The 144,179-nt window shown below is 35.7% G+C and overlaps 1 protein-coding gene across 2 annotated transcripts; it reads right to left on the minus strand.

Annotated features, from left to right (window-relative positions):
• Positions 1 to 22,678: 22,678 nt before the first annotated feature.
• Positions 22,679 to 113,532, minus strand: SLCO6A1 (solute carrier organic anion transporter family member 6A1). Of its 2 annotated transcripts, XM_059175560.1 has the most exons (13): positions 112,972 to 113,532; positions 97,629 to 97,889; positions 94,198 to 94,386; positions 92,252 to 92,348; positions 83,440 to 83,561; positions 82,517 to 82,626; positions 70,802 to 70,946; positions 63,748 to 63,943; positions 44,918 to 45,071; positions 39,217 to 39,404; positions 27,746 to 27,810; positions 24,599 to 24,736; positions 22,679 to 22,912 (listed from the first exon to the last, which is right to left on the minus strand). In XM_059175560.1, the coding sequence occupies exons 1-13, from the start codon at positions 113,285 to 113,287 to the stop codon at positions 22,776 to 22,778; spliced, it is 2,118 nt and encodes a 705-aa protein (XP_059031543.1). In that variant the 5' UTR covers positions 113,288 to 113,532; the 3' UTR covers positions 22,679 to 22,775. The 2 variants fall into 2 exon arrangements, with proteins under 2 accessions (XP_059031543.1, XP_059031545.1); XM_059175562.1 differs by lacking the exon at positions 24,599 to 24,736.
• Between the last annotated feature and the right edge of the window lie 30,647 nt (positions 113,533 to 144,179).

The following is a 144,179-nucleotide window of genomic DNA, read 5'->3' on the forward strand; positions in this document are numbered from 1 at the left end:
GATGTTTGTTGGTTGTAACTCCCTTCCTTTCCTAGTGCTCTGTCACTGCATAGACAAAAGATTTCTCAGCCTTCTGATACACTGTTTACCTAGACTCTTGTTTTCTTTATGGGTCTAAGGCATTCAAAGTACGTACTAGCAAAGAAAGATTCAGTCCTGGGATGTGGGTGGAAAGTAAGAAAACAAGAATGAAGCCAGATGAGGATACTACCTGCTCTTGAGGTTATTCATGAAGAGGGATGAGTCATAAAACAGTAAGCCATACACAATTGTACACTAACAAATAATTTCTCAAATAATGTACTTGAATATAAGAGGTATATTGAACAAAGGCCACATGAGACTTACTGAAGTATGATGTCGGTAAGTATGCTATGCTATAGTCATGATGATACTGTAAGCATAAACAGTAACTGGTTCCTATAATGTAGGTGTCATAATATTCAAACATCACAGATGGTCAAAACTTTGGAATCATTTATACATTCTTTAATAATGTCCATGGTTGAGAAACTTATACCTAATATTTCCTTGTCAAAAAAAAAAAAAAAAAAGTCAAGGGGAAAGGCAAACATCCTAAGGTAAAATTCAACCAGTAAAATAAAATTGCCATGAGATACCTGGAATGACACAAAGCAATAGAGGGTGATGTGGAAAATAGTTTCCCATTATCCAGTAAGTACTAATCTGTGGATCTCCTAAACATAAACACTACAGATAATCTTAATGGTCCTCCCAACATTGTTGCAGTTATTATCCAAATTATTTGAAGGGAAAGGAACCTAATTATTATGATTTCTGGTTCTTAGATAGTATGTACAGATACGTTTTTCTTTGAATCCTAGAAAAGTAAAGGCCAGTATACCATTTAGATGTTTTAAATAGAATAGATTTGATCAGAATAATACAAAGCTGGCATGGTCATATAATTTTCAGCACACATGAAGGATGTTTAGAACTTCCTTGCACTCTTCTTGTCAGTTTTCTTTATAATTTTGCAATAAGACCAAAATTTGTAAAAGTAAGATCTTGATATTACCTTTCATAAAACTCTCCAATGCTTTCCATTATACTTAGAATAAAATACTGTTCTTCCCACGACCTACAAGGCCATATATATTTTAGCCCCTATCTACCTCCAACATTAGTTCATAACTCTTTACCCCTTGCTAAATATGTTTTAGTCCTAAGGCTCTCCTACTTCCTTCACTTAACAAATTCTTCTCTGCCTTATGGCCCTTGAACCTGCTATTCTATCTATAAAGCTGATATTTTCACATCATTCAATCTCAGCATAAATGTCATCTCAGGAAGGCTCTTCTGTATGATTTAAATAATCATCATACATGCACACGAATACACCTTGTCCTGATTCCTTTCCTTATATTACATATCACAATTCACAAATACTTCCTTTAAACTTTTTTATTATTATCTTCCACAAAACCCACGAGCATGTGGAGAAAAGTGATCCCAAAAAGTAGGAAGCCAAAGAGAAAGGTATTTGGATTCAACAGAAGGACCAACCTGCTGCACCCAAAGGAGCACACTTGGCAAGAACCAATGGAAAGGAGCCTGAGCTGCTGGAACCCATTTCCTATGAGTTCATGGCATACTAAGTGTAGGAAAATAAAAGATCTCAAGGCTATAAAAAAAATTTTGATGCTATGTCATTCTGAGACTAGTCTACAGAAGGCGAATTTGCTTGTGCTTACTCTCTGGCTCTTCTAGCTTGCTGCTCTGATGACACAAGGTCTATGATGTGAGCCCACATGGACAGGCCCACATGACAAGGAATGGAGAGTTGCCTCTGGGCAAAAGCTAGTGAGTCCCTAAGGCCATTGGTCCAACATGCCTTGAAAAAACTGAGTTCTACCAACAACCGTGATGACGAGTAGGCGATACCACTTAACCGCTGAAAGCAGGGGATCTGGGTCACAGAGCTCCAAAGGGCAGCAGCAGCTCAGGAAGTTTTATAGGTACAGGTTTTATCCATGGCTGGCAGATGCTGGGCACTGTTTTCCGTGATACACAAAGGAAGCCAGCTCTGAATGGATAAAAATCTATTTGGGCTATGCTAAAAATATAACATCAGTGTGTAAAAATTTTAATTTGGCATCCATGGTCTTTGGGCTAATAAGCCCCAGAACTCTGTGACAAAATAAACAACTCAGGGGCCACCTTTGGTTAATTTAGTAACAGATTCACACTAAAGTTCTTCTATAATTGACTGGATAAAATGTCAACAACTTGCCTCTAAAATCTTCTAGGCAGAGATAAAATCTTAACTTTTAGTTCTTAGAGAACTCTCAACTGCTAAAGAAATATTTGTTCAGGCATATGAGAGGCTCAAAGCTCTTTGAGAAATGTCTTGCCAGGCATTACTATAGACCCTGCCCCAGCCACTTTCATGAAAATGTGGAATTACCTCTAAGAGAAAATTTTTTTTTAAATCTTTAATGTTAACAACTATATCTTATTCTGCTAGTAATCATTGTTCATAAAGAGGTATGGCTTTTTTTTTTTCAATAAGATACATTGTCTTCCTTTTAATCACTGGCCAGAGAGCATAATTTGGAATTGGCAATCTTGTGCGCTAAAGCTGTAGACAGGATGTAACAATCTAAGTGAATGTTAACCATGAAGTCTTCTAAATTTTCTGAACTCTATTTTTAAGCCAGAATTCTAGACATCAGAGAAACTTAATCCCTGATCTTTACTAAGCTATAACTTGGTATCTGAATTTTATTTTTTTTAGGATAAACTATATCATATTACAGTAACAAATTACCACTCAAATTGTGGTGGCTCAACATAGTAAAGCATTTTTGTCTAGTTTCATGACATGTTCAACAAGTGTTTGAGTGTGTCTACTCTGCTATACAGACACAGTCTGTGGCCCAGGGTGACTGAGGACCTACCACCTTGTAGTTGTACCGTCTGAATCACACAAACAGAAGAAAAGAATCTGAAAGAGATCCATTCCACTTCTGTTCATATTTCATTGGCCAAAATGAGTAACATCCAGCTTCAAGGAGACTGGAAAATGTGAGTGTAGAAAATAGAATATTTGATGAATATCATCTCTATGACAGTGCCATTCTTATAAGTTTTTTTTTTTTTAAGATTTTATTTATTCATTTGACAGAGAGATCACAAGTAGGCAGAGAGGCAGGCAGAGAGAGAGAGGGAAGCAGGCTCCCTGCTGAGCAGAGAGCCTGATGCGGAACTCGATCTCAGGACCCCGAGATCATGACCCGAGCCGAAGGCAGCGGCCTAACCCACTGAGCCACCCAGGCACCCCTCTTGTAAGCTTTTAAGGGATCATATAATGGGTGTTATTCATTTCCTATAGCTGCTTTAACAAAGTACCACCAACAAGTGACTTCAAAACAACAAAAATTTATCATTTTATAATATGAAAGTCAGAAGTCCAAAAGGGCCTTGCTGGATTATAATCAAGGTGTTTTTGTCTCATAGTTCCCTTTCCTTCTCTCTTCAAAGAAAGAAATGGGCTTTTGAGTCCTTCTCACATCACATCACTCTGACATGGACTCTCCTGCTTCCCTCTTCCACATTTCAGGATCCCTGTGATTACATGTAACCTAGAAAAATCCAGGAAAATCTCTCTATTTTAAGGTTACCTGATTAGAAACTTAATTCCATCTCCAACCTCCAGAGATCGGGAGATAGATGTTTTTGAGAAGCCGTCATTTTGCCTACCACAATAGAACATGAAAAACATTTGCGCAGCTTTAACATACCTGCCATAAAGAGAATTCTTATTATGTCATGCAATAACTTTTATATAAAATTCACATTTAACAACTTTAAGAATAAGCCTCCTTTTATTAGTTCATGGGAATGGAGTAATACAATATGTTTTCCTTTTGGTCTTAGAGACAGGGAAAAAAAAATGAATTCAGTAATACATTGCCATATCCGTATCAGTTTCCAAAACAAGTTAATCCTGTTTTCTTAGGTAGTCCTGTAACTTTATTTCTCCTTAAAAAAATACTACCTGCTGCCTCCAACACTTTTAGAAGCAAAAAATATTAAAAATCACATTAAAAGGAAAAATGTCAGCTTTGTTGAATTGAAAATTATAGAATATGGATTACAGATTGAAGAGAAAATAAATATTAAGCATTATTCTGCAGAATAAACATTTTCTCATGTCTTATTTACAAATATACAGAGAGCAAGACATATGTATACTTGGAAGAAAGAAAATTTAGGGACACCTGGTTGGTGCAGTAGATTAAGCATCTGTCTTCAGTCCAGGTCATGATCTCAGGGTCCTAGGATTCAGCCCCAAATAAGGCTCCCTGTTCAGCCCCTCTTCCTGCTCCTGCTCTCTCTTGTTCTCTCCCTCTCTCTCTCTCTCTGTCCCCCAAATAAATAAGTAATATCTTTTAAAAATATTTAGAGGAATAAAACAGAATCCCTTCCCTTAAGGAGCATAACATTTATTTAGAATGGCAAAATCAGACACATAAAAGGCATAACTAGCTAGTATGATACAAGCAGAGTAGTGTCTTATAGATAAATACTCTAAGTTATATCAGAAAGAAAAGAAAGGGAAATGAGTAATTATATGGGAAAAATCATCTGATAAGTCAGGAGTAAATTTTTTTTATAATAGATCTTATTTTGGGGAGGTTGAGTTATAGGTTTATAGCAGAAATGAGAGGAGGCACAGAGATTTTCCATACAAACCCTAGCCCCTGTCCCACCATGGAGAGCCTCCTCCGTTATCAACATCCTTCACCAGAGTAGTGTACATTTGTTACAATTGATGAAACTACACCAACAAATTATTATCACTCAAATAATTTACTTTAGGTTTACTCTTGATATACATTTCATGGGCTTGGGAAATTTCCTTATGATACATATCTACAATTATAATATCATACAGAGTGGTTTGATTGCCCTAAGGATTATCTGAGCTCTGACTATGCACACCTTTTGCCTTTTCTGAAAGATCATATAATTGGAATCATATGGTTTATAGTCTTTTCAGATTGGCTTCTTTCACTTAATATACATTTAATTCCCTCCATATCTTTTCATGGCATGAGAGCTCATTGTTTTAGCACTGAATCATATAGCATTGTCTAGATGTACCAGTTTATCCATTAGCTACTGAAGGACAGCTTGTTTGCTTCCAAGTTTTAGTAATTATGAATAACCTGAGGTAAAAATCCACGTATAGGTTTTTGTGTGGATATAAAGTTTCAACTCCTTTGAGTAAATGCCAATAAGTGTGATTGCTGAGTCTCATGGTAAGAGTATGATTACTCTTCTAAGAAACTGCCAAACTATGTTGCAACATGGCTGTCCAATTTGGAATTCCCAGCAGTCATGAATGAGAATTCCTTTTGCTCTACATTCTCACAAGGACTTGTGTTGTCAGTACTCCAAATGCTGGCCATTCTAATAGATGTATAGTGGTATTTCATTTTAATTTGCATTTTCACGATGACAAGTGATGTGGAGCCTCTTTTCATATGCGTATTTGCCATCTGTATATCCTCTTCCATGAGATATCTGTTAAGGTCTTTGGCTCATTTTTTAAACAAACTTGTTTGTTCCCTATTATTGAGTTTTAAGAGTTCTTTTATGTTTTGGATATCAGTCTTTTTGCAAATATTTTCTTTCAGTCTGTGGTTTATCTTCTCGTTGTCTTTTGAAGTGCAGAAGTTTTTAATTTTAATTAAATCCAGCTTATCAATCATTTCTTTCATGGATTGTACCTATGATATTTAATCTAAAAAGTCATCAATATGCCCAAGATTATGTAGTTTTCTCCTATGTTATCCTCTATGAGTTTTGTAGTTTTGCATTTTGCATTTAGGTCTGTGATTCATTTAAAGTTAATTTTTGTGAAGGATATAAAATCTGTGTCTAGATTCATTTCTTTGACAGGATGCCCAGTTGTTCCAGCACCATTAATTGAAGATTATCTTTGCTCCATTATATTTACTCCTTTGTCAAAGATAAATTGAATTTGTTTATGTAGATCTATTTCTGAGCTATTATGTTCCATTGATCTACTTGTCTGTTCTTTTACCAGTACTATACTACCTTGATTACTATAGCTTTGTATTGTCTTAAAAATCAGATAATTTGGTCCTCCAACATTGTTTTTCTCCTTCAATATTTTGTTGCCTCATTGGAGTCTTTTTGCTCTCCATATAAATTTTAGATTCAGTCTGTCATATCTATACAATAGTTTGTTGGAATCATATTGAATCTAAGGATTAATTTGGGAAGAACTGACATCTTGATAATATTGAGGCTCCCTATTTATGAACATGGAATAGCTCTCAATTTATTTAGTTCTTCTTTAATTTCTTTCATCATAGTTTTGCAGTTTTCCACATTATACATCTCTTGTTAGCTTTATACTATAGAATTTCTTTTTTTTTTCTCTTGGTAATGTAAATGGTATTGTGTTTTCAATTTCCAATTCCACTTGTTCATTTTTGGTATATAGAAAAGTGACATACTTTTGCATATTAACCATGTATTCTGTAACCTTGCTATAATTGCTTATTAGTTGAGGAGTTTGTCCTTTTTTTTGGATTGTCTACATAAATGAATATATCATCTGCAAGTAAAAGCAACTTTATTTCTTCCTTCCCAATCTGTATACCCTTGTATTTCCTTTTCTTGTCTTATTATATTAGCTAGAACTTCTAGTATAATGTTGAAAAGCAGTGGTGAGGTGTTCCAATTTGTGAGAAAAATATATCCCTAGTTGGCACCATGGTTGTTATAGTCACCATTCTTAATTTAACTCTTTCATTTCAAGATCATATACATCCTGTGATCTCTGTAGTGAAATTCTACTCATAAAAAATGGGCTCCAGACTTTACTTCCAGCTAAACCAGAAGTTTTCAATTAGTTCATAGAATAGCCTACATACATTTAGTAGTTGTCCTAAATCAGGTTCCCAAAGTCACTGTTCCCAAATTCTTGTTTGAGACTGATACTCTCAAGGACATCCATACCCTTTAAGAAATTACAAAATGTTTTAGAGACTGTTTAATAAACTTTAGTCCTTTTTTTCTCACCTATTCTTTGCCAGTTCAAACTCTCATCTAACTTTTTTGATTCAAATCCCTGGGATAAAATTAGTCATTAATTGTCTTAAATATAAAACCTGAAGCCATAAAAAGACAAAATTCTTTGCCAGTTCAAACTCTCATCTATCTTTCTTGATTCAAATCCCTGGGATAAAATTAGTTTTAATTGTCTTAAATATAAAACCTAGAAGAAAACATAGGGAAAAACCTCTTTGACATTGATCTTAGCGAAGATTTTATGGATATGATATCAAAAGCATAAGCAATAAGAGTAAAATAAACAAATGTCACTAAATCAAACTAAAAAGCTCTGCACAGCTAAAGAAGTAATCAAGAAAATGAAAAGCTTACCTACAAATGAACAAAAATATTTGCAAACCATAACCTGATAAGAGATACACAAAATATGTAAGAAACTTGGGGTGCCTGGGTGGTTCAATCATTAAACATCTGTCATCAGCTCAGGTCATGATCACAGGGTCCTGGGATCAAACCCTGCTGGGATTTAGCCCCGCTTAGGGCTCCCTGCTCAGCCAGAAGCCTGCTTCTCCCTCTCCAACTCCCCCTGCTTGTATTCCCTCTCTCATTGTCTCTTTGTCAAATAAATAAATAAAACCTTTTTAAAAAATATGTAAGAAACTCATACAATTTAAGAGCAAAAACCCCCAAATAATTGGATTTTAAAATGGGCAAGAGACCTAAATAGGCATTTTTCCAGAGAAGATATTTAAATGACCAAGAGGTACATGAAAAGATGCTATTACTAACTGTCAGGAAATATAAATCAAAACCACAATGAGTTATCTCAACTTGTTAGAATATCTATTATAAAAGAGACAAAAGATTAGAGGATGCGGAGAACCTCATATACTGTTGGTAGGAATGTAAATTGGTGCAGCTACTATGGAAAATAGTACAGAGGTTCCTCAAAAAATTAAAAAAGAACTACTATATATCTAGCAATCCTACTTCTGTGTATATATCCAGAGGAAATGAAATCACTACAGATCTTCCTAAATTTAGGGTGAGATTACCTCCAAATAAACCCATTATAAATTGAAAACTTCCTAAGTCAAAAGTGCATTTACTACATCTAGCTTACCAAACGTCGTATCTTAGTCTGGCCTATTTTAAATGTGCTTAGAACACTTATATTGGTTATATTAGAACCACATTTGGGCAAAATTATCTAAAACCAAGTCTATTTTATAATAATGTGCTGAAAGCTTATTAAATTTTCTGAATACTGTACTGAAGTAAAAAACAGAATGGTTGTCAGCGAATATGTTATTTAACCTCATGATTGCATGGCTTTCCAGGAACTGCAGCTCACCGCCACAGCCCAGCAGCATAAGAGATATCATACCACATATCCTAGCCAGAAAAGATCAAAATCTGAAGTATATTTTATCTTTTTTTTTTATAGTTTCAAGTTTTTATTTAAATTCCAATTAGTTAATATATGGCATAATATTAGTATTAGGAGTAGAATTTAGTGATTCTGCACAGTGAAGGAAATAATCAGCATAACTAAAAAGCAACCTTCAGAAAGAGAAAATATTTGCAAATGACATATCTGATAAAAATATTTGCAAATAATATATCTGATAAAGCATCCCAAATCTTTGAAGTGTGTTTTTTATTGCTTGTTTACTTTTACACCATTTTAAGTAGAAAAATTGTAAGTCAAACCACTGTGAAGTCGGAAACTGTATATCCAAGAGATATCTGCATTTCCATGTTTATTGTATCATTATTTACAAAAGCCAAGGTATGAAAACAACCAAGTATTCACAGGTGGAAAAAAAAAAACAAAGAAAATGTGATATGTATATAATATTATTTTATATATTTATATATATATATAAACCCATAAATATCAATTTTTATGTATAAGGGAACTTTAATTTGCCCACAAAAATGAAGGAAATGCTATCATTTGTGAAAACATGGATGAACCTTGATGGGAATATGCTGTGAAAAAAAGTCAGAGGAAGAGCAATACTATATGATCTCACTTACATCTGGAATCTAAAACAGGAAAACCCAGAGAAGTGGAGAACAGATTCTTTACCTACTTTAAGATAATAAAATATGTTTAAATATGTTTAAAGAATGCATTAAGGAGAGTATGTGTTGTTATGAGCACTGGGTGTTATATGCAACTAATGAATCATTGAACACTACCTCAAAAACTAATGATGTACTATATGCTGGCTAACTGAACATAATAAAGAAAAAAGAATGCTAATCCTTTATTCACACCTCTTAATCTCCTTCCTTAGCCTTGAGCTAAACAAAAAGCTATTTTTTCTAAATAATACTGGCAACCCCTGGATCTAGACTTGATGACACAAAGCAAAATAACAGATTAAAAATATGACAATAATCACTTTCTATAACTCATCCCCAATATATCTATCTCTGATAAAAAGATGAATTAACTTATAATACTTTATAGTAAGTGAAAACCAGAAACTCTCTTATTTTTATTATCCTTAATTGGCTTGGTTCATATTACATGATTACATTAAACAGTAGTTTCATTTGTCAGCTCATGACACAAAAGTTCAATTTATATACTCTCTTTAGCAACATTTTGCATAAATTGAGATAAAATATACCCATTATAACCTAGTTAAAAGATTGTTTGTTCTAATACAGTCCTAAATATTTACTATTGAAAAAAGATTACATTTTTACATATTTTAAGTTGATAAAATATGTTTTAAAGAAATGCTAACCTTTTGTAATCCTTTTGTAATCTCCAGGTTAAATAAGAGTAAGGCAGAGATATCTTGGTATTTTGGAAACAAACTCTCATGTAAGTTTTTTTTCTTTTCTTTTCTTTTCTTTTTCTTTCTTTTTTTTTTTTTTTTTTTGTCAATAGTGAAGTAGTTTTAGAGTCAGAAGTGTCACAGTTTTCATTATTTTTATGATTCTCCTGAAATCATTTAACATGGAGACTTTTCTTTTGTAAAATTTCTTTGTGAAGTCTATGACCGGTGTCAAAAATTTCCCACCACCTACGTGGTTTCCTAAGTGTCACGCACAGCCATTTAAACAGATTAATGCCATTTAAAATCTTTCTTCCTCGTCAAACAACAACATTGAAATAAAAAAGTCATAGAGGAAATTTTAAAAAAGAAAACAAACCCATGGGATCAGTGCATTTTTGTTCTGAAGATAATAAAGTTACTGCAATGTTGTTGTTTGAATTTTATGTTGGAATGGGAAAGAATAGCTCCCTGGATGGATGAGACCAAAAAACTTTCATTCAGGAAGTGAGAAGACTTACCTAGTTGGAAGTTTCATAAGACTCCTGAAATAAATCTAACCAAGAACAAAGATATACATATATAAGGTGCATTCGATTCCTAGAGCTGTCATAACAAAGTACCACAAACTGGGTAGCTAAAACAACATAATTTGATTTTCTCACAGCTTAGAGGCTAGAAGTTCAAAATCAAGGTATTGGCAAGGTCATGCTACCTCTGAATGCTCTAGGGAAGAAGTTTTCCTATCTTCTTCCTACCTATGTTTTTTGGTGTTGCTTGGCTTTTGGGTGTATCACTCCAATCTCTGCCTTATTCTTCATGTAGTGTTCTCCCCTGTGTGTTCTGTGTCCAAATCTCCCTCTTCTTAGGTAAATTCCAGTCATTGGAGTAGGGCCCAGCTTAATCCAGTTCAACTTCATCTTAACTTGATTCCATCTGCAAAGCTCCTGTCTTCCAGTGTGCCTACCTGGCTCAGTTGGAAGAGCATATGACTTTTGATCACAGGGTCGTGAGTTTGAGCCCCATGTTGGATATAGAGATTACTTAAAGTAAATGAAACTTTAAAAGAAATTAATAGATCCTGTTTCCCAAGAAGTTCACATTTACAGGTACTAAAAGTTAGGACCCCAAAATATCTTTTATGGGGACACAATTTAACCTGCAATTGAACAAACTTTGCTGAAATAGGCTTTTAAATAGCAAATGAGGGAGGTTTGAGCAAGCTGGGTTGTTCTTTGAAAAGAAGTCCTTAAGATCTTAATTGTGAATTCTCAAAGTCCCGCAGAAGATTTTATACTTGTATTCAGCAATCTATCTTCTGATAATCTCAATAAAAAACAAATACTTTGGTGCCAATGACATTAAAGATAAAGTCACCAGCCATTTATTCACCCAACTAAAATTTTTTGAACATTACATCAAAAAAGAGAACAGAGTAATGAGCAACACAATACTTCCTTTCATAGTCTCCTTATCTAGAAAAGAGCGAGGCAAGTAAACAATTACAACTCATTATGTAACATGATCAGACTGACATTTTAAAGACTCCTTTCACAATAGAGAAAGGAGTGGGTTGAAAGAAAAAAAAAAAAGCCAAGAGTACATTTATAGAGGTATCATGCTGTTTATGTAACAGAACATAGGTTGCAAAGGTTAGAGCATGAGGAAATAATTATAAGGAGAGGACACACGTTCAGAAGATTATGTGGGCTCAAGTTCCAGCCACCAAACCTACAGAATCACCTGCAGTTGCACCCATCCCTTCCTTTGTGATCTATTGCAAAGGATGAAGTTCTCTCTCCTTATTAAAGCTAATCCTTTTCCCTGTGCTTTGGAACCCATTCTATCACCTTAGTCATCTTACTCTATTAATTCTTGTTCTTAAACCCCAATCTCTTCCTACTTGTTTCTTCTTATCAGCTTTGAACATGCTCAAACCAGCCATCACAACACATAGCAACAATTACTTCATCTTCCTCAACAAACCTCAGCACTGCAGCCAACTAAAGACATATCTTCTATTCACAGCTACACTTTTTTTTTCACAGCTATACTTATAGAAGATTTGTTTACATATGATGTGTCCAGTGCTCATCTCCAACACATTTCTTGATCTGTTGCCATTTGGCTTCTGTTCTTAAAATTCTCTGAAATTTCTCTCATTCTAGTTTCCAACAAACTCTTTGTTATTAAATCCAGTAAACATTATCATTGCTTCCCTTGAACTCTCAGCAACATGTAGCAATTTTGACTGCTCCCATCATTTTTATATAACCTCTTACCTTACTTTTATTATACCGATTTTAGCTCTGGTTTTCTCCTTGCTTTTCTTTCTTAGTTTCTTCCTCTAGGTATTTCTTACATGTTATATTCTTCAGAATTCCTCAGATGGTAGTAGACTCTTTTCCTTTCTTGAGAAAATTTATCTTTTCTCCATGGGATCAAACAATTATTGTCATACTGGTGATCCCCAATTGTGACTCCAATTGAGATCTCTCTCCTCAACTTTAGATCTTTTATTTTCAGCTGCCAAATGGCATTTGGCTGACTCATTGGTACCTCAAACTCAGCCTGTTCAAAACTGAACTCATCTCCTCTTCTAAGTCCTCTATTCCTCCTATGATTCACATATTAATAAATGGTAACACTCTACATAAAATTCTACAAACCAACTACAAGGTACCAAGTTGAATTACCTTCTCTCTCTCCATCTCCACCCACCCCAACCCTCTTTCTTCCTTCTCTCACTCCCTCACCTCTCATCCCTCACCATTCACATTCTACCCATAATTGCACTGTAACTACTATACTCCTAAATCCTACAGATTTCTTCCTTAAAAAAATCCATTTTGTTGATTATATATACCTCTCCCAAACTGCTCATGGGACCTAGGAAAACCGATTCCATGTTCAATTCTAGGGCTAGGACCACATAAATCATCTGATTATGGCAAGTATATTCCTCTTGAAAAATTATTAATTTAGGAGCTCAAATTTAAGTCAATCTGGTTAGTATTACCTTTGCAACTGTTACTGTTCCAGGTTGGGCATGGAACGAAATTTGTCCAACCAGACAGAAGCAAAGGAGTGTTTTTTTTTTTTCTTTTCAAATCTGGGGAGAGAGTTTATTTCTCCCCCAGTGGATATAAGCAATGCAGCATGGTAACTTTGCTGCCACAACTGATGTTTTATCACTCCCTTAATTTTTTTTTACAATTCTATGACAAATGTGTATGCCCATAAATAATATTGCATATTATAAACATAAACACACACACACACATACACACACATATATAGTCTAAAATTTAGTATTTTTGTCAAAATTGCTTAAGATTTATTCGTTTTGATAGCAACACTTCAATTACATTCACTTTCATAGTAATATGGTTTCCAATACAAAAATAGTACAATTTGTTTATGCATTCTTATTAATACTTGTATTTTTCCATCTTTGCTAATATAAACCAATGCTTCTACAAATATTGTTGGGCATGTCTCTTTTTAAAAAAAAAAAAATATTTATTTATTTGACACAGCAAGAGAATGTGCACAGACAGGGGGCGCAGCAGAGGGAGAAACAGACTCCCCACTGAGCAGGGAGCCTGATGTGGGACTAGATCCCAGGACCCTGAGTTCATGACCTCAGCCAAAAGCAGGTACTTAACTGAGCCATCCAGGCACCTCTGAACATGTCTTTTTTTTTTTTTTTACTATATAAAGGAATTTTCTAAAATATATATTCCCAGAGATGGAATTTCTGGGTTACAGTGTATACATTTTAAAGAAAAAAACTAAATGGCTATCCACAATGCCTGTAACATTTTACACTTTCACCAGTAGTCTAAGAGAGCTTCAGTTCATCCAAAGCTGCAGCAAGAGATTTTTGTCATGGTTTGTAAATTTTTGCAGTTCTAATGAGTATGAAATGGCATCTTTATGATGCATTTCAATTTGTGTTCTCATGATTACTAATTAAATCCTTAATCATGTTTTTAATATGACTATTGGGCAGTTGTTTTTCCTCCTCTATGAAATGCCCTTCTTTTTTTTTTTTTTTTTTAGAGGTTTGTATTTTGCTTAATGAATTTTAGAAGTTTCAGTATTTACTTGTATTAATATATTCACTATTGCCCTAGACTAGGCAAGACAATAGAAATAAATGGAAAATACACTATTCTCATTATTGGAAGAATTAATACAGTTAAAATGTCCATACTATCTAAAGCAATCTACACATCCAAGGCAATCCCTATCAAAATTCCAATGGCACTTTTCATAGAGGTAGAACAAACAATCTTAAGAATTTTATGGAACCACAAAAGACCCCCAAATAACCAAAGGAATCTTGGAAATGAGAAACAAAGCTGCAAGTATCACAATTCCAGACTTCAAGTTTCATTACAAAACTGTAGTAATCAAAATGTATACTACTCAATAGAACAAAGTATAAAATGTAGAAATGAACCCATAATTATATGGTCAATTAATCTTCAATGTGGAAGGCAAGTATGTGCAAAGGTAAAAAGATAGTCTCTCCAACAAACGGTATGGAGAAACTGGACAGCTACATGCAAAGAAAGAAAATGGGTCACTTTCCACACACACAAAAAAACTCAAAATGGATTAAGGACCTAAATTTGAGACTTGAAACCATAAAAATCCAAGAAGAGAGCACAGGCAGTAATTTCTCTGACATCAGACATAGAACATTTTTCTAGGTATATCTCCTGAGGCAAGGAAGGCAAAAGCAAAATTAAATTATTGGAACTTCATCAAAAGAAAAAGCTTCTGCTCAGCAAAGGAAAGAGTCAAAAAATTAAAAGACAACCTACTGAATAAGAGAAGATGCTTGCAAATGACATCTCTAAAGGGTTAGCATCCAAAATATATAAGGAATTTACACAACTCAATACTAAGTAATAATAATAATAATAACCCAATTTAGAAATAGGCAGAAGGCATGAACAGACATTTCTCCAAAAAAGACATAGAAATGGCCAACAGACACATGAAAAGATGCTTAACACAACCCATCAAAAGGGAGATGCAAATCAAAACCACAATGAGATACCATTTCACACCCATCAGAATTGCTGAAACCAAAAACTCGAAAAACAATAGGTGCTACCGAGGATGTAGAGAAAAGGGAACTCTTTTTGCATGGTTGGTGGGAATGAGAACTGGTACAACCACTGTGGAAAGCAGTATGGAGCCTCCTCAAAAAAACATAGAAATACCCAATGATCCAGATTACTGGGTATTTAACAAAAAAATACAAGAACATTAATTTGATGAGATATAGGCATCCCCACGTTTACTGCAGAATTATTTACAATAGCCAAATTATGGAGCAGCCCTAGTGTCCATCAATAGATGAATAGAGGGGCGCCTGGGTGGCTCAGTGGATTGAGCCTCTGCTTCGTCTCAGGTCATGATCTCAGGATCCTGGGATTGAGCCCTGCATCAGGCTCTCTGCTCAGTGGGGACCCTGACCCTGCTTCCACCTCTCTCTCTTCCTGCCTCTCTGTCTGCTTGTGTTCTCAGTTTGTCAGGTAAATAAATAAAATCTTTAAAAAAAAAAAATAGATGAATGGATAAAGAGGACGTGGTATATAGCTATGCAATAGAATATTATTCAGCCATAAAAAGAATGAAATCTTGTCGTTCACAACAGAATGGAGGACCTAGAGGGTATAATGTTAAGCAAAATAAGTTAGAGAAAGACAAATACTATATTATTTCGTGCATATGTGTATTTAAGAAACAAAATAAATGAGGGACACCTTGGTGGCTCAGTCGGTTAAGCATCTGCCTTCAGCTCAGGCTGTGATCCCGATGTCCTGGGATCCAGCCCCACACTGGGCTCCCTACTCAGTGGAGAGTCTGCTTTTCCCTCTCCTTCTACCCCTCTCACTCTCCCGCCCTGCTCACATGCTCTCTCTCTCTCTCTCTTAAAATAAATAAAATCTTAAAAAAGAAAAAGAAAAAGAAACAAATGAACAAAGGGAAAGAAACAAAAAAACAGACTTTAAACTATAGAAAAGAAACAGATGGTTACCAGAGGAGAAGTGGGTTGGGGGATGGGTGAAATAAGTGAAGAGGATTAAAAGTACACTTATCTTGATGAGCATTGAGTAATAACTGGAGCTGTTGAACCACTGTTGTATGCTTGGAACTAACATAACATTGTAGTGGACACTGAAAAAATAAATAAAACTTAAAGATGTTAGAAATTGGGGCACCTGGGTGGCTCAGTGGGTTAAAGCCTCTGCGTTTGGCTCAAGTCATGATCCCAGGGTCCTGGGATCGAGCACCGCATCTGGCTCTCTACTCCTCGGGGAGCCTGCCTCCCCCCCTCTCTCTGCCTACTTGTGATCTCTGTCTGTCAAGTAAATAAATAAAATATTTTTAAAAAAGCTAAAAATATTAGAAATGGATCTTAATGAAATGAAGATGAGTTATTTACCTCATGAAAACTTCAAAATAATGGTCATAAAGATGCACACTGAGGTCAAGTGAACAATCCATACATTTTGGTGCAGCTATAAATACAAACACATAGACTAATGAAACATAATGAAGTGCTCAGAAATAAACTATGTATATATTATCAATTAATATTTGACAAAGGTTTCAAGAATACTCAATGGAGAAACAAGTGTCTTCAATAAATAGTGGGTGCAGAGAAAATTATATATTTACATATAAAAGAATGAATCTATGTCCCTACTTTATACCACTTACAAAAATTAACTTAGAATGAGTTAAAGACTTGAACATAAATCCAGAAACCATAAAACGCGTAGAAGAAGACATAAAAAAGAAGTACTTTGGGATGGGTCTTAGCAATGATTTTATTGGATATGTAACCTAGAGCATCAGCAACAAAATTAAAAATAAGTAAGTGGGATTATATCAAATTAAAAACCTTTTGCACAGCAAAAGAAATGATTATTGGAATGAAAAGACAATTTACCATTTGGAAAGATATTTGCAAGTTATATAACTGACAAGGTGTTAATATTCAAAATATAAAAAGAACTCAAACAACTCAATAGCCAAACAAAATTAATGGGCAGAGTATCTGAATAGACAATTTTTCCCAAGAAGATATACCGATGGCAAATAGGTACATGAAAACATGCTCAATATCATTAACTATCAGGGAAATGCAAACCAAAACCACACTGGGGTATCACCCTATGCTTGTTAGAATGGCTATCACCAAAAGACAAGAGGGTAACAAATGCTGATGAGGATGTAGGGAAGAGAAACCCTTGTTCACTGTTGGTACATTTATAAACTGGTACACCAACTATGGAAAATAGTATGAAGGTTGTTCAAAACTTAAAATAGAACTACTATATTGTCCACAATTCCACTCCTAGAAACACATATCCAAAATAAATAAATACACTGTCCAAGAGATATCTGCATTCTCATGTTCACAACATTATTATAGTAGTCAAGACATGAAACAACCCAAGTACTCATCAATGATAAAGAAGTTGTGGTATATGTATATACAACAGAATATTATTCAGCTATAAAAAAGAAATCCTTTCATTTGTGATAACATGGATAGACCTACAGAGTATTATGTTAAGTGAAATAAGACAGAGAAAGACAAATGCTTTTTATTTTTTTAATTTCTTTTCAGTGTACCAGAATTATTGTTCATGCCCCACAGCCAATGCTCCATTCAATACGTGCCCTCCATAATACCCACCACCAAGCTCACCCAATCTCCCACTCCTTTCCCCTCCAAAACCCTCAGATTGTTTCTCAGAGTCCACAGTCTCTCATTGTTCGTCTCCCCCTCCAATTTCCCTCAACTCTCTTATCCTCTCCATCTCCCCATGTCCTCCATGTTATTTGTTATGCTCCACAAATAAGTGAAATCATATGATAATTGACTCTCTCGGCTTAACTTATTTCACTCAGCATAATCTCTTCCAGTCCCATCCATGTTGCTACAAAAGTTGGGTATTCATCCTTTCTGATGGAGGCATAATACTCCATAGTGTATATGGACCATATCTTCCTTATCCATTTGTCTGTTGAAGGGCATCTTGGTTCTTTCCACAGTTTGGCAACCGTGGCCATTGCTGCTATGAACATTGGGGTACAGAGGGCCCTTCTTTTCACTACATCTGTATCTTTGGGGTAAATACCCAGTAGGGCAATGGCAGGGTCATAGGGAAGCTCTATTTTTAACTTCTTAAGGAATCTCCACACTATTTTCCAAAGTGGCTGCACTAACTTGCATTCCCACCAACAGTGTAAGAGGGTTCCCCTCTCTCCACATCCTCTCCAACACATGGTGTTTCCTGTCTTGTTAATTTTGGCCATTCTGACTGGTGTAAGATGGAATCTCAATGTGGTTTTCTTTTATTTATTTATTTATTTTTTTGTGTTTTTAAAGATTTTTATTTATTTATTTGACAGAGAGAGATCACAAGTAGGCAGAGAGGCTGGCAGAGAGAGAGGAGGAAGCAGGCTCCCCGCTGAGCAGAGAGCCCGATGTGGGACTCAATCCAAGGACCCTGAGATCATGACCTGAGCTAAAAGCAGAGGCTTAACCCACTGAGCCACCCAGGTGCCCCCTCAATGTGGTTTTGATCTGAATCTCCTTGATGGCTAGTGATGATGAACATTTTTTCATGTGTCTGTTAGCCATTTGTATGTCTTCATTGGAGAAGTGTCTGTTCATGTCTTCCACCCATTTTTTGACAAATGCTTTTTTAAAAAAAGATTTTATTCATTCATATTAAAGAGAGAAAGCGCAGGGGCAGAAGGAGAGGGAGAGTGAGGAAGAAAGAATCTCAAGCTGATTCCACACTCAGCACAGAGCCTGATGTGGAGCTTGATCCCAGAACTATGAGATCATGATCTGAGCCAAAAGCAAGAGTCAGCAACTCAACCAACTGAGTTACCCAGGCACCCCTGAGAAAGACAAATTCTTTATGATCTCACTTATATGTGGGATATAAAACAAACAAACATACAAACAAACAAAACTTAGAAGAAGAGATTAGATTTGTGCTTACCAGAAGCAGAGGTTTGGCTGAGGGGGTAGAATCTGACAAAGGTGGGTCAAATATGCAAACTTTCAGTTGTAAGATAAATAAGTACTGGAGATATAATGTGCAACACGATGACAGCAGTTAACACTGCTTGCAGAATAATTGAAAGTTAAGAGGGAGATACTAAGAGTTCTCATCATGAGCCAAAAAACACTGGTTTCCTTTCTTTCTTTTTTGTATTTATATATGATGGATGTTACCTAACTTACTTTGATAATCATTTCACAACATATTTAAATCAAGTCATTATGCTGTATAGCTTTTTTTTCCAAGATTTTATTTATTATTTATTTGACAGAGAGAGATCAGAAGCAGGCAGAGAGGCAGGCAGAGAGCAGGGGAAGCAGGTTCTCTGCTGAGCAGGGAGCCCAATGCAGGGGCTCATCCCAGGACCCTGAGATCATGAACTGAGCAGAGGCAGAAGGCAGAGACTTAACCCGATGAGTGACCCAGGTGCCCCATGCTGTATACCTTAAACTTTTATAGTGTTGCAATGAATTATATACTATATATACAATTATATATTAACAAACTTGGGGAAAAGGAGAATAAACTCAGTGCTGAGAAGGGAAATATGACACTAATACATCAAAACTTGATTTTTTGTAGACTATGTAGGGAAAATTTAATGCCACATGTTAAAACAGGAAATCTTTAATCCAATATTAATAAGAAGTAATTTTCAAAAACACTGAGGAACTAGGATTTTCATGGCAATTATCCTAAGATTTTGGAGAACATGTAATTTGAAACTCTCAATGCTAAAAATATAAACATTTCTGCTATAATAACCTGTGCATTCCTTTAAAACATCCCCTTGGGCAAAATCAAACACCAGAAATAACTAGGCTTCTGGAGAAAACAATGTAGAGGTAAACCACTGCAACTTTGTAACCAAGTTCCAACAAAAACAACCACAATCTTAGTACATTTTCGTATAGCTAAACCCAGGTTCGGTTTTCACCCCGTACAGTACCAGCTCGGTTTTCACTCAGTAGCAGAGTTATCTTTCATACGTTTAAACCCTGTGGCTCACCTTCTTCCACTGAGATACAGCTTCTTAAGGACACCTATTCCCAACAGAAGTCAGTCTTATCAGAAATAAAAATATTTAGGAGTATCTTTGCAGCTTCTTTACCTGTGCTTGCAGCCTCACTGGATACGGTAACATTGTAAAAAGCATAATGATTCTCCATAGCATCAAACTAATCAAAACTGATTCCAGAGGAAGGTACTACTGTAGGATTTTTAGCCGTTTTTTTTCTTAAGATTTCATTTCTTGTTGAGGTCTTGTGTAACAGTAAGAAAGAGTCCCCTGGTTGTTTCCAAAGCTAACTTGGTGTTAACCAATGAAACTTCTGGGTTATACTTCTATCATTTTCCTCTTTAGCCATCTACTAAACCCTAATTTGTGACAGAAACAAATGGTCTTTTGTATCAAAGCTATCATCAAATTTAGACGTCTTAACGCTACTCCCCACATTACTGTAATTTTGTTTTACATTTGATTTTTTTTTTAAACAGGACAGAGCTATAGATAATATATACACATCTACACACACAGGCATCAAGCACCTTCAAAATGGATCTAAGTGTTATTGTTTTACCTTTATTTCCTGGTTGTATAAATTTTCAGATAATATCTTTAGAAAAATATTAAGGAAATGAATAACCTAAAACTATCAAAAATTTAATTTTCCTAGAAAAGCCTACGTTACACACTGATGTCTAAAATCCCATGCACTTCTTTTTTAATTATTTTTATTAACATATAATGTATTATGTCTCCCAGGGGTACAGGTCTGTGAATCACCAGGCTTACACACTTCACAGCACTCACCACAGCACATACCCTCCCCAATGTCCATCACCCAGCCACCCTATCCCCACCCTCCCACCCCACCCCCAAAAAACCCCTCAGTTTGTTTGTGAGATTAAGAGTCTCTTATGGTTTGTCTCCCTCCCGATCCCATCTTGCTTCATTTGTTCCTTCCCTACCCCCCAAAACCCCCCCACCCTGTCTCTCAATTCCCATGTACTTTAAAAACACGAGACATGTTTCATAAGAAGGTATTCTATTATGAAAATACAGATCACTATAGGTATATTTCTACTACTTAGGTAAACATCATGTGTGATTTTTCTTTTCTGAATATAAGGCATAGCAACAGACCTTGTAGAATCTTTAAAGGAGAAACTCCTGTTTCACACTCTGATCCACAGATATTCTCCAATCCTACTGGTCCAAAGAGAAGAGTGAGTCAAGCAGTGAAATAGAATTTCACATAAAGACCAGTATATAGGTTTTCATAATGCATGTTGAAGTTAAGGAAGAACGGTATATAATAAAATATGAATACTTACGCTTCACATTTCCTTCTGCCAGCCAATACCGTGAATAGGCCATTTGCAGTGATGTAGAAGGAGCTGGAAAGTATTATGCTAAGCTAAATAACTTAGAGAAAGACAAATACCAAATGATTTCCCTCATATGTGGAATTCAAGATACAAAACAAATGAGCATGGGCGGAGGGGGCGGGGAGAAGATAGGCAAACCAAGAAACAATCTTAACTATGGACAACAAACCGAGGGTTGCTGGTCAGGTGGGATGGTTTAAATAGGTGATGGGGATTAAGGAGGGCACTTGTGACAAGTGCTGGGTGTTATATGTAAAGAGAAATCATTAAATTCTACACCTGAAACCAATATTACACTGTATGTTAACTACCTGGAATTTAAATTAAAATTTGGAGAAAGGAAAACAAAGTAAAGAATAGGACAATGTCTACCCTTAAAACAGGGTCATTGGCTAATATGTATAATAAAGGAGAAATTTTGTCACTTGTTTCTTCTTCCAACAAAACAATGGAAACAATGTAAAGAAGACTTTGTTTTATAAAAATTTGATTTTTACTCCAATATTTAGAAGATTGCTATATAATTTGGATGGATGTACAATGATATATGATGCAATTATAAGAAAACTCTCTAGAGGAAAACATTTAAGGTTAAGAAAAAATTCCACAAATGTTGACACATCTCCTACATTGAAATTTGAATATAAGCTCACATGGAACAATTATAATTATCATACAATGAAATATAAAAGCACAAAAATGAATACCAGTTCAGGTGTCAGACAGTCATTATCAACAAATTTAAGGCCAAAGTAAAAATATATGATCATACTGAATTTTGTGTCTAATAAAATTAAAGGAACATAAAAATGCATATTGCAAGTTAGCCAACTGACCACAGAAAGTTTTTGAAGAAAACTCTCTGTGGTGAAATAAAAGATAAATAAAATGACATTTTTTAATACTGTTTAAAATTAGCTTCTTTTGGTTAAAAATCATGACATTAATTTAAATTTTTATTATATTAACTGGATTGACAAATCTAATGTTATTTTGAAAAATTATAGAAAAAAAAATCCACAGCCCAAATGAAAAGTAATATGAAACCTAAGTAGTCCTACATCAACAAGGTCTAATAACTAATACATAAGGATATCACTGTAGTCAGAATTAACTTACATGTATTTTCCCACTTCTGCTTCATCTTCTTCTTTCAAAGCATTCTCTATTGAATGCATTAAATGTGTATTTTACAGTATCTTTTAAAAATCTAAAACACAGAGACTATGTTATTATATTTGTACTCAAATTATAATAAAACTTATGGGGTCACATGAATCACATTCATTTATTAAACATATGACTATATTGTAATTATTTCAAATTTTATTAATATAGCATTACATTGATGGACTGACAGTGTATAATTCTTCCACATTGATGATCCAATTATAAATCACTTCTTTCCCTTTTTTTTTACTTTTACACTCTTTACAGGTATATGCAGGCTGTCACCGTCTCTCTTTGACATATATTTATACAGGCAATATGCAATAGCAGTGAAGAAGATAGTGAATAGTTTGCAAACAGAACCTAAATTAAAAAAAAATACAAGTATCAGATGTATCAATCTACTTAGAGTGAAAATATTTGTGGAAAAAATGCCAAATACTAAAGAAAAAGTAAGTATATTTCATCTCCATAAAATATCAACTTTCCAATTGTAAAATGTAATTAATGTCATAAATGCATGTCAAGTTATTTAAAGGAGACTTTTTTAATGTTTATAAAAACTTTTAGATTTCTTAAAGATACAGCCCTATCTTTTATTTATTTCTTTAATTATTTCATTTCTTCCAAATGGACTAGTTGACACTAAATGGCCACAAAAGCATATTCCTATTGTAGTTTTCTGTTTGTCCTTTGTGACTTAATTCCCTATTTCTTTATTATTGTCATCTCCTGTTAATAGCTCCTTAGCAGGTTCTCTAGCAGTTCACCAGTTTTCTCAATTATGTGCTGTTTGAAAATAAATAAGTGTGCTATAGTTATATCTAAAATAAAAATTAAAAGGCTCAGCAGTGTCTTAAGAGGACTTAATTATGAACAATGCCTAGTTTCATTCAATTATCTCTGATAAATTTTAACTACTTAAATGTCATTTTTTATCTTTTTTTAAAAGGTTTTTTATTTATTTGACAGATAGAGATCACAAGTAGACAGAGAAGCCTGCGGTGGGCGGGTGGAAACAGGCTCCCCGCTGAGCAGAGAGCCCGATGTGGAGCTCCATCCCAGGACCCTGGGATCATGACCTGAGCTGAAGGCAGAGGCTTTAACCCACTGAGCCACCAAGGCGCCCCATTTTTTAAATTTTTTCATTGTTTTTTAAAATTTTACTTAGTGCTTAATGTAGACTAAGCTTGCTGGATAACTGACTTTTGAATTATAAGGCACACTGTATACTTTATCACAGAGGTATCTGTTACTGTTAAATAGTAGAGTCTATTATTATGTGTTTCTTTGAATTAATGAACCCATTCATTAAAATCACAAAACATATAAACACTTCTAAGTATTTATCACACCAACGACATCTATGCAACAAAATCACTGAATGTTAGCAGTGACCAAGATTTCAGAAATTATGTAGTCCAACATCCTCATTTTATAGATGAATAAATTGAGATCCAGGAAGAGCTAGTGAGCTTTCCAAAGTAATACAAGCATATTTGGACTTTCTCAACACTGGCCATGGCCCATACTACCATAGCATCCCAATTCTCCATATCTCTTATTTATTCATAAATAACGAATACTTGCTATGTGGGTTGTTATAACACTGAGTAAAAGAAACAGTGAAACTTACATGTAATTAGTATAAAATATCTTGATGTTCTTTAAGAGTGTGAAAAATAATTTTTAATTATCAATCTTTTACTATGGAAATGGAAATGGTCACAAGGTCAAGCAACTTGGTTGTATATGTATATGGACAAAATTGTTTCCTAAATTGAAATTTTGCTAATTACGACCCTTTATTCAGGAGTAACATAAAACTATTGTGTATAGTGGAGTGACTCAAATATTCACACAAATACTATAAAACTTTAGTTTATAAAATATTTTCTATATAATAAGGCTTCTTATATATGTCTTTTTATTATATACTTAAATCAAACTATCCATTTGTTCAGTTTATTACTGTACGTTACTATAAACAACTATACATTTTTTAAAACAATTATACTTTCCTATATTTCTTCAATAGGTATTACTTACTCATTCCTACCATAAGGTAGGCCATTTTTTTCTTATCATAGCTCAAACAATTTCCTTTCCTTTCACAGTATTCAGTCTCTCGAAATAGACAAGAAGAGTCTACTGACAGTTTAAAAAGTATTGGTCCAGGTATTGTCGCTATGAAAAATGCAATAATTGTAAATACTCCATGAAAATACCACAGGTAGGGATAAGAATGCTTTTATTCTAAAACTAGACATATATTTAGTCATCATCACATTTAAATATAGCATTTAAAACTAGCTAAGAGTTTACTTACAAATAGAATTACTAATAACTGGAAACAATGTATTTTTTTAAAAATCCTTATCTCGGGGGCACCTGGGTGGCTCAGTGGGTTAAGCCTCTGCCTTCGGCTCGGGTCATGATCCCAGGGTCCTGGGATCGAGCCCCATATCGGGCTTTCTGCTCTGCAGGTAGCCTGCTTCCTCCTCTCTCTCTGCCTGCCTCTCTGCCTACTTGTGATCTCTGTCAGATAAATAAAGAAAAAATCTAAAAAAAAAAAAAAAATCCTTATCTCTACAGGTATAAAAAATTAGTATCTTTCATATTTTTAGAATGGTGTACATATTGTTATGCAGTTGACATCTCAAAACTTTTAATTTTTCATTTAAAAATTTAGGAGAAAGTGTTTACAAGAGATTAAATATAATTTTTGTGAACTCAGTGTACCTCCAAATATTTCAAATTGTGAAATTTTCAATGATAAGTTAGTTTCATAATCCAACGTATATCTGTTATCAAGATATTGACAGAAATAACTGAAAATGTAAATGCTTTGGTATGTTTGTAGCACCCCCTAAATTCAGAGAACCCCTAATCCAGAGGAACAGTTGTGTGCTGCCTGAGGTAAATCTCTATATACTCAGAGACAAATCTGCTCAGCAACAATTTCAGCTAAAATTGAATTAAAAGTCACTTTTTAAAAAAGTCAGTGGGAAGACAGGCTGGCTCAGTTGGTGAAGCATAAGACTTTTGACGTTGGGGTTATGAGTTCGAGCCCCAGTTTGATGCAAAGAGGACTTCAAAATAAAATCTTAGGGGGAAAAAAGCCACCCCAAAGACACTAGAAAAAGGATCTCGGAACTAACATGTCTTAACCATCTTCCTTCTATCAGGGCCCTCATGCTTCATGACTCTTGATTTCTGCCAAAGATCACTGTCCATCACCAATTTTCCCAGTCTCATTGAGCGTTAACACTCTGTTTACAATTGCTCAAGATGAAAAACTGAGGCCTCCTGTACACTTTTTTCTACTTTTCATCATTATTTTTCCAACCCATGATAATAAATCTGTGTGACACTAACTCTAGACATATCTTGATTTCTCTGTCTCTTTTACAACCCCCAGAATCCAATTTAATATAATTCTGACTTGGACTTCAGCAGAAGCCTTTTTTTCCTCCACATTTATCTTCTGTAAGTATTTCTCCCTCAGAAGCAGAGTTATCTTTTAAATGTAAATCAGATAATCTCTTTCCTCTGCTTCAAACTCTCTGTTGGCAAAATCCGTTAGATATAGAGTCGGTCTGTATCTAAAATATCACATTCCTCCCTCTTCCATCAAAAATGTATTAGTCTCCCTGTCTTCCTTTCTGATGCTGAAACTATTTATATACTTTGTTTTTCTAATGTTCCTTTGCCCATTACAAAGTTGTCCTTGGGGTGGCAGGGTCATGGGGGGAAGGGAAGGAAAAATGAAACAAGATGAAACCAGAGAAGAAGACAAACCATAAGAGACTCTTAATCTAGGGAAACAAACTGAGGGTTGCTGGGGGGTCGGGGGGATTGGGGGCAGGTGGAGGATGGGTGGCTGGGTTGTGGACATGGGGGAGTATATGTGCTATAGTGAGTGCTGTGAATTGTGTGAAATGTGTAAGACATGATTCACAGATCTGTACCCCTGAAACAAATTATACATTATATGTTAATTAAAAAAAAAAAAAGTTGACCTTGAGCACCTGGGTAACTCAGTCAGTTAAGGACAAGTGTCTGCCTTGGTCTGCCTTGGGCTCAGGACAGGATCCCGCATTGGGCTCCCTGCTCGTTGCAGAGCCTGCTTTTCCCTCTCCCTTTCTCCCTCTCCCTGACTCATGCTCTCTCTCTCTCTCTCAAATAAATATACAAAATCTTAAAAAAAAAAAAATCTGTCCTTATCTAATGGTCATTATTCACACAAGAATATGCTCTAATTTTTCCTGATTAAAAAAGCAATTTTAACCTCGCATACTGATCTAGTTATAAAATTATTTCTTTGATCTCCATCAAAACCATACTTAATTTTTTCTACATTTTTTAAAAGATTCTATTCATTTATTTGACAGACAGAGATCACAAGTAGGCAGAGATGCAGGCAGAGAGAGAGAAAGGGAAGCAGGCTCCCTGCTGAGCAGAGAGCCCAATGCCAGGCTTCCATCCCACCACCCTGAGATCATGACCTGAGACGAAGGCAGAGGCTTAACCCACTGAGCCACCCAGGTGCCCCAATTTTTCTATATTCTTGACTTCATTTATCATATATCTTTCAGACTTCAATCCAGTTCAATCTTGCTTCCTTGTCCTATTAATACTTTTTTCCTATTAATATTTTTAATCAACTTTTGAACTGGGGGTGCTAATATAGTCATAACGTAGATTTGGAAAGCTAGTTTTTGCTATTAAGAAAGCCTGAAGTACAAAGTGCTTTACCCTAAGCAAAACCAATTTTTTCTTTAGCTATAAATCCTTAAAAACATCAGAGTCAGAGTCTTCAGTCATGAAAATGTTTAAAAGCGCTAGTTTAGATTAGTGACTTTCCAAACATACAAGCAATCCTGTGGTTTTATGTTTGGTTTCAGCTTACCAAACCACTTTTAGGAGCTTGATGAGTATACCTCTAATCAAAGAGATTGTTCTAATCAAATATAATATTAATACATATTTTATATGACAGTTAGGATGAGCTTTGCATTAGGTATTGTCTTTTTAACATAAATATCATCTCCTAAATACTGCAAAGCAGCTCCCCCAGTCACTTGTTTTGTGTCAGTTAACCATTATTATTTATTTGAAATTCCAAAAATACATGTAGACACACATAAAAAAATTAACAATTCAGTGTAATAAAAGATTGCCAAAAGTCCATACCAAATATTCTCAAAATCATAAAGGTCAAACTCAAGGCCAAAGAACGTTGATTGTCTGATACAATCCTGCAAGCAAATAGTAATGATATTACTAAAACATCATTATTATTAGCTATAGAGAATGTTTGCTAGGTTCAAGATTATTTTTTTTCCGGTGTGTCAGTTAAACTAAGAATCTTTAGCCAGTTGACAGAGTTCATTCAGGTGAATCAAAGAAGCACCACTCCTTCAATTTCTTCATATCCTGCCCCTTGCCCACTGATTCCAAAGCTTCTTGCTCTCCACAAGGAGGAAGAATTTGTAGACCAAACCTTCTGCCCCAGCCTCTTTTTCATTTGCTGAAAAAAACTTTGCACTAACTCTCACACTTATCTTTTCCATTTTGAGGGGCATACCCACTGTTTTCGATTTCTCCTTTTTTTTTTTTTTTGCCCCTGTGAGATCCACTCCCTACATTGCTCCCCCTTTATCTCTGTCTTGGAAGGCTGACCTAAATGTACTAAATAAGTAGGCTCTCTTGTTTTCTGTCTTCTAGTTAGCGTTTGCGAATTGGATGCTCCAGAGTGAGGAAGGAAAGTGAGGTCAAGGTGTTCCTGCCCAGGCTCTCTCTTGCAGAGTTATAATAGGTTGACTTGGTCCCTAGGCAAAGCAGTCCCCTCCACAGGTCTCTCTTCTTCCTATCCCTGTTTTCCTCTAGCCAAGTGGTAACAGACCAGAGGTACTATACTATACCATGTGATTTCTTATACTCCACCCACATTTTAAATCGTCACTTTCTACAGCCTTGCTTAAATTGTCCTAATTGGAAGGTGCCTTTGTCTTCCTACTGGACCTCTGACTGTTACCCTCCCTATTCAAAAGCTAAAATAAACAAAAAATAACTTTCCCAAATATAAAAAAATGAACCTTTTGTTTTAAAACATGCATAATGCCACATGCTAGTTTGGAAAATGAAAATACAATAAAAAAATCAACCTTTGAACATACTAGGGAGTAAAAAAAAAAAATAAGAGCTACATCTTATTTTAAATAAACTCTATGCTTACCCTTTGTTCCCTTGCTCTAGAACTTGAACAATAAACTAGTAGGACCAGTATTTTCATCCAAACTGACTCATTTACTAAAATGTAGCATACATACAATATTTTGTGGCTATTTTACTAAAAATGAGGTAATTCTACCCATATCAACCTGGTGAAAATATACATTCTTTCCTTAGATGTTTACTACTAGGAAAATGAAAACAAATAAACCAATCCTCAAAAGAGAATGACATTTTTAAATAAAAAAATAACTTACACTTCTATAATGAGCAGATTCTTAAGGAGGAAAAAGAAAGTGTCACATTTTAGAACCACACTTTTGTATAGGTCTTGGTATAATGTTGAAATATGAATAATAACCCTAACTTTAATTGTGTGTTCTTCTTCATTTAGCATAGGTAGTTTTCTTACATGGCTTATCATTGCTTTCGGAAGCATAGATAGAGTTGACCATAACTCAAGTATAATCATTAAGATGTATTTATGTATCTTCAGTTTGATTAACCATCTTTCTGATATATATAAAACAAGATGAAAAGAGCAATGATTCCTAGGATTTTCCATAATCACTTAAATGAACAGCACAAAATGAATAATAGATATGTATTAAAAATATTTAATGGAAAATGAGTATCTTTTACCAATGAAGAGAATTTTTTGGTACATCATCTAATGAAGTAAGGCTATGATAAAATGATTTCAGAATTTCGTGGAATAAACAAAACATTCATTAGTACTCTTCCAAAATGTAAAAAAGCAACTTTTACTATCTCTTATGACTTCTAAATTTATATTTTCACTTCATATCTTTCTTAAAAGACAGCAGTTCTAGACTTAAGTTACTGTTTTGCACAAAAGCTGTTCTTCCCCTTAGTGTTGCCTATCCCAAGAAGTGGAACTGTCATCCACCATCATGCCATGTCCAAGTCCAAAATGTGAAGAGGCATTCTTGACACCCCTTTTCCTCACTGACCAGATTCAATAACCAAACACTGTGATTTTTTAAAAAATACAACTTTTTCATATCTCTTTCTCTGATTAAAAAAAAAATTATCTCTAAGACTACTGGCCTATTCCAAGGCTGTATCTTACCCCTTAAAAAAAAGGAATGACTTCTTAATGTATCTCCCAACAACCATCCTTACCCTTTCAGTCTACTTTACATGGAACAAAGTGATTTTTTTTTTTTTTTTACTATGAAATTCTGATCATTTCACTGCCCCACTAGGATCTTTCAACAGCTTCTCCTTGTTCTTATGGTAACATCTAGAATTGCAGAAAACTTTACAAAAGTCATCACATCAGTGATCATTACTCACCACCTCACACCACATTTTTGCCCTTATCACCCTCCCTGTTCATGACATTCGATGACACAACAACCTTATGGAGCTGCTTCCCCCACTTAGACTCTTTGCCTATGTTGCCACTGTGTGAAATACTCAGCCCCTAACATTTAAGGCTCAGCTTAAAGGTCAGTTCTTCCAGAACACCCTGTCTGAATCCTTGGACTGAGTTAGATTATTGTATAATTTTCTCATTTCATTTCCCTGCATTTTATTTGCAATGTGTTTTAATATTCTAATTGCTTACTAGTAAAAACACACTTTTAAAATTTATTTTATTTTATTTTTTGCTGCTTTTCTTGCCACCCTCCAACAGCTACCAGTGCAGCAGGGAACTGGATACTTTTATCTCTCTTTTATTCTACATTTTTCTTTAAAGTTCTCATCTACCTTCTTGCTTGAATCTCTGGCAACTATCACAGCTGAGAAGACATAAACATTATTTTTTAAATGTGGGACGAAAAGGAAAGAACTGAAGAACTAATTTTTCTTTGCTTTTAAGTTATTTTCTTGTTTTCCTTTATTTCAACTATTATTTATTTATTTGGTTAAACTTGTAAATCTTATTTTAATCCACATACATTTTAAAATTTCTGATGTATTTTACCATTTTATTTTATATTATTTTATATTATTTTTATTAATGAGCATCTTCATGGAGAGATATAGATAAGTCATGGTAGTTTTCTGTTTAGACTTCAGCCTCACACATCTCAGATTTTAACTAATTTCTCCAGAGAAAAAAATAATTCTGTCACTCGTAGTCCCACGTGATCACCAAAAACTCTACCAGTTTGCTTGTCTCCAGCAGTGACTCCCTATCTGGACCTAGTCCAGACTGTCAGCTGCTGGCCTTCGTCAAGAATTGGCAAGAACCTCAGGGACAGCTTTAGATCTCCAGTTCACCTCTAAAAACTTCTGCTCTCTCTAGAATTTTAATCCCTCTAGTCCTCTGTCATTTTTTCTGCCTTTAAATACATGGTTTTTATCCTTTAACCCAGTTTTTCTAGTTGCCTCTATAGGATGATTGGTCTGCTACAAAGTACTCCATGCTACCCCTCTTCCTTGACTTTCATTATCATTTGTTTGTCAGAGATTTCACAATTTATGTCTTTGGTTCTGAATCTTACTGTATTTTTAAAATTAAACTTTATTTGTTGCATTTGTGGTGTAATTACATGATTTGGAAAGCAAAACAATATAAAGAGAATATGCTGGAGAAACTTGCTTGCTTCTACCCCTGCCTTCATCTACATCTATTTCTACCCCATTCCTTTGAGCTACCTTTAGGCTACCATTTTAATTTCTTTCTTGCTTATATCTAGTGTTCTTTATGCAAATACAAATAATTGTAAATGCATATCTCTGTATCTCTTTCTTCACAGAAGGTAGCATACTATATTCACTGTTCTGTACTTGATTTTTTCATGTAACAATGTATTCTCAAGATTTCTTCCTGCATAAAAATAGAGCTCCTCCCTATTCATTTTTTTAAAAAGATTTTATTTATGTGACAGACAGAGATCACAAGTAGGCAGAGAGGCAGGCAGAGAGAGAGAGGAGGAAGCAAGCTCCCCGCTGAGCAGAGAGCCCAATGTGGGTCTCGATCCCAGGACCCTGGGATCATGACCTGAGCCAAAGGCAGAGGCTTTAACCCACTGAGCTACCCAGGCGCCCCCCCCCATTCATTTTTTTTAAATAAAGGTGAATTAAAGACATTTTTAAACAAACAAACAAAAAGAACAAGATTCATTTCCATCAGACCCACAGTAAAAGAATTCTTTTGAGGAAAGAAATGATCTCTGAAGAAAGAAAAAATGCAGGAAAATACAAAGAGATTCTGATAATATGATATTAAATATATACATAAAATTATATCCATTAGATTGTAAAATTTGTGTAGCACCAGAATATATGACAACAATAACAGAGGTTTGGAAGAAAGTTAATGGAGTTAAAGTATTCTTAGGTCCTTGAATTATTCAGAAAGTGGCAAAACTACTAATTTAATTTGACTCTAACAAACCATAAATACTCTTATGATGTCTTGACCACTATAAGAAGAATAATATATAATTAGCAAAATAATAAAAGGAAAATAATGAAAGCTAAAAATAATGCAAAAGAAGTAAAGAACTAAAAGAATGAGTAGAAAATATAGTAAAGCAAATACTAAAATGAGACGAATATCCAAATATATCACCAATTATTCTTAATTTAATAGTCTATATAGTCTAGTTTAAAAAATAAGTTATTAGATTAGATTTTTTTAAAGGCAACTACAGACTTCTTAGTAGATACCTTAAATATGTATAATCAGAGAATTATTGAAAGTAATAGAATGGAAAAATGTATATTATGCTAACAGAAATATAGTAGATAAAACAATATTAAAGTGAGAAAAAGTAATTCTAAAACAAAAAGTTATTAGAGATAAAAAAGAATATTAGAATATTTCTAAAGGATCTAAAGGGTCAATAAAACAAGTTGTAGCAATTCAATTTTTTTCAACTAATAAAGCCTCAAAATATATACAGCAAAAATGATGCAATAATGGACAAATGCACCATAATAAAAAAAGGTCCAAAGAAGTTTTCAAGGAAGAAAACATAAAATTATGTTCCCTGAACACAGTGGGCTCCATCTAAAAATAAACAGAATACTAATTATGTTTATATTATATACAAATATAAGATATATAAGAAAAATTCAAATGTTTAGAAATTAAACTATACACTTCTAAATAAGATATGACTTAAATAAAAAATTACATTGAAAGGCATATTTAAATTGAAAGAATAAAAAAACACATATTAAGACTTTTGGGATACAGCTATATTCACATTTGGACAGAAAAAGAATATATATCAATATACAGAAGGTATATGTGAATAAAATAAAAATATAATAAGCATAAAAGTGAAATGATGAAAAGTGAAAATTAAAAGCAAAAAGATTGATTAGCTTCTTTCTCCTTCTCTCTCTCTCTCTCTGTCTTTCACACACACACACACACACACACATACATTCTCTGCTCTGCAGGGAGTCTGCTTGAAGATTCTCTTTCTCTCTCTGCCCCTCCCTCCTGCACACTCTCTCTATCAAATAAAATGTTATTTTTTAAATCTTATCATATTTTTATTGACTAGTTGGATTTCAATCACCTCAAAATACAAGAATGGCCAAGAAAGTCTCAAAGATGGACTTACAACAACAACTGATACAAATATTCACAATAACTATACAACAATTAAGACAGTGGAATACTGGTGCAGTGATGCATAAATAAACCAAGGGAACAGAATAGATACAGAAACAGAGCCACATATATAGCATCTCTTGTACACTGCTACAGGGTAAGTATAGCCTTTAAGTAAAAGGTGGAGAGTCTCTTAGTATGCATAAAATAAAAAAAATGAAACTAGATTCCTATATTATATTTTAAAAATTCCCAGCTGAATTATTTCATAACTTTTATTAAAATAATGTAGTAAATGTTCTCATGATTCTGCTTAGGGAAATATTTCTTAAATAGTACATTAAAATCAAAAATTTATTTCCCTCAAAAACTGACATTATTACAGCCAAAAAGGCAAGCCATTGAATTGGAAAAAAAAAAGTATTTGTTATGAATATATGATCAGTAATTCCTGACTTGGGTTATATAAAAAATATAGAAAGAAATCCTACAGGGGCGCCTGGGTGGCTCAGTGGGTTAAGCCTCTACCTTCGGCTCAGGTCATGATCCCAGGGGCCTGGGATCGAGTCCCGCATAAGGCTCTCTGCTCAGCAGGGAGCCTGCTTCTCCTCATCTCTCTCTCTGTTTGTCTCTCTGCCTATTTGTGATCTCTCTGTCAAATAAATAAAATCTTAAAAAAAAAAAGAAATCCTACAAATCAATAATAAACAGACAACCCAATGTAAAAAAAGAAAAAGGAATGAAACAGATATTTGAAAAAATTGCACTTTCATATAGCTAAGAAGTACAAGAAAATGTGTTCAACCATATCAGTCCTTTAAATAAGAAATTTAAAACCACTTTGAAATATTAACACATACCCATCAAAATTGCTCGTTAAAAAAAAAACAATAACAGACTGCTAGAAGAATGAATTTGGGCAAATACTTTTAAAATTAAAAAGCTTAATGTACATAAACCCTATAACCCAGCAATTCTGTTCTTTTAATATGTATTCAATAGAAATGCATTCATATTTTTCCCCAAAAACAGGTACAAAAATGTTCATGGAAACAGCAATCCTAACAGCCCTAAACTGAAAACGTTAACCATAGAACAATGGACAAATTTTAGTATATTCATACAATGGACTACTATAAACCAGGCTATACAATAAGGTAACCATTAACTATTTATGCCTACTTGAATTTAAATCAGCTAAAACTAAATAAAAATTAAAGTCCAGTGTCTCATTCAACTTAATTGTGTTTCAAATGTCAACATACACATGTGAATAGAGACCACTATTTTGGACTGTAGATATATAAAACATTTCATTAATTTAGAATATACAGTTGGACAGCAATACTATAGGGCAATGAAGATAATTTCTTTTACATGCAACAATATTGACTCTTAGAAACAAATTGTTGAGTAACACAATCTAGACACAAATGACTATGTGCAATAATCTCCTATACACATAAAATACAAACAGAACAAATTAACCTATTCAGCATAGAATTCAGGATAATGGTAAACTTTTTTTAAAGGTTTTATTTATTTATTTGGCAGACACAAGGTAGGCAGAGAGGCAGGCAGAGAGGGAAGGAGGAAGCAGGCTCCCTGTTGAGCAGAGAGCCCGATGGGGGCTCAATCCCAGGACCTGGGATCATGATCCGAGCCAAAGGCAGAGGCTTTAACCCACTGAGCCACGCAGGTGCCCCAGGATAATGGTAACCTTAAGGAATGAAAGACTTGGTGACAAGAAAGAAGTTATTCCTGGAAGGATTTTTGGAATATTTATAATTATTGATTTCCTGAACTGGATTGTGGTTACACTGGTGTCTTCACTTTATAAAAATGCACCAGACTATATACAAGTGATATATGCACTCTTCTGAATATATTCTATGTTTCAGTAAAATGTCTATAAAGTTGATTTCCCTTGACTCCTCATTTATTATCTATTAGGCATCCAGTAAGCTGTCCTTCTTTTGATCTGTTTTCTTCACTCATTTTTGTTATATAATTTCTACCTTATCAAATCATATTACTTTGAATTCTCTTTTGTAACCCTTATGCTCAGCTTAGTATTTGTCTTAGTTCTAGCATAAATTAATTATATTTAGAAGATATATTAGTTAAATATAAGCAGTTAAACCTGTTTAGTTTAATATAGCTAATGCTCACCAACGGACATTTTATCAAAGTTTTCCCAATCATATCTTGGCTATTTATAACTTGTCTTGCTGTCAATTCTTAAGAAGTATCTCATAACAACATTTCCTTGGTTCTGCCACATCAAAACTATTTATAATTGTAAGGAAGTTTGTTGATGATAGAATAATTAACTCATATTTTCTTTCCTCAGCAATCTTTTAAGTGTCTCTCTAGTTTTGTAGAGGTGAATATTGCTGTTGAGAAATCCAGTGCCAAATTTTTTTGCTTTCCTCTTTTTTTAAATGGCAAAAGAAGTATTTCTTCATGTCTAAATACAATATTTTTACTATTATATATTTCAGCATTGACTGTTTTGAGTCAGTTTCCTTAGAAACTTGGTGTGCCATTTTAATATGTAAATATTTTATATTTCAGTATATATTCATTGTTTATTATTATTGCTTACTCTTTCAGTATTTATTAAATATCATTTCAGTAAAGTTTAACCTGAGATTTATTGTTGGATTGTTTTGGTTTTCTTCATTGGGAACTTCAATTATGTGTATGTTGGATCTTCTTTTCCTATCTTCTATTTTTGTCCCTTTTTTTCTAATACTTGTTTCTTATTTTCATTATATATTCTCCATTTCTCCCTCCTGCTCTCCCTCCCTCTTTCTCAGCCACAGTTGGTTTATATGTTGTCTTTTCTTCCCTGTGTGCTTTGTAATTTTGTTCACATTTCTGAATTGTTTCCTCTCAATTTCTTTCCTGAGTTTTGTTAGTTTGCATTCCATAACCACTTTTATCTAGCTATTTTCTCATTTTGTGGCCATATTTTAAAAAATTATTTTTAGCTTAAACTTACATATAGCTACATTTATATTTTTATCTGATTCACAGTAATAGTATTCTATTGAGCTTTCATTGTGTGTAGTAATGTTTAACAACTTTTTCTTTTACTATGGCTATTTGGTATGAAGGCAGAAACCTTTCCTTTTCCACTTGAATAAGTGGAAACCAGGCTATACAATATGATAAGATGAACTTTCTTAAATTAGAGACAGGTTATGATAATGGAACATAAAGCAGGGCTTCCAAGCTTCAAAACTAAAGTTATCTCCTCTGTTGACAGGCTATGATTAACTATGATTCCTATGTATGGCTCTACCTCCTGTGCCTCTCCAATTCTGGTCTACCTCAAAAGAACTTCTACTGCAAGCCATGGGCTTCTGAGATCTCTTCATATTTCTTGTTTTCTAATGTTATGCATTCAATTATAGAAGGTACACTTTGCTGGCACTTTTTGAGATCTGCTATGTCTGGAGCTCCTGGGCATTTTCCAGGCCTTTTCTTTCATTCTTTCCAGAAAGAGTCTACCTTGACTCATCTACTTAGGTTGTGCTCCCAAAACTTCCATTATAAGGTGGAGCCTTCTCCTTCTGAGCAGAAATATATTCTGAAGAGATATAGGAGGTCTGTCAATCCTGAGATCCTCTCCATATTTCATGCCAGGCTTTGTAACATCTTTGTGAATCTACAAGCTGGCTTCCAATTCTGCTTCAATTTTGGCAATACTTACATGTAATTTAAACATTGTGATTTTTTATCTATTTTATAATTACACAGAAACTATAGCATATGAGTGTGTGCGTGCATATGCACATAGGCATGTGTGTTTTATTTTCCTTATTTATTTTATTCATTTTCTTATTGTTTTGTATAGTTACAAGGAGAAGTGAGAAGACTCAGAATTAAATTTCTGGAATATTACTAACGTCTGCCTCACCTCATTCCTGGAAATATTTGCTTGGATGTTTCACATGAACTTTACATAAGGTTTGTTTAACATTATACTGATGATTTTTAATCTAAGCATTCTCTTTTTGAATTTCCTATCTCAGTTAATGGACTGTAATTAAGTTAGCTCCCTGGACTGGAAATCTGCACATAATCCTTTATATTTTGTATGAGGAACATCAAACAAATAATGTTGCCCTTATAACTAAACTAAATGTTTTTCAAAAGTATTCCATCACCTGTATGTCTAAATACCACTATTAAATTAAAAAATGGTATCTTAAGTACTTTCCTTTTTCTCTAGTTTTTCCCTCAGCTTCATCTTTTTACACTATCTTCAAAGTATACTATCTAAATTGCATAGTTGGTCACTTTAAATTCTGAGGTTTATTATTTTCAATGGCCTCCTAGTGCATAAATTCATGTTAATATGGCAAGGAAACCCTTCCATGATCAGACCCTTATAGAATACAAACCTCCCTGTCTCATTTACCATTGCGCTACTCCAGTCATAACAAACTCCTTGCCAAGATATTTCACACATTTTTGCCTCTACTTTCACTGTTCAGTTTTCCTGTTAAGAAATTTCCCTGAATCTACTTGCATTATAACAAAGCACTTATCTTCCTAACTCAGTTCAAGCACCATACCTTCTATAAGCACTTCCCAATCATCCTAGATAAGAATTACCATTTCTTCCACATTTTCCAGCGTCAATCTCTCCAAGCTTCAATCAAGGCACCTTTAAGTAGCCACTATACTTATGTGTTTTTTCTCCTCCTATACTCTAAGCAACTTGAAGGCAAGGCATATATCTTATTGGTCGCTGTAATTTAGTCCGACACTGAAGAATGGATAAAAAAGCTGCTTCACTGTAGGGGTATGTCCAACTTTTGTCTCCTATCTAAATTGCAAGTTAATTGAAAGCAGAAACCACATGTCCCCAAGTTCTCAGAATTGTTTTTGCATACATTTATTTATGTTTTCTAGTCTGTTTTCCCAGGGGACAAAGTGATCCTCATGACTTAAAGTTTTATGCTAGTCTCTTGAAAAAATAATTGAAAATAATAAATGACTATTTTACTAATACGATGAAAAGAAATACTAAATATATTTCACATATTCAGAAAGTACTAATAGGGGCACCTCGGTGGCTCAGTGGGTTACGCCTCTGCCTTCAGCTCAAGTCATGATCTCAGGGTCCTGGGATCAAGCCCCGCATAGGACTCTCTGCTAGACAGAGAGCCTGCTTCCTCTCCTCTCTGCGCCTGCCTCTCTGCCCACTTGTGATCTCTCTGACAAATAAATAAATTTTAAAAATATATATTTTTTAAAAAGTACAAATAAGAGCAAATGTTGCTTTAATTTAGAAAAACTTGTGTACTGATTTTCTAAAATTTTTTAAATTGTCGTGTTCCTTTGCTAATGACACTGATGTTTTTCATAATCAAACTGGTTAATACAGAAACAAATATTTAATAAATACCTGTAACTAATGAATCAACATTAAAATCACATTTGTGTTATAATTAAGAATTTTCTATTTATGAATTTTCCAGGTGTATTGAATCAACTTAATCAAGTAGTTTTAAAGATAAGCTAAATGTTATCTATATGCTTTATGTAAATAAATTAGATAAAATAAAAAATTAAACATATACATAAATTTTGACAATGTAACAATTTTCCTATATAAGAAGTTACCACATTGTAAGTTAAATTTAATTGAACCTAAATGTGACAGTTATCAACTTTAAGCAAATAAAATTCGTTCAAACAGAGAAATAAGCAAATATATGAATTTCGATAATATAACAATTTCCTCTCTTACAGTTGCTACCTCAAAACAGAAGAGTAAATCATTTATAGCAATATTCTAAAATCTTCCTAAAATTGGCTTTCTCATGCATTAAATGAACAATGATTTTGAATAATATATACATACCGAAGGATGGTCAGGGTGCATGGTGTATTAGATAAAGCAGAAAATAAAATCGTAGAGAAGATAAAAGCAATGAACAAAGGTAATTTATAGCACTTTGTATTGCATGCCCCAGGTCTAGCATCAATAAAATCACCCTGCTCATCTGAGGTTGTTAATCCTTCTTGAATGCAAGAACAATTGTAGTATGCCTAGGAAAATGAAAATAAGAAAGGATCTTTTAAAAATATAGTCATAAAGCAATACTCCTGTTATTGCAAAATAAAATAAAATAAATAACTGCAGGGACACTAGCTAGTTTTATGAGTCAATATTCTTACATTAACTCTGCATATCAATGATAAGCCCTAGGTATTTTATGTAAGAAAATATGTGTGCATGTGTGTATAACTAGAGTTTTTTTGGATAAATTCTATTAATCTAAAAAATTTCTCCAAAGGTATTTACATTCAATTGCACAAATAACTCTTGGAGAGTTGTATAAAATGAGGACAATTAAGATAATAAATAAAGTGGATTTTTAGCTGGGACTTGAAAAATGGACATTTACCCAACTGTAAAGGTTTTGGAACCGTGAGAAAAAGATAAGACTTTTGTATGTAATGATGAGGGCTGTTATCTAGTAGGCAAAGTAGGCACAATGGCTAAGGTCCACAATACTTTAAGGGCCCAATCAGATGTTTGAGTTTTAGTGTCTCCTAAAATTAAAGGAAAAATGAATATAATAATAATAATGAAAAAATAAATGAATCCAGCTGGGATCACACTTGTCCCCATACCATGAAATTTTACACTATTTTTTTTTTTTTAAGTGAGGGAAGGGGCTTACAAAGGCAAAAGAGTCTAGAGTCGATTAAAGTCACAAAGTAGCCCCGAATGAAAATTTGGGGTTGTTGTTGTAGGGTTGAATAATCAAAGAAAATGAATAGGTAATATTTTCTAAAAAGAACAAAACAGAGCTTGGAGATACAGAGACTAGTTAGCAACTTACTAGTCTACTGAAAATATTCTAACTTTAAAAAATAACAATAAATTCACTAGAAATATGGAACTAGGTTACCAGTTAAAGAATAAGAGGAAACAAAGATGACTTGAATTTGAGTGATTCATAAAACTGTGATTCAAAATCATGTCAGATTCTTTGGCACAGTTGTTATGTGATTGTAGATCTGTTAGATAATAACTGGAAATATCCAAATATTCAAATTGTAGTTAATTTATTCCACCATATTCTTTTTAGTGCCCATGTGCCAAACACCAGTCTAGGTGCTGGGAAAACATAGTAAACAATACAAAAGAAATCCCTGCCATCACGTAGATAACTTGGATAAAACAGGTAATTTTAAAAAACCACTTTATAATGAAACACATGGTGACAAATACTTTGGAGGAAAAAATAAATCAAGGAAAAAATGTAGAGATTATAGAAGTGAATCTAGCATGATTAGGGAATGTCTCAGTGATGCAGTGATATTTGAGCAGGGATTTGAAGAAGATAAGGAAGTGAGCCTTGTGGTTATCTGAAAAAAAGTAAATTCCAGGTTAAAAAAATTTTTTTTTACTTATTTATTTGAGAGAGAGAAAAAGAATGTTTGCAAGTTGGGGGGGGGGGGTAGAGAAGGAGGGAGAGAATCTCAGACTCCCCACTGAGTGAGAAGCTTGACATGGGTCTGATCTCATAACCCTGAGATCATGACTTGAGCTGATTTTCTACTAGAACTTTTTATTATCTTAGCCCAGTCAGAAGCCAAGGACGCTCTCATCCTATAGTTCATTCTCCTTGAACAATGAGGAATACAGAGAACAATGAAAAGTGGACCTGAAATTTAGACAAAAGATAAATGCATAATAAATGGTTGCAGACAATAGAACCTAGGCTGACAAAGGGGAAAATGAAAATAAGAAGAAGGTTTAGTGAGCAAATGGTAGAACCACAAGACATTTGGCCCTGGAAGGGTTGAAGGACCATGGAGTCATATTCAAAGCAATATAATCAAAATGCCAAAAGTTACATTAAAATAAAATAGTAACATATATTCAATTCAAATAATTAAAAAAAAGAAGGTAGATCCAAATCCATTATATCAATAATTACAATAAATTCCAATAGAAGAAAAATTCAGTTAAAAGAGATTTAGCAGATGGGCTTCTGCATGGCTCAGTTGGTTAAGCGTCCAATTCTGATTTCAGTTCAGGTCATGCATGATCTCAGGGGGGTGAGATCAGTTATGTCATGCTCCTCACTTAGTGGGGAGTCTGAGATTCTCTCCCTCCCTCTCTGCCCCTCCCCCCACTTGCACACGCTCTTTTTCTCTATCTCAAATAAATAAGTAAATCTTAAAAAAAAATAGATTAGCAGCATTGAAGAAAAAGCAAAACCATATTACATGCTGACTATAAGAAACACTTTAAATGTAGACACAAATAGTTGGAACATAAAATGATGAAATAAGATATACACGGAAACAGTCAGCAAGAGAAAGCTAAAGTAACTATTTAAAATATAGATGTTAATGGGCACCTGGGTGGCTGAACTGGTTAGGTATCTGCCTTTGGCTCAGGTCATGATCCCAGGGTCCTGGGATTGAGTCACCCATTGGGCTCCCTGCTCCATGAGAAGCCTGTTTCTCCTGCTGACCCTGATCTCTGTCTCTCATGAATAAATAAATAAATATATATTTTTTAATTTTAAAAATTTTAAAATAAGATACAGATGTTAAGACAAAGACAATGACCAGGGATGGAAAAAGACACTTAATAAAAATGAAAATAACTCAGTAATGAGATGTAACAATTATCAATGTGTATACATAGAATAGTCTAAAAATACATGAAGCTGAAACAGAGAAATAGACAATTGTAAAATTTTATTGGGAGATAAAATAATTGGCTTATCATTAAGAGAAGAACAAATACAAGTAAGACTCATGGATGATCCACATAATGTACCTAACAGTAGGAAAGTTAAAATAGCAATGATTAATAATTTCCAGGAAAGAGAGGGGGAAATGGATAAAATATTTTAAATGATGGAGAATTTCACCAGGGTTTTGCATCCTACAAAAACATAAATGTTAGAACTGAAAAACATGGTGAGTAAACACAGCGGAAAGCCTATTTGTAAGGGTGTGGGGTAGAATTCTAAGATGCCACCTAAGATTCTCACCCCCATTGCATAAGCCTGCATGATTCTGAGGACTATGAATTGCTGAAATTCTCTCCCCTTAGTAAATTATGTTATGTGGTATAGATGACTATAAAAGAGAGAGGATAAACCTCACCTAACTAGGTAAGCCTTGAAAAGTACTGGGATTTTTCTGAAATTAGAGATTCAAAGCATGTGATATAGGAGTGACTATCTGTTCCAGCCTTGAAGACAAAGGGAATCATGCAGAAAAGAATAGGGGTAGCTTATAAGAGCTAAAATGGGTCTTCAGTTGACAGCTAGCAAGGAAACAAAGACCTCATTCTTTACATCCCAAAACAACAGAATGGCCAATAACCTGAATGAACTCGGAAGCAGAATCTTTCCCAGAGCCTCCAGAAAGGAGCACAGCCCAGTCAACACACAGATTTCAGTCTGTGACACTCAACAAAGAACCCGGTCATGGCGTCTGGAAATATGACCTTAGAACTGTGAAATAAACAGAATTATTTAAAGACGCTAGGCCTGTGGTAATTCATCAGGTAGCAATAGTAAATTAACTTATGGTTCCCCACTGCCCACAAAAAAGAGAAGAGAGTAAGGGAGAAACAACAGCTGAGAATTTTCCAACAGAACCACATAAATCTACTGACCAAAGATGCTCTGTGGAAACCAAGCAAAGTAAGTGTAACGAAAATCCAATCTAGGACTATCAAAGTAAAACTGCTGAGAACCAAAAACAAAAAGAAAATCCTAACAGCCACCAAGCAGTAAGAGATATATATACGACAATCACATGGCATCTTTTAAATTCCAGGGTGGCAGGATTGGGGGTGGGCTGATCACTGCCAATATAGAATTCCAGACCCAGTGAAACGGTTTTTGTTTTTTGTTTTGTTTTGTTTTTCAGAAATGAAGGTGAAATATGGTTCTTCAGGAAGAAAGAAAGTAATCTCATATGAAAACATGGAAATACAAGGAAATGAGTAAATATAAGTGTATACTGACTTTACAAAACAATAATAATAGTTCATATTATTTAAAATACATGAAGAAATACAGTAGATGATAAAAATAAAACTAAGGTGGAAAGTGAGTAAATGAAGTTAAAATATTCTAAGGATGTGCCAATGGAAGGAGATTTTAAAGCCTGGCTTCTTAAAATTCTTAATGTATTGGGCAAGATTAATATTCCCCTTCATAGATAATAGGAATGAGGCTCCTGTTATAATAGAGCAATCTTTGGGAAAAGCACCATGATCCTGATATTTAAAATAACTGAAAAAATATTTTCAATGGCGGGAATTCCATTAACATCATTTATATACAAAATTACTTTTTATATATACTATTTCTTTTATTTAATTGTCATTTAATAACATTTAATAAAATTAAATTATTTAATGAGATTATTAAATATTTGTTTAATAAAATTATTTATAATTTATAAGATTTATATTGGTATCAATTATTTCCCATTTGAAATTAAAGCATATTTTAACTATTCATCAGTTCCATCCATATCAAATTGCATTAATCATTTAACATCTATTAATCATTCTATCCATATCAATTTGTATTAATCAAATTCTATAAATAGCTTTGGCTATTTTCCACTTCCCTTCAGAGCCATTAATTCTATCAAGCCTAATTCCGGATAATTTTTAACAGCTTTAATATTTGTCCAAAATATTTTATTCTTCTTGCAATTTTCCTCAGTATCAAATGTTACCACACAGATTGAGTGACAATTTTGTGGATTACTTCTATCACTGCTACTCATTGAGTTAATTACTCCTAGACAAATGCAAGAAGATTATAAACACTTTTATGAAAAAGAAAAAAATCCCTAAGGATTCCCTAAAAGAGAATCCCCCAAGAAAAGAAAGAAGGAAATCTATGGTGGCTGTTTTAGCTCTTGAATATCACATGGGTTCAAAACACAGAGGTCAAACAATTAGGCTTTATACTGTAGTGAAAACATGAGCATTTAAAAAGGTCGTTTGTTTTTTTCAAACTGAAATGGAGGAGAAGAAGTTGGAAGGAATATAAAGTAAGATTCTCCCTAAGTTAATAAGTTGCTGAAGAGAGGTAATGGACATATAGGAGTTCAGCATGCTTTTTTATTTTCTCTTACACTTAACGTTTTCCATAGTAATATATTTTAAAGACTTAAAGTATCATTTAAAACATATACTGTAACATTTAAGAAGAGATATTTTTAAAGTGTATGTAACCTTTTTTATATTGATATTCATTAAAAACAATTGAAGATATAGTATTAAGTCATACACTGGTGAAAACCTGACTATGAGGAACCGGAGTTGGTCAGGTATGCTAATATGCTATTTTTAAAAAGTGACCTGTATATAACAGGAAAAAACACATTTTTATGTAGGTGTATAAATAACAAAAGACATTATTTAAAAAAAAAAAAGACATTATTGCTTTCTATGGGGGTAGTATAATGCCCATTGGTCACAATAAATAAAGATCTCTCTTGCTCTCTCCCCCTCACAAAGACCAGCCAGAGGGAGAAGCATAATAAAAAATAATTACCTTGCCATCATTTAATGTTTTAAATAGTGTACAGCCTGCATAGCAAGGAGAAAAATATCCAATATTATCTCTTCCACAGATAGCAGAATAAAATGAAGATGAGCATTTACAGTGAGAATTACAAGGAGCTGTCAGGTTTCCCAACTGTCCTGTTCTGTAAAATAAAAGAGATTTAATGTAATTATACCACAGTATTATACTTATTAATGTAAATATCAGGATATCAATGAAATCCATAAACATATGATTATTTAAATTAATTTCTTTTTATCAAGTTTATTGAAGCATACTCAATATATACAATAAAGTTTACAACCTGAATTTTTTTAATATATGTATACACTTGTGAAATCATCACAATCATGTTAACAAACAATCATCACCTCCAAAATTTCCTTGTGCCCCTTTGTAAATACCTCTGTCCCCTGGCATCTGCTGATGTATCTTCTGCTGTTATTCATTAATTTGAATTTTATAGAATTTTATGAAATGGAATCATACAGTATGTACACTGTCTTTGTCTGCCTTCTTTCATGCAGTTATTCTTTATATGGTCTTTGTATAATGATATGTCTCCATGTCTCCTGGGTAAATACTAAGGGGTAGGATCATATAACTTTTTGAGAAACCATCACTTTTCCAATTTGGTTGTGCTATTTTATATTTCCATTAGCAGTGTATAAGAGTTTTAGCTGTTTTCTACGTTCCTCACCAACACTTAGTATAATTAGTCTTTTTTTTTAAGATTTTTTTTAATGTATTCATTTGAAAGAGAAAGAGACTGAGAGAACAAGTGGGGTGAGGGGCAGAAGGAACCTTCTGAGCAGGGAGCCCAATGTGGGGCTCGATCCCAGGACCCCAGGATCAAGACCTGAGCTGAAGGCAGATGCCTAACCAACTGAGCCACCCGGGTGCCCCCAGTCTTTTTAATTTTAGACATTCTAACAAAAATATAGTAGATTCATACTGTGGCTTTTAATATTCCTTTCCCTCAACGCTAGTGATGTTGGCCATCTTTCATATAATTATTTCTCATCTATATATATTTGGTTAAATGTCTGTTTAAACCTTTTGCCCATTTGTATTTTATCTTCTTATTATTAAGCATTGAAATGTCTTTATATATTCTGGAAACAAGTCCTTCATCAGATATCTGATTTTCAAATATCTTCTCACCCTTAACAGGGTCTTTCAAAGAACAGAAATATTTTATTTTGATGTAGACCAATTAATCAATGTATTTCTTTATGGATCATATATTTGGTGCCTATCTAAGAAAACTTTGCTGAGCCCCAGTTTACAAGATATTCTCCTATATTCTTGGTATTTTATATTTTATAGTCACATCTACAATCCATTTTAACTATTTTATGTGCTGCATGATAGGGACCAAATTTCATTTGTCTACATATAGATATCTCTTTGTTCCATCATCATTTGTTAAAATGACTATATGTTCTCCACTAAATTGCCCATGTATCTAGGGCGCCTGGGTGTCTCAGTGGGTTAAGCCTCTGCCTTCGGCTCAGATCATGATCCCAGGGTCCTGGGATCGAGCCCCACATTGGGCATTCTACTGGGCAGAAGCCTTCTTCCCCCATACCCCCTGACAGCCTCTCTGCCTACTTTTGATCTCAGTCTGTCAAATTAAGAAAAAAAATATTGCCCATGCATCCTATCAAAAATAAATTATCCATTTACATGTGGGCCTATTTCTAGATTCTCTGTTCTTTACACTGATATATCTGTCTATATTTACACCAATACTATTTTCTTCATTACATTAGCTAATAACTCTTGAAATCAAATAGTGTTTTTCCTCCACTTTTCATCAGAATCTTTTTTTATTTTTCTAGGTCCTTTGTATATTGTATGAATTTAAGTTATTGTAAGGTATCTGAAAGAGAAAGCCTGTTGGGATTATTTTTTTTTAATTTTTTATTTTTTATAAACATATATTTTTATCCCCCAGGGTACAGGTCTGTGAATCGCCAGGTTTACACACTTCACAGCACTCACCATAGCACATACCCTCCCCAATGTCCATAACCCCACCCCCTTCTCCCAACCCCCCTCCCCCCAGCAACCCTCAGTTTGTTTGGTGAGATTAAGAGTCACTTATGTTTTGTCTCCCTCCCAATCCCATCTTGTTTCATTGATTCTTCTCCTACACCCTTAACCCCCCATGTTGCATCTCCACTTCCTCATATCAGGGAGATCATATGATAGTTGTCTTTCTCTGTTTGACTTATTTCGCTAAGCATGATATGCTCTAGTTCCATCCACATCATCGCAAATGGCAAGATTTCATTTCTTTTGATGGCTGCATATATTCCATTGTGTATATATACCACATCTTCTTTATCCATTCATCTGTTCATGGACATCTAGGTTCTTTCCATAGTTTGGCAATTGCGGACATTGCTGCTATAAACATTTGGGTGCACGTGCCCCTTTGGATCACTACGTTTGTATCTTTAGGGTAAATACCCAGTATTGCAATTGCGGGATCATAGGGTAGTTCTATTTTCAACATTTTGAGGAACCTCCATGCTGTTTTCCAGAAGGGTTGCACCAGCTTGCATTCCCATCAACAGTGTAGGAGGGGTCCCCTTTCTCCACATCCTCGCCAGCATTTGTCATTTCCTGACTTGTTAATTTTAGCCATTCTGACTGGTGTGAGGTGATATCTCATTGTGGTTTTGATTTGTATTTCCCTGATGCCGAGTGATATGGAGCACTTTTTCATGTGTCTGTTGGCCATCTGGATGTCTTCTTTGCAGAAATGTCTGTTCATGTCTTCTGCCCATTTCTTGATTGGATTATTTGTTCTTTGGGTGTTGAATTTGCTAAGTTTGCTAAGTTCTTTATAGATTTTGGACACTAGCCCTTTTTCTGATATGTTGCTTGCAAATATCTTCTCCCATTCTGTCAGTTGTCTTTTGGTTTTGTTAACTGTTTCCTTTGCTGTGCAAAAGCTTTTGATTTTGATAAAATCCCAATAGTTCATTTTTGCCCTTGTTTTCCTTGCCTTTGGTGATGTTCCTAGGAAGATGTTGCTGTGGCTGAAGACAAAGAGGTTGCTGCCTGTGTTCTCCTCAAGGATTTTGATGGATTCCTTTCTCACATTGAGGTCCTTCATCCACTTTGAGTCTATTTTTGTGTGTGGTGTAAGGAAATCAATGCACAGAAATCAGTTGCATTTCTTTACACCAACAAAAGACAGAAGAAAGAGAAATAAAGGAGTCAATCCCATTTACAATTGCACCCAAAACCATAAGATACCTAGGAATAAACCTATCCAAAGAGGCAAGGAATCTATACTCAGAAAACTATAAAGTACTCATGAAAGAAATTCAGGAAGACACAAAGAAATGGAAAAATGTTCCATGCTCCTGGATTGGAAGAATAAATATTGTGAAAATATCTATGCTACCTAAAGCAATCTATACATTTAATGCAATTCCTATCAAAGTACCTGTTGGGATTTTGATTGTCATCACACTGAATACAGACATCAGCTTGGGGAGGATTAACTTCTTAGCATATTGAGTCTTCACACCCATGAACATGGGATATCTATTTAAAAATTTAGGTCTTTAATTTAGTACAGGAATATTTTGTAGTAATTATGAATAGGGCTTTCACATCTTATATTTGACCTTAAGTATTTCTTCTTTTTGATACTAATTCTAATGGCATTTTTGTGTATTATCAATTTCCAGTTGTTTGTAGGTAGTATATAAAAACACCATAGTTTCTTGTATAATGATCTTTTCTTCTATAGTATTTCTTTTTTCTTAATACTGTTAACGGTGTTATTTTTTACACTAATTTCTGCTTATTTGTAGGTTGTATGTAGAAAAACTGTAAGTTCTTACATGTTGATCTTGTGTCCTGCAAACTTGCCAAAGTCATTTTTTTTAAGATTTTTATTTGACAAAAAGATAGCAAGTCAGAGAGAGCACAAGCAGGGGGAATAGCAGAGCAAGAAGGAGAAGCAGGCTCCCTGTTAAGCAGGGAGCCAGTTGCTGGGCTGGATCCCAGAACCCTGGAATCATGACCCAAGCTTAAGGCAGATGCTTAACCCACTGAGCCACCCAGGTGCCCCTAAACTCGTTTTTTAAATTATAGTAGGCTCTGAATCTTCATATACAAAAGCAATTTTGTCACCTTCAAATAAACACAATTTTACTTCTATTTTTCTTATCAGGATGCCTTTTCTTTCCTTTTCGTACAGTATTGCAATGGTTAGAACATCCACAATAATGTTAATATAGAAGTACTGGAAGTAGATATTATTATACTCCTGGTTATTCAATGTTTCATCATTGTCTTAGTCTGCTCAGATTCCTGGAACAAATACTATAGATTGGGTAGTTTAAACAACAAACATTTATTCCCCACAGTATCTGGTGTGGGCTCTCTTCCCAGATTACAGACCATCACCTTCTCAATGTATCCTCACATGGCAAATTGAGGGAAGTCTTTGGTTTATTCCCCTTCTTATAAGGACATTAACTTCCATCATCAGGGGGAGGGTGGTCTACCCTCAGGACCTTATCTAAACCTAATATCTCCTTAAGGCTCCACCTCCTAACACAATCACATTGGAGATCAAGGCTTCAACATATGAATTTAGTGGGAGAGTAAACACATTCATTCCACAATAATCACTAAGTAGAGTGTTAACTTTATGTTTTTACACTTCCCTTCCATTCCTAGTTTCCTAGTTTATAAGGAATAAATGTTGCACTTCATTGTGGAGCTTTTTGACACTATTGTGATTATGGGTTTTTTCATTTTTAGTTTATTAATATGTGGATTATATCAATTGGCTTTCAACTATTAAAGCCACCTTACATTCCTTTGATAAATCTTGCTTAATTATAGTTTATTTTCCTTTTACTATACTATTGGGTTCAATTTGCCAGAATTTTTTTAATAGTTTTTGAATCTATGTTCATGAGAGAAATAGGTCTATAGTTCTCTTTTCTTACAATGTCTTTTGTCCAGTTTTGAAATAAAGGTAATGCAAGTTTTATAGAATATGTTGGAAAGTATACACTCCTTTTCAATTTTCTGAAAGAATCTGTGTAACATCAGATATTGTTTAAATATTTGGTTTAGTTCTCCAGCAAAACCATTTGGGCTTGGAATTTTCTTTGTCAGAAAGTAATTTAAGTACAAATCTGATTTACTTACTAGACACATAGTTTTTTTCTTTTATATGAGTATGTGTCCTTTGAAGCATTTACCCATTTCATGGAAGCCATCAGATTTATGAGCATAAGTTATTTATAACATCACCTTACTATCCTTTTAATACTGATGGAATCTACAAAAACATCACATCAGAACTCTAATTCTTGATAGTGGTAGTTTTCTCTGTCTAGAGATTTAGCAATTTTATCGATCTCCTCAAAATTTGACCTGATTATATTTCCTCTATTGTTTTTCTCATTTCTACTTCATTGATTTCTGTTCTAACTTCAATTGTTTCCCTTCTTGTACTTACTTTGGGATCAATATGCTTTGATGTTTCTCGTTTATTAAGGCAGACGCAAGTGTCATTTGTTTGAGATTTTTTTCTTCTCTAATATAAGCTAATACATTTTCCTCTAAGTACTGTCTTAGCGACATTCTGTAAGTTTTGTTACTTGTGTTTTCATTTTCATTCACTTCAAAAATTCTTCTTCTGAAGAAATTATTTGAACACAAGTTATTTAGGGGACTGTTATTCAGTTTCCAAATATTCAGGACTTTTTCAGAAATCTTTTTACTAATGTGCATCTAATTTAATTTCATCATGGTCAGAAATTTAATTCAATTATATGATTTAATCCTTTAAATTGACTGAGATTTGCTTTACAGAATATGCTTGACTTTGGGTTTCCTGTGCTATTTTATTTTTATTTAAAGATTTTATTTATTTATTTGACAGACAGAGATCTCAAGTAGGCAGAGAGGCAGGCAGAGAGAGAGAGGAGGAAGCAGGCTCCCTGCTAAGCAGAGAGCCCGATGCGGGGCTCGATCTCAGGACTCCAGGATCATGACCTGAGCTGAAGGCAGAGGCTTTAACCCAATGAGCCACCCAGGTACCCCTGGGTTTCCTGTGTTATTAAAAAGAATGTGTATTCTTTGATATGCGAAATATCCTATAAATGTCAATCATGTGAAGTTGGTTGTTAATATTATTCAAATCTTTTGCATCCTCACTGAGGTATTTTTGCCTATTTCTATCATTAAGAGAAGAGTATCAAAATAACTATCTTTGTGGATTTCTGTATTTCTACTTGCAGTGTCTAAGTTTTTGCTTCACATATATTAAAGCTCTTTCATTTGGTTCATAATATTAAGAATTGTTTCAATTCTTGATTAGTTGATCACTCTATCATTACATAATCACCTTATTCCTGCTAATATTATTTGTTCCCAAATCTGCTTTGTCTATGATTATACTCCAGCTTTCTTTAGATTACTGTTAATATGATACATCCTTCCCCCCCCCCTTTTACTCATAATCTACTTGTGTCCATATTTGAAGCACATTTCTTTTACACAACATATATAGTTGGGTCTTGCTTCTTTTTTTTTCATCAACTTGGAAATTTTCTGCCTTTTTACTGACATTATATGTAATTAGCACTATTGTTAGATTTGAATCTACCCTTTCTAGTTGTTTCCTTTTTTATCTTTTCTTTGTTCTCTTTTTTCTTTTTTTGGCTGATTTGAGACTAAACAAATGTTTTTATAAAATTCTATTTTAATTTATGTGTCAGCTTAGTTTACTAGCTGTGATCCTGTTATTTTATGATGCTTCAGCATGTATATTATACATGTTTAGCTTAACACAGTTTACCAACATGTGATATATAGCACTTCGAGTAAACCCATATTATGTTTATCTATTTTAAATAATTATTTTAAAAGAGATTTAATTAAGAAAAAATACCTATAAATTACCATTTCTTTTCCTCTTCTTTGCTTTGTGTAGTTCATATTCTTATCTGGTATCATTTTATTTCATCCAGAAAGACATTTGTAGATATTTCATTTAGTGTAAGTCTGTTGTTCAAATACTACTTACATTATTTGTGTGTAAATTATTTTTCCTTCATTGTTTATAGACATTCTGACTTGGTATAGAATTATTAGTTGACTTTTGTCTTTCAGTACTTCTAAAATATCCTACTGTCTTCTTATCTGCATTGTTTCTTTTTTTCAACTTAAATTCAATTAGCCAAGGTATAGCAATCATTAGTTTTTGATGTATAATGTTCAATGATTCATTAGTTGAGTATATCACCCAGTGCTCATCATATCATGTGCCTTCTTTAATGCCCATCACCCAGTTATGTCACCCCCCCACCCATGTCTCTTTCCACAACCCTCTGTTACTCTTATCTTTGGTCGTTTGTATATAACGTATTTTTCCCACTCCTAACTGCTTTTAAGATTTTTTCTCTACACTCATTTTGAGCAATTAGATTATTATGTAGCATGATATAATTTTCTTCATGTTTCTTGTTCTGAGGGTTTGCTCAGTTTCCCGGATCTGTTCTGTAGGTTTACAGTTTACATGAAATTTTTAAAGCTTGAACATAATTTTTTCAATTACTTTTTTTTCCTCAAGGCCCCTCCTTTGGAGACTCCGGCTGTATATATGGTTGGCCACTGAACTTGTCCAACTCACTGGATGCTTCAATTTTGTTAATTGTATTTTCTCTGTATTTTTCATTGGATATATATTGTTATTAATTTCAAATTTATTAAATCATCTGCAATGTCTAATCTGTCATTAATCTCATAGTGTTTTCCTCAGAGTTCCTGGTTTTTTGTTTCTATATACTCAATTTGGGTTTTTTAAAAATATCTTTTACTTAACTTTTTGAACATATGGAATATTAATATAATAACTGTGTTAACTCTGATAATAACATCCGTCAGTTATGGGTCAGTTTTGACCAGCTGATTTAGCTTCTTCTTATGGGTTGTATTTTCCTGCTGCTTTGAATTCCTTACAACGTTTTACTGGATATTGGACTTTGTAAATTTCAATGTTGAATGTTGACTATTTTTTTATTTTTGTGACTATTTTTAAGCTTTATTCTGAAGAAACACTTTTATCTTTCTTAGCCAGTAGGCAGATTTGACAGGAAGAGCGAGAGTAGTATTCGGTTTAGAATTAATTATCACCCACTGCTGAGACAAGATCCTTCTGTGTACTTTACATACTATGATTTTTGAGGTTTCAATTTGACTGACTAGAGCAGATATTATTGACAATTTTGTATGAGTGGTGTACACTGTAATTCTCATTCTCTTGGTGGACTTAGACTCAATAACTTTCTTCAAACATAGCCTAGTTACTAGCTACCACTTTACTGAATACATAAGAGAGTCTTCTACAGGTATGTCCTCTAGTATACAAGCCTGTGAACCCTAGCTCTATTGGTCTCTCTGAACTCTCAGTTCAATGTCCTCAATTCAGGCAATCAGCCAGGATCTGTCTCATTTGCATTCCCTGTGCTACGACCTTAAAACTCTACTAAGGCAGTAAGCTGGAGGAATTGCAGGGCTCATCTTGAATGCTTCTCATCTCATGTACCACTGTCCTTCAGTGACTGATTCCAAGATCTTGAAAACCACTGTTTTGATTTTTGTCAAATTTTCGGTTGTTTTGGTAGGAGAGGAAATCTGTTATCCCATCTTGGCTGGAAGTGAAAGCCCAGAACAATTTCCAAATATAAATTTAGAATGAAGCCAAAGGGTCTTACTTTATATTATAAATCATTTGAAAAAGTACCTATAGTTCAAAATAATTTTAGATTATTATATTCTGATTTATAAACTAGATATTTGAATAATTTTAGGTCTACAGAATAATTGAGCATACAGAGTTACCATATACCTCTTTCTCCTTCAACACACAGTTTCAGCAATTAGTAGTAAGTTGCCTTAGTGTGGTACATTTTTTCACAATTGATCTTATATCAGTTATTACATCAGTATTCCATATGTTCAAAAGAGTAAATAGAAATTTTTAAACTTTTATTTCTTTATCTGACAGAGAGAACAGAAACAGGGGGATGGGCAGAGGAAAAGGGAGAAGCAGACTTCCCGCAGAGCAGGGAGCCCCATGTGGGACTCGATCCCAGAACCCTTGGATCATGACCTGAACTGAAGACAGATGCTTAACTGACTGAGCCATCCAGGCACCCCCAGAGGATATTTTTAAAAGCCCAAATCAGATATGCAATTTTGCCAATAATTTTGCCTTTTCCAGAATGTCTTCTAGTTGGAATCATATAATATGTAACCTCCATACTGTCTCTCTCACTTAGCAATATATACATCTAAGGTTCTTCCATGTCTTTTTGTGGCTTAATAGTTCATTTTATCACTGAATAATTTTCTGTGTATGGTGTACTATAGTTTATCTATTCAACAACTGAAAGGTATGTTGATTATTTCCAATTTTAATGATTATGAATGAAGATGCTATTAACATTCACTGATGGGTTTTTGTGTGAATGTAAGTTTCCAATTCCTTTGAGTAAATACCGGAAAGCACAATTGCTGAATGGTATGGAAAAGCTATGTGCAGCGATATGAGAAACTGCCAAACTGGTAAAGTGACTTACTATTTTATATTACCAGTAGCAGCAAATGTGAGTCGTTTTTACTTCACATCCTTGCTAGCATTTGGTTTTGTCAGTTTTTTTGGATTTCAGCCATTTCAATAGATGTGTAGTGGCATCTCATTGTTGTTTTAAGTTGCAGGCCCTTGATGGCATATAATTCTAAACATATGTTCATGTGCTTACTGGCACCTGTACATCTTCCTTAGTGAGGTGAATGTTCAGACCTTTTGGCCATTTGCAATTGAGTTGTTTCTCTGTAAATTGATGGGTTTTAAGAGTTCTTTAAATATTTGGGGTATGCCCTGTATCAAATAGGTATTTTTTTCCCAAATTGCGCATCATCTTTTAATTCTATTAACAGCGTCTTTCACAGAGTATGATTTTAATTTTAATGACATTTAACATATCTTTTTTTTTCTTTCATACTTCCTTTTTTTGTGTTGTATCTGAAATATCATCACAAAACCCAAGGTTATCTAGATTTTATCCTACTTTATCTTCCAGAAGTTTTATAGTTTGGTGTTTATATTTAAGTCTATAATCCATTTTTAGTTAGTTTTGATTTAATTTTTGTAAAGCATGTAAGTCTGTCTGTCTCTAGATTTTTTTTCTTTTTCTTTTCTTTTCTTCTTCTTCTTCTTCTTCTTCTTCTTTTGCATGTACATGTTCAGTTTTTCTAGCATCATTTGTTGAAAAGATTATCTTGGTTGCAGTCCAAGATGATGACATAGGGACCTCCAGAACTGACCTCCTCCCAAGGACACCAAATCTATAGCCACACAGAGAAATTCCACTGAAAAGAATCCAAAACTAGCTGAATCCCTCCTACCCATTGGGCAAGTAAGAGAATTCCATCACCCACACTGAACAGGGAGGAAACCCTGAGACATATTTTTTACCATGATCCCTTCCCCAGGCGCAGTGCCTGATATTCAGGAAGGACCACCCAACTAGCAACCTCTCCGTAAGGAGTGAAGAGAATCGACCCCACATCTATTGCATCAACTTTTAAGACTCACACCAAGTGGTAGACACCCAAAACACTTAGCTCCAAAAGCCAATGCGGCTTGCATCCACACATCCATGAGATTGTGGCAAAGAAGAAACATTTAATGGTCTCTGCAGACTCACCATGGCTATCCCACAGGGCTCAGCACAGAAAGAGAATGGAAAAAATGCTCATCTCTATCATTGCCTGAAAGAGGTCTATCTGCATAATTTAAAAGTCACTACTTGAGGGTCAGGCTTCTAATTTAACATGTATTCAGGGGCTGATCACAATGCTCCTGGCAGAGTTCCACAATACTGTAGCAAACAAAGAAACAGTTCTTTTTCTTTTTTATTCTTATTTTTTCTTCCTTTCTTTCTTATTTTTTCTTTTCTTTTCTTTTCTTTTTTTAGATTTTATTTGTTTATTTGACATGCAGAGAGAGAGAGATGGCTCGATCCCAGGACCCGGGGATCATGACCAGAGCCGAAGGCAGATGTCTAAGGACTGAGACACCCAGGCCCTTCCAAAGAAACAGTTCCTAACCAGCTATTTCCACAGGGTTCAGTGCAGAGGGAGCAAGAAAAAATACCCATCTTTCACATTTTCCCTGAAAGAGGCCTATTTGAGTATTTTAAAAGTAGCTGTCTGAGCATCAGGTTTCCAATTTAGAAGGCCTATTGGGGTTGACTGCAATCCTCCCCAGAGATCAGGGAAACCATTAGACACCACGTTTGCCTTCTCACTTGAGCTCATTCCAAATTGCCAATGTCTCCCTAGAAGCAGCTTCCACCTATACTGGCATCCCTGTTTTGTTTTTTTTTTAAGATTTTATTTATTTATTTGACAGAGAGAGATCACAAGTCGGCGGAGAGTCAGGCAGAGAGAGAGAGAGAAGCAGGCTCCCGCTGAGCAAAGAGCCCGATGCGGGGCTCGATCCCAGGACACTGAGATCATGACCTGAGCCAAAGGCAGCGGCCCAATCCACTGAGCCACCCAGGCGCCCCGGCATCCCTGTTTTTTTGTGGCTGCCACCCAAAGGATGTGTCCCAGGATTGTATGGCTCTCATAGCCAAAAGGTGTTGCACTGAGAAGTCCCACAGGACCATAGCATACAAAGAAGCAGTCATTAATGTGCACAGATCTACCCTCCTGCAGCTATACACTCAAACCCAGCAAAGAGGTAACAGGCAAAAAAAAAGCACAACTCCCAGTTTCTCCCTGGAAGAGTCCAAACTAACTCTTTCTTAACAGTGCTGAGGGTACAGCTTCCAATTAGACTAAATCTAGGTACTGTTATTCTCCCCTTTGGGACACTGAGAGGTCTAGCACATTCTCAACTAATAGGACCCACAAAGAAGGTAATTTGGACAATCACAAAAGTTTGAGAGACAACCAAGAGCCCAGGCTTGGCTGAAGGAAAAGTTTCATGTAATTATAATTACAGGTGCGATTATAAATAAGGTCTATCTGGTTAATATAGTTAATAAAAATAAACATAACTACAAGAATTTGTTAATGGACACACAGGTATAAAGATGTAAACTGTGACATCAGAAACATAAAATGTAGGGAAGGAGTAAAAAATTAGAGCTTCTGGGGCACTTCGGTGCATCAGTGGGTTAAAGCCTCTGCCTTTGGCTCAGGTCATGATCTCAGGGTCCTGGGAGGAGCCCCGCATCAGGCTCCCTGCTCAGTGGGAAGCCTGCTTCCCCCCCCACCCTGCCTCCACTCTCTCTGCCTACCTCTCTGCCTGCCTCTCTGCCTACTTGTGATCCCTCTGTCAAATAAATAAATGAAATCTTTACAAAAAGAAATTAGAGTTTTAGTATGTGTTCAAGGTTAAGCTGAGCTCATTAAAAATATGTTTTATGTAGACCTCATGGTAACCAGAAACACAAAATCTATAGTAGACACACAAAAGATATAGAGAAAGGAATCAAAGCATACCACTGCAGAAAATCATCAAACCACAAGGAGGAAAGCAAGAGAAGACAAAAGGAAACAGGAACTACAAATAGCCAGAAAACAATTAACAAAATGGCAACAAGTACATACCTTTTGATAATTACTTTAAATGTAATGGATGAAATTCTCCAATTTAAAGACATAGAATGACTGAATGGATAAAAACAAAACAAAACAAAACAAGACCGATCTATATACTGCCTACAAGGGACTCACTTCATATGTAAGGACACACACAGACTGAAAGTAAAGAGATGAAAAGGATTCCGTGCAAATAGAAGCCAAAAGAAAGCTGGGGTAGACAATAAACTGTAATGAGAGGCAAATATCATTTCATAATGAAAAAGAATCAATCCAGTGAGAGAATATAACATTTGCAAATATTTATTTATCTAACAGAGGAACATCTAAATATGTAAAGCAAATTTTAGCAGACCTAGAGGGAAAAACAGATAGCAATACAATTATAGTAGGGGACTTAAACGCCCTACTTTCAACAAGGATAGATCATCCAGACAGAAAATCGGTAAAGAAACATTGGACTTAAACTACACATTGGATCTGATGGACCGACAAACATTTACACAACACTGCATCCCCAGCAGGAGAGTACATATTCTTCTCAAGTACATGTGGAACAGATCACATAGTAGGCCACAAAACAAGACTTATTACGTTTAAGAAGAGTGAAATCATATCAAACATCTTTTTCAACAATAGTATGGAACTAGAAATCGATTTCAATAAGAAAACTGGAAAATTCACAAATATGTTGAGGTTTAAAAACATCCTAATGAACAACCAATGGTTTAAAGGAGAACTCAAAAGAGAAATTTAAAAAATACCTTGAGATAAATAAAAGTAGAAGTGTAACATACCAAAATCTATGGGATGCAGCAAAAGAAATTCTGAGTGAAGTTCACACCAATAAATGCCTACATTATGAAAAAAGAAAGATCTCAAATAAACAACCTAATTTTATACTTCAAGGAATTATGAAAACAACAATCTAAGCCCAAAGTTAATAGAAGGAAGGAAACGACAAAGTCAGAACAGAAATAAGTGAAATAAAGACTAAAAAAGCAATAGAAAAGATGTATGGTTTTTTGAAAAGGTAAACGAAATAGACAAACTTTCAGCTAGACTTGCCAAGAAAAAAAGAGGACTCAAACAAATGAAATTATGAATGAAAAAGGAGACATCACAGATGACACAACACAAATACAAAAGATCATAAATGATGACTACAAACAATTACATGCCAACAAATTGTTCTTTCTTGCTTTCATCCTTCCCTCTTTTTTCTTCTTTCTTTTTCATTTTTTTTCCCTACTCTGGTTTTATTACTTTATGAGATTCTATTGTTTCTCATCTGTTAGAATGGAATTATACTTTTTATTTTTAAAGATTTATTTGAGAGAGGGTATATTGTGCATGAGCAGGGGGAGTGGCAGAAGGAAAAAAAGAGCCCTCAAGCTGACTGCCTTGCAAACAGAGCCTGACAGGAGGCTCATCAAGATCATGACCTGAGCGGAAATCAAGTCACATGCTCAGCCAACTGAGTCACCAGGGGCCATGACAATATTTCTTAAAAATGTTTTAGGAGTCTCTATAGGATTCCCAGTATATAAGCAGGTTAAGTCTACTTTCAAATAACACAATACCACTTCATGGGTAGTGAAGGTACCTTGTAAGAAAATATTCTCCATTCCTCCTTCCTCTTTTTTAAGATTTCTCTCATCTATTTCACAGTCCATAGACTTTAAACACTTAACATCTTATCGCCATTATTAGTTTGAACACAAGTCTTCAATTATACCAATTAAAAATAAAAAATGAAATATTATCCCTTCATTTATTCATTCTCTGGTATTGTTTCTTCATGAAAACTCAAATTTCTGACTCATATCATTTTTCTTTTTTCTGAAGGACTCCTTTAAATATTTCTTGCAATGTAAGTTACTTGCAAAGCATGTTTCTTTGTTCGTTTGCGTGGACTCAAATTTCTGACTCATACCATCTTTCTTTTATCTGAAGAACTTCCTTAAACATTTCTGGCAAAGCATGTTTACAATTCGTGTGGGTTTTTTTGTTTGTTTTTGTTTACCTGAGAATATATTTATTTCATGATTTTTGAAGGACAATTTCATTGCACATAGCATTCTAGGTTAATGATTTTTTTTTCAGTCCTTTAAATATTTCATTTCACTGTCTTCTTTTTTGTATGGTTTGTAAGATTAGTCTGAGATAAATAATCCTTAATCCTCTATCAGTGAGGTTTTGTTTCTTCTGGCTTCTTTCAGGATTTTGTCATTGTTTCCTGATTCTACAGGTTGAATGCCTAGTTGTATTTTTTATTTTTTTTCCGTCATGGTGTTCTCTGAGCTCCCTGGATCAGTAGTTTGGTGTTTGTTAATTCTGGACAATTCTCAGCCATTATTACTCCCTTCTTCTGTTCCTCTCTGTCCTTCTCTTTCTGGTGTTTGTTTTGCAATTGGTTTTAGCTTTGTAATTGCTACAGTTCTTGGACATTCTGTTTATTTTGGGTTGTTGGGGTTTTTTTTCATCTTTTTCTCTGTACTTTTCGGTTTAAGAAGTTTCTATTGACATATCTTCACAGTCACTGATACTTTCCTCAGTTTTCTCCAGTCTACTGATGAGCCCACGAAAGGATTTCTTCATTTCTCTTATGGTTTTTGCTTTCTGAAATTTACCTCTGATTTTTTCTTGAATTTGTATTTCTCTTATTATCTATTTTTGCTTTCATGTTGCACACTTTTTCCCATTAGAACCCTTGGCATATTAATCTTAGTTATTTTACGTTCCCAGTCCGATCATTCCCAAACCTGTGCCATACCTGAGTCTGGGTCTGACGCATGTTGTGCTTTTTCGGTTTGCACGTTTTCTTGCCCTCAGAATACCTTGTAATGTGTTTGTTAAAAGTCAGGCATTATGCATCATGTTAAAAAAAAAAAAGAGGTAAATTGGTCTTTTAATAAGAGGTTTTTATGTTTCTCTGTCTAGGAGTTAGGCTGTGTTTAAAGTTTGCTGTAGCAAGGTGGCAAAGGCCTCAGTTTCCCATGGTATCCTCATTCTGTCTTCCTAGTTGTCTTTGCGTTTCCCTAGAATCTTTTTATGAAACAGAGTGAGCCTTCCAGCTCTCTCAGTTGTGCTTCTCCGTTATAATGCTGGGGATCTACTGGTGTGGGGGTAAGATATTGCTGAGGGAAAGTGCTCTATAATCTTACATTTAAATCTTGGATTTGGGGGGCACATGGGTGGCTCAGTAGGTTAAGCCTCTGCCTTCAGCTCAGGTCATGGTCTCAGGGTCCTGGGATCGAGCCCCACTTTGGGCTCTCTGCTCAGTGGGGAGCCTGCATCCCCCTCTCTCTCTGCCTGCCTTTCTGCTACTTGTGATCTCTGTCAAATAAATAAATAAAAATCAAATCAAATCTTAGATTTTGTGTCTCTTTCCACCCCAGTGTGCCTGAGTCTCTAAGCTGTGACTTTCAGTTTTTCTGAGCCCCTTTTCTCCCTTCCCTTACGTTAGACAGGAAGGTTAGAGAGGGATTGACTTGTCTGATTACCCTCCTTTTTAAAGTTTGGCAGGGGAAACTCTGGTCAAGTAGTTTCCTACAGGGTAAGGCTTCTGTTACAGACAGTAGACTTCTCTTGGGCATATTTCACATGGTTATTTTCCCTCTTCTCCTGCCCAAACACAAGAGAATTTTCTTTCAGTTTCCACTCTGAGAACCTGGTAGGGCACCTGGGATGTTGGGATGTTTAGAGTCATGAGAGTGTGTGGGGTCCTCCTACCACTAAGTCTCCAGTAGATTTTAACTCTCAAGTTACTCCATGTTCTACCTCCAGCAAATGATTAAGTGCTGTTTAATATTCAGTTCCAATGGCTTCTGCTCCAGCAAACTATAACTCTCCCTACCTGCCTATCTCTCCACTTTGGGCCACAGCAGTTCACCCAGTCTGTCCTCTACTGTTAATTTTTTTTATCTGTTCAACCTCTTCCTTATTGTGAGGATGGGAGCGATGACTTATAAGCTCTTTACATACTGGAGTAGAAACTATAAGTCCTCTTGTTCTTTATTGTTTTTCACAACACTTACTAATATAAAAACAATCTTAGTGTGCAGACCATACAAAGACAGGAGATACAGATACAGATATCTAAACTATATGTATATATACTTACTTTTCTACTTCAAGCTGACATTTTGCCACGATACTTAAAATGTATAAGTGCTATAAGAGGTCCTTTTCTTCTCTCGCTTTATAGTTGTCAGATGTATGACATCTACAACCTTTGAAAAACTACACCAGACAATGTTATACTTCTCTTTCAGTAGTTATATATATTTTAAATGTAAGATGAAAAGTTAGTCTACTTACAAGTATATTTATCACTTGTTTTATTCCTCCTCTACCCTCCAGGTTCTCCTCTAGGATTATTTTGCTTCAGACTGAAAAAATACCTAATAATTTCTTTTAGAGCTAATAACAAATTTTACGAGTTATCCTTCACCTGAGGATATCTTTACTTCATTTTCATTCTTGAAGGCTATTTTCACTGGATAATAATTTTTAAGTCAACGTTTATTTTGGGGGGAGGGTTGTCGTTCAGCATTCTAAAGCTACTGTTTTACTCTCTTCTGAACCCGTGGTTTCTGAAGAGATATTCATAGTCATTTGTATTATTGCTTATATCAATACTGGTTTTTTTAATCCATTTGTCTATTTTTTTAAATTTTATTTTTTCCGTGTTCCAAGATTAATTGTTTATGCACTACACCCAGTGCTCCATGCAATATGTGCCCTCCTTAATACCCACCACCAGTCTCACCTAGCCCCACCTCCCCTCCAAAACCCTCAGTTTGTTTCTCAATATTGTTTCAACATTCTTTTTTGATCATGATGATCTCTGGATCCCCTGTGGTCTGTCCTATTGTCCATTTTGTCTGATAATTTTGGGTATTATCTTTTTTTTTAGAGTGTTGATTTTTTCTGCAGCTAGTTAAAGAGTGCTAGATGACAAAATTAATCCAATTAGAGACCAAATTAACTCCTGGATAGGCTATAGTACTTCTGGAAGGCCCTTACTCTCAGGTCTTAGCCTTACAGAGATATCAGAGAACAAGTAGTATTCATCACCGTTCCTCTTCCCAGTGTATGCTAAACTCACTCTCATCTACAGAGTATCACAGTACTGCTAGAATTTTCCTCTACTTTTTCTAAGATTTCTGCTTGATTACAGCTGCTTACATTCATAATTCAGCACTTGTACTGAGTACTGAGTGAAAACCCAAGAGTGTTGTGTCATTTGTCTCTCTCTCTCTCTCCTCTCTGATATCCTGCGCAGCCCTATTTTTGTGTCTCTAGGTTGACGCATCTGTCACAAATGTGTGCTGATTTCTTGTCATCTAACTAGATGCTTTTTGCCCAGACCTTTGCCCAAATTCTCAGCTTCTTCTCAATGTTGAGAGTTAGCAAATACCTCTAAAGTATCCAAATGCAAGAAGTTGCTTCTCTTCTTTAGGGTATGCCTTATTCCAAAATTTTGGCCTTTCAATTTCTATTTGCCTAAACAATCCTCTGATACCTTGAGACAAATCTTTTAAACTTGATTCAGTTCTGTATAGCTGTTCTCAGTGGGAGCATTGGTCGGCCACAAATTACTCCATTGTGGGTAGCAATGAAACTCTCGTTTTTTTTTACTTATTTTACTTGCTCTGTCCTTAGGTTTTCTATTTAAATTCTGTTCTGCTGTGTTTAATATCAATCTCTGCCAAGTTCTTTGAATTTTTGGTTAAAGGAGATATTACTTACACATACTTTCAGCTGTACTTCAGTTCTATTCTTTGATATCTATAAAAAGGCAGATATATCAATTCAGGAACACAAGGTAAGGCTTTGTATAGACAGTATTGTCTTTTAGTTGTTAGCCACTTAAATACAGAATATTACTTCTTGGTTCTGAATCATTTCAATGCCTTTTTTTTCTTTAGTACTTTATGCATAAACAGCCGTGTCTCAAGCTACCATCATGATATTTCTGCCCTTAATATGAAAGGTAAAAGTGTGCTTTATATTTATTTTACATGTTGAATAATTCTAAGAATGGCATAAACTTACAGAGTTACTAGATAATTATTAACTAACTGAGAAATACATTGTTGACTTGAATGTAAATATTCAATCTGCAAAATAATATTTACCCGGAATAATCTTCATTGATCCCAGCAAATGGTACTGGAGCACAGTTTATAAAAATTACAAACCCAAAGAAAATAAGTGATACAGCAGATGTAACCATTACAAATCTCATAAGGGCTTTACAAGACATGTGTAACGTGGAAACAATGATACCTCCCAGAAGCACGCCAAGTCCACCTGCTGGAAGTAAAACAAATCCTAAAAGAAAAAAGGAGGAAAAGAAAACAGTTTTTTAAAAAAAATAGCTGAAGATAGTACAGAACATTCATAGGTTGATACAATCCCCCAGCTCTAAACATAAATCAAATATAGATTTAAATAAAAAGACAATGAAATCTTAAAGGCATGATAAACATCTCAACAAACCTGAACCTTAAGAGAAGTACAAATTTGGGAGTAGGGCTAAACCTATAGGCCTAGTGGAACGATGGAGAAATTTTGCTCCTATGTGGTAACGACATCTAAGATAAACCCAGAACTTAATCCACGCAAAACAGAAGATGAGAACTGTCTTATTCAGAGCTATTATTGGATAGGTGTCTGGATTTATACCTTACAGCAAGAGACACGCCCATCACAAGAGTTCAGTAACAGAAACTTACTACCAAAAATTTAACTAAGCCACCCACTGATTCTATGAATGGGTGTACAATATTAACAATCTCACAACAAACTGAGAATTCAGAATAGTCACTATGAGAAATAGTCTTTTTTTCAATCAAGCATAAAGGATTAGATAGAGGTGAACAGGAGGAGGAAAAGAAAGAGGGAGAAGAAGACATGTAATTAGAAGATAGTCATATGAAAGTAGCACAGTAAATGCAAACATTGCTGTGATTTCCTTTGCTCCAAACATAAAGAAGTGGTAGATTTAGATAAGAATATAGCAAGAGAAATATATGGCAAAAAAAACAAAAAAAGTTCCACCAACATCAGATTAAATTTATTATCTTTGAAGGTCTGTGGGAGACTTGTAAGTAAGTAATTTTAGAATGTTCAAAAAGATAAATGAAAGTTTAACTTCCATAAAAAGAAGAAATAAAATTAAAAGATAAAGGAATGAAATAAGAGCAGATGAATAAAAAATAATAAACCTGGATATTTAAAACTCTAATTCCTAAAATAAAAACTAAAGTCCCAGACCAGAGATGTTTGAAAAGTTAATAGATTGGAAGAGAACATTGTATAATTCATGCACTATGTAATATTTTTTTAAAAAGAAGAGTGAAAGGAGAATAACCAAAATAAGTAATTAAAGGCAATGAGTACAGTAGAGAAATATGATAAACATTACCCAGTTGAACAAGGTCAAATTCAAAAGTAGTAAACCATGGTGACAGTATGCACCCTTGATATGATTTGATGCAAATGCCACTTTACTTCTGTGATCCTCCCTCTAAAACCCATAACTTTTGTATAATCACAGGTGGAAAAAAATCAGACAATTCCCAGTTAAGGAACATTCTAAAAAATACCTGACCAGCACTCTTCAAAACTGTCAAGATCATAAAAAACAGTGGAAGACTTAGAAACTGTCAAACCCAATAGACACCTAAGAGATATGATAACTAAATATGATGTATCCTGAATGAAATCTTGGGATAGAAAAAAGGACATTGTGTAAAAGCAAAGGAAATAAAAATGAGATACTAACTTCAGACAACAGGAAGAGGCACTACAAAATGCTTTACTGCACTTGTGAGAAGTATAATGGAATAAATTCTGGGGAATTATTTCCCCAGAAGTAATACATGAACAATTGAAACTGAGAATAAGAAATTTCCACCATTAAAAAAAAAAAAAAAACATTAGTTCTGGGAATAAAAGAACACTCCAACTACTGAGAACGATTAAGAGTAAATAATTGGGGGCGCCTGGGTGGCTCAGTGGGTTAAACCGCTGCCTTCAGCGCAGGTCATGATCTCAGGGTCCTGGGATCGAGCCCCGCATCGGGCTCTCTGCTCAGCAGGGAGCCTGCTTCCCTCTCTCTCTCTCTCTCTCTCTGCCTACTTGTGATCTCTGTCTGTCAAATAAATAAATAAAATCTTTAAAAAAAAAAAAAGAGTAAATAATTGAATCTATCCTAAGATAGACAGAAGGTAAGAAAACTTCATATCATCAAGAATAAAGAGAAATTGTAAAAATCTTCCAAACAGCATGTTACTTGCAAAAGAATAATTATAGCTAATTCATAAATGATAAAATTATCTAGACATGATATGAGCATATGCACTCACTCTTGAAGAGTGGGGCTAGTGAACTATCTCAGTGGATAGTTAAAACCTCCTGAACTAGACTAGACATGAACACATGCACTCACTCTTGAAGAGTGGGGCTAGTGAACTACCAGTGGATTGTTAAAATCTCCTGAACAAAACAAAGGGGATAAAATGAAAAAAAGAAATGAGTCTACTGAGAGAGAACAAGATAGTAGGGGGGAAAAGAAGCAAATTGAAAGGTAATAAACAAAGAAATGTAAGTAAGAAGTTAAAAGTTACTTAAAAATGTCAGAATCCAGGGATGCCTGGGTGTCTCAGTGGGTTAAGCCACTGCCTTTGGTTCAGGTCATGATCTCAGGGTCCTGGAATCAAGCCCGGCATCCTGGAATCAAGCCCGGCTCTCTGCTCAGTGGGGAGCAAAACTGCTTCCCTCTCCCTCTCTGCCTACTTGTGATCTCTCTCCCTGTCAAATAAATAAATAAAATATTTTTAAAAAGTCAGAATACCCAATAATGGTAAATGGATAAAGCTTAACTATTAAAAAGACAGATAATTAAATTGGGTATTTTTAAAGGAAAGTCTGAAAATAAAATACTAAAAAAATGTGCCATGAAATGTTGTTCATAAACCTATACATATTTAACATTGCATATAAATTTTGTTAAAATTGCCCGGGAAATTAAAAAAATCCATAAGCAAAGTATTTGGACTCAGCTTTCTCACAAAGTCCCAGCTTACAACATTACTAAAGATATGGAAACTATTACTCGATGTGAATAGTTATTTAAAAAGAAAAGCAAACCATATATTTAAACACTAAAAATCTCTTCTCAGTAAGACATGACTTGAGGGGCACCTGAGTGGCTCAGTGGGTTAAGCCTCTGCCTTCAGCTCAGGTCATGATCTCAGAGTCCTGGGATCGAGCCCCGCATCAGGCTCTCTGTTCAGCAGGGAGCCTGCTTCCCCCTTTCTCTCTGCCTGCCTCTCTGCCTATTTGTGATCTCTCTCTCTCTGTGTCAAATAAATAAAAAAATAAAATCCTAAAAAAAAAAAAAAAAAAAAAGTAAGACATGACTTAAATAAAAACATGATGAGAATCATAATTTTAAAAATACTTACAACAGAAAAATTAATGAAAATTACACCTAAAGTATGAGATACTATTAAGGAAAATCTATAAATAATTATATCACCATGATAAGGTTGTTAAGAGAATTACAGGAGCCCATATTTAATCGCTTAGAAAAGTGTTCAGCACAAAGTAAACATATGAATGTTTGAAAAAAGGTAGACATTCACAAATACCTTCATTAGAAAGCAAAAAAAAAAAAAAACTACAAATAAATAGAGGAGGGGCAATATTTATGAAGAAAATTGTGAGAAATGGAACTGAATCAGGAGACTTCAAAGGGTGAGAAGTAAGCCTGAAAGTAAGGAAGTCAAAAAGAGGCAAGCCACATTTTACCCCAGAATCCCAGAAATGAAGGACAATAGTACAATCACAAGCAGGAATGAGATAAAGGAAAAACAAGGGGAATGGATGGCAGTCTATATAAAATGTTTGAGCTCCAAGTCCTATCCCCATCCCCAAGCCATATAACTAACCCAGGGAAAGGCCCTTAGTTTATTCAGCTTGAACCCAACAAGTACAGATTTGGGAAAACCACAAACATTTGTGAGTACAAAACTGAGAACTCCACTCAGCTAGGAAAACATTGCCTGTCAGGCTATTGACCTAGGTGATAAGAAAATACTGGGCACAGGGAGTTCAACAATTAAGTGGCTAGCTCTTTAAAGTCTACCCCAAAAGGAAACAAGACAATTGGAAATTCAACCAATGCACAGAACTTCAACTCTGTAAAGATTTTACTGATGTACAGAAAAGTACACAAATCACAACTGTACATGCCGATGACTTTTCAAAGTGACTGTTCTTATGAAACTACCATCCAGATAAAAAATTTAATACTTCCAGAAGATCAAAGGCTCTTTTATGCACTTACAAGATTTTATAAAATATGGATCATAAAGTATGTATACATTAAGGCTTCTTTGTTTGTATGATGTTAGAAAAATTCGCTCATGTTTTTATACATGAAAACAGATGATGCCTTCTCATTGCTGAACAGCATTCTAAAATACTCATACACCACAACTTGTTCACTGTGATATTGTGAATAATGGTGCAACTTAAAAAATTCGTGTACATATCTTTTTGTAAATATTTGCACTTCCTCTAGGTATATCCTTAAGAGAGGAATTTAAGTCTGGTATGTAACATGGAGTAGAATTCCTGAAGGAGGGAATATATATATAAGTTCAGCTTTTCATGATACTACCAAACAGATATATAATGGTTAAACCAATTTACTTTCACTAGTAGGGAATGAAATGCTACCACTCCACATCCATGCCAACTTGCATCCCCCTTTTTTCATTTTAGCCATTGTGGTGAATTAATAATAGGATTGTGTTGTGGTTTTCATATGCATTTCCCTAAAAACCAATAGAGGTGAACCCACTTTCATATGAATATTGGCCAAGGGATAGCATCTTCTATTGAATACTTTTTCAAGTCTCTTGTCCATTTTTATTGAATTATCTGCCTGCTTGTGCTCTTTTTCTCTCTCTTCAAATAAATAAAATCTTTTTTTAAAAAATTAAAGCTACATTTTTGAGGGCATGCCCATGTATAATTGTTTCATCTACCTCACTGCTGTCACTATAAATGATCTCTTCACAACAACTATTTATACCACCTTTTCTTCTGGCTAGCATTCACATAGTAGAACTTTTCCTACCCTTTGACTTTCAGCCTTTTCAATGTCATCATATTTAAGGAGTGCCTCTTGCAAGTAACATACTAGATTGTCTGCTTAATCTGACAATCATTATTTACATGTTACATAATTACTGTCATATAAATTGGGCAGCAATTCTCCATGTAGCTCATGTTTCTGCATATCTAGCAAACAGAATCACTGACCGATCTTTGCCCTATCTCTTCAAAGATATTTGCACAGCCTTGGGTAATAGAGAGAGTGTTCTCAATAACAGAAGGAAGTTTGCTTATAGTTCTAGAAAACAGAGATTTTGTTCCTCCTGGAACTAAGAGAAGATACATGTACTGTCAAGTACAATAGAGATAATGTCTTCTTTTGGATCAAAAGATAAGCATGATTACTGTCTATTTTAAGATTTATGTTCCTCCAGAGTTGTCCCCACATTCACTAACTAACTTGTTTACACTGTGCCCTGGACTCCCAGATTTCGATGGATCCACCCTTCAGCCACATTTGCCTCAGTCCCAGTGTCTGCAGAAGTCTTCCCCAGAACACTGGTGCAAACCTTGCCAACACCATACCTCTCAACTCACATGTTTTAAGGGCCTCAGTCCCAGCAGCAGTAGGAGTGGTTAAAACCGTGTGCCCCACCCCAGCTGGGGACTTAACACTTGCCCACAACAGGTAAAGAGAGCCATTTCAGTTGGATGGACTGAAGGAAAAAGCAGCTGGGACACAAGAGCTGGGCACAAGCAACACACATAGGAAACAACCCTGAAGTGCCAGCTTCTGGTGAAGAGAGGACTCTGCACTGCAGAGCACTACAGGACCTCTTCTTCCTAAGGAGATACAGCTCCCTAACAAGAGAAATAGACACAGAGGGTTAGACAAAATGAGGAGACAGAGGAATATGTCCCAAATGAATAGCAGGACAAAACAAAACCACAGCAAGAGATCTAAGTGAAACAGATATAAGTAATATGCCTGATAGAGAAGTCAAAGTCATGATCATAAAGATACTCACTGGACTTGAGAAAAGAGTGGAGAATATCAATGTGAAAATACAAAAAAGGTTAAGATTCTCTCTATCTCCCTCTGCCCCCTCCCCACCTCTCTCTCTCTCTCTCAAAAAAAAAAAAAAAAAAAAAAAAAAAAAAGCATTTATATGTTGCCTACAAGACACACATTTCAGACACATTTAAAGATGTTCACCATCACTCACCATCAAGGAAATGTAAATTAAAACCACAACCAGATATCACCTCATACCTATCAGAATGGCTAGAATCAAAACAAGTGCTGACAAAGATGTGGAGGAAAAGGAACCCTTGTACACTGTTGGTGGGAATGCAAACTGATACAACCACCATGGAAAACAGTAGGGAAGTCCTCAAAAAATTAAAAATAGAATTATTTTATGATCAAGTAATTTCTCTACCAGGAATATTTCCAAAGAATACAAAAGCACTAATTTGGAGGGATATATGCCTCCCTATGTTTATTGTAGCATTATTTACAAAGCCAAATTATAGAAGCAGTCAAAGTGTCCACTAATAGACGGACGCATGGATAAAGACAATGTGAAATACATATACCATGGAATAAAAGAATGCAGTCTTGCCATTCACAACAGTATGGATGGTCCTAAAGGTTATAATCCTGAGCAAAATAAATCATTCAGAGAAAACAAATACCGAATGATTCCACTTATATGTGGAATTTAAGAAAAAAACAAATGAAAAAAAAAAAAGGGGAACAAAAAGCCAGACTCTAAATACAGGTGATAAGCTGGTGGTTGCCACAGGGAAGGTGGGTGGGGGAGTAGGTAAAATAAAGGAGATTAAAAGTACACTCATTGTGATGTGCATTGATGAACACTGAGTGATATATAGTAATATATAGCATTGAAAAATAATAAAATGAAATAAGATAAATGAAACTTCAGCAAATGATATTACTCCCACTTTATGCTTATTTCAAATATTTCATAAAAATATATAAGAAAATTTTATATAAAAACTTCAAAATGAGTATAATGAGCAGAAAAGGTCTACCTGCAATTTTAGTTGCTATAGGGCGTGTTAATGAAAACTGAGTTTCTATATACAAAGGCAAATATTCAGAAGCTCCAATAAAAACAAAAGATCCTGAAGCTTTAGTCAGAGCTAGGCATATTAATATTGGATTCTTCAACAGAACCTAAAATAGAAATGTTATACACAAATTATTTCATTTTGTTAGGTAAAGAAAAATAGATTTATTCACTCACATGTTAATGACAAATCAGCAAAAATTTTACCTTTCCCAATCTAAACTGAACATATATATAAATCAAAATCTGCTGTTCACCAAGATATAATATATAATAATATACTATTAAAGACATGTAGTATTTGAACCATTTTTATTCATTTGACCTCCATACCACCTATAATTTTTATTTGAGATTCTGGCAGTTTTCTACAAAAATAAGGAAATTTCTACAAAAATTAAGGAAAAATAGATATCATTAACCAGGTGTCTAGAATGTTCCTTTACCTTAGTTAATCTATTTCTTTCCTTAAGAAATCTTTTCACCTAACTAAAAAACAAAATGAAGATAACTTAAGCAACACACAAGGAAAATTACTAGTATTACTATTAAGATTCTATAACATTTTACTCCTGGGTATTCCACATACAGTGAAGTCACGTAAATTCTGCATTTGTTTTTAAAGATTTTATTTATTTATTTGGCAGATCACAAGTAGGCAGAGAAGCAGGCAGAGAGAGAGGAGGAAGCAGGCTCCCTGCTAAGCATAGAGCCTGATGAAGGGCTTGATCCCAGGACCCTCAGATCATGACCAGAGCCAAAGGCCGAGGCTTTAACACACTGAGCCACCCAGTTGCCCAAATTCTGCATTTTTTTAACTTACTCAGAAGTCTCAGGAGGATGTATAGTACTATTATACTATACATAGTAATTAACATGATAATAATTAACATTAAAATATAAACTTTCAAACTGATTTCTGTATTTCTTATATACTTATCTTTGAAACATTTCAGTGGCATTTTGTTTATATATTGTTAAATTAACTTAATTTTTTTTCTAATCGTAAACACCATTTAAAAAAAATCTAAACATATTCTCTGTATTAATCTAATTCATCTTCTGAGTGCTATCTAAATTTACATACTGTGATCCTACCATATTCATCTACTCCCACAAGTTAGGCTCACTTCAACTCCCACTGTCACAAACAAGACTATATTAAATGTGCCTGTGCGTGCACACTTAAGGACCAGAGTAGAATGTCTTTGGAAGTATATACCCCAGAACAGGATTGCTTGGGCATTAAGATGTACTATACACTTCATTCCATTATTTCTTTAAAATTTTTCCCAAAAATGTATCACTTTATAATCCCACCAATAATGAAGCAGAGTTTTCTATTTTCTTCATGTAGCAATTTATAATATTCACCACAGCAATATTTTCAGTTCCACATACCCTTGAGAACTTTGCCATTCCCCCATCAGGAGGCACTGAACTGGGAAAGTCCTCAATGGCTGTCTCAACAAAGAGATGCGGCATGACTTCTGAGGTTGGATCATAACACGACAATAGGACTTCTGCTGTATATGCTCACTCTCTCAGGACTCTGGCTTTGGGACTCTTTCACCATGTTGTGAGAAGTCAAGGCCAGATGGAGAGGCCATGTGTGGGTGTTCCAGCAAACAGCCAGTATCGATAGCTCACAGTTAAGTAAACAAGCCATCAGGGGATTTTATCCCCCAGACTTCACTTTAATTGACAAATAGAGCTGAGCGGAGTAAGCCCTGACAAAGCTGCAGATTAATGAGCAAAATCATGTTCTATTATTTAAGCCACTAAGTTTTGGGGTGGTTTGTCACGTAGCAATAGATAAGTAGTACACTCCATGTAATCAGCAACACTTGGTATTATCAGCAGGCTTTTAAAATTTTGCCATGCTGATGGATATAAAGTCATACCACAATGCTTTATATGGTACTTTCCTAAATTCAAGTCCAACTGAGCATTTCTTCATGTAATTCATAGCTATTTAGACTTGGTTATTGTGTGTGAACTGCTTATTCATATTTTTATTAGGCTTCCTAAAATTTTTGTATAGATTTTCCAGGAATTCCTTATTTATTCTAATTACTAATCTCTTGTTACATTGAGAGATGTTACTCATCTTTTTTTTTTTTTTTTTTTAAGATTTTACTTATTTATTTGACAGAGATCACAAGTAGGCAGAGAGGCAGGCGGTGGGGGCGGGGGGCAGGCTCCCTGCTGAGCAGAGAGTCCCATACAGGGCTCCATCCCAGGACCCTGAGATCATGACCTAAGCCAAAAGCAGAAGCTGAACCCACTGAGCCACCCAAGCTCCCCTGTTACCCAACTTTTAACATTGTCTGCAGTTTCCTTCATAGAACAGAACTTTAATCCACTAATTTTTACTTTGTATTTTACACTATTACAACCTTGCTTAACTTTTCCTACCTCTATGTCACAAGATACTTCTTTCATGGGTTAGCATTAACTGTGCTGGGTTTTTTTTTTTCCTAGTCACGTTTTATTAACCTGTAAATCACCTTTGTGTATCATATGAAGTAGTGGTCCAACTTCATTTCACCATACAGAGAATCAAATTTATCATCACATTTACTGAACTATATCATTGTACTGCCTCCCCTATCAGATAGCAAGTTTTTATATATATTAATCTGTTGCTGAGTTCTGTCTTTTGTTTCACAGGTCTATACCATGATCTTATAGGAAACGGCAATCTGTATTAGGTATAACAGGTAGAATAAGGAACAGAAAACCTCGCTTTTATCTTGGCCCTGCAACTGATTTTTGAAACAACAATTAGCAAGTCACATCTCTCTATATTCCATTTTTAGGGAGTATTATATAATAGTAGATGCAGGAATGGTGTTTTAGTCAGGTACATGAGATATTTTTATATTCTTAACCTCGGTTCAGCTACCTGTGTGTGTGTGTGTGTGTGTGTGTGTGTGCATCAAAGATACAGATGCCTTTGGAAAAATTACTCATCCTCTTTAAATTATTGCTTGATGATCTATAAACTAGAAATGATAATATATATATATCCAGGTAATCATGAGAATGGAATATATGTAATAATTTAATTTCTGGCAACTAGAAATTACCCAGGAAAGAATACACATCATTTTCATAATTTATAAAGTAAGAGGGTCACACTAGATTAGGAGATTTGTTGTTTACAAACTGTAGTGTGCTTTGAATCGTTGGGATGGTGTAAAACACAGATTACCAGGTCCTACTTTCAGTTTCTGATTCAGTAGGTTTGGAGCACAGCCCAGGAATTTGCAGTTTTAGCAGATTCCCAGGCAATGATGAGGATAGTGGTGGCCTGGGAGCCACACTAAGAACCACTGCACTAGATAATTTTTGTGTTTGAACTTTTTAGAATTAAAATGAACAGGTTAATCCAGTTGATGAGACTTACTATAATGTTATACAGTAAAGTGAAAAAGCCAAAAACACTGAGTAGCTGAATAATTCAGCACTCCTAAAGAAACAGAAGATTATTCAGAAGCAAATGGCAGCTTATCTGGTCTGCTCTCTAGTGGGCATTCCATTGTTTTGTCTTAATTGCTACAAAGACCCAGATATTCAGCTTCTTTCCATCAGCTGTGTGCTTATATCTACTTCTATTACATTTGAACTACATTATATAGAGCATGGCAACTCTGCACAAGGAAACACTTCTGGGCACTTTATTCAGAAAGGGCTACAGGCACTTTACTTAGAAAGACACTGTGAGCATAGCAAACACTCAGACTACAATAGACCCTTCCGAAAAAGTATCTAGGCTTTCTTCATTTTAAAAAAGTCTATTTTGGGTGGCTGGGTCGGGTGCCTGGGTGGCTCAGTGGGTTAAGCCTCTATCTTTGGCTCAGGTCATGATTTCAGGGTCCTGGGATCAAGCCCCGCATCGGGCTCTCTACTGAGCAGGGAGGCTGCTTCCCCCTCTCTCTGCCTGCCTCTCTGCCTACTTGTGATTTCTGTCTTTCAAATAAATAATTAAAATCTTCAAAAAATGTATTTTTTTCTTAAATATAAATACAGGAGGCAAAGACAAAGGCCAGACAGAAAACCAGTATTTAAGGCATTTTATGTAATAAAATCAGACTTAATGTACTGAAAAAGAAAAGAAGAAATCAAATCTTCATAGTAGCAGATAATTCATGCAACAACCATTTCTTATAGTACTGTGGGCCTCAGCCCTACTCCACCACAGTTTTATCTAAAACCATGGTCTTTACCACACCAGAGGGGGTTCATGCTGGTCTGGGATGCATGCTTTCAAATGGTAACCAACCAAAATAGTACTCCTGCATGTACTTACTCACTAAGAGTAGGAAACAAGGACAGGATCAGCAAAATATAAGGTAAATGGTATAGTAGACACAGACAAGTAGACTGAGACACAGGACAGGTTTCAAGTAGCAGTGGGAAACAAATGTTAATGAGGAAACTGAGGCAGAGGAATGCTGCAGGAAGGAAAGAGCTCCTAAAGACCCAACCAAGATTCATTGAAGATGTGGTATGCAGTGTCCCAATTAATTATGGAGCTTCTTCTTTTAGGTGATAGAAGCATTAATCTATTTTCTACCCTAATCAAAGTAGTATGACAGGAGACAATGATCTTGCCAGTAAAAGGCCTTCATATCGGCAAATAGAAGGAAAACATAAGTTGAAGAGGATTCCAATAAACTTCTTGGAATTATTCAAGTGTTTTACTTGATCAATTAACTTCTCCCTTTCTCTCATCTTGGTTCCTCATGAAGAACATCTACAATTAGCCATAGAAAATCAATGATGGTTATCTTTATTAAATCTGTCAATAAGAGTAAAATAACTCACCTAGAAAAGGCTGTTTTTCCAAGTTTAAAAATGTTTCAGCCCTCTATCCTGAAATCTCACTTACTCTGCTTCTACAAACAACAATTTATTTCATCAAACCTAGTAGATGGATCAGAAACTGAAAATAGTACATGAAGTCCTGATATAAATACAAGTAATAACTATATTTTTAAAAATCTTACTTGTGTCAAACGTATATTGATTCTAGTTTCTATGATAGCAGTTCACCTGTTTTCCAAGGAAATTCAATATTTTGACCACCAATAGCATAATATCTAAATAATTGGACACTAGTTGCCTTTGACGTATTCTGTCAACCATTTCTAGTCACAAAACTAATGAGTAACACTTTAAATTCAATTTGTCCTATATAGCTCAAAAAGTTCTTTCATGTCATAATATTCATTAACAAGTCTTCATTCACTGGAGTTCTAGTATATAACTGTCTTCTCTGTTAATAAGGTATAAGACTTAAGGCATGAGAAAGAAAGAGAAGGTAAAGGTGTTGATCTCTCTGCTCTATACATTTAAAAAGTTTTCTCCTATAAAATTTATTCTTTACCTACTTCTAGCCAGTCATAATTTCATTTTTTTCTTTTCCCTGATTTATTTCCCTAATTACTAAGCTTTCTATTTTTATTCTTTTGAAATATATTTTTAATCCATTATATTCTGAGAGCTATGGATAGTTATTGCTCTTTTTTTTTGGCATTCTACAACAAAATATTTTTGAAACATTTTCAAATTTACACATTAACATTTCACTAATTCACATGCTTAATCTATTTAATCTATTTTTTATTATGTTGTTAGTCACCATACAATAGTACTCCTATATGTGTACAGGGGTTTTTGATGTAGTGTTCCATAATTCATAGTTTGCATGTAATACCCAGTGCTCTATGCAATATGTGTTCTCCTTAATACCTATCACCAGGCTCACCCATCCCCCCACCCCCTTCTGCTCTAAAACCCTCAGTTTCTTTCTTGGAGTACATAGTCTCTCGTGGTTCCTCTCCCCCCCTATAATTTCCCCCCTTCATTTTCCCTTCCTTCTTCTAATGTCCTCCATGCTATTCCTTATGTTCCACAAATAAGTGAAACCATATGATAATTGACTTTCTCTGCTTGACTTATTTCACTTAGCATAATCTCCTCCAGTCCCACCCATGCTGATACAAAAGCTGGGTACTCGTCTTTTCTGATGGCTGAGTAATATTCCGTTGTATATATGGACCATATCTTCTTTATCCATTCATCTATTGAAGGGCATCTTGGCTCTTTCCACAGTTTGGCTATTGTAGCCATTGTTGCAATGAACATTGGGGTGCAGATGACCCTTCTTTTCACTATATCTGTATCTTTCGGGGTAAATACCTAGTAGTGCAATTGCAGGGTCATAGGGTAGCCCTATTTTTAAATTTTTGAGGAACCTCCACACTGTTTCCCAAAGTGGCTACACTAACTTGCATTCCCACCAACAGCATAAGAGGGTTCACCTTCTATTCTTGAGCTTAAACCCATTGACTTTTTATTTGTAACTTTTCACCTCATGGATATTATAATGTTTTTTTTTTTTTTTACTTTTTTTTCTTCAAATTTTTATTTAAATTCTAGTTGGGGCACCTGGGTGGCTCAGTGGGTTAAAGCTTCTGGCTTCAGCTCAGGTCATGATCCCAGGGTCCTGGGATCAAGCCCCACATCGGGCTCTCTGCTTGGTGGGGAGCCTGCTTTCCCCCTCTCTCTCTGCCTACTTGTGATCTCTGTCTGTCAAATAAATAAATTTTTTAAAAAATATTAAAAAAATAAATTAAATAAATTCTAGTTAATTAACATAAAGTACAACATTGTTTCAGGAGTAGAGTTCAGTGATTAATCACTTACACACAACACCCAGTGCTCATGATAACAACTGCCCTCCCTCCTTAACACCCATCACCCATTTAATTCATCCCCTTCCCACTTCCCTCCATCAATCTTGTTTGTTCTCTATCTTTAAGAGTCTCTAATAATTTGTCCCCCCCCCTCCTTTTTACCCTTCCCATATGTTCATATATTTTGTTTCTTAAATTCCATGTATGGCATTGTCTTTCTCTGACTGACTTATTTCACATAGCATAATACACTGTATCTCGATCCACGTGATTGCAAATGGCAATATATCATTCTTTTGATGGCTGAGTAATATTCCCGTGTGTGTGTGTGTGTGTGTGTGTGTGTGTGTACACCACATTTTCTTTACCATTCATCAGCTGATGGACATTTGGTCTCTCTCATTATTTTGGCTATTGATGATAATGCTGGTATAAACATCAAAGTGCATATGCCCCTTTGAATCTGTATTTTTTTAAATCCTTTGGGTAATGCCTATAATGCAATTGCTGGGTTATAGGATAGTCCTTTTCTTAGCCTTTTTTTTTTTTTGTAAGATTTATTTATTTATTTGAGAGAGAGAGAGAGCAAGCAGAAGGAGAGAGAAAAAGACTCCCCACTAAGCAGAGAGCCCGATGTGGAGCTCAATCCCGGGACTCTGAAATCATGTCCTGAGCTGAAATCAACAGTTGGACACTTAACTGACTGGGCCACCCAGGCATCCCTATTTTTAACTTTTTGAGGTACCTCCATACTGTTTTCCAGAGCAGCTGCTCCAGTTTGCATTCCCACCAAGAGTGCAAGAGGGGTCCCTTTTCCCTACAGCTCACCAAAATCTTTTAGTTCCTGTGTCATTAGTTTCAGCCATTCTGACAGGTGTGAGGTGGTATCTTGTCATGGTTTTGATTTGCATTTCTCAGTGATGAGTGATGTTGAGCATATTTTCATGAGTCTGTTAGCCATCTGTATGTCTTCTTTAGAAAAATATCTATTCATGTCTTCTGTCCATTTCTTAACTGGATTATTTGGGTTTTGGGTGTTGAGTTTGGTAAGTTCTTCATAGATTTTGGATACTAGCCCTTTATCAGATATGTCATTTGCAAATATCTTCTCCCATTCCACGGGCTACATTTTAGTTTTGTTGATTGTTTCCTTTGCTGTGCAGAAGCTTTTTATCTTGACAAACTACCAATAGTTTATTTCTGTTTTTGTTTCCCTTGCCTTCAGTGATGTGTTCAGTAAGAAGTTGCTACCATTGATGTCAAAGAAGTTGCTGCTTGTTCCTCCTCTAGGATTCTGATGAATTGCTTTCTCACATTTAGGTCATTCATCCATTTTTTAATTTACTTTTGTGTGTAATGTACAAAGTGGTCCGATTTCCTTCTTCTGCATATTGTTGTCAGTTTTTCCAATACAATTTGTTGAAGAGACTGTCTTTTTTCCAGTGGATATTCTTTCCGGCTTTGTTGAAGATTAGCTGACCTTATAGTTGTGGATCCATTTTGGGGTTTTCTGTTCTGTTCTTTTGATCTGTTGATATGGGGAAGCAAATGTCCTAAATGTTCTAAAATCTACATATAGACATGTAATATTGAGATCCAACAGATCTTAATATTAAGACAGTATGCCAGTACCATACTGTCTTGATAGCTACAGCTTTACAGTATAGTTTGAAGTCCCGAATCATGATGCCTCCAGCTTTGCTTTTGTTTTTCAAGATTGCTTTTGTTACTCTGTGGCTTTGTGGTTCCATACACATTTTAGGATTATTTGTTCTAATGCTGTGAAAAATGTTGGTGGTATTTTGATAAGGGTTGTGTTAAATATGTAGATTGCTTTGGGTAGTATACATATTTTAATAATATTTGTTCTTCCAATTCATGAGCATGGAAGACCTTTCTATTTCTTTGTGTCATCTTCAGTTTCTTTTATAAGTGTTCTATAGTTTTCAGAGTACAGATCTTTTACCTCCTCTTTGGTTAGGTTTATTCCTATCTTGTGTTTTTTGGTGCAATTGTAAATAGGATCAATTACTTGATTTCTCATTCTTCAGCTTCATTGTTAGTGTATAGAAATGCAACAAATTTCTGTACATTGATTTTGTATCCTGCAACTCTGCTGAATTCATGTATTAGTTCTAGCAATTTTTTGGTGGAATCTTTTGGATTTTCTACATAAAGTGTCCTGTCCTCTGCAAATAATGAAAGTTTACTTCTTGTCAACTTAGATTCTTTTTATTTCTTTTTGTTGTCTGATTGTCAAAGGCTAAAGACTTCTAATACTATGTTAAATAGAAATGGTGAAATAGACATCTCTGTCTTGTTCCTAAACTTAGAAGAAAAGCTCTCAGTTTTTCCCCAATGGTATTAGTTGTGGGTCTTTCATACATGGCCTTTATAATGTTGAGGCATGTTCCATACACACCCATTTTGTTGAGGGTTTTTTATCAAAAATGGATGCTGTATTTTGTTAAACACTTCTTCTGCACCTATTGAGAGGACCATATCATTCTTCTCTTTTTATTAATGTAATATATCATGTTGATTGTTTTGCAAATATTGAACCACCCTACACCCCAGGAATAAATCCCACTCAATCATGGTGAATAATTCTCTTAATGTTGGATTTGATTTGCTAAGATATTATTAAGGATTTGCAATGGATATTACAACTTTATAAATATATTAAATATTTTGTCTCTGTTCTGGCTTTTTAGCTTTTATTTATGTCTATTTTATCTATTTTAAAATTAAAATTATCTTTACTGAATCTAAATAAAACTCTTTTCTTTCCTTAATTGATGAATTTTCTTAAATATATAAGTAAGGACCAGCAAGATATATGGTGATAGTAGAGAGAATACATTCTAAAACTAGATAGTTCTCTGGATCCTTTAAATAAAAATTTATGACAAGAAAACTCTTTTTTTAGAAAAAAAAAAAACCTACACCTAAAAAAATCAGGAGATTTTTACCCACTGTTCAATTCCTTACATGAATTCTTACATTCCTTATGTGAATTCTTTAATGACCTGCATTGCTTAATTAACTCACGAGTAACCACCAACCTAATAGAAATCACTGGCTGACTCACTTAGGATCAGAGAAGAAATACCCTACTCAAATTTCACCAAAATGTAAAATAAAATAAAAAGAATAATCTCACCAACATGGCTTAATAGATACATTTTGCTGAGAAATAGCTTTGGCAGGTGCTAAGTCACGAAACAAGGCAAACAGTGGGAACTTTTCTAATCTAGTAGGTTCACTAAAGTATGGCCCATTTTCCTCTGTTTTCTTACCTAAAGGCAAGAGCCTAGATACATAAGCTTTCTGTTGGATCTTAATATTACATGTCTATATGTAGATTTTAGAACATTTGCTTGCCCATATTTTAGGTTTTAATTTATTTTCTTTCTTTCTTAAGGTTCAAGAACCTCAAATCATATTCCTGTGTGAAAGGTTTACCTTTTTCCTTCTACAAACCATTGTCAATAGCCCTGAATTTACAAATGCCAAGTAATTCTTTAGATGGTTCTTGCAACTGGGTCTCATATACTACAGCTGAATAAAAAATAACCATTTATAATACCGAGAGAAAACTACCTGTTAACAACACCCAAATCATACTGCCTTTTCAATTCTTATCCCACTCTAACCTGTTTTTTACATAAAACCATGTTTTAAAGTTCTTAAAACATTATTCCCTTATGTACATTAGTGACTTCCTGTTGTGTTAAAAACAAAATCTGAAGTTCTCATCATGTCCCACAAGGACCTTCAAGAGCTAGCCTCTGCTTGTCTCTCCAACCCAGTATATTCTTTCACTCTGCCCACCAAGGAACCATGCTCTAAACATACAAGTATTCTCTAAACTGAATGTAGCCAAAACTCTGCCGTCTCAAGCTGTTTCCACATGTGTTTCTTATGCCTGGAATTTTCTTAATGACCATTCTTTGCATGAGTAATTCCTTCTCTTGCTTTAGGGTTTTCCATTTAAAAGCTCCTGGTTGGTGAAGCTGACTTTGACCCAATTCCATTTTACATGGAATTTCCTCTACATAATTGTTAATCACTTGCTTTTAATCTGTAATTTTTTTAAGATCTAAGACCCACATAAGAACATGGCTCCATAGGGCCATGGGTGTTAGAATTATATCTTCAATGCCGTTCTGCCCACAACATAAAGGATAAAGTTATGAAAAGGAGAAGAGGAAGCAAATTGAATATAGAATCACTATTTAGAAGCTGGGTTTTTTTCAGGGCGCTGGGGGGCTCAGTCGGTTGAGCATCGGACTCTCAGTTTCAGCTTAGATCATAATCACAGGGTCGTGAGATGGAGCTCCATGGCCCACTCCATGCTGAGCATGGAGTCGGCTTGAGATTCTTTGCCTCTCCGCCCCCTTCTGCTCCTCCTCTGCTTGCACTCACATACTCTCTGTCTCTTACGCTCTCAAATAAATAAAATCTAAAAAATTTTAAAAAGAAGTTGAGTTTTTAAATCCCTCTATGTCTATATCGTAGGTCTTGTTTCTTACCTAGAGAAGCAAAGATTTCTTCTCCATTGGATACTGAGGTATTTTCCATAAAATATGATGTTTGCAAGAATATTTGCTAACTTCTAGAGTTCTCTGCTAAGTCATTTAAGCATACTAAAAAGATGTTAATACCTGTAAGTCATCTCATTAAATGTCTTATGTATTTCTTCAGGGAAAGAACAAAACAAATTAACACAAAAGTAAAATTAAAAGAAATAGAGAGAAAATACTAGTACCATTCTCTGACACTAGCCATGTTCCTGGAAATGCCACTTATGTAAGGCAGGTCCTATTTCTCATTATCTATAAAATGAAAAAGTTAATTAAGACTTTGAAAGTCCTACTCAGATTTTAGTTGAACACTTTGTGGTTATTTTCTTAAATCTTCTACAGGTCAACTTATTTGCCTTATGTGCATAAAATATTTTACTTTACCCAAAGAGTAGCAAATAAATCCTTGATACTAGTTTCAAATTCCTTATCTTTAATCTGTCCACCAAATGGATGAGGCTGCTTACGCTTCTCAGCTTTTATCTTTGCTGTACCTTTAGGATAACAAGTAAAAGAATCTTATGACATGTTTGAGTAATTTAAAAAGTATACAAATATATGCACACATCTTAATAAACCCAGTTTTTCTTGAAATGACAAGTGAGCTATGTGTGAACAAGCTAAGATCAATCTAATTAAGTAAAAAGCACATTCTCCTAAAACAGTGTTGTCATGAAGAATATTCTATAATAATGAAAATTTTCCATATCTGTACTGTCTAAGACTGTAGCGATGGGCTATATGAAGCTATTATTAATACTAGAAATGTAGCTCCTATGACTGAGTACATGGGTTTCTAATTTTAATTTGAAATTTAAGTAGCCACATGTGGCAAGTGACTTTAGCATTTGACAGCACAGCCCTAAAATGTAAAAGAGTAATCTTTGATATTGCTAAAAATATTTTGTACTACTGTTAGGAAAGTATATGATTTCTCTAATGTTACATGTTATTTTTCAGTGTTTTAAAAAAAAGTTAATACTTATTTTAGCTTACAATAATTCTTTCATGTATTAAATAATACTAGATAAATAGATTAAAACACGCTTCTTTTTAAAGAAAAATTATGAACTCTAGTATTTTAAAAAATGGCAAGAAGCAAAAATACATACTAATTAAAGTCTGGCACATAAGTAAAATAATATTTGGCCAAATCCAGCTTCATTTGCTCAAATAACACTAGCATATGTCACCATATCTCCATAACAAAAAGAAATGTAGTTCAGCCATATTCTGACATTGGAGATGGGGGTGGGGACAAGGAATCTATTGTCTTTTAATTAAATGAATTATAGTTTTATAGTTACCTCGTACACTGTGTGGAAAGCATGACAATGGTATTAATGTAGACCATGCAATAATTGAAACCAAACCAAAATAAATCCACCAATGCTGCAGCCAGCTTTGGATGTCATAACTATCTTCAACACTTTAACAGAGAAAAAATAAAAAAATTTAACATCGTATATTTCATTACAATAATGCCATAATCAAACAGAGAGAGAGAGATGAAACATTTTCTGTTAATTTGTCCCTATTGTTTTGTTTTGCTGATTGTGAGTCCTCCAAAGAATTATTTTTCCCTTTTCTTTCTTTTCCCATGTCCACCCAGGAGGCAAAAATAATTCTTTGTTCTTTTTTACTTTTTTTCTTCAGCAGAAACCAGGTGTTTGGAAGACTATCTCTTTAAATATCACCTATCTTTAAAATCACCCCTGCCCCTTTAAATCATGCATACCCTTTAGGACAACCCTGGCCCTTTAAGGTACATAACTAACACTTTATCTGATATCTGGCCCTTTAAATCACCAATACTTGGAAATCTTATTCAAACAGTTCCTTCTCTGACTCAACTCAGACTGAATGTTAATTACCCTTCTAGTGATCATACCTAATCACCCAAAGGACCCTTTTATAGGCTTTATCTTCTGCAGTTCTTCTTGGTCTGCCTCTACAGACTTTGCAGTGAGCAGGGTGGGAGGGGAAGGTGAGGGATCCTGTGCTGGATTTGTTGATTTTCTCTTTTTACTGATTGTTCATTTTGCAGTTTCAACATTCTTTGCCTTCAGTTATGCTAAGGCCACAATCTTGGAAAATTTTTCATAGTTGTAAAATTATTTTATAACACTTAGGGAGAAGATTGTCACTAGGGCTATGTGTTTCCTCACTGATTATAATACTTAGAAATTTGCTCTTTTTCTCTTTTTGTTTTTGAATCCAGCTATGTATTATAAGTATGTGCATTATGCTACATATGGTTATTACGTATGTGTAAACAACTGATAACCAAGAAGACTGAGGAAATTAATTAAAAGTGTAAGCAAAGAACAAAGGAAAAAACAAAGTATAAGCAAAGAATTGAATACAGTGCCCTCTATATCAATAGATTTTCCTCCTACTAGAAATAATTAAGAAACATAATACTATAAAGATTCCATGCACAATACTAACAAAACAATTTAAATTACTAGGAATAAGCTTAATGGAATATTTTCAATAAAAAGAATCCCTTTCTGACCACTATCATATGATCTCCCTGATATGAAGAAGTGGAGATGCAATGTGGGGGGGTTGGGTGGTAGGAAAGAAAAAATGAAAGGGGTGGGATTGGGAGGGAGACAAACCAAGACTTAATCTCAAAAAACAGAATGAGGGTTGCTGGGGGTAGGGGGGACAGGCGAGGGTGGTGGGGATATGGACAATGGGGAGAGTATGTGCTATGATGAGTGCTATGAAATGTGTAAACCTGGTGATTCACATAGACCTGTACCCCTAGGGATAAAAATACATTATAGGTTTATTTTTAAAAAATAAATAAATTTAATTTTTTAAAAAAAGAGAAAGAATCCCCTTTCTGGAGAAATAAAAGAACTCAAATCTAATCAAGTTGAAATAAAAAGGGGTATTAATGAGATGCAATAAAAAATGGAAGCACTAATTATTAGGATAAATGAAGCAGAAGAGAGAATTAGTGATATAGAAGACAAAATTATGGAGAATAAAGAAGCTGATAAAAAGAGATACACAACTACTGGGTCATGAGGGGAGAATCAGAGAAATAAATGATACTATAAAAATAAACAATATTAGAATTGGGATCCTAGAAGAAGAGTAAAGGGTATAGGCAGAAGGTATCTTTGAGAAAGTGACAGCTGAGAACATACCTAATCTGAGGAAGGAAACAAATATTCAAGTTCAGGAGGTACGGAGAACCCCCTCAAAACCAATAAATATAGGTAAATATCTCAATATATAACAGTGAAGCTTGCAAATCTCAGAGACAAAGAAAAAGTCCTGAAAGCAGTGAAGGACAAGAGGTCCTTAACATATACAAGCAGAAACATTAGATTGGCAGAACACCTATCCAAAGAGACCTGGGAGGATAGAAAGGACTGGCATGATATAGACAGGGTGCTAAATGAGAAAAATATGCACCAAGAATACTTTATTCAACCAGGTTGCCAATCAAAATAGAAGGAAGATAAAAAGCTTCAGGACAAACACAAACTAAAAGAATTTGTGATCACTGAACCAGCCTTGCAAGAAATATTAAGGGAGATCTTTTAACCAAAGAGAGAGCCTAAAAGTAACATAGACCAGAAAGGAACAGAGACAATATACAAAACAGTGACTGTACAAGTAATACAATGGCACTAAATTTATATCTTTCAATAGATACTCTGATATACATTACTCTGAATGTAAATGGGGGAAAAGCCCCAATTAAAAGACAAAGGATATCAGATTAGATAAAAAAGCAAGACCCATAGATATGCTGCTCAAAAGAGATTCATTTTAGACCCAAAGACACCTCCAAATTGAAAGTGAGAGGGTGCAAAACCATTTATCATGCTAATGGACATCAAAAGAAAGCTGGGGTCATAATCCTTATATCAGACAAGTTAGATTTTAAACCCAAGACTGTAATAAGAGACGAGGAAGGACACTAGATCATAAGTAAAGGGTCTATCCACCAAGTAGATCTAACAATTGTAAATATTTATGCCCCTAACATGGGAGCAGCCAATTATAAACATGAATTATCAACAAAATTAAAGATACATATTGATGATAATACAATAATAGTAAGGTACTATAACACGCCATCCACTGCAATGGACAAATCATCTAAGTAGAAGATCAATAAGGAAAAAGGGCTTTGAATGACACATTGGACCAGATGGACTTCACAGATATTTTTAGAGCATTCCATCCTAAAGCAACAAAATATACATTCTTCTGGAGTGCACATGGAATATTCTCCAGAATAGATCACATACTAGGTCACAAATCATATTTCAACCAGTACCAAAAGTCTGTGATTATTCCCTGCATATTTTCAGACCACAGTGCTTTGAACTGTCAGCTCAATCACAACAGAAAATTTGGAAAGAACTCAAATATAAGGAGGTTAAAGAGCATCTGACTAAAGAATGACGGGGTCAACCAGGAAATTAAAGAAGAATTTAAAAGAATTAATAGAAACAGGGGCGCCTGGGTGGCTCAGTGGGTTAAGCCGCTGCCTTCGGCTCAGGTCATGATCTCAGGGTCCTGGGATCGAGTCCCGCATCGGGCTCTCTGCTTGGCAGGGAGCCTGCTTCCTCCTCTCTCTCTCTGCCTGCCTCTGTGCCTCTATGCCTACTTGTGATCTCTGTCAAATAAATAAATAAAATCTTTAAAAAAAAAAAAAAAGAATTAATAGAAACAAATGAAAATGAAAACTCAACTATCCAAATCCTTTGGAATGCAGCATTGGTGGTCCTAAGAGTGTATAGCAATACAAACTTTTCTCAAAAAACATAAAAGAGCTCAAATACACAACCTAACTTTATACCTAAAGGAGCTGGAGAAATAATAGCAAATAAAGACTAAATCCAGCAGGAGAAGAGAATTAATAAAGATTAGAACAGATATCAGTGAAATAGAAACAAAAAAAATAGTAGAACAGATCAATGAAATTAGGAGTTGGTTCTTTAAAAGAATTGATAAGATTGATAAACCCCTGGCCAGACTTATTAAAAAGAAAAGAGAAAGGACACAAATAAATAAAATAATGAATGAAAGAAATCACAACCAACACTGAAGAAATACAAACAATTATAAGAACATATATTGTGGAGCAACTATACAGCAAAAAAGTAGGCGATCTGGAAGAAACTGAGACATTCCTAGAAACGTATAAACTACCAAAATTGAAACAGGAATAAATAGAAAAAATGAACAGACCAATAACCAGCAAGGAAAATGAAGCAGTAATCAAAAATCTCCCAACAGGGATGCCTGGCTGTCTCAGTCATTTAAGCATCTACCTTTGACTCAGGTCATGATTTCAGGGTCCTGGGATTGAGTCCTGAATTGAACGCCTAGCTCAGCAGGGAGCCTGGTTCTCCCACTGCCTACAGCTCCCCCAGTTTGTGCTTTCACTCTACCTCTCTTTGACAAATAAATAAAATCTTTTTTAAAAAATCCCCAAAACAAGAGTCCAGGGATGGATGGCCTCCCAGGAGAATTCTACCAAACATTTAAAAAATGAGTAACTATTGTTCTGAAGCTGTTTCAAAAAATAGAAATGGAAGCAAAACTTCCAAACTCTTTCTATGAGGCCAGCATTACCTTGATCAAAAAACCAGACACAGACCCCACTAAAAGGAATTACAGACCAATATCCCTGATGAACATGGATACAAAAATTCTCACCAAGATACAAGTCAACAGGATCCAACAGTACATTAAAAGGCTTATTCACCACAACCAAGTGAGATTTATTCCTGGGCTGCAAAGGTGGTTCAACATCTGTAAATCAACCAGTGTAATACAATACATTAATAAAAGAAAGGATAATAACCCTATGATCCTCTCAATAGATGCAGAAAAGGCATTTGACAGTGTATAGCATCCTTTCTTGGTTAAAACTCCTTAAAGTGTAGGGATAGAGGGTACATACCTCAATATCATAAAAGCCATATGTAAAAAGCCTATAGAGAATATCATTCTCAATGGGAGAAAACTGAGAGCTTTTCCCCTAAGGTCAGGAACATGGCAGGGATGTTCACTCTCACCACTGTTGTTCAACACAGTACTAGAAGTCCTAACTTCGGCAGTCAGACAACAAAAAGAAATAAAAAGCATCCATCCAAATTAGCAAAGAAGTCAAACTCTCGGTCTTCACAGATGACATGATACTCTATGTGGAAAAACCAAAAGACTCCACCAAAAAATTTCTAGAACTCATACAGGAATTCAGCAAAGTAGCAGGATATAAAATCAATACACAGAAATCAGTTGCATTTTTATACACTAACAATGAGACAGAAGAGAAGTTAAGGAGTCGATCCCACACACAATTGCACCAAAATCCCTAAGATACCCAGGAATAAGCCTAACCAAAGAGGCAAATGATGTGTACTCAGAAAACTATAGAACACTCATGAAAAAACTGAAGAACACAAAGAAATGGAAGAACATTCCAAGTTTATGGACTGCCAGAACAAATATTGTTTATATATATATATATACACACATACATCTATGTGTGTATACACACACACACAAACATACATACATACATACACACGTACATACATATATACAGACACACACAATGGAATACTACTCAGTCATCAAAAAATGACATCTTGCCATTTGCAATGATGTGGATGGTATTTGGCTATGACTAGAGTGTATCTGGCTAAGTGAAATGAGTCAATCAGAGAAACACAATTATTATATGATCTCACTCATACGTGGGACTTAAGAAACAAAACAAATAGGGGAAGGGAGGGAAAAATAAAATAAGATGAAATCAGAGAGGAAAACAAAACATAAGAGACTCATAATCATAGGAAACAAACTGAAGGTTGCTGGGGGAGGTTAGGGGATGGGGTTACTGGGTGAAGAAGGGCACATGATGTAATGAGCACTGGGTATTATATAAGACTGATGAATCCCTGAACTTTACTTCAGAAACAAATAATTGAATTTAAATTAAAAGGAATTAAAAAGGAAAAAAATTATTCTAATTATATTCTTCAAATGTTGTGTCTTTTCACCACAAATTAGCTAGCACTAAATATTCATTCAAAATCTTTGCTAACTACATATAATATAATGTAATATAATATCTAACATAATAATATGTATATGTATATATTACTGTTATTATTTTTGCAAATTAGTAGTGAAATGGAACCAATTTCTATATATTTTTATGTTTATTGGGAAGATGTATTCCTTCCTTTGTGAACTTCCTGCTAATCTTTACAAGTGTTTGCAGGAGTTTTTTTTCCCTTATTGATCTCTAGAAGATTCTTAATGTATTAAGTTAGTACCCTTTATGTCACAAATATTGAAGTCTGTTTTATGTAAAAAAATAAATAAATAAAAATTAAAATTTAAAAAAAAGGTATGATCCATAAATGTTATCTGTACAATGAGATATCTATCCCTTTGAGGGGGGAAAGGGAAACTTTACCCATTTGTCATATTAAATAAAAAAAAATTAAAATTGGATGTTACATTCATATGTATAACTAAAACCAGACAAAGACACTACAAGAAAAGAAAATTACAAGCCAATATCCTTTATGCACACAGATTCAAAAATGCTCAACAAAATCTTAGGAAACCAAATTTAACAATACATTAAAAGAATCATACACCATGATCAAGTGGGATTTATAACAGGCATGCAAGGATGGTTCAATAACTGCATATCAATCAATGTGATACACCACATGAATAAAATGAAAGATAAAATATCATAGGATCATGTTAATTGATATAGAGAATCATTGAAAAAATTCATCATTCATTCATAATAAAAACTCTCAACAAATTGAACTTAAGAAAACATACATCAACATAATAAAGACCATATATGACAAAGTAAGATCAGGAGCAAGACAAGGATGCCCACTTTCAGTCAACACAGCACTAGATACACTAACCCAATCAACTGGTCAAGAAAAACAAATAAAGGCATTCAGATCAGAAAGGAATGAGTAAAACTGTCTCTGAAGATGACATGATCCTAAATATAGAAAACTTAAAGATTCCACCAAAAAACTGTTGAAGGTACCAAGCCATGACACTGTTCTATCAAGTCAGCTATTTCTGGACAATGGATTACAGAGTAAGACCAGTGAAATCTGTAGTTGTCATACTGTCACACTTTTCTTGTCTTCTCAGATGGTCCCTTGTAAGAGGTAGTATGATGAGAGAAATGAATATGATGAATATGGCATCTATGAGTCTTTGAATGGTATTGTTAGAAGAAGCACCATATGTACATGTTACACACTAAATGTTTAGACATTTTTCCAAAAAAAATAGACAAATAGGCAACAAGTAAATGAAAAGGTGCTCAATATCACTAATCATTAGGGAAAAGAAAATCAAAACTGCAATGAGCTATCACCTCATAACTGTCAGGATGACTACTAGAAGAAGGATAAAGAGAAGAAAAAAGAAGAAAGAAAAGGTGGAGGAAGAGGCAGAAGAAGAAAGAAAATAGTAAGTGCTAACTAGGACATTGAAAAATTGGAACCCTTATATAATACTAGTGGCAATGTAAATGGTAGAGCCTCCATGGAAAATAAGATGAAAGTTCCTCAAAAATATTAAAAATAGAATTACCATATGATTTACTAATCCCACTTCTGAGTATATATACAAAAGAACTGAAAATAGAATTTCAAAGAGATATTTGCTTATCCATGTTATCAATGTTAACTGAAGCATTATTCATAGTAATCAAGGAGTGTACATAATAAGCTAAATGTCCATAGACAGATACATGGATAAAGAAGTATGGCATATAAAATTAACAAGTCAGGAAATGACAGATGTTGGTGAGGATGCGGAGAAAAGGGGACCCTCCTACACTGTTGGTGGGAAGGCAAGCTGGAGCAGCCACTCTGGAAAACAGCATGGAGGTTCCTCAAAAAGTTGAAAATAGAGCTATCTTATGACCCAGCAATCGCACTGATAGGTATTTACTCTAAAGATACAAATGCAGTGATCTGAAGGGGCACGTGCACCCAAATGTTTATAGCAGCAATGTCCACAATAGCCAAACTATGGAAAGAGCCTAGATGTCCATCAACAGATGAATGAATAAAGAAGATGTGGTATATATACACACAATGGAATACTATGCAGTCATCAAAAAAGAAATCTTGCCATTTGCTACAACATGGATGGAACTAGAGGGTATTATGCTGAGTGAAATAAGTCAATCGGAGAAAGACAATTATCATGTGATCTCTCTGATATGAGGAATTTGAGAAGCAGAGCAGGGGGTTGTAGAGGGAAGGGAAGGAAAATTGAAACAAAATGGGATCAGGTAGGGAGACAAACCATAAGAGACTCTTACTCTCAGGAAACAAAACTGAGGGTTTCTGGGGGAGTGGGGGGAGGGATAGGGTGGGGAAAAAATAAAATAAATAAAAATAAGTAAATAATAAAAGCTTAAAAGATAAAGAACTATAGCATATTCATGCAATGGAATATTATTTAGCCTTTAAAAGGAAGAAAATACTGGCATATGCTATAACATGGATTAACCTTGAGGACATTATGCTAAGTAAAATAAGCCAGTCACGAAAAAGACAAATACTACATGATCCCACTTACATGAGTTATAAAAAGTAGTCAAAATTGTTGAAAGTAGAATGGTGGTTTTCAGGGTCTGGGGAGAAGTGGGTAAATAGAAATTATTTGTGATGGATATAGAGTTTTAGCTTTGCAAGATAAAAAGTTCTAGTGGTCTGTTACACAACAAAGTACACATGGTTAACACAACTGTATCATACACTTACAAATGGCTAAGTTGGTAAATTTTATGTTATGGGGTTTCTCCACAATTTTTCACAAAACTATGTAGAACAGTAATAAGATTGTCATTATAAATAGTGTTTTTAAAATTACATATCAAACAGTAAGGATAAAAGTGCATATTCTAGATTTATATGTACATATATATCCATATCAGTCACATTTACATGTTTTTCCTAAAAATATGGTTATTACAAATTAAGTGTAATAGGTTTATAGGTTACAGTATCTACCCAAAATATTGAAAACAATGTAAACAACAAACAAGGACATAAAATGGCTTACCTAATTGCAGAAGTTCCGTTCTTAGTGCCCTTCAAAAGGGGTGCTGCTATCCCAAAACTCAGAGAATATCCAAATACAAAGGACGCGTCCATTAAACCTATAAAATGAATACTGAACATCAAACAACCACATAAGCCAGCTTTGTCATGGTAAAAATTATATCACTGAAATAGATCACTTCTGAAATCCTCATGTCCTACTTTATTAGTCAAGATCCTCCTGAGAAACAAAACCCATAGGATACTGAAAGAGATTTTTAAGGCATTGCCTTATACAATTACAAGGCCTGCCAAGTCCAAATTTGTAGGGCAGGCCAGTGGGCTGGTAATCCAGGTGAGAGTTAATATTACAGTATTGAGTCCATACTTAAGCTTAAAACCCACAGAGCAGATCAGAAAGCTGGAAAAACTCAGGCAGAGTTTTTATCTAGCAGTCTAGAGAAAGAATTGCTTCTTTTTTGGGAAACCTACATTTTTGCTCTGAAAGACTTCAACTGATAAGATTCACCCACATAAATAATGGATTAATAATGGAGAGTAATCTGTTTTATTCAGTCTACTGACCGTGTTACTCACATCTAAAAAATATAGCAGAAACATCTAGAATGATCTCTGACCAAACAAATCTAGCAAAACAGACATATAAAATTAATCATATATATACACATATATTCATATATTCTTGTATCTATATTAAAGAAACTTAGATAATTATATAATTCACTGTATCTTATTTAAAATCTACATATTTAATATAATATAAATATATTTCTATTTAATATAAATATAAATCCAATATAGCTGATTACACTTTGTGGCAACTTTGTATACTTCACCATAGCTGCCATGGTGGAAAGAGGTGGCAACTGTTTGCAGTGTGTAGATGTGCATTTTAATTACTAATCAGTAGAACCAAAAGTAAAACAAACAAATTTGTTGTCATCCTCAGCCAACACTAATAACTCACTGCATTTTTTTCTAAAAGCAAACATAAATATGAATATCATCTATTTAAATTTATTGACATAACCTTCCTTACTTCTCATGGAAAAATAATTATTTTGGTGCAAAATGCTTTCCAATACTTTAATTTAAAAATTTTTTAAAAATGATAACTCTGTACAGATAGATGATCTACCAAAACCAGAGCTATTGCAACATAAAGAAATACCGGTTATTGTGAGATATACCCCTGGGTTACTTATTGTGGGATACCATGACACAAAAGACTAGAAATAGAATGTACTACATTGTAGTCGATTAAAAGGCATATAACTTCCCTCCTTGATTTAATGAACAAGATTGTATTTTCATTAACTTCACAATATCTGAGCCCCCCAAAAGGTGAACTGAGTTAAAGCATTAAAGAGCTTAATAAAACGATGATGATGATTTCAACACGATACTGAATCAAGTACTGAGGAAATGTGAAACAGTATTTCTATCCCCTTACGAACATGATGGCAGCAACTCTCACCTATGTCCCCAAAGTTTAGACATACAATTATTCAGACAATTCAATCTAATAACTTGAGACTTTTTTCAGAGAAATGAAATGTAATCTATATAGTTTGATATGACATATATATACCAATGTTCTATGTATTATATATTAGACACAGTACATAGAAAGAATATAGTGTTTATTACTTAAGAAAGTATGTGCTTTTCCTACTCCTCTTTATCTTTTTGATGACTTTCAGATGACTTGTCTACAATTCAAAATCTCAAGCAATTCCTCAGAATTAGGCAACCCAATGTGATTTTGAAGTCAAACACAAGACTTATAAATCTAACATTATATTATAACATTTGTTATAATGTTATTATAAGGGCCAATAATTAGCACTTACATGTCAGTTTAGATATGTACACCAAGATGTAAAAGCTCAATAAAAATTCAAAATGGGTCAACCATATTAGAGAGGTGGAGAAAAAAAAACTTGCCTATATAAATACCAGTTGAGTGTATGGCAACACTGTTGTCAATAAAGACTATTCCAAGGATATAAAGAATCATTGCTGCTACTCCCTGCACAGTCTGCCCCAGGATGAAGGAAACTAAATATTTCACATGGAATGATGGTACAGTTTTCCTGCAAGCCTGGGCACTCTTCATTTCTTGGCAAATATCTTCTGAAAAGACAATTATTTTTGTTAAATGAGTCAAAAATTAAACATACAACAAATATGCAGTATCTCTCATGAAATATTTCACCTTTTACAAAGTTATTTCCACCAGTATACCTTTTTTTTAAGTAAACATTTCATTTACACTGAATGTAGCAGTTCTAAAATCAGTCATTATATTCTCATAAAAAACACAATTATAAAAGGAATTTTGTGGGAATACTGGAAAAGATAAGTACATTGGGGAGGGTATGTGCTAGGTGAGTGCTGTGAATTGTGTAAGGCTAATGAATCACAGACCTGTACCCCCGAAACAAATAATACACTATATGTTAATTTTTAAAAGAGAAAAAAAAAATTATAAACCAAATATAAATGTATATGCATGATAACATGTATATATACATGATAACATGTATATATGCATAGGTATCTATACATATACACACATACACAACATACATATGTTCCTCTTAAATTTAGTAACTGGTATCCCTAACTTTTGACATGCAGAAAAAAAGTGTTTCTGATGTTCTAGATTATTTGTATCTTCAGATTATCTTCTGAGTTTAGTTCTATATCCACTTCTTCAGCAATCTTCACATTAACTTTGTGGCACTCTATTTAAATAATTTCCCTTTTTAGGGCACCTGGGTGCTTGAGTCAGTTAAGTGTCTGCCTTCGGCTCATGTCATGATGCCAGCCAGGTTCCTGAAACCAAGTCCCACATCGGGCTCCTTGCTCAGAGGGGAGTCCACTTCTCCCTCTCCCCTACTCATGCTCTCTCTCTCTCTCTCTAACTCGCTCTCAAATAAATAAAATCTTTAAAAATAAATAAATAAATATCCGAGCAAACAAATAATTTCCCTTTTTAGACCCATTAACTTCTCATAAAGAGAAAGCATCATACAATAAAATATTATTTCCATTAAAGTTAGTCATTATATGGTAAACCACTAGATTTTAAATTCCTTTAGGTGGCCATCTATTTCTCACACTTTTTTTTATTCATTATGGTTGTAAAACGATAGTAAGATTTCCTGGAATTTCATTTGTTATTAGATTGGTAAATACAGGCAATGTCATTAGATCATTCTGATTGTGTCCATTTTGATTGGTATTAACAAATGCTCTGAAAATATTTTTGTAGAAAACTGACTAGAATGCAGATCGCAATATAGTACACTAATGGAAATTTTCATCTGGTTCAGTATCCATACCAAATGCTAGTTGACTTCATATCAAGTGGGAGGAGGTCTTTAGAATTGTAATTCAAGGGGCGCCTGGGTGGCTCAGTGGGTTAAGCCACTGCCTTCGGCTCAGGTCATGATCTCAGGGTCCTGGGATCGAGTCCCACATCAGGCTCTCTGCCTACTTGTGATCTTTCTCTCTCTCTTTCTGCCTGCCTCTCTGCCTACTTGTGATCTTTCTCTGTCAAATAAATAAATTCAAAAAAAAAAAAAAAAAAGAATTGTGATTCAAAATACTGATAATTCAATCTTATAAAGATATATTAACTTGTGGTGACATTGGTATCAATGTGATGTTTTAAATACCCCAATCTCTTGGTCCCTTGAATTTTTCTCCACCCACTTAATTAATTTTAAACTTTCAAAAAGAATAACCAAAAACCTTTCTTAGTTGTAATTTCAAGCATTTCACATTCAAAATATCCCTATCTTTCCAGCTCACTTCTAGTAACCCAATTCAACAATCCTTAAAACCCACTAGGATTTTGATACTGCTCCTTTTCGCCATACCAATATCCTCTGATGTCCTTTATCTTCTCCCATTGTCATTTTAGCACTTTTAAATCCCATGCTCTCTTATCAAGCAATCTCTTGGTAAAATTGCAACCCTCATCAAATTAAAGTCTTCTACCTACTCTGCTTTTATACTTGTAAAGCTGACTATGGCTGGGGGAAAACACACAACCATGCAAATCTCACTTTGAATTCATAATTATTAAATTCAAGGAGGTCATTCAGCCTCCTGATAATCAAATATGTCCATAGTCTGCTACACTTTTCTTCTCCTATAAAATTCAATTTGTTTGTTTCCCTTCTCCTAGGGATCATGATCCTGAGGTTCCTACTGTCCAATATCTGAAAATAAATACTTTCTACAAAAAGAATAAAATATTGTAAATATAAATGAATATTATATAGTTCATATGTTGAAAATGTATACCAACATATTGTTTAATATGTGAATTCTACAGTATATAAATATGTTGTATAAATTGCACTTAATATGAACTATTTATTTAAATTGTGTGCACACATCATAAGCATACTTTTAAATATCATAAGCATGTATATACACATACATACACACATGAAAACATCCTTCTGGCTTTTTCCACCATGTATCACTCAAGTCCATTTTAAAGTTGCCAAAATGGGTAAATCCATTTTAACATTGCTGACCTATACACAGCAAGAAAGTACTCAACACAACAGTGCCAGGAATAGAGCTATGAAACTTCAAAATAGCCTTTAACTACTGGCAATAGCAAAAAGATTGTGGAACAAATCTTTTTTTTAAGATTTTATTTATTTATTTGACACAGAGGGAGAGCGAGCATAAGCAGGGGTAGCGGCAGGCAGAGGGAGAGGGAGAAGCAGGCTCCCCGCCCAGCAAGGAGCTCGATGAGATCCCAGAACTCTGGAATCATGACCTGAGCTGAAGGCAGGCGTTTAACTGGCTGAGCCACCCAGGCACCCAGAATAAATCTTTTTAAAAATGAATAAAGTGAAGAAGGCACTAATATTTTTAAATTCCAAGTCCTAGGCCAAAGGGCAGCTCCCATTTTGAAATGGTAGGAGTCTGATCTTTCTTTTTCTGTGCGTTTATTTATGTATCTATCTGTGTTCTTGTGTATGTGTATTGAGGTCAAAATGCAGGATTAAGGAAAGCATATTGTGGAAGACATAAGGAATTACCAAAGTTCTCAAGAGATTTATAATACATATAAAAACTAATAAAAGAAAAACAATTTCATAAAATAATTATCCCCCAAACTCCTTCTTTTTCCTATGCCTATCTCTTACATGAAAGGATATTTGATCATGAGAAGAAAAGAGAATGGCATATATATATTAGTTGGGAGCTGCAATAAATTAGCTTAATAAACCTGGTAATATACATAGATACAGACGGATGGATGTACAAACAAGTATTATAACCTATTTTAAGTTCTTAAAGCCAATATTTAAATAATAATTTGACACCTTTTATAATCTTACCTTCAATATCTACATTTGCTTTAAAATCTTCCTCAGTAAAGTATGGGTAAGCAAATAAAAGTGATCCACATCCCACTAAAAAGGAGGCAAATGTAACCCATCTTGGTATGTTTCCTTTCCCTCCGTAGTATGCTATAAACACTGCTACCAGGGAAGATGAAATATCATAAGTCATAGGCAACAAAAAATTCTCCACATCATTCAGATGACTGTCCTTTACAAAAGTGTCCATGCTCAATTCTTTGAGACCAAACACAATACCTAAAATGTAACAAGAAAAAAAAGAAAGCAGTAGCATTCATTTTAAGAGACAAAATATAATCAAATCAAAATATAATCATTACAAATCAAAACAATTTACACTAATTTAAGTTTACTTTACATTATTCTGACTGTTTAAGATCCATAAATACATGATTTGTTTTCTAAAATACTGGAACACCTGGGTGGCAGAGTGGGTTAAAGCCTCTGCCTTCAGCTCAGATCATGATCCCAGGGTTGTGGGATTGAGCCCCACATTGGGCTCTCTGCCCGGCAGGGAGCCCTGCTTCCTCCTCTCTCTCTGCCTGCCTCTCTGCCTACTTGTGCTCTCTGTCTGTCAAATAAATAAATAAATAAAATCTTAAAAAAAAAAAATACTTAACAGGCCTTAACCTTTGTGAAATATTTGCTAATTGAATTTTACCTATTTTGTACTGATTTACTGGAGAATACTTATCTTTTTCAGTCATCTTACTTAGTACTGATCTTTATTTGAATGTATTATGATTCAGTTATAAAAATGAATAAATAACAGGGGCACCTGGGTGGCTCAGTCAGTTAAGCATCTGCCTTTGGCTCAGGTCATGGTCCCAGGGTTCTGGTATCGAGCCCTGTGTCAGGCTCCCTGCTCAGCGAGGAGTTGGCTTCTCCCTCTTCCTCTGCAACTCCCCCCCTCACGCTCTCTCGCTCTTGCTCTCTCTTGCTCTCAAATACATAAATAAAATCTTTTTAAAAAATAAATAAATGACAATCTAATGAATACTTATCTATCACTCAGAACAGGAAATAAAACATCCAAGTATTTGAAGCCAAGCATGTACCCCCCCAAAATGCATTCTTCTCTCTCTCCATAACCCATAACCTATATTTGAAGGTCATAATTTCTGACTCTTTTAAAAGCCAGAATGTGTACATCCTTGAACAATATGGAGAATTGTTTGTCATGTTCCTAAACATTAAGTAAATTTTATCATAGAGGTGCATTTCTATCCCCTAGTATCCAACTAGGAAAAAAACAATTGTCCTCAATATTTGAAATATATTGTACTAAATATTTGAAACTTCAAGAAATGCATACAGAGGTTGGATACAAAAGTCATACATTTATTGGAGTGAAAACAGAAAAGAGTTACCAATCAAAGCTCATGAATACCTATGAAGCAGAAGTTGCTGGAACATGGACTGCTACTGCTGTTGGAACTGCAATAGCTACCTCTTTTCCAGAAGGCCAGAACCTACACTACTGCTAATGCTCTGAGAGCCAACTCACAGCCTTCCACTACTTCTGCTCTTCTTGCATTTGTGGAGCCAGGGCCATAAGCATTGGCTGTTGAAGCACCAACTGTTGCTGCTGATGGAGATGTAGCAATGCCTGAGCATAAATCCAGGAGTTCCTGTCCACCCAGTATTGCTGCTATTGCCAAAGACGTCACCACAGGGAGGAGAAAACAAAAAAGAGGCTTTCCTTTGCCCCTTTTCCAAATCTACTGTCACAGCCTCTCATTGGCAACACCTAAGTGGAAGCCAGCAAGAAAGAAGGGCTGGGAAATGCAGTTTACAGTCTCCTATGCCCCTTGGAAAAAGCAGTGAGTCCAGACCACGCATAATGAAGTCTATGGCCAACAGACAAGTAGCTCGCAGAGTTCACATTTTAGACACTCAGGATTCATTTTCGCCCTTCTTCTTCTATTTAAACTAGCATACCAATGAATAGTAACGTCATCATTTTAATGCCTAACATTGTACATTTATCATTCTTACAAAGATATTCTTACTCTTTCAAATAAAAAGAAGAAAAAGAAAAAAAAGCAGACATGAGATCAACCAGTCATCATATCTACCACAAGGTAAAATTACTCCATCTTCTAGGTCAATCATAAACCTAAATGAACTTTTTTAATACAAAAAGTAAACTGCAAAGGTATAAATGGTATAAAACTGCATGAAGGGTATAAATAAATAACTTCTCAAACACATCATAGACCTAACTAAATTTGTGAGGGAACAGTACTGAGAAAGAAACTGTAAGTCAAATTGGAGCAACACCAGTTTAACAGACCAAGACCAGCAGAAGACAAGATCTAAAAACTTGGTTGCATCAAAGAGAAGAGTTTTCTTCAACTCTCATTTTAGATGTGGCCAAGGAGGATAATGGTCAAGGCAAGAAATGTCCTGTCAGTTACTATGTCCATCTCTGGGGTTGGGGTATTAATTCCCCTTCTCAGGGATATTTTGTAACCTAGAGATGAATTTGTAACATTATCTCCCATAATACTCTCATCAAATAATAAGGGGAAAAGAGGGAAAAAATCGAATACATACACACACACACACACACAAATGTGTATACAAACGTACACATAAAACAAACGAGAAAAAATGCATAGTTGCTGCAGTTTCTATTTCTCTAAATGGCTATGCAAACACAGTTGATAACTTCCCTCCTCCATTATTCACTCTCTCTTCTACTTCTTGATCACCATAACATGTAGGTTGCTACCTCAAAGCTTATCTCTCACCTTAGTGAATTCCATGAACATGAACTTCCAGCTCTACTTCTTCTCCTATAAAGTGAGTTCCTTCATTTAAAACATTGTGATAAGAAATAAGATGATCACAATGGTGTATAAGGCATTCGATAAGGACAATAAAGACATCAGCACTGGTACAGATGTGTGTATGTGTGTATGTATTCCATGCATTCAGCTCTTGCATAACCTCTATTCTTGATGTAACTGTCACTATAAATATGAACCCATTGGACAAGACTTACAATGAGTGGGGAATTTTCAGAGGACAGTTACCTGTCCCATTATTGAAAGCTTCCTCTGCAATGGATTTCTTTTGGTGAAGATCCACAATGGATAACTGTGCTCATTCAAAGAGACATGCCACTTACCCAACTCTCCAAGTCACCAAATGGTCAGACCATTAGGCAATGTCAGCATGGTATCTAGGCAGTGTGGATCATCAGATGTACTGCTCAATGGTCTGCCCATTGGAAAGATTTCCTTTTTCCTCTATTTTTTTAGGGCCTCCCCTGAGGGGAGCTATAGTGCTACATAACATACTTCTACCTTTAAAACACACACACACACACACACACAGGTTCACTAAAGATTATGTTTCTTAATTGGAATGAAACAAGTGATGAAACTTCTCCTTCATTTTAGAAGAGGTAGCCCTCACACTCTAAACCAATTGTTCCCTAGAGACATCACTGAAGTGGCAGGCAAACTTGTGGTGTGTGGTATCTTCCAGGATAGACCTCATGTCAGTCATTCTGGGAAGGCTGGGATCTAACTGTAGTTATGAGTCTGGCAGCAAGAAGGTGTAGTGGGATAGATCATGGGGCAATCAGCACTCTCTTAACTTGGATGAGGCAAGTTCAGTGTCTATAAAAAAAAGGAAATGATTTTTCTTCAGACATAAAAGGTATAGTTGCTCCTACTAGGAAAGGAGGTTTAGGATTTGGGGAATTATGGCCCTCAGATTCACTGAATTCCAGCCAAATGCCTTCATCCCAATTCTTAAGGGTCCACTCTTCTCCAATCAGTATCTCAACTATAACAAAAGCGATCTGGTGAATCTGTGCATTGAATTTAAAACGTTGTAATTCGGAGTTAGAACTGTTCAAAATATGCAGAGTGTGACTAAAAATGATGAGATTCTCGTAGAACACCGGAGAAGCTCACAAATTTCCTTAATCGTGACTAAAACTTCTTATTTCCTTTCTGTAAACTTTCCAGAGCAGTCAGAAGCCGTTGATCAACCCCAGAATCTCTCTAGTCAAAAGTTCTACCATAGGAGTCAGCCAGAGAAGCCATTCATCTCCCCAAGTCTTGCCTTCAGTGAGAACTTGATTTTGGGCAACATTTTAAATAACAACACTACATGACATAAATGCCCACTACATCATTTTCCACAAATATTGGCACAATATTGCTGTTTTCATTGTTTTCAAGCCCAATCAGGTCAGATAACCAGCTTCAGATTCCATCTTTGACGGTTTGTTTGTTTCCTGGTTCAATGCCTGGTAATGAATTAGTAATAAAAAAAAAAATCCTAAGATTTTTGTCATTTATAGGCAAATTAGTTTTATTACATTGGTGAAACTAAAAGTTTATTCAAAAACTTTTCAGGGGGAAGAGTCAAGAAGGCAGAGAAGAAGGCTGCGATGACATCAGGTAGCAAGAGATCGGCTAGATAGTTATCAAACCATTCTGAACACCTACAAATCCAAAAGGAGATCAAAGAGAAGAAAAGCAGCAATTCCAGAAACAGAAAATCAAACACTTTCTGAAAGGTAGAACCTTTGGAGAAGTGAATCCGAATCAATGGGAAGATAGACCACGGGGGAGGGGCCAGGTCCCAGAAAACGGCAGAGCAATGGAATACAAAATCAGAACTTTTAAAAGTCTGCTCCACTGAGGGACATCACTCCATACATCGCTTGTGGGGTCACAGAAGGATCAGGGGTGTCTGAGTATCATAGAGCTCACAGTATTAGAGCAGGAAGCCAGCCACAGAGACAGAGACAAGGAGTGAGCTCTCAGCTCAGGGTTACCTTAAACTGTGATCTGTGGCATGGTCAGATGACTGCTCTTTGAGCAGGGCCCCCACAAGTGGCACATCCAGGGAGAACCCCCTGGAAGAGTGGGAGGGATCTGCTGGGTTTGGAGACTCCAGGCAAGGTTGTGTGCCAGAGATAGAGACGCTCGGTCACAGGCCGGGTGAGCTCAGATTGCAACCAGAGACCAAGGAGGTGGGAGTGACTGAGAGCTTTTCTCTGAGGGTGCACTGAGGAGTGGGGCCCTGAGCTCTTAGCTCCTCCAGGCCAGAGATTGGGAGGCCGCCATTTTCATTCCCATCCTCCAGAGCTCTCTGGAAAGTGTTCAGGGAACAAAATCTCCCGAGAGCAAACCCAAGCAAAATACTTAGCCCGCCTCCTGGCAAAGGCAGAGCAATTCCACCTGGGCAAAGACACTTGAGAACCACTACAACAGGCCCTCCCCCAGAAGATCAGCAAGAAATTCAGCCAAGGCCAAGCTCACTGATCAAGGAGAACAGCAGAATTCCAGAGGAGGAGAAATCACAGTATGGAATTCATGGCTTTCTCCCCATGATTCTTTAGTCTTGCAAAGTTAATTAAATGTTTTAATTTTATTTTTTTCTTATTCTAATTTTTTTAACTTTTAAGTTTTCCTCCTTTAACTTTTTTTGAACTGGTTTATCTTAACAATACCTTTCTTTAAAAAAAATCTTTTCAAAAAAAAAATATCTTTTTGAACGTTCATTATTATAGTCCTATTTTGTCCTTCATTTTATCTAACTTTATATTTTGTGTACACATAGGGTTTTTACCTCTAAAAATTTTTGGGATACAACTTCTTCTAATAGATCAAAATATACCCTAAATCTAGCATAGGGTTTGTTCTAGTCTTCAACCTGAGCAGAATTTCTCTCCACTTTCTTTTTCTTTCTTTCCCAATCGACTTATCTTATCAACTCATTTTTAGAATTTTTTTAAAAATTTACATCTTTATAGTCATATTCCATCCCTTCATTGTGTTTACTATTATTTGTTTGTGTGTGTGTGTGTGTGTGTGTTTGTGTTTTCTTTCTTAAAAATTTTGGGAGGTATTTTCTTCAAAAAGACCAAAATATCCCCCAAATCAAGTGGGTGGTTCTGTTCTATTCACCAGTCTAATATATATTTTTTCTTCTTTCCTTTTTTTTTTCTTAACTTCTTTTTACCCCCTTTCTTCTCCCCATGACTTGGGGTCTCTTATAGTTTGGTTAATGCACATTTTTCTGGGGTCTTTGCCATCCTTTTGGTATTTTATTCTCTCATTCATATATTCTTAACTAGATAAAATGACAAGGTGGGAAAACTCACCACAAACAAAAACAAACAAACAAACAAAAAAAACCAAGAGGCTGTGCTGAAGGCTAGGGACCTAATCAATACGGATGTTGGTAATATGTCAGATCTAGAGTTCAGAATGACGATTCTCAAGATGCTAGCCGGGCTCGAAAAAGTTATGGAAGATATTGAGAAACCCTGTCTGGAGAAATAAAAGCCCTTTCTGGAGAAATGAAAGAACTAAAATCTAAAGAAGGTGAAATCAAAAAAGCTACTAATGAGGTGCAATAAAAAATGGAGGTTCTTACTGCTAGGATAAATGAGGCAGAAGAGAGAATTAGAGATATAAAAGACCAAATGACAGAATATAAAGAAGCTGAGCAAAAGAGAGACAAAGAACTACTGGACCATGAGGGGAGAATTTGAGAGATAAGTGATACCATAAGATGAAACAATATTAGAATAATTGGGATTCCAGAAGAAAAAGAGAGAGGGGTACAGAAGGTATATTGGAGCAAACTATTGTAGAGAATTTCCCTAATATGGCAAAAGGAACAAGCATCAAAATCCAGGAGGCACAGAGAACCCCCCTCAAAATCAATAAGAATAGGTCCACACCCCATCATCTAATAGTAAAACTTACAAGTCTTAGTGACAAAGAGAAAATCCTGAATGCAGCCCGGGACAAGAAGTCTGTAATATACAATGGTAAAAATATTAGATTAGCAGCAGACTTATCCACAGAGACCTGGCAGGCCAGAAAGAACTGGCATGACATACTCAGAGCACTAAATGAGAAAAACATGCAGCCAAGAATGCTATATCCAGCTAGGCTATGATTGAAAATAGAAGGAGAGATAAAAAGCTTCCAGGACAAACAAAAACTAAAAGAAGAGTAAACACCAAACCAGCTCTAAAAAAAAATATTGAAAGGGGTACTCTAAGCAAAGAGAGAGCCTAAAAGTAGTAGACCAGAAAGGAACAGAGACAATATACAGTAACGGTCACCTTACAGGCAATACAATGGCATTAAATTCATATCTCTTAATAGTTACCCTTAATGTAAATGGGCTAAATGCCCCCAATAAAAGGACACAAATATCATAATGGATAAAAAAAACAAAATCCACCAATATGCTGTCTACAAGAAACTCCTTTTAGACCCAAAGACACCTCCAGATTTAAAGTGAGGGGGTGGAAAACAATTTACCATGCTAATGGACATCAAAAGAAAGCTGAGGTAGCAATCCTTCTATCAGATTAATCAGATTTAAAGCCAAAGACTATAATGAGAGATGACGAAGGACACTATATCATACTCAGAGGGTCGTCCAACAAGATCTAACAAATTTAAATATCTATGCCCCAAACATGGGAACAGCCAACTACATAAACCAATTAATTAAAAAATCAATGAAACACATTGACAATAATAGTAGGGGACTTTAACACCCCCCCCTCACTGAAAGGGACAGATCATCCAAGTAAAAGATCAACAAGGAAATAAAGGCCTTAAATGACACACTGGACCAGATGGACATCACAGAAATATTTAGAACATTCCGTCCCAAAGTAACAGAATACACATTCTTCTCTAGTACGCATGGAACATTCTCCAGAATAGATCACATCCTGGGTCATAAATCAGGTCTCAACTGGTACCAAAAGACTGGGATCATTCCCTGAATATTTTCAGACCACAATGCTCTGAAGCTAGAACTCAATCACAAGAGGAAATTTGGAAAGAACTCAATACATGCAGGCTAAAGAGCATCCTACTAAAGAATGAATGGGTCAACCAGGAAATTAAAGAAGAATTGAAAAAATTCATGGAAACAAATGATAATGAAAACACAATGGTTCAAAATCTATGGGACACAGCAAAGGCAGTCCTGAGAGGAAAATATATAGTGATACAAGCCTTTCTCAAGAAACAAGAAAGGTCTCAAATACACTACCTAACACTACACCTAAAGGAGCTGGAGAAAGAATAACAAAGAAAGCCAAACCCAGAAGAAAAGAAATCATAAAGATCAGAGCAGAAATCAATGAAATAGAAACCAAAAAAACAATAGAACAAATCAACGAAACTAGGAGCTGGTTCTCTGAAAGAATTAATAAGATTGACAAACCCCTGGCCAGACTTATCAAAAAGAAAAGAAAAAGGACCCAAATAAATAAAATCGTGAATGAAAGAGGAGAGATCACAATCAACACCAAAGAAATACAAACAATTATAAGAACATACTATGAGCAACTCTACGCCAACAAATTTGACAATCTGGAAGAGATGGATGCATTCCTAGACACATATAAACTACCACAGCTGAACCAGGAAGAAATAGAAAACCTGAACAGACCCAAAACCAGTAAGGAGATTGAAACAGTCATCAAAAATCTCCAAACAAACAAAAGCCCAGGGCCAGATGGCTTCCCAGGAGAATTCTACCAAACATTTAAAGAAGAATTAATTCCCATTCTCCTGAAACTGTTCCAAAAAATAGAAATGAAAGGAAAACTTCTAAACTCATTTTATGAGACCAACATTACCTTCATCCCAAAACCAAAGACTCCATCAAAAAAGAAAATTACAGACCAATATCCTTGATGAACAAAGATGCAAAAATTCTCACCAAAATACTAGCCAATAGGAACCAACAGTACATTAAGAGGATTATTTACCCCCTGGGGCTAATAATACATTACATGTTAATTTAAAAAAAAAAAAAGGATTATTCACCATGACCAAGTGGGATTCCTTCAGGCTGCAAGGTTGGTCCAACATCCGCAAATCAATCAATGTGATGCATTATATTAATAAAAGAAAGAACAAGAACCATAGGATACTCTCAACAGATGCTGAAAAAGCATTTGACAAAGTACAGCATCCTTTCTTGATCAAAACTCTTCAAAGTGCAGAGATAGAGGGTACATACCTCAATATCATCAAAGCCATCTATGAAAAACCCACAGCGAATATCATTCTCAATGGAGAAAAACTGAGCTTTTCTGCGAAGGTCAGGAATATGGTAGGGATGCCCATTATCACCACTGCTATTCAACATACTACTAGTAGTCCTAGCCTCAACAATCAGACAATAAAAAGAAATTAAAGGCATCCAAATTAGCAAAGAAGAAGTCAAACTTCACTCTTTGCAGATGATATGATAGTATATGTGGAAAACCCAAAAGGCTCCAGGCCAAAACTGCTAAAACTTGTACAGGAATATAAAGTCAATGCACAGAAATCGGTTGCATTTCTCTTCACCAACAACAAGACAGAAGAAAGAGAAATTAAGGAGTCAATCCCATTTACAATTGCACCCAGAACCATAAGATTCCCAGGAATAAAATGTAACCAAAGAAACAAAGAATCTGTACTCAGAAAACTATAAAGTACTCATGAAAGATATTGAGGAGGACACAAAGAAATGGAAAAATGTTCCATGCTTATGGATTGGAAGAACAAATATTGTGAAAATGTCTATGCTACCTAAAGCAATCTACGTGTTTAATGCAATCCCTATCAAAATCCCATCCATTTTTTTCAAAGAAATGGAACAAATAATCCTAAAATTTATATGGAACCAGAAAAGACCTCGAATATCCAGAGGAATATTGAAAAAGAAAACCAAAGTTGGTGGCATCACAATTCCAGACCTCAAGCTCTATTACAAAGCTGTCATCATCAAGACAGTAAGGTACTGGCACAAAAACAGACATATAGATCAGTGGAACAGAATAGAAAGCCCAGAAATAGACCCTCAACAATATGGTCAACTAATCTTTGACAAAGCAGGAAAGAATGTCCAATGGAAAAAAGACAGTCTCTTAAAAAATGGTGTTGGGAAAATTGGGACAGCCACATGCAGAAGAATGAAACTGGACCATTTCCTTATGCCACACATGAAAATAGACTCAAAATGGATGAAGGACCTCAATGTGAGAAAGGAATACATCAAAATTCTTGAGAAGAACACAGGCAGCAACCTCTTCGACCTCAACCGCAGCAAATGCTTCCTAGAAACATCACCAAAGGCAAGGGAAGCAAGGGCAAAAATGAACTATTAGGACTTCATCAAGATCAAAAGCTTTTGCACAGCAAAAGAAACAGTTAACAAAACCAAAAGACAACTGACAGAATGGGAGAAGATATTTGCAAACAACATATCAGATAAAGGGCTAGAATCCAAAATCTATAAAGAACTTACCAAACAACACCCAAAGAACAAATAATCCAATCAATAAATGGGCAGAGGACATGTACGGACATTTCTGTAAAGAAGACATCCATATGGTCAACAGATACATGAAAAAGTGCTCCATATCACTTGGTATCAGGGAAATACAAATCAAAACCACAATGAGATATCACCTCACACCCGTCAGAATGGCTAAATTGACAAGTCAAGAAATGACAGATGTTAGCAAGGATGCAGAGAAAGGGGAACACTCCTACACTGTTGGTGGGAATGCAAGCTGGTGCAACCACTCTGGAAAACAGCATGGAGGTTCTTCAAAAAGTTAAAAATAGAGTTGCCCTACAACCCAGCAATTGCACTACTGGGTATTTACCCTAAAGATACAAATGTAGTGATCCGAAGGAGCACATGCACCCGAATGTTTATAGGAGCAATGTCTACTATACATAGCCAAACTATGGATGTCCATCAACAGATGAATGGATAAATAAGAAGTGGTATATAAATACAATAGAATACTATGCAGCCATCAAAAGAAATGGTACCTTGCCATTTGCAATGACGTGGATGGAACTAGAGGATATTATGCTGAGTGAAATAAGCCAATGAGAGAAAGACAATTATCATATGATCTCCCTGATATAAGGAAGTTGAGAGGCAAAGTGGGGGGTTTAGGGGATAGAGAAGGAAAAAATGAATCAAGATGGGATTGGGAGGGAGAGAAACAATAAGAGACTCTTAATCTCACTAAATAAAATAAGTGTTGCTGGGAGGAGGGGGGAAAGGAGAGGGTGGTTGAGTTATGGACATTGGGGAGGGTATGTGATATGGTGAGTGCTGTGAAGTGTGTAAACCTGGCGATTCACAGACCTGTACCCCTGGGGCTAATAATACATTATATATTAATAAAAAATAAAAAATTAAGAAAAAAACTTTTCAAACACCTTTATATTAGATATCGTAACTTTGGAAAAATAAAAGAATATGATTCTTGATATGCACTCCACTTACTTTAATTTCTTAGCCATACTTACCTCTAATAAAATGTTATTCATATTTTTCTCTGGAGAATACATTTTAATATGATCTTTTTTCCCGACTGTTCCCCTGAAAATAGCTGCAATTCATCCAAGTTGCTTTGTATAGTTTTGCAGCAGGTCTTGGTTGCTCAAAAAATGCCTGTCTTCAAGACTGGCCATTCATTGGCTCCTGGAAAGTGACTTTGAGCCTTTGGAATATTCTGCCTGAGGCCTTGGACCACACAGAACAAGTCTGATTCAACAGCTTATATTAAACAAGGTCATCTAAGGTAAACATCTGTTTGATCAGATAATTTATGCCCCCCCCCAAAAACACCAAGGCTCACATAAGCTGGCAACTGTTTGCATGTATTACAACACATTGTTGTGGGGAAAATTAAGCATGTCCATGCAAATCCTCGGGGAAAAGATACATGGAAGCTTGGACCTGGTTTCTTCTGGATTTTGTCTCATATACCTTTTCTCTTTACTGATTTTAATCTGTATCCTTTTATTATAATACATCATAACCATAAATAATAACATCTTTCTCTGAGTCCCACATTCTCCTATTGAATCACTGAGCCTGAAAGAGGTCATAGGTACCTCTAACATAATAGTTAATAAATGACTTCAAATGACTCTCCATTAAAAATGACTCTCCAGGGCGCCTGGGTGGCTCAGTGGTTAGGCCGCTGCCTTCGGCTCAGGTCATGATCTCAGGGTCCTGGGATCGAGTCCCGCATCGGGCTCACTGCTCAGCGGGGAGCCTGCTTCCTCCTCTCTCTCTCTCTCTGCCTGCCTCTCTGCCTACTTGTGATTTCTCTCTGTCAAATAAATAAATAAAATCTTTAAAAAAAAAAAAAAAAAAAAAAATGACTCTCCATTTTAATAGAAAACACTCTCTACAGGTGCATAAATGTCTAGCAAGCTCAAGGAAATCACTACTAAATAATGTATGAAGCTCTGTTTTCCATTGAAATATTTCAGCCAAAATACTCCATTCAGAGAATTTTTGACAAATACCTTATAAGACAAAACTCTTCAAATAAATTTTTTTCTATTTATGATTATTTTGAATGCTTCACCAAATTTAAATGTGAAAGCCATGGGACTTCTACCAAAATATGAAAGTGAATCAATGTAATTCATTACATTAATATAATAATGGGCAAAACACACACACACACACACACACACACACACACACACACAGAGAGAGAGAAAGAAAGCATTTAACAAAACCCAACACACTTTTAGTAAAACTACTCAATGAACTAGGAATAGAAGACAACTTCCTCAAACCCATAAAACACATATGATAAGCCTACAGAATATTTAAAAAGTGAATCATAAAGTTACTAGGATTGAGCAATTCCAATCCTGGGTATAAAATCCAGAAAAATGAAAATATGTGCCCTCACACACACGTACATACCATTCCAGTTCTACATGTAAGAAGCTTGGTAATCACCATTCGGTCCTAACAAGTAACAAACTTAACAGACTAAAAAATCAACAACTCTTATTGGATATGTAACAGAAGAGGACAAACTTGACTGTGCACTCAACTGCCATTACAACTCATCAGTCCATACACTTAAATTTTGTGTTCGATTCCCCAATATATAACATCTATGGCTAAAAGAAATGAGAACTTCTTTTAGGGCTGCAATGGAAGCTCCAGAATTCTCAGACAGGGCTTGAGAGCTGAGAGTTAAGAGGACTGAATTGGACATTTTCTCTTCGTAAGTGCTTAAGGGCACTCAGAAGATTCCATCCAGCATCAGAATCCTTATAATCATTATTGCTACTATCAGGTAAAGCGTAGAGCCACTTGGGCTTTTAAGATCTGTACTTCAGCTGGTACTTCATCCCAATCAAACATAAGCGATAGCTTGATGCATTATGATGCCACTACATGCCGAAAATGATTACCCATCTCCCACTAAAATCCCACCTTTTATGGATATATCTTCTGGGACTAGGCCTGATATCAGTTTCGCAGTAGCATGGATCCAATCAGGCAGGCACGACCTGAATCTGGTCATAAAGACACATCAAATATACCCAGGTTGAAATTCAACATACAGAATGAAAGACCTTAAGACTTGCAGGGACATAAGAAACAGGGACAAAGTGGGGGAACTGCTGCAGATGAAAGAAGTCTAAAATATGACAACTAAATCCATTGTGTGATCCTGGATAGAATTTCGGGCCAGAAAGGAAAAGGAGACAGTATTGAAGCAGTTGGCAATATCTGAGTGGGGCCACCAATTCCAAATTTGATGATAGTGTGGCACTGATATTCCTGACTGAGAGAGGCGTATAGTGGTTAGGAAGAAGAGTGTCCTCATTTTGGGAGAATGCACACTGGAGTCTTTAGCTATAATAGACACCATGTCTGAAAAAGTCCGTATGTTCAAGAAAAGGGGAAGGAATAAATGTGGTGAAATGTAAACAACTAGAGAATGTGTGTGAGGGGCCGCAGGAATTCTTTGTATCAACTTTGCACCCTTTTCCTATGTTTGAAATTATTTCAAAATTGTTTAAAAGGTAACAACAAATAATAAATAGATCAACTGGTAAATACACATGGATAAATCATTTTTATAAATCGAAGACCCAATGTTATACCCAAACTGAGCTAATGATCTATAAGAAGTCAATTAAAAAGTAGTGGAGCTAAAAAACTTCACTGCGAACTACTTTTGCAAAAACTTTCATTATGAACCTAGTAAGGAGATTATATCAGTAAGAGAATACCTGTAAAGCACCTTACTCATCACCCAGCACATTAGGAGGAAGTGAACAACTTTCAGTGTCCTCTCAAAATCTCTAGTCTGTCACTTAAAGACCTTCATAAAATTGTCTTTTCCATCTTTTTAATTCATTTATGCATTCAATACATACTTAATGAGTGTCTTTTCTGTTTTAGTCACTATAATTAGGTCTTAAGGAGACACAATGAATAAAACAAATATAATTGCCTGTGGATGCTTAAGTGAAACCATCATCCAAGCTAAACTCATCACTCACCATTCTGGAACAAGGCTTTCCCATACCTGAGTGTTTATTCATCCAAACATTCACTCATTCATACATTCATTTCCTTACACAATACTCCTTAACTACATTCCATTATCACAACTGTACCCTATTTATCAGGGCATAATTCAAACACCTCTTCCCCAAGAAACTTCTTTAATAAAATCAAGATAAAATTATCGCTATTTATGTATCCCTTTCATGTGGTTCTTATCACACACAGCCTTTTTATTGTACTTATTTAGAAATAACATTTTAGGGCAAAAAGATCATGTCCAGGAAGCGTCAATGCCATCAGTGTTAACAGGATAGTAAAGAATCTTGAGCATAAAGGGAGTGGTGAGGGCTGAGGCCAAATAAAGAACAGACACCCCCTCTAAGGGCATTCAAATTCACATGCTTTGTTTAACTGTGTGGGAAAAGATAAAACACTTTCCAGTCTGGGTTCTCTGGTATAGGTTGTTTGAGGTCCCACTTCACCTCCTCAGTTCACATGTGAGGATACCAAATCCAGGCAGCAAGCAGTTTGGCCAGCTGGTCTCAAAATGGTAAGCAGAAGCAGAAAACAAACTGGTGCTCACAAACACCATATTCAATTTTATTTTAACCTCCCCAGTTAATTCAACCCTTTACTTCCCAGGATCCCTGACCCAACAACGTTAAATGACTCTACAGTCCCTTCCTATTTGGAGGCCAGGCCCCTATCACCTACACTGTGTGCAGTGGACTGGCACTCACGTACCTTCTTCCCAGGTAAAGCTATGACGGGGTACGCACCCAAGGTAATGGCCCGATTAACCTGCTGTGATTCCAGACAGACCTTGAGAACCGGAGAGACTACAGCTGTTTCAAGCTGAGTCACCACAGGGGGTTACCCCTTTTGCACCTGTCCCAAGGTGCCCCGGGGCTGCCCTCCCCAGAATGCCTGCCACCCCACTCAAGGTCACCTTGAGACGTGATCAGGAGGCAGTAGAAAACCACGAAGCAATGGAACGTGTTGAAACGCTGACATCTGGAAATAACTATACAGCCCAAGCCGCAGGGACCCTCCAGATTTTCTTTTGGCTTCTTTGTAATGGGGGATGTGGCCCCAGCCTGACCTTTTTCTTTTTTTTGAAAAGTGCTGAACTTGATCAGGCTACTGGGAACCATCGTCATAAGCTTGGGTTTTTTCTTGCGCTTTGCCTGTTCCGTCTCCAAAGGATTTTCAGCAACCTGAGGCTGGGCAGCCTTCGGCTCCACTTCCGCCAGGGCGTCTGGCATGGCGGCTTGATGGCCTGCGGAGGCTGAGGCCTTGGTTCACAGAGGGCGGCACTGGGCAAGAGGAGGTGTGCCCTGTTGCTTGCAGGGGTTTCCTGCTCTACCAGCTCTACTGAAAGGCCAGCTGGCCTGGACGTCTGGGAACTGGTGGTCCCCAAAGCTGCCTGCAGCCCAAGCCTCCAGAGGGGAACGTTTCTCCTTGGGCAGAAAGCAAACGTCCCTGAAAGGCTGACAGTTGCCCAGAGAGAACTTCCAAGGCTGTTTCCTTCTCTGCTTCCACGTGGGGAAGAGGAGTGGGGGTGGGGAGGGAAGGAAGCTCGTACGACTAGATTCTGATCATTGCTAACACAAACAGGGGGTGCCAGAGTAATTCTCAAGGAAGTCAAAAGATGCTAGATTTAAGACTTTTTCTTAGGAAGCAAGGAAAGAGAAATGTGCAGTGAGGCAATAGTGGAGAAATAGTGGAGAAATCCCCCGATTTCTCCAGGCTTATCTAATGTTATAACGTTATTGTAATGTTTTTTGAACTGGATGATCTCACTATAAACAACCTGAAAATTGTTAAGGGACCAGGAGAAATGAGAGACATGAAAAAGACACTTCTACTACATTTAGAGAAACCAGCAAAGATCATAAAATACCCCCAAGGAATGCTCTTAAGTGTTTTACACATAGACGTTTTTGCCCTAGAAACTATCCTTAACCAAGAGTAGAAAGCTTTATTATTTTCTTCCCTAAAGAGGGGGATGGGACCCAGGGTGTGTTTTACTTTCTCAGGTATAAAAAGTTTACTGGAGGGGCGCCTGGGTGGCTCAGTGGGTTAAGCCTCTGCCTTCGGCTCAGGTCATGATCTCAAGGTCCTGGGATCGAGCCCCATATCGGGCTCTCTGCTCAGCAGGAAGCCTGCCTCGCCTTCTCTCTCTGCCTGCCTCTCTGCCTACTTGTGATCTCTCTCTTCCTGTCAAATAAATAAATAAAATCTTAAAAAAAAAAAAAAGTTTACTGGAAAAAAAAAGAATTGGAGAACAGTAATAGAATATGAAACTTGTATATTTTTATGGTAAAAATTCACCTTCTTATCAGCTTTCTTAGACAGATATGTAAGTTATTCAGGCCATATATACAGGCCAATTGACTTTACAGGAGAAATGAAAGGCTCTTCCTTCCAATGGATTAGACATCGTGTTACTAAAAACAATCCAGGTCTTCAACAAAATATTGTGCAGCTAGCAAGTGCTAGGAGAAAAATCACTGAGAAGAGCTGTGGAAGAGGGTACACAGACCCTACTTCCAACCTGAATCCTCAGCTTGCCTTACTATATGTCGATCAGTGGGTGGAAATGTTATTTTGCCTTTAGGACAAGACCTACTTTGTCAAAGAAACAATCACTACATAAGTAGAAAAAATGCCCTGGTTCTTCCATATTCATCATTCTCAACTAGGGTATCCCCTCACATTGCTTCATGACATTAATAAGCATAAGGGAAATAGGATGCCTAGGAAGGAGGAAAGCAGGGGGACTCATCTTTGTGCTTTGGTACCCAGCTGGGCACAAATGTCTCTGTTCAAAAGAAATTATTCTGAGACTTTTTGCTTCTATTCAAAATACAGAGCCAAACAGAATGTCACCTGACTCTACCAACAATAATAACCAAAAGAAAAAAAAACCTGGATAACATAAAAAATTATCACTTTTAAGCCCATTGGAGAACTGCATTTGCAAAGCAACCAGGGGATTGCTTCCAGACGGAAGCAAACTCCTAGGAAGAAGGATGAGATACATGAACTCACCTTTGGTAGAACACAGAAGGAGGAGGTAAGCAATAAACCATAAAAGAAGATAAAAAGAAAACATTTGAAATCTTAATTAATTCTTAAAGAACAAGTGAGGGGTAGCATAATGGTTTAGAAACCCCAGGAGCCTTAAAAACAAGGGGAATCCACACCCATATATCAGATCTCTGCCATCTGACAAAGCAAGGGAGCCTCCTTAGTGAGGAATGCATTTGATGGGGGGCGGGGAGGTATAGGCTGACACTGAGGGAGAATCAGGGACTATTGCTTACCTTCCTGCTCTGAAGTTTCATGTTCCTGAGCCTTTTATCAAGCAAAGCCAAAGCAGTTCTGTCTCTGGGATTGAGGCAGGAAACTCTCCTGTCCTCTAGTCACTTGCAAAGCAAGAGGAACAGAGGAAAAGCCATTTGTCCTTGAAAGAGAGGCAGGAAAACATCCTGTTTCACCCAAAGGTTGGCTCCCACAAGAAGGAAGGGTAGAAATACAAATCATCTGACAAAGAGGGAGGAGCAAGAACATTATACCTTCCCAAGACCTGGCACCAAAACAAGCAAAGTCCAACCCTTGAGACTCAGACACTCAGGACTAAGATTGTGGCTGGTCTAGGGGAACCTATCCCCTGCTTCCATTATGAGATTTGCATGAATACAAATCAGTGGCACTATACCAATATAGGTGGGTAAGGGAGCAGAGGGAGGCCCCTTCTGTGGTGCAGGCATATTAGACCTACTGAAGTCTGAGAGTAGGTTAGTGTTAGTAACACTAACAAAACACTCTCAAGCACTCCAGGTTCCAGACCAAGTGAGGAAGTTTCAATCCCCATCAGAAGAATTTGAAGCCTGTGATACGCTAAAGATAAATAGAGCAAAAACAAAAGCCCAATCCGTCTCCACCCCTGTCAACACTGACAAACTTACACTGACAGTCAGATAGAAGAATCATCACTTCCAGGTGTAAATACATTAGTCTGAAATACACATTCTTATACAGTGTCTGAAAATTAGTTGTAAGTGGTCTAACACACGTATAACTGAGGTACCAGAGAGTCAGAGAAAGAGAGAGACAGACAGACAGACAATGAAGTAGAAAAATTATTTGAGGATGCAATGGTCACAAATTTTATAACACTAGTGAAAGATGTAGAACCACATAATCTCAGATAATCCCAATGATCTCAATAATCTCAGAAAATCCCAAACAAGATAAATACATAGAAAAATATACTTACACATATCACAGTCAAGTTGCTAAAAATCAAGCCTAATTAGAGCAGTTTGAAGGAAGTCACAGAAAAGAGAAGTATAGTTTATAGAGAAACAAATTTTAAAAGTAAATTATGCTAAAATAAATACATAAGTAATGAAACTGTTAAAAATTAAATAAATAATAGTAAATTATAATATCAGAAACTATGCAGTTCAGAATATAAGTAAACTCTATCTTTAAAATGGAAAAGAAAAGTCTCCAACTAAAAATTCTTTATCCATCAAAATATCTTTCAAAAAGATGTCAAGGACTGTAAAAACAAAACAAAACAAACACACAAAAAAAACCACCTCAAAATATTAGCAAGTCAAACCCAACAACATATGAAAAGAGCTATAGTCCATGATCAAGTGGAATTTATTCTAAGAATACAAATTTGGTTTAACATTTGAAGATCATTTAATGAAATATACCAGATTAACAAAAGGCAAAATTTACCTGATCATTTTAGTAGATGCAGAAAAAGCATTTGAAAATACTCATCATCTTTTCATGATAAAAACACACAAGAAATTAAGAATACAAGGGAAGTGCCCCAAACTGATAAATGGTATCATACCTATTGACCTTTGACTTGGTCCAGGGTTACTTGAGTAATCCTTTATGCAAGAAACAACTGTGTGAAAGTATAGTCATATTTTCAGTAGCCAATGTTTAAAATACCCATGGAGAAAAAGATGATTTAGCCCTTTAAGAAAGTTAAGTCTGGAGGCGTCTGGGTGGCCCAGTTGGTTGAGCAGCTGTCTTTGGCTTAGGTCATGATCCTGGACTTCCAGGATCGAGTCCCGCATCGGGCTCCTAGCTCCTTGGAGAGTCTGCTTCTCCCTCTGACCTTCTCCTCTCTCATGTTCTCTCTCACTCGTTCTCTCTCAAATAAATAAATTTTAAAAATATTTTTAAAAAAAAAAGAAAGTTAAGTTTGGAAATCACTACTGGAAGCAGCAGGTGACAGTCATAAAAAGATATAGCCTTTCCAGTGTAACAGAGAGTATGAGCTAGAAGGTCAGGGCAACCACACCTGTAGTGTTGTTTACTAACATAATTGCCTACTGATAGAAAGATGAGGTCTTAGAGGAAGATCTGCCCATGTAATTTGGCTTTTTTAATGGTTGTTGTCCTGATCAGAAAAAAATTTTTTAAAGTCCAAAGGAGTGTGAAAATGAAATAATAAGTGGTGCCTCACTAATTTATTTTCAGTTTTAGCCAAAAATGAGACCTTTGAAGTTTCTGAGTCTGTAAGAAATCAAAATTATAGAGCAGTACTGTACAATAGAAATAAAATGTCAGCAAATACATAATTTTAAATTCTCTAGCCCCCGGGTAAATTAACAGGTAAATTAATTTGAGTAATATGTCCTAAACATTAGCATTTCAACATGTAACTAATATTTTTGAAATCACCAATTATTAATGGACTCTTTTGTAAATTAATTTGAGTAATATGTCCTAAACATTAGCATTTCAACATGTAACAATATTTTTGAAATCACCAATTATTAATGGACTCTTTTGTAAATTAATTTGAGTAATATGTCCTAAACATTAGCATTTCAACATGTAACTAATATTTTTGAAATCACCAATTATTAATGGACTCTTTTGTATTTGTTTCCAGTACGTCTTTAGTATTTAGTTTGTATTTTATACTTATAGGACCTCTCAGTTCAGATTAGCTACATTTCAAATGCTTGGTAGCCATATGGGTCCAGTGGCTACCATAATGCAGAATGTGATTACAGAGGCTCCTTTTCATTTCGAAAAAGTTTGTAAGTTATTTGGGGACTAAATGTGTTTAAATCACAGAATTAATAGCAATATTTCATATTACATTGATATTTTCCCATTTTTATGATAAATTTTTTAAAGCTAGCTAAATGATTTCATTGTATCTTTAAAAAAAAAAAAAAGCATTTATTTGAGTGGAGAAATGTCTAACCATGAGTTTTTATTATATAATAGAGGGTACTGCCATCCAACCCAAGGAGTATAGACTAAGTTTTTTTTTTTTTTTTTAAGATTTTATTTATTTATTTGACAGACAGAGATCACAAGTAAGCAGAGAGGCAGGCAGAGAGAGAGAGGAGGAAGCAGGCTCCCTGCCGAGCAGAGAGCCGGACGAGGGACTCGATCCCAGGACCCTGAGACTATGACCCGAGCTGAAGACAGCGGCCTAACCCACTGAGCCACCCAGGCGCGCCCCTAGACTAAGTATTTAAGAAGAAATAACAGAACTTTGTTTGCCTTGCATGTTTTTTTTTGACAGACAGAGATCACAAGTAAGCAGAGAGGCAGGCAGAGAGAAAGAGGAGGAAGCAGGCTTCCTGCCGAGCAGAGAGCCCGATGCGGGACTCGATCCCAGGACCCTGGGATCATGACCTGAGCTGAAGGCAGTGGCTTAACCCACTGAGCCACCCAGGCACCCGCCTTGCATGTTTAACTTTAGTAAACATCACACTGAACAATCCATATTTGATATTCTTATTTGCATAAAATCCCATGTATGAATTTGCTGTAATTTAGTCAATCCCGTGTTGATGGTATGGCTTGTTTCCAATTTTGGCTTTGACAATACTGAAATGGACATCTTCATATGCAGAGTATTCTTCTGAAAGATGAGTCACTGATTTAAAACAACTTTTCATAGAAAATGTAAACAAAGTTATAAAACAGAACCCAATTTTGGAAATACTAAATGTAGAAAAAACTGTCTTTGAATCTGTAAACATGGATATTAAAATATTTTTGCATGGTTTCCAGAAGTTAACAAGTTAACTGTCGTAATTTAGACAAATAAAATTTCAGTGTGAGCAGTGAATATAGCTACCAACTAAAGCAATCCCTGAGAAACTAGGCAATTCAAGAGCTTAAGACATTTCAAGAAACAAGCTTGAATTAAACAATGAATGTTTATGAGGTGCTGTTAAACATCCTCCATATAATATCTATTTTAAGCTAAAACCTCCAAACATGTATGTAGGAAGAACAAGTCACTAAATTAGCCTACTGAGTGTATTTCATATGACTCTTTTTGGCAAATGCATCAATAAAGCTGAAAAACAACATGATGGCAAAAATTACCGTAATGTAGTTTTAACACGGGAATGACTTCCTTATTGAGGGATAGAGAACTATTTGTGCCTTTAGTAAATGGCCCTGGTTTGCTTAGCTGCTCTGGTAAATGATGCTTGATTCCTTAATACCTCACCTCCCAAGTTTATTGAGGTTAAAGGTCTCACTGCTGGATAATTGAAATGCAAAGTAATGTTTAAACCCAGAGAAAAACAAACATTGGGGCATGAAGGAAGCATTCTGTATGGAGAATTCAACCTAGACTTTGGATCCAGCTCTTCTGCTTAGTTATTACATGATTTTGGAGAATTCTTTTAAACACTCTCACCCTTAGTTCTTCATCTGTACAATTAAAATAATGGTAACTCATTTGAAAGATTATTGTGTGGGTTAGAAGCAATATGCTAAAAGTGTCTAGCACGGTTCCCGATATAGAGTACTTCAACAAAGATAATTATTTATCAAATTATTATAATCATAAACCTGTATATTAAAAAGTACCTACTATGCATAGCCCTCTATAAGTTAGAGCCTCCATCAATGGGTAGAAGTTGACTTAACTGAGGAGGAAATACATCAGCATATGCTCTCACAGAAGGCAGAAGTCAGAGGACAACACTTGAAAGTATCCTTAATGAACTTGAGTAAGTAACGGTTTATAAGAAATCTAACAGCCACAATCAATGTTTACCACGAGGTACCTTAGAGATAAAGCTGAAGACACTTAGAAATAAAGTTTAAAACTCTAATAAAGAGTTTTAAGGCTACCTGAAGCTGTTTTACAACAACAAATGACTCTGGAAGGGAATGAGCTGGGGAAAAAAAAAAAAAAAAATATATATATATATATATATATATATATATATATATATATGTAGATACTCAGGAATGACCCCTGGCTGACATCTTTGTGGAAATAGGAAGCACATGGAAGTATCTTGGAGAGCTGAGTTCTACATGTATGATGTTGAGGACTCCTGGGTGCCTCAGTTCATTAAGTGTCTGCTTTCAGCTCAGGTCATGATCCCAGGCTGCTGGGATCAAGTTGCACATGGGGTTCCCTGCTCACTGGGGAGCCGGCTTCTTCCTCTTCCTTTGCTCCTGCTTGTGCCTTCTCTTTCTCTCTCTCTCTCTCTGACAAATAAATAAATAAAATATTTTTTAAAAAAGAAGAAGAAAACAATAATGGGCCATAACCCCACTATCTTAAAAAAAAAAAAAGAATGTATGATTTTGAAATGAACATAAAGTAATTTTACTCATTAGCTAGTGAAGTCTAGGAATTCAGTGCGCAAAATGGTTGAGTGGATTGAGGTTGGAGACAGTAGAAGATTATTTAAGTCAATCAATAAACTTATAAGATGCTGAATATAAAGATAGATGGTGAAGAAGACCTTTAGCAAAGAATTCCTGTTAAAAATAATGCACTTTAACTATATATATATATGGATATATATCTATAGATATAAATATATATATAAAACTATATACATAAAACTCCAAATTTAAAGCCATTCAGAATGATTCCTAGATTACACATTAATGTTTTGAAAACAAGTAAAACATTAAAAAAAATTATTAAAATGAAAAGGAAGACTTTGTTCAAGACTTTGTGGGCACCTGGATGGCACAGCTGGTTGGACATCCATCTCTTGGTTTTGGCTCAGGTTGTTACAATGAGTCCAGCAACAGGCTCCATGCTTGCCACAGAGTCTGCTTGGGATTTTTTTGCCCTCTCCTTCTGCCCCTCCCACTCATGCTCTCTGTATCTCTCCAGTAAGGAAGTAAATCTTAAAAATTAAAACAAACAAACAAACAAAAATGTTGCAATAATGGTGAGAAATTGTGCTCAACTCCAAATACAGCAAAGCAAGTGCAGATTTACAGCTAAAGAGCAGACCAAGGGGGTCTGTAGATAGAAAATTGCTAAGAGGAGACATCAAGCATGAGGGGATTCTTGCTAACAGGACTCTTGCTAAAAGCAAGCCAAGGACTTATAGATCAAAGGTGGGTTCGAGGAATTTGATCAGACAGTAAGGGTCATCTGATTATGGAGGGTGGGGGATGATGTCTTAGCAGGATTCTTTGCCAAGACTGTTTTTTAGACTACTTGAAAAGAGGGTGGTGGAGGTCTGTCTAAAGTTTGGTCAGGGAGAAAGTCTTTGTCAGGATATTTGATGCTTTGCTTCTGTACTGTTGATAACACTCAACTTACACTACCTAAAATAAATCTATTTTATTTTTTTTCTAAGTAGGCTCCACGCTAGGTGTGGAGCCCAACATAGCCCAACTCAAAACCCTGAGATCAAGACCTGAGCCTCAGCCTCAAGAATTGGACACTTAATTCACAGAGCCACCCAGGCACCCGTAAAATAAATCTATTTTAATTATCACAGGGTATGTTGAAGATAATCCCTTAATAAGTTTGAAAACAGCATGTTTCATTGGTGTATTAAAACTCCCAATCAACACAACTAGGAACACTTCTACAAGGCCAAAACCTCTATGAGTCTACCACCTCTAGCAAGACAAAATGACCACCACAGGAGGGAGTCAGGGGAGGATGGGTACTGAAAGGGTTTGGTTCTAGACTGAGTCAAACGGTGGGCTTGGCAAAAACTGGTCAGAATTTGTAAATTAGGTCAGTCTCTGTCACAGTGAATGATTATATTTTCAGAACTCATCAGACTGCGAGGAGTTACTGTTGAATCAGTTTTATCTGTGGTGTGATCTTCGAACATACGGGTCCAAAGGAATTGGTGTTGAAAGAATTTGACGTTAGGAAGCCAATCTAGATAGTCTGTAACCACAACCTGATTGATAGCTTTTACAATTTGCCAGTGTATTTTGTGAGTCATGGTTTCTGTCTAAATTCCTAGTGCCTGTCTACCAACTTAATGACCAGCCTCTGCTTCATCAGAGGTAGTTTTAAAAGATTTAGTTTGCCGCCATCTAGTGGGCATATACTTTCATTTTTATATTAAATCTAAAAGAAATGGATTTAGACACTAAAGTAGAATTCATATGCTGTTACATTTGTTACTTACATTTTCTTGCAGGAAAATATTTTCAGTTATTATAAACTACAGGATTATTCATGCTTCCAGTACTCTGTAAGAGTTGGAATTACTGACTGTATTAGATGTGCAATAGTGTAATTTTTTATGCAGTACTTTTATAACAGTGCATAACATATTTATAAAACAAGTTACAACACAGAACTTTTCAAATTTTAAACATTTAATCAGATTTTAAAATTCTCTTAGTTAGGAATCAGGAATGTCTAATTTTCAAATTTTTGAGGCCAGGATTGATTATACACAAATTAGTAACCAAAGGGGTTAAACTGGCCCGTAGGCAGGTTTCAGCAGATTGAATGACATTTTACGTATGTAGTAGTTTGACTGAGGGAGACATCTACTTCTCTCATTCCTCAAGGAAAAAGGCCTTCCCCTATATTACTCAATGGGGATTATTTCCTATCACCCTGTCTGCCTCGTTACTTGAAAAGACCCCAGGAAGAAGGCTTAATTTATCAAATTGGTGAAATTGGGTCAGGATTGAGCATGCAGAACTGGGGTCTACAAGTTATCTGTTCTCTTGACCTCTGACAAAGTGGTAAATTTGATTCAGTGGGAGGAAATGTGTAATTCACCTTCAAGTGCCAGCTGTGCTCTTTGATCTAGCTTTCCTAGCAGAACAGCTACCATTTTACTCCTTACCTCACTTCTGTCTCTACTTTTTAAATGTTTTCAGAACTCAAAGCAAAAAGGGGGTATAATTAGTTTCACCACGAATCCCAGTATTTTGCATGTGCATGTGTGAAATAGGATAGCAATTGAATTAGAAATAAACAGTGATTGGTGAGTGCTGTGAAGTGTGTAAACCTGGCAATTCACAGACCTGTACCCCTGGGGATAAAAATATATGTTTATAAAAAATAAAAAGTTAAAAAAAAAAAGAAACAGTGAAAGATCTGGGGGTTTTTGTGGGATTTAGGGGTGCTTCATAAACAGGGAAAGAAGATCTTTGGGAGGCCGAGCAAAAGAGAGAGATCCTAAAAAAGTACTGAAGTGAGTACAGGAACTGAAAGAGTGACTGCTTATTTAGCCTGACCAAGTTGATTATCTTCAAAGCAGGACAGCCCTTCGTCTTCTCAGGAAGTTTTGACCTAATTCAAGGTCCTGGGGCATATTATGAAAGCACTTTTGGGGCGCTTGGGTGGCTCAGTCGGTTAAGCATCCTAGTCTTGGTTTCAGCTCGGGTCATGATCTCATGGGTTGTGAGGTCAAGCCCTGGTTGATTTGGGTTCAGCAGGCAGTTTGCTAAAGATTCTCTCCCTCTGCCTCTCCCTGCACACAAGCAATCCTGCAATCCAGCATGCAGGCATATATGCACTCTCTTTCTCAAATAAATAAGTAAATCTTTGAAAAAAAAAAAGATTTTTTTACATCCATAGTAATCAGATAAACAATCTAAATGGCCAGTGAAATTAGAAACTGGAAGAAATGGGAATTTAACATTTATTGATCTACTCTGTGTCCCACTAAATAATGCATGTGTAAATAATGCATATTCTGATTCTATCTCCCAGATGTTCCAAGGAAAGCATCTTTGGCAAGACTGAGGAAAGCAACACCGACTCTTTTAGGATCATTATGTTATGTGGTACAATTAAGCTTTACCAAGAGGTCCATATGGATGAGAGGAAGTTTTGACTTACAGTTGTTTTGGTTTGAGTGCAGGGAAGAACGTGCCCCAGCCCAGACCCCACCATAGCATCACTGATAGAATCCTCTAAGAGGAGGGAATTGCGGGTAGAGAAAAAGATGAAGTCCCGGGGGCACTGACACTGAGAATGAAGGAGAAACAAGAACACTTCCTCATTCTAGGAAGACCTTATCTCTTATTTATAATCTCATGTTCATCATCTTTCCAGCCCTGTCAGAGAGAGAGGATGTAGGAAACCCAGACTTTGACTTTTTACTTGGAGGTTCTCTCCCTCCAAGAATTTCTGGGCTGTTTCTGAGGAATATTAGTACATTCCACAAATCTCTAATGTCAAAATATGATTTTCAACAAGATGAAAATAACACTCACCCAAATAAAGTTAGCAGTATCAAATTTACCTCAATAATGAGAGAAACTAGCAAGATGTTCCAAAACTCAAAGTATTTATAGTGGCTTAAAGAAAGGGTAGTAGAATAGGAACACTAATTAAAATATAAAACCTGTTAATATTCTGCAGGGCACTAAAACTATAACCTCTGGGGTTCATTTCTTTTTTTTTTTTTTTTAAGATTTTATTTATTTATTTGACAGACAGAGATCACAAGTAGGCAGAGAGGCAGGCAGAGAGAGAAGAGGAAGCAGACTCCCTGCTGAGCAGAGAGCCTGATGCGGGGCTCGATCCCAGGAACCTGGGATCATGACCTGAGCCGAAGGCAGAGGCTTTAACCCACTAAGCCACCGAGGCGCCCAAGGGGTTCATTTCTTTTTATGGGACAGAAATCATTTCATATCTTGAACAAAATTCATTTGCACTGCTATCAAAAAATAATTATGCACATCAGCTTCTACAAGTTAATAACAGCATTTACAGAGATATAAGATACATAATCTTTATTAAAACAGTAAGTCAGGCAAAGGTACTAGAGAATTAGATAACATTTCTGTGAACTTCAGTACCCAACATGACCCTGAAATGATTCCCAGTAATCTCTTGTGCCTATTTCTAAGATTAGGATACCTTTTCTTAACATTTTTTTGAAACCTGAACTGATTCCTAATTCAAGGATGGCCCATCTCTTCTGAAGGTTGCCACTAATTGACCTGAACCCAGCTTTCCCAAAGCTGTCATCCCCTTCTCCCAAAAAATTCACCTCCACTGTTGATTTCAGTTATAGTGACCAACCATCTAGGTTCTCCTGGGCCCAAAGAGATTTCCTGGAATTTAGGACCTTTAGTAGTAGAACCAGAAAATTCTGGGCAAACCAGGACAAGTTGGTTATCCTAACAAAATCCCATTCCTTAATTGACAAAGAAAAAAAAATGACAGTATAATGTAATGTAAACCAAAATTCTACTGAAGTCTCCAGCATATTAGAAGACAGAATTATCAAAACAAAAACAAAAACAAAAACCTCTCAAAACTAGACGTTACACATAACCATTCCAAGAATCCCCTGGCCAAACCATTCCAACAAACCTGCTTGTAAACATCTACCCTTAGTTCCCAGTATCCTGACATGTTACATCTAGCTAAGAGACAAATGAGTGTCCTTCAGCATGACTGTCCTGCTCAGAATTCAGGATCAGAAGTCCCTCAAGGACTCCATTAGAGGAAAAAGTGGAGAGTTTTTTGTTTTGAAAGGGAACAAATTTCAGAGATGTTGCTCCATTTCTTAGTAGGAAATTTTTTTATTTTACAGTGCAGAGTAATTTCATCCCTCAGTATATATCCCTTCATTTTAGAATGTAATATTGACTGACCACAGGAAAAGCCCTACTAAACTGTTTAGATTTCTTCCCAAAAACAAAAGAAACAGCTGATCTCAAAGGCAAATTCAAGCTTCCTCATTCATAGAAACAAAAAACTGCTTGCAAATTTGAAATGGTAGTGTTTCCTCCTCTTATAATATATAGCATTTTCAAAGATGGTTCCAATAATACATCCCACCTAACAAAGTCTTTCACAATATGTCATTGGCAGCTCTCCACCAAGAGGTGGGATCTTTGTCTTTCCCTTGAACATGAGTGGGCTTTGAAATACAATCAGAATAATGCTCAGTATTATACAAATTATGACCTAATCATAATTATGATTATGACCTAATCATAATTTGTATAGGTCATAATTTGATACCTATCATCCCCAAAACAACAACAACAAAAAATAAAACAGAAATATATATGTATATGTATATGTATATGTATATGTATATGTATATGTATATAAAACAATTTTTAAATTGTGACCAGTGAGGGGGCGCCTGGGTGGCTCAGTCATCAAACATCTGTCTTCAGCTCAGGTCATGATCCTGTGATGGGTCCTGTGGTGGAGCCCCTCATTGGGTTCCCTACTCTGCCGGAAGCCTGCTACTCCTTCTCCCACTCCCCTTGCTTGTGTTCCCTCTCTTGCTGTGTCTTTCTCTGTCAAATAAATAAGTAAAATCTTTAAAAGTAAAAAAAAAAAAAAAAAAAAAAATACATTGTGACCAGGGATACATAACAAGCTAAAAAAACTTACTCACATATAGAGGTAGATAGCAATGACAGACTCCTCTCTTCTTATCATTCTTAATATTTCTAATGATCTATCAGCTGAAAACTCAATTAAGTCCTCCTTCAATTTTGTTGAAAGTAAAGAATTAAAAATCACCAGACTTGCAGAAAAACATAATTCCACTCATTAGTGTCACTCACCATCTCAACACTGACAACTCTATTTCAGATAGTCCCTTTACTTGGCACTGAAGAATTTCTACATTAAGTGAAAGCAGCAGAGTAAGACTCTGGATGGGTAAGAGATGCACCTTATTTTAAGTGTGGGAAAGGATAGTTGTGAAAAGAGAGAAGAAAGGAGTCACGACCTCTCCAACATGATCCTTTCCCAGCCACAAGTTCTCAGGCAGAATGCATGTGGGCTTCGGGATCAAGAAAGGAATTCCCTTAAAACTGTCCCTACCCTTTAAAGTGTTCATGTACCAGGCTTAGGCCACCATATTAACTCATTTTATTCTTAGAACACCACCATGAAGTACTTACTATTAACCCGTTTATACAGGAGAATATTTGGACAAAGAGATGTAGTATCACTTGTCCAAGGTTAGACCTACCAACCAGCACAATCAGAATTCATATTCAAGTTATCTCTAAGGCCCACTTTCATAGGCACTATCTTGTAGACCTCTTATACATACTGTAAATTCAAATATAAACATACATACACCATCTTGCTTTGAAGTCCCATATTAGAAAAAAAAAAAAAACAGTAGGGAGGTAAAAATAAATGTTAAATGAGAATAAAGGAAATTCCTTATGACCTTCAAAGATTACTTGTTCTAACTAAGGGTTGCTGGGGGGGGGGGGACGGGAGTAGGGAGAGGGTGGTTGGGTGATGGACACTGGGGAGGGTATGTGATACGGTGAGTGCTGTGAAGTGTGTAAACCTGGCTATTCACAGACCTGTACCCCTAAGGTTAATAATACATTATATGTTAATTTTTAAAAAGATTACTTGTTCTAAATGTTTAATACTATGTATTTAATATTTATTTAGTTCCTAGAAATTTATAACCAATGGAAGAATTACATAATTTGGTTTCATTTTCTCTGTTTATCTAGTGTTATCATTTGGTAATAATTTTTAGATCCTACAGTTCATCCACTTGTTAAAATCTTCATGGCACCAGGAAGAAGCAGTCAGGACAGAAAACATTAACACAAATCAGCATTTCTCTATTCTAGTTCTTGTTCTAAAATCTCATTTGTCCTACTGTCTCAAGAACAGAAATAAAGAAAAGGTGCAGTTAGTGTCTTGGGGGGATATGAATCCCTGAATCAATGTTACTGCAGATCTTGGAAGATTTTTTTTTTTTCTCTCTCTCTCCCTTCTGCTCACAAGAAAAGGAATGGATCAGCTCCTTGCCATTTGTTTCTCTCAAATAAGGAATAACCATTTTACTTACATTTCACCAGCTCTAATTTATTGCTTTTTCTTAACAATCTCCCAACAAAAGTTTTTGTTAGTTACTTCAGAAAGAATCCATTTAAAGTGTCAATAATCCTTAGAATAGAATATTTGAGTAGTTAATTAAACTAAGCTCCCAGGGAGAGTATTTTTTTTTTCCCTGCATGACAATAAAAGACAAGCTGGCTTTTGGAATTGTGATCTTCAGGTTCATGCTTCCATTAATTTCTGAATCTGTGTTTTGATTCATGAATTTTTAAGAGGGTGTTGATAGAAAGAAACCAGAACCTTGCCTGAAACCATGCCATAAATCTACGGTATTCCACAGGAAAAAGAAAAAAAACACCTCTGGGGAAATCTTCTTACTGCAAGTAATATTAACCTTGAGCTCCAGAAAACTCCATTTTCAACAGTCTCAGGGACACCTGATTTAGCCACAGTCTATTGCATTTCAATAGTAATTCAACAGGCTATTGCAAAAATTTGTTAGAAATCAGTTCTCACTTGGAGTTCCAGTAAAGACCCACTTGTCTGAAATGATGGAGAAGAAATGTACAGTAATGGTATGAGCCACAGAGTAGGAGGTACTGCTGTACCTTCTGCCTGTTCTCATGACATTTCAGGCCCATGTCCATGCTTGGATAAAGGGAAGGAAGGAGGGAAGGTGGGAAAGAGTGGAACATTTTGAGCCAGAAGTGGGGAAATTTTGTTAAAATTGAGTGAGTTACATGTAGAAAGAATTAGGCTCGTTATTGTGTGACTTTCAGATGTGAGGTACCTTTGCTCACTAACATGTCCCAAAGCGCAATAAATCTCTCTGACTGCAGACAATGTAAAGAGAAACTTCTATTTATTGCATTTCTTTTTTTTTTTTTGTCTTTTTATGTTTATAACTTTGTCCTAGATTGTTACAGCATTAATCTTGTCTGTCAAAATTCCTGCCCTCCTAACGTAAATATTTAACATCTCTGAACCTCCCTTCCTTTATTTGTACAGTGTGGAGAATAATCCCTAATTCTGTCCTAGGTATAAACTAAAATTAAGTGTATAGAAACTACTGCAGTGCAAACACACTGTAGGTGCAAACATGCTTGGTAAATGATGAAAATGAAGGTCATTGTTAAGGTCAACTTGGAATTTATAGGCAAAGAACCTCATGAAGTCCATAACACACAAAGTTGGAATTCATCATGTGTTATTATCCCAGGGGCGGCGTACTTCTTGTTCAAGTTATTCATAAGCTATGTCACACACAAGCCCATGTGCAGGTAAGCATTGGTCTTTCGTGAAGGGAAAAAAGGTTGCTCTACTTTCCCAACTTGCCAGTTCTCCACTACATGCATCCTTGTGCATGCTCAGATCCTCAGAACCAGGGCTACCACCCTGACCATAAAGATCGGAATGATGGTAGGATTAAAGCAACGTTTAGGAGTACTTCAGTAAATAAAATCCAGGAATAGTAGGTAGAGGGAAGAATTTTAACAGACTGTGTTTTACAAGAGTTCAAAGCAAAGGAAACAAAGGAAACTTGATTGGGAGTTCAGGAGAGGCCTATCAGTAGTATCAATATTTCAGATCGGAAGGGTTTCTTCAGCTCTAAAATCCTAGCATTAAAAATACCATCTGAAATTAGTGATATTCCTTCTAGCTACTGGCTTCTAGTACAGGCTCTGCTGAGTTTGGAGAATTCACCAAATGGTAATACTGTCCCTCGGAGGGGTTGATCTGAGCTCAAGTTGGAGAAAGACTTGATCAAATGTCAGTGCTCATCAGGATCAGGTCTTCCAAGTCTGTGTGAGTCTGAGTTAGTTTTCTAGGGCTGTTGTGACAAAGTAACACAAACCAGATGGATTAAGCAGCAGAGATGATTATCTCACAGTGCTGGAGACTAGAAACCCAAGACTAGAAGTCTTGTCAGTGGACTTGGTTCCTTCTGAAGGTTATAGGAAAGAATTTATCCTACCACTCTCCCTTAGCTTCTGGTAGTTTGCTGACAATCTCTGGCTTTTTCTGCCTCGTACGGAAGCCTCCACCCAACCTCTGCCTTCATTTTAACACGGCATTGTCCTTGTGGGCATGTCTGTGTCTAAATGTCCCATTTTCATAATGGCTCCAATCATATTCAATTAGGGGCCACACTATGGCAATATGACCTCATCAGAACTAATTACAGCCACAATGACTCTATTCCCTCTAAGGTTACATTCTAAGGCACTAAGCATTAGTACTTCAACATATAAATTTTGAGGACATAAAATTCAACCCTTAACGGGATCCCTGTAATTATCACCTATTGCTATAGTCTCCTAGACAAACCCATGTCGTTATAGAGAAGGAGTGAAAGTTCACTAAAGTAGGAATTTGTGTGTAAGTATACTGCAGACTGCCTGTACTGGTTTATTTTTTCAGTGCGGTGAACTAATCAAAATAATAGGGGATTCCCTGGAGAAAAGAGTCCCAAGGGTTGGGTGACAATTCTCCATGGGTCTTTCTCATTACTCTGTATTTTCTGTGAAGTGAACAAATTGAAGAGAGTTTAAAGGTTAAGGAGTTTTTAATCATATGATCTCCCTGATATGAAGAAGTGGTGATGCAACATGGGGGCTTAAGTGGGTAGGAGAAGAATAAATGAAACAAGATGGGATTGGGAGGGAGACAAACCATAAGTGACTCTTAATCTCACAAAACAAACTGAGGGTTGCTGGGGGGAGGGGGTTTGGGAGAAGGGGGTGGGATTATGGACATTGGGGAGAGTGTGTGCTTTGGTGAGTGCTGTGAGGTGTGTAAACCTGGCGATTCACAGACCTGTACCCCTGGGGATAAAAATATATGTTTATAAAAAATAAAAAATTTTAAAAAAAAAAGGTTAAGGAGTTTTAACATGTTAAGGATTTAGAAACATGATTCTAAAGACCTGATGCTAACTATTTTACGTAGATGGTTTAAAAAGTACCTAATTTTAAAATAAAGTAAAATTATTTTTTATGGTTACTTATTTGCAATTGATCCCCAAATATATATTATGAAAAGTCAAAAATAGTGATTTACTTAAACAATGAAGTAAAGGCAATAAAATTCGTGGCAGCAAATAATAGAATTAAAGTGGCAATCAAAGATTCATCAGGTAATTGGCAGAGTTCAGATAAAAATAGGAACATTTAGTATTATCTAGGGAGAGACCAATAAATTAGGATGAATAATGATCTTTTAAATGAGGGGATTAAATTTGGAATTCTATAAAGATCCTTGTTAAGTGGTTATCCAAAAAGGTTCTCCTGGATATGCAATATGGTGAGACTATTCTGCTATTTGGGGTTGAAACCCATTAATTTTTTGTAAAGGTATTCTGCTCATGCAGAGACTATATGATTGCTTTTAAGAATTGTTTGTTTTTATAGGTTTAGTTTGGTTTTGCACGAATCTATCAACCCCTCTTTACTTCCATTCCCTATCTTATTATTTTCCAATACATTCAAATCATTTGTCTTTTGCTCTCCAGCCAAAAGTAACCACATGCTGCCAGTTTTCAGCAGCTAGGTAGGTATCAGAGAATTTCCAACCAAAGCAGTCCCTGATTCAGCAGCACTGTCAGAAGCCTTTGCTCCTGGAATGTCAAAGGACAAGCATTAACTGACACCTTGTGAAAGAAAAAGTAAACATATGTACATTACCATAAGCTTGACTCTTCCCTCAAGGGAAAAATGAAATATTAAATGTATATATTGAATTTATAGGTCATACTAGAAGGACGTTGTGTGTGAGTGTATGTGTGTGTATGTGTGTGTGTGTGTGTGTGTGTGTGTGTGTGTGTGTGTTTTAAATCAAATGCTTTGGTTCTTATAGATCAAAATTTTCTCCAGAAACTATAAAAATACCTCACATTAATCTAAAAGCTTTGACCAATCAACACTGCATTCACAAAATATACGAGGATTGGCTTCTCTGTTTCCTTTTTAAGTGAACCTAACAGCAGTTTTGTTTTTCTTCCTTTTTTAAAAAATTGTGACTCTTAATTTTTCCAGTCAGTCATGGCATAGTATTAAGGCTGGTTTTCAATAACCGTTAATCCATTTACTCAATAAGCATCCTGAACGAGAGGCAATATAGTGATTAAAAATATGGGTTTGGACACTAATCTCAGTGAATTTGTATTTTGACTCTATCATTAAGCAACTCTGCCATGTTTCAGGGCCTTGGTTTCCTCAAATGTAAATTAAGGATAACAACACTTCTGCCTCACAGAGAGGTTGCTGTATTAGAGTCACACATTCTCCCTAGTCTAAAAAGCTATTGCTGGGGCAGTTGGGGAGGGGCTAAGAATAGGAGTTAGGTCAGTGCAAGGCTCCAGAGGCTGTGGCCTGGGTAGATCTCCTGAGAATCAAGAGTATGTTTGGCAGATAAGGACTGACATTGCAGTGAGAGAGCAGCACATAAATGTATGCCAGTACACAAAGCGAGAGCTTTATGCTATTTTAACTTTAAGTAGCTTACTTTCATTGATCACCTGAAGCAAATTAAGACTCATCATAAATAATTTTTTTTAAAAAAGGTTTTTATTTTGTCTGTCTAATGAAGATGATAAATAATGAGCAGGGTATCTATTGCTCCTCTTCACTATCTTGCTTTCTGGGAAAATAAGAAAACAGTGTCCAACAATGTCCATTACAGTCATCATTGTCACTAAATATCTTGAAAGGACCCGAAGATTTTGGAATCTCAAACAACTGTGACTTATGAGCTACACAGATAGTTTTCCTCCTCTGGCAACTAAATCCTCTGTTTCTCTGGGGAATTGCATGTCACGTATTTGGTATGATTCCAACAATGTGTCAATCCCAACCAACCCAGACTGGTCAAGTAATTGCCACATGCCTCTGGAAGTAATGATTATTGCAGGAGCAGACACTCAACCCAAGCAGAACCAATCAGTGCTTTTCTGGAATTTAATATGAACTCTGGATGGTAGGAGCTCTCATTCTGATTATATACCTTTGGTGTCTCCAGAATCAACATTGACACCACATATGAAAAGCCTGCCTGGGGGGCACCTGGGTGGCTCAGTGACTTCAGCTCAGGTCATTATCCCAGGGTCCTGGGATGAAGCTTCACATAGGGCTCTCTGCTTGGCAGGGAGCCTGCTTCCCCACCTCTCTCTGCCTGCCTCTCTGCCTACTTGTGATCTCTTTCAAATAAATAAATAAAATTTTAAAAAATAAAAAATAATTAAAAATAAATATAAATAAAAAGCCTGCCTGGGGCACATGGGTGGTTCAGTCAGTTAAGCATTTGCCTTCAACTCAGATCATGATCCTGGAGTCCCAGGACCCAGCCCTGCATCAGCCTTCCTGGTCAGCAGGGAGTCTGCTTCTCCCTCTACCCCTCACCTACTCGTGTACAGTCTCTCTCTTCTCTCACTCCTTCTGTCTCTCTCTCAAATAAATAAATAAAATCTTAAAAAAAAAAGAAAGAAAGAAAGGAAGGAAGGAAGGAAGGAAGGAAGGAAGGAAGGAAGGAAGGAAGGAAGAGAAAGAAAGAAAGAAAGAAAGAAAGAAAGAAAGAAAGAAAGAAAGAAAGAAAGAAAGAAAGAAAGAAAGAAAAAGAAATCCTGACTGGAGGGAAAAATAAACAAGAACAGAGCCAAGAGATGGAGAAAGAAAAAGAAAAAGATATCCTACACAGAATCAAGTCCTAAACCAGTACTAACCATCAGGATTATCAGTTGAAGTTCCCAATAAATTTCATTTTCTTGTTAAACCAACTTAATGGAACATCTGACCCTAGCAGCCCAATGATGACATAGATGATCTAGAATATGAAAATTTTGATCAGGACAACCAAACAGACAACAAAAGAAACTCCGGTATCTCAGCATTTTATTTATAGTAGTCCACCTCATGTATCTTGGTAAACATTTCAATAACAAGTTCTACTATACATGTTTACTTAAAAAGGTCTTGGTAGCATCCAACAAACAAAAAGCCCCATCCCTAAAAGGAATCACCTGTGCTTAGTAAACTCAATAGGAACTTTAGTTTTGCCACTTCCTAGCTATGTGATCTTCACCAAGTCACCTAACCTCTTTGTGCCTCAGTTTCTTTTCATAAATAGATATAATTCTTCCTATCTCAGGGCACCTGGGTGGCTCAGTCAGTTAAGCCGCAACTCAATTTCAGCTCAGGTCATGATCTCAGGGCTGTGGGGTCAAGCAAGCCCTGTGGGTCCATGCTCAGTTGGGAGTCTGATTGAGATTCCCTCTCCCTCTGCCTCTCCCCCCTTCTCCTTCTCTCTCTAAAAAAATTTAAAACAATCATTCCTTTCTCATAAGGCTATTATAAAGATTAAATAGGTTAGTATTTGTAAGAGTCTTAGAGCAGGACTGGGCATATAATAAACATATAGTGTTTACAAAGAAGATGATGCTACTTTTTAAGCTGTGGTATAGAACTGCGATACATTTTTCATTAAATACATGAATAGAAAGAATAAGCTTCATCAAATTAATGTGTTCACTAACATTTCTGCTAAATGGTGAATCTTGGATTAATGCAGTTTCTGTAACTCTGTTTCTGACTCTTTCAATTATTACCTGTTTTGTGTATGTTTTTTAGTTACTGAGGTATTCAAAAAATTAACATCCAAATGTGCATACTTAATCTAAATCATTTGACAACTAAATTGCTTCCTAAGAACTTAATCTAAGGCAGACTATAAGAACCACTAATTCAATTAAGAGCCAGAAGTCAGTGGAGGTAATTACACTGGTCCTTCCATAGTGAACTCTGACATGGAAAATATGACTTGGCAAGGCCTTACCCAATTCTCAACAGTAAAATCAATGACAGGGAAGGAGCTACTCACCAAATTCAGTAAGTATACAGATATTAGTCCACTGCAATTAAGCCTTGATCCATAACTTGTATTTGCAAGTAAATGATAATCTGCACATTGCAGATCAACTCAGCAATTTTAATATTTACTAAAAATTTTAAAAAAAAAAACTAAACACTTTAGAAGAAGGTGCAGAAAAACCAGCATTATCCCTTATTAGGTAAGAGATTTTAGTTAAATCATATAATCTCTTTTTGTTTCAAAGTCCTTATGAAGTAAATATAACACTTGCCCTACTCAAAGCAAACAGTCCTGTATTGTTCCACAGAAATAATTTTGATCAGCCTTTTTAAAGACATGTGATGTGATTGCAAACCACCTCTTCTACATGACTTAGAATTTTCCAGGCAATATTCCTCAAACACTCCCTATAGTGGTGCTAATAAGCTGCTCCTTGCTATGAAACACATAACTATTTCCGTGTTACAGTGAGTAAACAGGGACATAGTAATGATAAACAATGGGTCCAAAATGACTCACAGAGCAAGTTATGGGGTTCAGATTCAAATCCAGTTGGAACTGCCATAAAAAGGTTGTTTGCCTAACTCAGATGCCCTTTCTCAGTATCTTCAGGCCTCACCTCTAACTGCAGCCTTGGCTCTGGGGATCAGGTAAGGGTTTGCTTTGACTCACTGGTGTTGACAACATCTTGCCTCAAGCAACGGCCCTAGGGCCTTCCAATTCTGTGCCCTGAGAGTCCTGCAGGATTCCATTCAGTACACACCCTCATGCCCCTGGGGAGTAAAAACACCAAATAACCCACAAGGGGTGCAGTAGGAGAAAAAAGGACAAATGCTTTGTCCTGGGTGCCCTCGGGTAGACAGTGCTGAGATATTCTACGCTTCCCCAGAAGGATGGAGCCCTTGTGACTCATGGCAGTGACCTCAGCAACCTAGCTCTGTCTCGGCTGCCGGGCCTCCCTGTTTGAGCTCCCCCTCACTGCTATTATCTGCTTCCCAAACTACCTTTAAGAAGATCCTTTTTTTACACTATGCTTTTTAGAAGATCTCAGATTAAGATATGGATTAACTGAAGAATTATAGAAGATCAAGTTCCAACCAAATTAAGAACACTAATATCAGGCACTAATAAAAAAAGAGAGAGAGAGACAGACAGACAGACAGAGCCTTATTATTTTAGGTGCTGTAGATAGAAAGAATTGGCAGACAGTACTCAGGTCTGGTCATAGGGGAATGCATTTCTCCATCTGGATATTCTTAGGATGGATGAATGGAACAGTGATGAATATTATGCTTATGAGCCTCCTAGGCAAAACCCAGTCTCTACTGGGCTTCCATATTAATGATCTATTTTGTTTGTACAGAGAATACTCTCCTGGCATACAAGCAGGCTCTCAAAGCACAATTAGATCCAAGCAAAATATTCTCTATACCTGCTCCACTACATCTAGACTCATATAATGCTGTCCCTGCACATACGCAGTCTCCCAGCGCCTAGGAATTAAAATACCCCTGCTTGGGATCCATCTCCTCAGAGTCAGAGCGAGTGGGGAGAAATGGAGCCAGGGTGCAAAGGGACCAGGGTTTCTCTTCACTCATTTAAGATCCCATTGGCCCATTGGGATTGCTTTCCTTAGGAAAAAAGTTGACCAAAGTTAGAAATCAAACTCTTTCTCTGATCAGGTCATTCTGGCCAACACAGTGTTACTTCCTTCAGGTCTTTCTTTCTGAATTCTGAACATCTCCTTATCACTTTCTCCTTTGTTTTCTGAAGGGAGAAAACACCTTAGTGTTGCTCATGGAGATAGTCCCACATTTGCTGGACTTTCTTTGTCTTGGACTCCGAAGTTCAATCATCACAAAGAGAACCATAAGAAATAGTCCATACAATGCAATATTGACTATTTTCTACTGTTTAAATTATTATGACAGCAAGGGTTTGTGGGATTCATTATTAAGGTGGTTGCTATTATCAATAAAAGTGCTCAATAGAATAAAATTAGGATGCACTGTTAATCTCCCTTGCCATCAGAGTTTGTTCCATTTGTAAAGCTGGGATGATAAGATCTACTTCACACAAAGAAAACTAAATGAGAAATCTATACACGCCTCTTGGCCCGAGGTTTGATATATTCTAGTTAATAAAAATATGTAATAAATATGCAGTCCTCTCCTTGATATAGGGAAAGGAGAGCCTTTAGTCACTCTGGATTATAGCAATGTGCACAGTATTATTAAAACTAAGTGACAAGGGGCGCCTGGGTGGCTCAATGGGTTAAAACCTCTCCTTCAGCTCAGGTCATGATCTCAGTGTCCTGGGATGGAGCCCCACATCAAGTTCTCTGCTCAGTGGGGAACCTGTTTCCTCCTCCTCTCTCTCTCTCTCTGCCTGCCTCTCTGCTCACTTGTAATCTCTTTCTCTGTCAAATAATAAATAAAATCTTTTAAAAAAAATTAAAAAACTAAGTAACAATAGCTATTACTTGTACTTGTTATTTGTCAAGCACTCCACAAAGCACTTTTCATGTGTTTTACCATTTAATTCTATACTCTATGAATTAGGCACACATATCCCAGTTTTACAGGTATAGAAAAAAGGAGGCAAGAAAAGTACTTAATTTACTAAGGACACACATCTAGCCAGAATTCAAACAGGTCTAACACAGAAAACCAAGCTATTAACCAAATGGATGCTTATAAATATCACGAAATACTAGTTGGTTAAAGACTTAACACCAGAGGGGCCCCTGGGTGGCTCATGGGTTGAGCCTCTGCCTTTGGCTCATGTCATGATCTCAGGGTCTTGGGATCAAGCCCCGCATCGGGCTATCTGCTTGGTGGGGAGCCTGCTTCCCCCTTCCCCTGTCTGCCTCTCCATCTACTTAAAATCTCTCTCTGTCAAATAAATAAATAAAATCTTAAAAAAAAAAAAAGACTTAACACAAGATCAGATTTAAAGTAACTCTGTGATAACCAGTAGAAAAGCATTCTAATAATGTAAGCTGAAAATCCTGTCAAATTAACCAGAAGTTCTGTTATTTAATAAATACTGATTATTAAGTGGAGAAAAAAGGAACAAGCACTGTTGGTAGGAATGTAAACTGGTACAACCACTGTAAAAACAGAATCGAGGTTCCTCAAAAAACTTAAAAATAGAAATACCATATGACCCAATAATTCCACTATTGGGTATTTACCCAAAGAAAAAGAAAGCACTAATTTGAAAAAATACATGCACACCAATGTTTATGGTAGCATTCTTTGCAATAGCCAAGATGTGGGCAACCTAATTGTCTGTCTATAAATTAATGGATAAGGAAAATGTGATATATATATACATATACACACAATGGAACATTATGCAGCCATAAAAAGGATGGGCTCTTGACATTTGAGACAACATAGATGAACCTAGACAACATTATACGAAGTGAAAAAAGTCAGACTGAGAAAGACAAATACCATTTGATTTCACTTATAAGTGCAATTAAAAAAAAAAAAAAGGATGAAGGAACACACCAAAAAACAGAGCTATAAATACAGAGAACAAACTGATAGTTCCCAGACAGGAGAGTGGTGGGAGGTTTGGCAAAATTGAAGAAAGGGAAATGGATGAAGGGGAAACAGTCTTCCAGTTCTGGAATGAATAAGTCCTGGGAATAAAGGCATAGCCTAAGGAAAGCAGTCAATGATACTATCACAGCAATGTAACAGGACAGATGGCAGCTACACTTGTGGTAAACACAGCACAATATATAAACTGTCAAATCACTAAGTTGCACACCTGAAACTAATGTAGCATTGTGTGTCAGTTATACTCAAATAAGAGAAATTAAAAAGAAATCAATAAATACTGATTACTCAACATGCTTAATGAATGTAGATGTTTCATATATTAGAAATTTCACAAAATTTCAAGCTCAGAATTAACTGTTTCTGGCAGAGGAACAAAGGCAAATATAGAACTGATGGGTGCATCAAACATAATCTTGATGAACAAAATGGTTTCAAATGTGCTGTCACCTTTAGCACCACCACAAAGAAATAGGCTTTTAACAAAAACTATAAAAAGTTGTTTGTCTGCTTGTTGTGGGGGAGGGTGGTGTGGGAAGGGGGAGGTTGTATGGGTATGTACTACCCATTCTGAGATCTATTGTTTTCCTAAGTGACATACTACTGTACGTAACTCAGTTTATTCCTAAAGCAGTGGTTCTCAACTGTGACCACATACAGTATTTGTCTAGGGAACTTTAATAAATGCCTGGGTCCCATTCTCCTTGGAGATTATGATTTAATAGGTATGGGGTATTGATCTCGGCATTGAGAATTTTTTTTTTTTTGAGAGAAAGAGCGCACGCACGTGTGTGTGTGTGTGTGTGTGTGTGTGTGTGAGAGAGAGAGAGAGAGAGAGAGAGAGAGAAGGGGCTGCAGGGATTGGGGCAGAGGAGAGAGAGAGAGAATCTTAAGCATCACAGAGCCTGATGCCAGGCTGGATCTCACCACCCTGAGATCATGATCAGAGCCTCACTCAAGAGTTGGAGGCTTAACCCACGATCCAGTCAGGCCCCGCTGGGCATCAGGAACTTTTTTTAAAATATTTTATTTATTTATTCGACAAAGAGATCACAAGTAGGCAGAGAGGCAGGCAGAGAGAGAGGAAGAGAAGCAGGCCCCCTGCCGAGCAGAGAGCCCGACTCGACTCGGGGCTTGATCCCAGGACCCTGGGATCATGACCTGAGCTGAAGGCAGAGGCTTTAACCCACTGAGCCACCCAGGTGCCCCGGCATCAGGAATTTTTAAAGCTCTCAATTTTTAAAGCTGTCCACTATGCAGCCAGTCATAAGAATATATTTTATATATTCTTATATACATTTCATACACCCATTACTCAGTTGGATTCACTGTATAGCACTTTGCATCATTTGAAAGTATCTTATTTATTCATCTGGGAAGTAATCTCCACGATGACAGAGGCTCAAGACTATGATCCCAGTACATCAATCAATACCACAAAACAGGTGCCCAATAAATATTTGCTGAATATTGTTGATAATTTTTTTAAATATTTTGTTTATTTATTTGTCAGAGAGAGAGAGCACACAAGCAGGCAGAGTGGCAGGCAGAGGCAGAGAGAGAAGCAGGCTCCCAGCTGAGCAGGGAGCATGATATGGGACTTGATCCCAGGACCCTGAGATCATGATCTGAGCCGAAGGCAGTGGTTTAACAGACTGAGCCACCCAAGTGTCCCTTGTTGATAATTTAATTCATTTATTAGAAAGACTTATTTCAGTGAGTTAATAAACAATCTAATTATACATATTTTATATAATCTTAAAATAGGTTTTAGAAAGCTACATTATCAGTGTTATTATTGAAGAGTATATGGAATATACTTTTTATTTTTAATTTTCATTTTGCTTTTTTTTGTAGCTACTAAGGAACTAGAGTAATCTGAGAAGATCTCATGAAGTTATTGAAAATAATTTTCAAATAATTATTTCTAGTGCATTAATTGAAAATTAATTTAATAATTTCTAGTTCAATAGATTAATCATGAATATTTAAGAAATATATTTAAGTTAGATGGAGCCAGAAGCATCACCAAAATAATTTTCAAGGCTCATGTGACCTCCAAAGCACATTTATGCATTCTGAAGAGTTTCTTCATGAGGCAATATATAGACTTTAAATTTCACATTATAAATTATATATAGAGAATTTATATATATATATGTTTATATAATTATACAGTATATAAATTACAAATAATTTATATATAAATTATAAATTTAAATTTCACATTATAAATGTGGAATTTGAGATGGTTTCTCTAAATCCACATCAAAAGAGAAACAGAATACGAGGGTATGCAGTTGTCAGTTTTCACTTACTTTTTTTTTTCCTTCATGGACTTAGGAGAGTAAAAAGTAAGCAAGTAGAAAGAAAGCAGGCTTTCCTTTTTGTCATTCTCTCTCTCTTTTTTAAATTGAATTATAGTTGACAAACAATGTTATGTTAGTTTCAGGTATACAACACAGTGATTCAACAATTCTCTACATTTCACAATGCCTGTCATAATTTTGTATGGTGACAGGTGGTAACTATACTTCACTTTTGCTCTTAACTCACAAATTAATTTTCAAAGTAGAATTAGTTATCCAGAGGGGGAAGAATGTTCTTCCTAGACTTTCAGGATATGTTACATTTTTTAGCTACTATTTTTTTTTTTTAAAGATTTTATTTATTTGACAGAGAGAAATCACAAGTAGACGGAGAGGCAGGCAGAGAGAGAGAGGGAAGCGGGCTCCCCGCTGAGCAGAGAGCCCGATGCGGGACTCGATCCCAGGACCCTGAGATCATGACCTGAGCCGAAGGCAGCGGCCTAACCCACTGAGCCACCCAGGCGCCCCATTTAGCTACTATTTTTAAAAATCTCTTTGAAATCTACTATTTTTTTAAATCTCTTGTGAAACTTAATATTTATTTCCCTTCAGTTTACTAAGGTGTATATCTTTTAATATCAGCCAACTTTGTGCAAAGATGGCCTTGAATTTCTTATAATTGTTAACTTCTAGATAACACCGCTAGAAATCACCTTTTTCAACAGTTGAGGATTAGTAACAGCTACTGAGAATATCAAATAGATGAACTGGTAATACCACATGTTATATATGACCTAGGTCATCTATACCTTGAAGTCATCTATACCTCTTTCTATACAGATAGAAGCGCAGGTTCAAAAATCTGCTTTTAATAATTATTAAGTTAGCCAGATGTAAATTTTATTTTATTTTATTTTTTCAATCTTTATTTTTAAATTTTTGTGTTGGGACTATATATATATATATATATATATATATGTATGTGTGTGTCTGTGTGTATGTATATATGTATGTATATACACACACATATATGTATATATATGTATATATGTATTTTTACATATATACATATTTTAAAATAATTTATAATCCCATATACAAAAAATACATATATACATATTTACATATTATATATGTATTTTTTATTATGTTCAGTTTCACCCCAAAGATACAGATGTAGTGAAAAGAAGGGGAACATGCCCTCTGGTGTTCCTAACAACAAGGTCCATGACAGCCAGACTGTGGAAGGAGCCAAAATGCCCTTCAGCAGATGAATGGATAAAGAAGATGTGGTCCATATACACAATGGACTATTACTCAGTCATCAGAAATGATGACTACCCACCATTTGCATTGACAAGGATGGAACTGGAAGGGATTATGCTAAGTGAAGTAAGTCAAGCAGAGTCAGATGTAAATTTTAATGGAGACTTGCTACTCTGGGGACTTACCTTCATTTTATGGACCCTGACCACTAACTAGTATGACAGTATATTGCTCTCTATGTTGAACAGGCGTGTGCTGTAACCACATTCAGAATCAATAACCTTCTATTATGACAACTGTATTTATATGTTTCTCCCACTCAAATCAGTTCATTGAAATTAGCATTCTTTTCCTTCAATGCCATTTGTCTATAAGATTTGCAAATGTAATTAGTTACATTCAGATAATTATTTTTAACTACTCAAAAGTTCTTGTTTTGTTTGTTTTGAGAGAGAGAATGGGAGCAGCCAGGGAAGGGTGGGGGAGGGGAAAGGAGAGGAGGAGGGAGAGTGAGAGAAAGAATCTTAAGCAGGCTCCACACCCAGGGAACTCTATGCATAACCCTGCCACCATGACCTGAGCCAAAATCCAGAGTTGGACACTTAACTGACTGAGCCACCCAGGGGACCCTAACTAATCAAAATTTATGAAAAGATTGAGCATGAAGATCATTAACAAGTAGGCTATACACTCTATTTTACCTATAATTATAAAACACATTTTCTATGGTGTTTGCTAGTAAAGTGGCCTCACTAAAAAAATTTTTTTCTTAAAATGTTCATATATTATCTTTTCCATCACACCCAATTAAAAATATCACTATGGGGGCACCTGGTTGGCTCCCTTGGTTAAGCAATGAAGGAGTGTTCTGCTCAGGTCATGATCCCAAGGTCCTGGGGTCGAGCCCCGTGTCCAGTTCTTTACCAAGCAGGGAGCCTGCTTCTCCATTTTCCTCTGCCTGCTACTCTGCCTGCTTGTGCTCGCTCTCTCTCTGTCAAATAAAATAAATAAAAATTTTAAAAAATATATCACTATGATAGGAAATTTTGGGTTTTGCCCACCTAATATTTCTTCTCCCTTCTGTGGTAATAACACCAAGTTTTTGCCTGTGTGTTCTGGTTCAGACTGTTCCACACCACTCCTTCCCTACTTCAGGGTGGCTGTGTGACCAAGGCTGGCCCAGGGAGCTTCACCTGACTCAAGCAGGAGCAGTAAGAATCTTCACTGACACTGATTTGGAGATACTAAGATGTTCCCCACCAAGATACTATCTGTCTGGATGTAAATTTGAGCTAGCCACAATCTTCTTCCCTGCTGTAAGAAAAAAATGCCTATCTCTAGAATAAAACCAATGCACAAGTAGAAACAGGAATGAAGACAGAAAGAATTCTGATATAATTATTTTAACCTCTAATATCTGAAACATAGCTCTTCAATCCCAGTAATGTGTGCCAATGAATCTTGTTGCTTTTGTTTTCTTTAACTGGTTTGATGTGTGCTTTTGACACTTACAACTTAGCGATTCATGACTCATATAACTTTTTATCCTTTAAACACAGTATGGATACAAATTCTCTAGCAAAACCCTTAGTTATATTTGAGCTTCATCAGTAAATTCCACTTCTTTTTATACTTGAGTATTTTTAGAATTCATGTGCTAGTAACATTGCGGGGTAACTACACTGGAAAAGTTTTACATCCACACTATTATAAATTATAAAGAAAAAAATATATTATCTTTAATGTTTAACCAGTTGGTTATTATTCTTAGTTTCATTCCTAGTGTGCCTTATTTTGTTCTGTATAAAGTAAACAGTTGCTATCTTACTATTTGTTTCTGTTATACTTCTCCATCATTAGATTTTTTTCTGTTTTTCTACCCAGATCTTTATGATGTAAACACCGAATTATTGAAAATCTTCTTCTGCTGCTTATCTCCTTCCAAGTATAACTTCCAGTCCTTTATCTGGGTCCCTTCATCTCCGTGGAATCCTTAAACCGGGTTGGGCAGAACTACATTACACCAAGCAGTGAAGAGGAGGTGGGAATCAGTGGGTCTAGGTCACAGACAGGGGAC

This window comes from Mustela lutreola, chromosome 5, assembly GCF_030435805.1.
Source record: "Mustela lutreola isolate mMusLut2 chromosome 5, mMusLut2.pri, whole genome shotgun sequence".
Lineage (NCBI taxonomy): Eukaryota > Metazoa > Chordata > Mammalia > Carnivora > Mustelidae > Mustela > Mustela lutreola.

What these genes read in the sequence shown, in the direction of transcription:
- SLCO6A1 (XM_059175560.1), bottom strand. Translation starts at nt 113,287, where the DNA reads ATGCCAGACGCCCTGGCGGAAGTGGAGCCGAAGGCTGCCCAGCCTCAG. An exon ending in AACGGAACTTCTGCAATTAG is followed by an intron (nt 83,562 to 92,251) that starts GTAAGCCATTTT and finishes TCTCTGTTAAAG; the next exon opens with TGTTGAAGATAGTTATGACA. An exon ending in AAACATTAAATGATGGCAAG is followed by an intron (nt 39,405 to 44,917) that starts GTAATTATTTTT and finishes TCATTTTCCTAG; the next exon opens with GCATACTACAATTGTTCTTG.